The sequence below is a fragment of the Oncorhynchus nerka genome, unplaced genomic scaffold, assembly GCF_034236695.1.
Source record: "Oncorhynchus nerka isolate Pitt River unplaced genomic scaffold, Oner_Uvic_2.0 unplaced_scaffold_910, whole genome shotgun sequence".
Classification (NCBI taxonomy): domain Eukaryota; kingdom Metazoa; phylum Chordata; class Actinopteri; order Salmoniformes; family Salmonidae; genus Oncorhynchus; species Oncorhynchus nerka.
Window position 1 is genome coordinate 117,437 of NW_027040392.1, and position 120,827 is coordinate 238,263.

The 120,827-nt window shown below is 43.8% G+C and overlaps 1 protein-coding gene and 1 long non-coding RNA gene across 6 annotated transcripts; both read left to right on the forward strand.

The window, feature by feature from the left end:
* The first annotated feature begins 22,368 nt into the window (after positions 1-22,368).
* LOC135570736 (uncharacterized) lies at positions 22,369-31,761 on the forward strand. Its single transcript, XR_010463588.1, has 3 exons — positions 22,369-23,368; positions 28,677-28,744; positions 31,696-31,761. It is a non-coding gene; the product is annotated as an uncharacterized LOC135570736 (long non-coding RNA).
* Positions 31,762-31,778: 17 nt separating this feature from the next.
* Positions 31,779-77,529, forward strand: LOC135570737 (NACHT, LRR and PYD domains-containing protein 12-like). Of its 5 annotated transcripts, XM_065016680.1 has the most exons (15): positions 31,779-31,877; positions 42,441-42,557; positions 42,931-43,015; positions 43,137-43,365; positions 50,167-51,958; positions 52,244-52,417; positions 54,669-54,842; positions 56,195-56,368; positions 57,613-57,786; positions 58,457-58,630; positions 61,583-61,756; positions 63,971-64,144; positions 64,545-64,591; positions 64,942-65,012; positions 76,938-77,529. In XM_065016680.1, exons 1-15 carry the CDS (start codon positions 31,795-31,797, stop codon positions 76,965-76,967), a joined length of 3,672 nt encoding a protein of 1,223 aa, XP_064872752.1. In that variant the 5' UTR covers positions 31,779-31,794; the 3' UTR covers positions 76,968-77,529. The 5 variants fall into 5 exon arrangements, with proteins under 5 accessions (XP_064872752.1, XP_064872749.1, XP_064872750.1 ...); XM_065016677.1 differs by lacking the exon at positions 76,938-77,529 and having other exon boundaries at positions 64,942-66,600; XM_065016678.1 differs by lacking the exons at positions 61,583-61,756; positions 76,938-77,529 and having other exon boundaries at positions 64,942-66,600.
* The last annotated feature ends 43,298 nt before the right edge of the window (positions 77,530-120,827 follow it).

The following is a 120,827-nucleotide window of genomic DNA, read 5'->3' on the forward strand; positions in this document are numbered from 1 at the left end:
TCTTGTTTGATGGGCTTTTGACTGTTGCACCTGTTGTGTGATTATTAACCAGATCCCTTTTTGCCAATCTTTGGAGGAATCTACAGTCTCTCTCTTCCTTTCTGGTTTGAATTTCCATGACAACTTCCTGTGAAGCAACGGAGAAAGAAAAGGAGAGATTAGTCTATATGGCTCCATCTCAAATCATTCTCTATGACACCCCACAGGGCAATACTATTTACCAGAGCCACATAGTACTGTGTGTGTACTATATATGGAATGCAGACCGGAAGCAGTGATTCTCTCTTGTGGATGACTTATGTGCCTCAAGGCAAATAGAGGAAATTAGGAAATAGAATTTTAACTAAATACACATTTGAGATGAAGCCATATACAATGTAGGGATTCTTCTGCCACAGAAACCCTTGGGGGGCCGCCTACTGTGTAAACAGGGTACACAGTGAGGACTGCGACGGCCCACTACCAAGTCCAGCAAACAATAAATAAAACGTGCCTCTTTGCCCCACCGGTGAGGGGGGTGGGGGGTGTGACGGTGTTTGGACAAAGAGGAAAAATACCCTCCTCTAACACTGGAATTACACACACATCAGCAGACAACAACGTTACTCTCCACACGCTTCCCTCTTGCTCACCTGGGATCTGTCTGCTCCACCCACAAACCACAAGTAATCCAGCGTCATGTACAAACACGAGATTACTAGATGAAAAAAACATTAGATGATTAGTTCTCTTCCTCCTCCTCCTCCTCCTCTTGGTTCTCCATGCAGCCTCCACAGGCAGACAGCGCCCCCCAGTGGGTCTGCCAGGCTCTACCACGACATACAGCTGGGACCCCAGTTCATTAGGGAGCCAGTGGGTCTGCCAGGCTCTACCACAACATACAGCAGGGACCCCAGTTCATTAGGGAGCCAGTGGATCTCCCAGGCTCTACCACAACATACCCCAGTTCATTAGCTGGGACCCCAGTTCATTAGGGAGCCAGTGGGTCTGCCAGGCTCTACCACAACATACAGCTGGGACCCCAGTTCATTAGGGAGCCAGTGGTTCTCCCAGGCTCTACCACAACATACAGCTGGGACCCCAGTTCATTAGGGAGCCAGTGGTTCTCCCAGGCTCTACCACAACATACAGCTGGGACCCCAGTTCATTAGGGAGCCAGTGGGTCTGCCAGGCTCTACCACAACATATAGCTGGGACCCCAGTTCATTAGGGAGCCAGTGGGTCTGCCAGGCTCTACCACAACATATAGCTGGGACCCCAGTTCATTAGGGAGCCAGTGGGTCTCCCAGGTTCTACCACAACATACAGCTGGGACCCCAGTTCATTAGGGAGCCAGTGGTTCTCCCAGGCTCTACCACGACATACAGCTGGGACCCCAGTTCATTAGGGAGCCAGTGGTTCTCCCAGGCTCTACCACAACATACAGCAGGGACCCCAGTTCATTAGGGAGCCAGTGGTTCTCCCAGGCTCTACCACAACATACAGCTGGGACCTCAGTTCATTAGGGAGCCAGTGGGTCTGCCAGGCTCTACCACAACATACAGCTGGGACCCCAGTTCATTAGGGAGCCAGTGGGTCTCCCAGGCTCTACCACAACATACAGCTGGGACCCCAGTTCATTAGGGAGCCAGTGGTTCTCCCAGGCTCTACTTCGACATACAGCTGGGACCCCAGTTCATTAGGGAGCCAGTGGTTCTCCCAGGCTCTACCACAACATACAGCAGGGACCCCAGTTCATTAGGGAGCCAGTGGGTCTGCCAGGCTCTACCACAACATACAGCAGGGACCCCAGTTCATTAGGGAGCCAGTGGGTCTGCCAGGCTCTACCACAACATACAGCAGGGACCCCAGTTCATTAGGGAGCCAGTGGGTCTCCCAGGCTCTACCACAACATACAGCTGGGACCCCAGTTCATTAGGGAGCCGGTGGGTCTCCCAGGCTCTACCACAACATACAGCTGGGACCCCAGTTGACCCCTCTCTGTCTTCCTGACTGTAGTAACTAGATCACCTCTCTGTCTTCCTGACTGTAGTAACTAGATCACCTCTCAGTCTTCCTGACTGTAGTAACTAGATCCCCTCTCTGTCTTCCTGACTGTAGTAACTAGATCCCCTCTCTGTCTTCCTGACTGTAGTAACTAGATCCCCTCCATGTCTTCCTGACTGTATTATACTGCATATGTTTCTACTGAGTGTACAAAAAACAACACCTTCCTAATATTGAGTTGCCCCGCCCCCCTTTTGCACTCAGTCTCAATTCGTTGGGGGATGGACTCTACAAGGTGTTGAAAGCGTTCCACAGGGATGCTGGCCCATGTTGACTCTACAAGGTGTTGAAAGCGTTCCACAGGGATGCTGGCCCATGTTGACTCTACAAGGTGTTGAAAGGGTTCCACAGGGATGCTGGCCCATGTTGACTCTACAAGGTGTTGAAAGCGTTCCACAGGGATGCTGGCCCATGTTGACTCTACAAGGTGTTGAAAGGGTTCCACAGGGATGCTGGCCCATGTTGACTCTACAAGGTGTTGAAAGCGTTCCACAGGGATGCTGGCCCATGTTGACTCTACAAGGTGTTGAAAGCGTTCCACAGGGATGGTGGCCCATGTTGACTTCAATGCTTTCCACAGTTGTGTCCAGTTGGCTGGATGTCCTTTGGGTGGTGGACCATTCTTGATACACACAGGAAACAGTTGAGTGTGAAAAACCCAGCAGCGTTGGAGTTCTTGACACAAACCGATGTGCCTGGTAGACTACCATACCCCGTTCAAATCACTGAAATCTGTTGTCTTGCTCACTCACCCACTGAATGGCAACACAGACACAATCCATGTCTCAATTGTCTCAAGTCTCCAAAATCATTATTTAACCCGTCTCCTCTCCTTCATCTTTAACCCGTCTCCTCTCCTTCATCTTTAACCCGTCTCCTCTCCTTCATCTACACTGATGGAAGTGGATTTAGAAAGTGACACCAATAAGGGGTCAAAGCTTCCAGCTGGTCAGTCTGTCATGGAAGTAGGTGTTCATAATGTTCTGTCCACTCAGTGTCTGACAGGATGTTTATTTATTTAATGATGTTAGTCATTTAGCAGACGCTCTTATTCAGAGTGACAGGAGCAATTAGGGTTAAGTGCCTTGATTAAGGGCACACCGGCAGGGGATTCAGACTCTTAACCACTATGTTACCTGCCACCCTTTGCGTTCAATGTCAATGTTTGACTTGTTTGTGTATCAGCAAATTGACCTCGTCTCATTGCAACACTGCATCCCTGTTGCATCACACAGGAGTTTTCAAAGAACCTTTAGTCAAGGTGAGCTTCTCACCCACTCAGTCTGTCTTACCAGACTTCCTGGTCTAACTTATTAATACTCTTATTGACGGTTGAAAAGATTCAGTGGAACTCACAGGGAGGGTTGGGGCATGACTTTCAAACTTCCAAAATATTTTATTTGATTTGACTTTTTTAATTAGAACATTCAAATGTACAACAGAAAGGTTACAATTTATACCATGACATTAAAGTGACAGTTCAGCCATTTTAAATATTTAGATATTTTTTTACCTTACCTTGAAAGCAGTCTATGGATAAGGACTCAGAGTGTCTGCAAGACCCCCCACACACAGGAACATTTACCCTGCACCCCCCCCACACAGGAACATTTACCCTGCCCCCCTCCCCACACACACAGGAACATTTACCCTGCCCCCACACACACACACACACAGGAACATTTACTCTGTACCCCCCTCACACACAGGAACTTTTACCCTGCATCCCCCCACACACAGGAACATTTACCCTGCACCCCCCCCCCACCTCACACACAGGAACATTTACCCTGCACCCCCCCCCCACACACAGGAACATTTACCCTGCCCCCCCCCCCACACACAGGAACATTTACTCTGTACCCCCCCCCCCTCACACACAGGAACTTTTACCCTGCATCCCCCCACACACAGGAACATTTACCCTGCACCCCCCCACCTCACACACAGGAACATTTACCCTGCACCCCCCTCACACACAGGAACTTTTACCCTGCATCCCCCCCCCACACACACACAGGAACATTTACCCTGCACCCCCCCACCTCACACACAGGAACATTTACCCTGCACCCCCCCCCCACCTCACACACAGGAAAATTTACCCTGCACCCACCCCCCTCACACACAGGAACTTTTACCCTGCATCCCCCCTCACACACAGGAACATTTACCCCCCACACAGGAACATTTACCCTGCACCCCACCCTCACACACAGGTACATTTACCCTGCACCCCCCTCACACACAGGAACATTTACCCTGCACCCCCCCCTCACACACAGGAACATTTACCCTGCCGCCCCGCCCCCACACACAGGAACATTTACCCTGCACCCCGCCCCTCCCCTCACACACAGGGACATTTACCCTGCCGCCCCGCCCCCCACACACAGGAACATTTACCCTGCACCCCCCTCACACACAGGAACATTTACCCTGCCGCCCCGCCCCCCACACACAGGAACATTTACCCTGCCGCCCCTCCCCTCACACACAGGAACATTTACCCTGCACCCCGCCCCTCCCCCACACAGGAACATTTACCTGCACCCCGCCCCCTCACATACAGGAACATTTACCCTGCAGCCCCCCCTCTCACACACTGCATGACTGCTTATTGCATTGCTCCACACCACCACAAGGGGAGTTAGAGCACTGACTATGCTCTTGGGTTCCAAGGCGCTAATTTGTCTAATGTGGCTAACAGTGAATGAATGGGCTAATGTAGCTGACAGTGAATGAATGGGCTGATGTAGCTGACAGTGAATGAATGGGCTGATGTAGCTGACAGTGAATGAATGGGCTGATGTAGCTGACAGTGAATGAATGGGCTGATGTAGCTGACAGTGAATGAATGGGCTGATGTAGCTGACAGTGAATGAATGGGCTGATGTAGCTGACAGTGAATGAATGGGCTGATGTAGCTGACAGTGAATGAATGGGCTGATGTAGCTGACAGTGAATGAATGGGACTGAATGTAGCTGACAGTGAATGAATGGGCTGATGTAGCTGACAGTGAATGAATGGACTGATGTAGCTGACAGTGAATGAATGGGCTGATGTAGCTGACAGTGAATGAATGGGCTGATGTAGCTGACAGTGAATGAATGGGCTGATGTAGCTGACAGTGAATGAATGGGCTGATGTAGCTGACAGTGAATGAATGGGCTGATGTAGCTGACAGTGAATGAATGGGCTGATGTAGCTGACAGTGAATGAATGGGCTGCATAAACCAAACAGAAACTGATAATTGTGCCACAACTTCAAAACTGTATTTCAATGAACTGAATGATGAGGATGAAGAAGGTGATTGAATTTAGAACAAGGTAAGAATTGATATTCCTCTGTCCTGCACTTGATTTGTTCAGGAGAACTGTACCTGTGGGAAATGACAAACTGTTGTTACACTGAGGTTGTGATTCTAAGAGAAACTAAAATGACCTGGTTGTCATGTATTATAGTCTCTAAAAGGAAACATATTACCACCGTCTCTTATTGTTCTTTCATAATGCATCCTGATTTACACAGTTAGTATTATTATTAGATATTCTCACAGAACAGATTTGCAGTAATGAAAAATGCCCCTTAGATATGAATGTAACCTTTATTTAATCTTTATTTAATCTTTATTTAACCTTTATTTAACTAGGCAAGTCAGTTAAGAACAAATTCTTATTTTCAATGACGGCCTAGGAACAGTGGCTTAACTGCCTGTTCAGGGGCAGAACGACAGATTTGTACCTTGTTAGGTCGGGGATTGAACTTGCAACCTTCCGGTTACTAGTCCAACGCTCTAACCACTAGGAGGTGTCCACATGGTCTGATAAACACTCCTAACAACCCCACCACTAGGAGGTGTCCACATGGTCTGATGAACACTCCTAACAACCAGACCACTAGGAGGTGTCCACATGGTCTGATAAACACTCCTAACAACCCCACCACTAGGAGGTGTCCACATGGTCTGATAAACACTCCTAACAACCCGACCACTAGGAGGTGTCCACATGGTCTGATAAACACTCCTAACAACCCCACCACTAGGAGGTGTCCACATGGTCTGATAAACACTCCTAACAACCCCACCACTAGGAGGTGTCCACATGGTCTGATGAACACTCCTAACAACCCCACCACTAGGAGGTGTCCACATGGTCTGATAAACACTCCTAACAACCCCACCACTAGGAGGTATCCACATGGTCTGATGAACACTCCTAACAACCCGACCACTAGGAGGTGTCCACATGGTCTGATGAACACTCCTAACAACCCCACCACTAGGAGGTGTCCACATGGTCTGATAAACACTCCTAACAACCCCACCACTAGGAGGTGTCCACATGGTCTGATAAACACTCCTAACAACCCCACCACTAGGAGGTGTCCACATGGTCTGATAAACACTAATAACAACCCCACCACTAGGATGTGTCCACATGGTCTGATTTACACTCCTAACAACCAGACCACTAGGAGGTGTCCACATGGTCTGATAAACACTCCTACAACCAGACCACTAGGAGGTGTCCACATGGTCTGATGAACACTCCTAACAACCCGACCACTAGGAGGTGTCCACATGGTCTGATAAACACTAATAACAACCCCACCACTAGGAGGTGTCCACATGGTCTGATAAACACTCCTAACAACCAGACCACTAGGAGGTGTACACATGGTCTGACAAACACTCCTAACAACCAGACCACTAGGAGGTGTCCACGTGGTCTGATTAACACTCCTAACAACCAGACTACTAGGAGATGTCCACATGGTCTGATTAACACTCCTAACAACCAGACCACTAGGAGGTGTCCACATGGTCTGATAAACACTCCTAACAACCCCACCACTAGGAGGTGTCCACATGGTCTGATTAACACTCCTAACAACCCCACCACTAGGAGGTGTCCACATGGTCTGATTAACACTCCTAACAACCAGACCACTAGGAGGTGTCCACATGGTCTGATAAACACTCCTAACAACCCCACCACTAGGAGGTGTCCACATGGTCTGATAAACACTCCTAACAACCCCACCACTAGGAGGTGTCCACATGGTCTGATGAACACTCCTAACAACCCCACCACTAGGAGGTGTCCACATGGTCTGATAAACACTCCTAACAACCCCACCACTAGGAGGTATCCACATGGTCTGATGAACACTCCTAACAACCCGACCACTAGGAGGTGTCCACATGGTCTGATGAACACTCCTAACAACCCCACCACTAGGAGGTGTCCACATGGTCTGATAAACACTCCTAACAACCCCACCACTAGGAGGTGTCCACATGGTCTGATAAACACTCCTAACAACCCCACCACTAGGAGGTGTCCACATGGTCTGATAAACACTAATAACAACCCCACCACTAGGATGTGTCCACATGGTCTGATTTACACTCCTAACAACCAGACCACTAGGAGGTGTCCACATGGTCTGATAAACACTCCTACAACCAGACCACTAGGAGGTGTCCACATGGTCTGATGAACACTCCTAACAACCCGACCACTAGGAGGTGTCCACATGGTCTGATAAACACTAATAACAACCCCACCACTAGGAGGTGTCCACATGGTCTGATAAACACTCCTAACAACCAGACCACTAGGAGGTGTACACATGGTCTGACAAACACTCCTAACAACCAGACCACTAGGAGGTGTCCACGTGGTCTGATTAACACTCCTAACAACCAGACTACTAGGAGATGTCCACATGGTCTGATTAACACTCCTAACAACCAGACCACTAGGAGGTGTCCACATGGTCTGATAAACACTCCTAACAACCCCACCACTAGGAGGTGTCCACATGGTCTGATTAACACTCCTAATAACCCCACCACTAGGAGGTGTCCACATGGTCTGATAAACACTCCTAACAACCCCATCACCAGGAGGTGTCCACATGGTCTGATTAACACTCCTAACAACCAGACCACTAGGAGGTGTCCACATGGTCTGATTAACACTCCTAACAACCAGACCACTAGGAGATGTCCACATGGTCTGATTAACACTCCTAACAACCAGACCACTAGGAGGTGTCCACATGGTCTGATAAACACTCCTAACAACCCCACCACTAGGAGGTGTCCACATGGTCTGATAAACACTCCTAACAACCAGACCACTAGGAGGTGTCCACATGTTCTGATTAACACTTCTAACAATCAGACCACTAGGATGTGTCCACATGGTCTGATTAACACTCCTAACAACCAGACCACTAGGAGGTGTCCACATGGTCTGATAAACACTCCTAACAACCCCACCACTAGGAGGTGTCCACATGGTCTGATTAACACTCCTAACAACCAGACCACTAGGTGTCCACATGGTCTGATGAACACTCCTAACAACCCGACCACTAGGAGGTGTCCACATGGTCTGATAAACACTAATAACAACCCCACCACTAGGAGGTGTCCACATGGTCTGATAAACACTCCTAACAACCCCACCACTAGGAGGTGTCCACATGGTCTGATAAACACTCCTAACAACCCCACCACTAGGAGGTGTCCACATGGTCTGATAAACACTCCTAACAACCCCACCACTAGGAGGTGTCCACATGGTCTGATTAACACTCCTAACAACCAGACCACTAGGTGTCCACATGGTCTGATGAACACTCCTAACAACCCGACCACTAGGAGGTGTCCACATGGTCTGATAAACACTCCTAACAACCCCACCACTAGGAGGTGTCCACATGGTCTGATAAACACTCCTAACAACCCCACCACTAGGAGGTGTCCACATGGTCTGATAAACACTCCTAACAACCCCACCACTAGGAGGTGTCCACATGGTCTGATAAACACTCCTAACAACCCCACCACTAGGAGGTGTCCACATGGTCTGAAAAACACTCCTAACAACCCCACCACTAGGAGGTCTCCACATGGTCTGATAAACACTCCGAACAACCAGACCACTAGGAGGTGTCCACATGGTCTGATAAACACTCCTAACAACCCGACCACTAGGAGGTGTCCACATGGTCTGATAAACACTCCTAACAACCCCACCACTAGGAGGTGTCCACATGGTCTGATTAACACTCCTAACAACCAGACTACTAGGAGATGTCCACATGGTCTGATTAACACTCCTAACAACCAGACCACTAGGAGGTGTCCACATGGTCTGATAAACACTCCTAACAACCCCACCACTAGGAGGTGTCCACATGGTCTGATTAACACTCCTAACAACCCCACCACTAGGAGGTGTCCACATGGTCTGATTAACACTCCTAACAACCCCACCACTAGGAGGTGTCCACATGGTCTGATTAACACTCCTAACAACCAGACCACTAGGAGGTGTCCACATGGTCTGATAAACACTCCTAACAACCCCACCACTAGGAGGTGTCCACATGGTCTGATAAACACTCCTAACAACCCCACCACTAGGAGGTGTCCACATGGTCTGATGAACACTCCTAACAACCCCACCACTAGGAGGTGTCCACATGGTCTGATAAACACTCCTAACAACCCCACCACTAGGAGGTATCCACATGGTCTGATGAACACTCCTAACAACCCGACCACTAGGAGGTGTCCACATGGTCTGATGAACACTCCTAACAACCCCACCACTAGGAGGTGTCCACATGGTCTGATAAACACTCCTAACAACCCCACCACTAGGAGGTGTCCACATGGTCTGATAAACACTCCTAACAACCCCACCACTAGGAGGTGTCCACATGGTCTGATAAACACTAATAACAACCCCACCACTAGGATGTGTCCACATGGTCTGATTTACACTCCTAACAACCAGACCACTAGGAGGTGTCCACATGGTCTGATAAACACTCCTACAACCAGACCACTAGGAGGTGTCCACATGGTCTGATGAACACTCCTAACAACCCGACCACTAGGAGGTGTCCACATGGTCTGATAAACACTAATAACAACCCCACCACTAGGAGGTGTCCACATGGTCTGATAAACACTCCTAACAACCAGACCACTAGGAGGTGTACACATGGTCTGACAAACACTCCTAACAACCAGACCACTAGGAGGTGTCCACGTGGTCTGATTAACACTCCTAACAACCAGACTACTAGGAGATGTCCACATGGTCTGATTAACACTCCTAACAACCAGACCACTAGGAGGTGTCCACATGGTCTGATAAACACTCCTAACAACCCCACCACTAGGAGGTGTCCACATGGTCTGATTAACACTCCTAATAACCCCACCACTAGGAGGTGTCCACATGGTCTGATAAACACTCCTAACAACCCCATCACCAGGAGGTGTCCACATGGTCTGATTAACACTCCTAACAACCAGACCACTAGGAGGTGTCCACATGGTCTGATAAACACTCCTAACAACCCCACCACTAGGAGGTGTCCACATGGTCTGATAAACACTCCTAACAACCAGACCACTAGGAGGTGTCCACATGGTCTGATTAACACTCTAACAACCAGACCACTAGGATGTGTCCACATGGTCTGATTAACACTCCTAACAACCAGACCACTAGGAGGTGTCCACATGGTCTGATAAACACTCCTAACAACCCCACCACTAGGAGGTGTCCACATGGTCTGATTAACACTCCTAACAACCAGACCACTAGGTGTCCACATGGTCTGATAAACACTCCTAACAACCCGACCACTAGGAGGAGTGTCCACATGGTCTGATAAACACTAATAACAACCCCACCACTAGGAGGTGTCCACATGGTCTGATAAACACTCCTAACAACCCCACCACTAGGAGGTGTCCACATGGTCTGATAAACACTCCTAACAACCCCACCACTAGGAGGTGTCCACATGGTCTGATAAACACTCCTAACAACCCCACCACTAGGAGGTGTCCACATGGTCTGATAAACACTCCTAACAACCCCACCACTAGGAGGTGTCCACATGGTCTGATTAACACTCCTAACAACCAGACCACTAGGTGTCCACATGGTCTGATGAACACTCCTAACAACCCGACCACTAGGAGGTGTCCACATGGTCTGATAAACACTCCTAACAACCCCACCACTAGGAGGTGTCCACATGGTCTGATAAACACTCCTAACAACCCCACCACTAGGAGGTGTCCACATGGTCTGATAAACACTCCTAACAACCCCACCACTAGGAGGTGTCCACATGGTCTGATAAACACTCCTAACAACCCCACCACTAGGAGGTGTCCACATGGTCTGAAAAACACTCCTAACAACCCCACCACTAGGAGGTGTCCACATGGTCTGATAAACACTCCTAACAACCAGACCACTAGGAGGTGTCCACATGGTCTGATAAACACTCCTAACAACCCGACCACTAGGAGGTGTCCACATGGTCTGATAAACACTCCTAACAACCCCACCACTAGGAGGTGTCCACATGGTCTGATTAACACTCCTAACAACCAGACTACTAGGAGATGTCCACATGGTCTGATTAACACTCCTAACAACCAGACCACTAGGAGGTGTCCACATGGTCTGATAAACACTCCTAACAACCCCACCACTAGGAGGTGTCCACATGGTCTGATTAACACTCCTAACAACCCCACCACTAGGAGGTGTCCACATGGTCTGATTAACACTCCTAACAACCCCACCACTAGGAGGTGTCCACATGGTCTGATTAACACTCCTAACAACCAGACCACTAGGAGGTGTCCACATGGTCTGATAAACACTCCTAACAACCCCACCACTAGGAGGTGTCCACATGGTCTGATAAACACTCCTAACAACCCCACCACTAGGAGGTGTCCACATGGTCTGATGAACACTCCTAACAACCCCACCACTAGGAGGTGTCCACATGGTCTGATAAACACTCCTAACAACCCCACCACTAGGAGGTATCCACATGGTCTGATGAACACTCCTAACAACCCGACCACTAGGAGGTGTCCACATGGTCTGATGAACACTCCTAACAACCCCACCACTAGGAGGTGTCCACATGGTCTGATAAACACTCCTAACAACCCCACCACTAGGAGGTGTCCACATGGTCTGATAAACACTCCTAACAACCCCACCACTAGGAGGTGTCCACATGGTCTGATAAACACTAATAACAACCCCACCACTAGGATGTGTCCACATGGTCTGATTTACACTCCTAACAACCAGACCACTAGGAGGTGTCCACATGGTCTGATAAACACTCCTAACAACCAGACCACTAGGAGGTGTCCACATGGTCTGATGAACACTCCTAACAACCCGACCACTAGGAGGTGTCCACATGGTCTGATAAACACTAATAACAACCCCACCACTAGGAGGTGTCCACATGGTCTGATAAACACTCCTAACAACCAGACCACTAGGAGGTGTACACATGGTCTGATAAACACTCCTAACAACCAGACCACTAGGAGGTGTCCACGTGGTCTGATTAACACTCCTAACAACCAGACTACTAGGAGATGTCCACATGGTCTGATTAACACTCCTAACAACCAGACCACTAGGAGGTGTCCACATGGTCTGATAAACACTCCTAACAACCCCACCACTAGGAGGTGTCCACATGGTCTGATTAACACTCCTAACAACCCCACCACTAGGAGGTGTCCACATGGTCTGATAAACACTCCTAACAACCCCATCACCAGGAGGTGTCCACATGGTCTGATTAACACTCCTAACAACCAGACCACTAGGAGGTGTCCACATGGTCTGATTAACACTCCTAACAACCAGACCACTAGGAGATGTCCACATGGTCTGATTAACACTCCTAACAACCAGACCACTAGGAGGTGTCCACATGGTCTGATAAACACTCCTAACAACCCCACCACTAGGAGGTGTCCACATGGTCTGATAAACACTCCTAACAACCAGACCACTAGGAGGTGTCCACATGTTCTGATTAACACTTCTAACAACCAGACCACTAGGATGTGTCCACATGGTCTGATTAACACTCCTAACAACCAGACCACTAGGAGGTGTCCACATGGTCTGATAAACACTCCTAACAACCCCACCACTAGGAGGTGTCCACATGGTCTGATTAACACTCCTAACAACCAGACCACTAGGTGTCCACATGGTCTGATGAACACTCCTAACAACCCGACCACTAGGAGGTGTCCACATGGTCTGATAAACACTAATAACAACCCCACCACTAGGAGGTGTCCACATGGTCTGATAAACACTCCTAACAACCCCACCACTAGGAGGTGTCCACATGGTCTGATAAACACTCCTAACAACCCCACCACTAGGAGGTGTCCACATGGTCTGATAAACACTCCTAACAACCCCACCACTAGGAGGTGTCCACATGGTCTGATTAACACTCCTAACAACCAGACCACTAGGTGTCCACATGGTCTGATGAACACTCCTAACAACCCGACCACTAGGAGGTGTCCACATGGTCTGATAAACACTCCTAACAACCCCACCACTAGGAGGTGTCCACATGGTCTGATAAACACTCCTAACAACCCCACCACTAGGAGGTGTCCACATGGTCTGATAAACACTCCTAACAACCCCACCACTAGGAGGTGTCCACATGGTCTGATAAACACTCCTAACAACCCCACCACTAGGAGGTGTCCACATGGTCTGAAAAACACTCCTAACAACCCCACCACTAGGAGGTCTCCACATGGTCTGATAAACACTCCTAACAACCAGACCACTAGGAGGTGTCCACATGGTCTGATAAACACTCCTAACAACCCCACCACTAGGAGGTGTCCACATGGTCTGATAAACACTCCTAACAACCCGACCACTAGGAGGTGTCCACATGGTCTGATAAACACTAATAACAACCCCACCACTAGGAGGTGTCCACATGGTCTGATAAACACTCCTAACAACCAGACCACTAGGAGGTGTCCACATGGTCTGATGAACACTCCTAACAACCCGACCACTAGGAGGTGTCCACATGGTCTGATGAACACTCCTAACAACCCCACCACTAGGAGGTGTCCACATGGTCTGATAAACACTCCTAACAACCCCACCACTAGGAGGTGTCCACATGGTCTGATAAACACTCCTAACAACCCCACCACTAGGAGGTGTCCACATGGTCTGAAAAACACTCCTAACAACCCCACCACTAGGAGGTCTCCACATGGTCTGATAAACACTCCGAACAACCAGACCACTAGGAGGTGTCCACATGGTCTGATAAACACTCCTAACAACCCGACCACTAGGAGGTGTCCACATGGTCTGATAAACACTCCTAACAACCCCACCACTAGGAGGTGTCCACATGGTCTGATTAACACTCCTAACAACCAGACTACTAGGAGATGTCCACATGGTCTGATTAACACTCCTAACAACCAGACCACTAGGAGGTGTCCACATGGTCTGATAAACACTCCTAACAACCCCACCACTAGGAGGTGTCCACATGGTCTGATTAACACTCCTAACAACCCCACCACTAGGAGGTGTCCACATGGTCTGATTAACACTCCTAACAACCCCACCACTAGGAGGTGTCCACATGGTCTGATTAACACTCCTAACAACCCCACCACTAGGAGGTGTCCACATGGTCTGATAAACACTCCTAACAACCCCACCACTAGGAGGTGTCCACATGGTCTGATAAACACTCCTAACAACCCCACCACTAGGAGGTGTCCACATGGTCTGATAAACACTCTAACAACCCCACCACTAGGAGGTGTCCACATGGTCTGATAAACACTCCTAACAACCCCACCACTAGGAGGTGTCCACATGGTCTGATAAACACTCCTAACAACCCCACCACTAGGAGGTGTCCACATGGTCTGATAAACACTCCTAACAACCCCACCACTAGGAGGTGTCCACATGGTCTGATAAACACTCCTAACAACCCCACCACTAGGAGGTGTCCACATGGTCTGATAACACTCCTAACAACCCGACCACTAGGAGGTGTCCACATGGTCTGATGAACACTCCTAACAACCCCACCACTAGGAGGTGTCCACATGGTCTGATAAACACTCCTAACAACCCCACCACTAGGAGGTGTCCACATGGTCTGATAAACACTCCTAACAACCCCACCACTAGGAGGTGTCCACATGGTCTGATAAACACTAATAACAACCCCACCACTAGGATGTGTCCACATGGTCTGATTTACACTCCTAACAACCAGACCACTAGGAGGTGTCCACATGGTCTGATAAACACTCCTACAACCAGACCACTAGGAGGTGTCCACATGGTCTGATGAACACTCCTAACAACCCGACCACTAGGAGGTGTCCACATGGTCTGATAAACACTAATAACAACCCCACCACTAGGAGGTGTCCACATGGTCTGATAAACACTCCTAACAACCAGACCACTAGGAGGTGTACACATGGTCTGACAAACACTCCTAACAACCAGACCACTAGGAGGTGTCCACGTGGTCTGATTAACACTCCTAACAACCAGACTACTAGGAGATGTCCACATGGTCTGATTAACACTCCTAACAACCAGACCACTAGGAGGTGTCCACATGGTCTGATAAACACTCCTAACAACCCCACCACTAGGAGGTGTCCACATGGTCTGATTAACACTCCTAATAACCCCACCACTAGGAGGTGTCCACATGGTCTGATAAACACTCCTAACAACCCCATCACCAGGAGGTGTCCACATGGTCTGATTAACACTCCTAACAACCAGACCACTAGGAGGTGTCCACATGGTCTGATTAACACTCCTAACAACCAGACCACTAGGAGATGTCCACATGGTCTGATTAACACTCCTAACAACCAGACCACTAGGAGGTGTCCACATGGTCTGATAAACACTCCTAACAACCCCACCACTAGGAGGTGTCCACATGGTCTGATAAACACTCCTAACAACCAGACCACTAGGAGGTGTCCACATGTTCTGATTAACACTTCTAACAACCAGACCACTAGGATGTGTCCACATGGTCTGATTAACACTCCTAACAACCAGACCACTAGGAGGTGTCCACATGGTCTGATAAACACTCCTAACAACCCCACCACTAGGAGGTGTCCACATGGTCTGATTAACACTCCTAACAACCAGACCACTAGGTGTCCACATGGTCTGATGAACACTCCTAACAACCCGACCACTAGGAGGTGTCCACATGGTCTGATAAACACTAATAACAACCCCACCACTAGGAGGTGTCCACATGGTCTGATAAACACTCCTAACAACCCCACCACTAGGAGGTGTCCACATGGTCTGATAAACACTCCTAACAACCCCACCACTAGGAGGTGTCCACATGGTCTGATAAACACTCCTAACAACCCCACCACTAGGAGGTGTCCACATGGTCTGATTAACACTCCTAACAACCAGACCACTAGGTGTCCACATGGTCTGATGAACACTCCTAACAACCCGACCACTAGGAGGTGTCCACATGGTCTGATAAACACTCCTAACAACCCCACCACTAGGAGGTGTCCACATGGTCTGATAAACACTCCTAACAACCCCACCACTAGGAGGTGTCCACATGGTCTGATAAACACTCCTAACAACCCCACCACTAGGAGGTGTCCACATGGTCTGATAAACACTCCTAACAACCCCACCACTAGGAGGTGTCCACATGGTCTGAAAAACACTCCTAACAACCCCACCACTAGGAGGTCTCCACATGGTCTGATAAACACTCCGAACAACCAGACCACTAGGAGGTGTCCACATGGTCTGATAAACACTCCTAACAACCCGACCACTAGGAGGTGTCCACATGGTCTGATAAACACTCCTAACAACCCGACCACTAGGAGGTGTCCACATGGTCTGATAAACACTAATAACAACCCCACCACTAGGAGGTGTCCACATGGTCTGATAAACACTCCTAACAACCAGACCACTAGGAGGTGTCCACATGGTCTGATGAACACTCCTAACAACCCGACCACTAGGAGGTGTCCACATGGTCTGATGAACACTCCTAACAACCCCACCACTAGGAGGTGTCCACATGGTCTGATAAACACTCCTAACAACCCCACCACTAGGAGGTGTCCACATGGTCTGATAAACACTCCTAACAACCCCACCACTAGGAGGTGTCCACATGGTCTGATAAACACTAATAACAACCCCACCACTAGGATGTGTCCACATGGTCTGATTTACACTCCTAACAACCAGACCACTAGGAGGTGTCCACATGGTCTGATAAACACTCCTACAACCAGACCACTAGGAGGTGTCCACATGGTCTGATGAACACTCCTAACAACCCGACCACTAGGAGGTGTCCACATGGTCTGATAAACACTAATAACAACCCCACCACTAGGAGGTGTCCACATGGTCTGATAAACACTCCTAACAACCAGACCACTAGGAGGTGTACACATGGTCTGACAAACACTCCTAACAACCAGACCACTAGGAGGTGTCCACGTGGTCTGATTAACACTCCTAACAACCAGACTACTAGGAGATGTCCACATGGTCTGATTAACACTCCTAACAACCAGACCACTAGGAGGTGTCCACATGGTCTGATAAACACTCCTAACAACCCCACCACTAGGAGGTGTCCACATGGTCTGATTAACACTCCTAATAACCCCACCACTAGGAGGTGTCCACATGGTCTGATAAACACTCCTAACAACCCCATCACCAGGAGGTGTCCACATGGTCTGATTAACACTCCTAACAACCAGACCACTAGGAGGTGTCCACATGGTCTGATTAACACTCCTAACAACCAGACCACTAGGAGATGTCCACATGGTCTGATTAACACTCCTAACAACCAGACCACTAGGAGGTGTCCACATGGTCTGATAAACACTCCTAACAACCCCACCACTAGGAGGTGTCCACATGGTCTGATAAACACTCCTAACAACCAGACCACTAGGAGGTGTCCACATGTTCTGATTAACACTTCTAACAACCAGACCACTAGGATGTGTCCACATGGTCTGATTAACACTCCTAACAACCAGACCACTAGGAGGTGTCCACATGGTCTGATAAACACTCCTAACAACCCCACCACTAGGAGGTGTCCACATGGTCTGATTAACACTCCTAACAACCAGACCACTAGGTGTCCACATGGTCTGATGAACACTCCTAACAACCCGACCACTAGGAGGTGTCCACATGGTCTGATAAACACTAATAACAACCCCACCACTAGGAGGTGTCCACATGGTCTGATAAACACTCCTAACAACCCCACCACTAGGAGGTGTCCACATGGTCTGATAAACACTCCTAACAACCCCACCACTAGGAGGTGTCCACATGGTCTGATAAACACTCCTAACAACCCCACCACTAGGAGGTGTCCACATGGTCTGATTAACACTCCTAACAACCAGACCACTAGGTGTCCACATGGTCTGATGAACACTCCTAACAACCCGACCACTAGGAGGTGTCCACATGGTCTGATAAACACTCCTAACAACCCCACCACTAGGAGGTGTCCACATGGTCTGATAAACACTCCTAACAACCCCACCACTAGGAGGTGTCCACATGGTCTGATAAACACTCCTAACAACCCCACCACTAGGAGGTGTCCACATGGTCTGATAAACACTCCTAACAACCCCACCACTAGGAGGTGTCCACATGGTCTGAAAAACACTCCTAACAACCCCACCACTAGGAGGTCTCCACATGGTCTGATAAACACTCCGAACAACCAGACCACTAGGAGGTGTCCACATGGTCTGATAAACACTCCTAACAACCCGACCACTAGGAGGTGTCCACATGGTCTGATAAACACTCCTAACAACCCGACCACTAGGAGGTGTCCACATGGTCTGATAAACACTAATAACAACCCCACCACTAGGAGGTGTCCACATGGTCTGATAAACACTCCTAACAACCAGACCACTAGGAGGTGTCCACATGGTCTGATTAACACTCCTAACAACCAGACCACTAGGAGGTGTCCACATGGTCTGATTAACACTCCTAACAACCAGACTACTAGGAGGTGTCCACATGGTCTGATTAACACTCCTAACAACCAGACCACTAGGATGTGTCCACATGGTCTGATTAACACTCCTAACAACCAGACCACTAGGAGGTGTCCACATGGTCTGATAAACACTAATAACAACCCCACCACTAGGAGGTGTCCACATGGTCTGATAAACACTCCTAACAACCCCACCACTAGGAGGTGTCCACATGGTCTGATAAACACTCCTAACAACCAGACCACTAGGAGGTGTCCACATGGTCTGAAAAACACTCCTAACAACCCCACCACTAGGAGGTGTCCACATGGTCTGATAAACACTCCTAACAACCCCACCACTAGGAGGTGTCCACATGGTCTGATAAACACTCCTAACTACCCACCACTAGGAGGTGTCCACATGGTCTGATAAAAACTCCTAACAACCCCACCACTAGGAGGTGTCCACATGGTCTGATAAACACTCCTAACAACCCCACCACTAGGAGATGTCCACATGGTCCTAAAGCTGGTTCCTAGGGGACCAGTACTACTATGGTTGACCCTGTAAAACAACACTTTTCACTGCATGTGACAATAAAACATTACAATTCTTTCTCAATTACAACATTTAGTTTAACAATGTTGGTTATAAACCTTGTTGACATTCATCCAAGGACACCTTGACTTGCATTACATTCTCAGTGCAGAACAACATCCTCATGTTATTGACCAACCAGAAATGTCACATATCTGTTTGACTGTAACCCTGGATGAGGAATGTGTGAACTATCCTGTCATCTCTTTGGGTGACCACATTGGAACATTCTAGTCTTTAAGGACATGAACTGGCAGAACAGGTTTCAGCAAAGTATGGAGTCAATGTTTTCAGGAAGGTGTAACCATGATGATGGGAGGGACAGGAGGCAGACTAAGTGCAAAGACCTGAACTACTGTCCTACAGAGACAAACAGCATCTACACAAACAGCCACCTGAACTACTGTCCTTCAAAGACAAAGAGCATCTACACAAACAGCCACCTGAACTACTGTCCTACAAAGACAAACAGCATCTACACAAACAGCCACCTGAACTACTGTCCTACAAAGACAAACAGCATCTACACAAACAGCCACCTGAACTACTGTCCTACCGAGACAAACAGCATCTACACAAACAGCCACCTGAACTACTGTCCTACAGAGACAAACAGCATCTACACAAACAGCCACCTGAACTACTGTCCTACAGAGACAAACAGCATCTACACAAACAGCCACCTGAACCACTGTCCTACAAAGACAAACAGCCACCTGAACTACTGTCCTTCAAAGACAAAGAGCATCTACACAAACAGCCACCTGAACTACTGTCCTACAAAGACAAACAGCATCTACACAAACAGCCACCTGAACTACTGTCCTACAGAGACAAACAGCATCTACACAAACAGCCACCTGAACTACTGTCCTACCGAGACAAACAGCATCTACACAAACAGCCACCTGAACTACTGTCCTACAGAGACAAACAGCATCTACACAAACAGCCACCTGAACTACTGTCCTACAGAGACAAACAGCCACCTGATCTACTGTCCTAAAAAGACAAACAGCATCTACACAAACAGCCACCTGAACTACTGTCCTACAGAGACAAACAGCCACCTGATCTACTGTCCTACAAAGACAAACAGCATCTACACAAACAGCCACCTGAACTACTGTCCTACAGAGACAAACAGCCACCTGATCTACTGTCCTACAAAGACAAACAGCATCTACACAAACAGCCACCTGAACTACTGTCCTACAAAGACAAACAGTATCTACACAAACATCCACCTGAACTACTGTCCTACAAAGACAAACAGCCACCTGAACTACTGTCCTACAAAGACAAACAGCCACCTGAACTACTGTCCTACAAAGACAAATAGCATCTACACAATCAGCCACCTGAACTACTGTCCTACAAAGACAAACAGCATCTACACAAACAGCCACCTGAACTACTGTCCTACAAAGACAAACAGCATCTATACAAACAGCCACCTGAACTACTGTCCTACAGAGACAAACAGCATCTACACAAACAGCCACCTGAACTACTGTCCTACAAAGACAAACATCATCTACACAAACAGCCACCTGAACTACTATCCTACAAAGACAAACATCCACCTGAACTACTGTCCTACAGAGACAAACAGCCACCTGATCTACTGTCCTACAAAGACAAACATCATATACACAAACAGCCACCTGAACTACTATCCTACAAAGACAAACATCCACCTGAACTACTGTCCTACAAAGACAAAGAGCATCTACACAATCTGGGAATCTGAGAAAAATGGCTTTAAAGTTTGTTTTCTAGTCCATGCATATTAACCATGACCACTGATCTGACCTATGACCCCTAAGTACTGATACTACACTCTGCCTTGGTCTGACCTATGACCCCTAAGTACTGATACTACCTCTGCCTTGGTCTGACCTATGACCCCTAAGTACTGATACTACACTCTGCCTTGGTATGACCTATGACCCCTAAGTATTGATACTACACTCTGCCTTGGTCTGACCTTAAACAGCTGTCTGGGTAATGAAACAGCAAAGTGCAGCATCTAGAAATCTAAATGTGTTGATCCAGATTTATTGTTGTTTTTCTGTTTGATGGAAACAGTTTGAGTTCTAACTACATTCCAACTGTATTTAATGGCGGTATGTAGTTGTGTTGTCATGTTGTATTGTAGTAACCCTCAACTGTATTTAATGGTGTTATGTAGTTGTGTTGTCATGTTGTATTGTAGTAACCCTCAACTGTATTTAATTGTGTTATGTAGTTGTGTTGTCATGTTGTATTGTAGTAACCCTCAACTGTATTTAATGGTGTTATGTAGTTGTGTTGTCATGAGGTATTGTAGTAACCCTCAACTGTATTTAATGGTGTTATATAGTTGTGTTGTCATGTTGTATTGTAGTAACCCTCAGCTGTATTTAATGGTGTTATGTAGTTGTGTTGTCATGTTGTATTGTAGTAACCCTCAACTGTATTTAATGGTGTTATGTAGTTGTGTTGTCATGTTGTATTGTAGTAACCCTCAACTGTATTTAATGGTGTTATGTAGTTGTGTTGTCATGTTGTATTGTAGTATCCCTCAACTGTATTTAATGGTGTTATGTAGTTGTGTTGTCATGTTGTTTGTAGTAACCCTCAACTGTATTTAATGGTGTTATGTAGTTGTGTTGTCATGTTTGAGTAACCCTCAACTGTATTTAATGGTGTTATGTAGTTGTGTTGTCATATTGTAGTAACCCTCAACTGTATTTAATGGTGTTATGTAGTTGTGTTGTCATGTTGTGAATGTTGTATTGTAGCAGGCCTAACCCTCAACATTTTCTGGTGATGGAGAGAGACACAGACAAGACACAGACACAGCAACAGAATAGGATATGATGGAGAGAGACACCAGACAAGACACAGAGACAACAACAGAATAGGATATGATGGAGAGAGACACCAGACAAGACACAGAGACAGCAACAGAATAGGATATGATGGAGAGAGACACCAGACAAGACACAGACACAGCAACAGAGGAATAGGATATGATGGAGAGAGACACAGACAAGACACAGACACAGCAACAGAGGAATAGGATATGATGGAGAGAGACACCAGACAAGACACAGAGACAGCAACAGAATAGGATATGATGGAGAGAGACACCAGACAAGACACAGACACAGCAACAGAGGAATAGGATATGATGGAGAGAGACACAGACAAGACACCGAGACAACAACAGAATAGGATATGATGGAGAGACACACCAGACAGGACACAGACAGCAACAGAGGAATAGGATATGATGGAGAGAGACACCAGACAAGACACCGAGACAGCAACAGAATAGGATATGACGGAGAGAGACACCAGACAAGACACAGACACAGCAACAGAGGAATAGGATATGATGGAGAGAGACACCAGACAAGACACAGAGACAGCAACAGACTAGGATATGATGGAGAGAGACACAGACAAGACACAGACACAGCAACAGAATAGGATATGATGGAGAGAGACACCAGACAAGACACGGAGACAGCAACAGACGACACAGAGAAAGTGATGGAGAGAGACAGAAGAATAGAGTTCCAGACAGTTGTAGAATGTATGCCAAGACACATTTTAAGAGCTATAAAGAGAGAGGGAGAGAGAACAGGCAGAACCTGATATGTAAATGAGCAGAGCAAATGAAAGTAACATTCAATGACCTGATGATCATTCAGACTCTGTTTCTATTGAGAGATAAAAGGTAAGACGACGATTGTTATGTGTATTCATATAGTTGATGATATTGTTATGTGTATTCATATACTTGATGATATTTATGGTGGACAGTGTTGTAATAGATAATAAATGTTTGATATTATATACATATATGTGTATTAGATGCGTGGGGTGAATTTGTTCTGTGCCCATCTGTGTGCCCCAGGGTGATCACTCCTACACTATGTAGAAACTAAAAGGGTTCTTTGGCTGTCCCCATAGGAGAACCCTTTGTAGAACCCTTTTTGGTACTAGGTAGAACCCTTTTGGGTTCCATGAAGAACCATTTCCACAGAGGGTTCTACATGGAAGCAAGAAGGGTTCTACCTGGAACTCAGTGTTCTCATATGAAAAATAATCTCCTATGGGGACAGCCGAAGGACCCGTTTGGAACCCTTTAGTCTAAGAGTGTACTGTATCATAGGTCTATAGACCAGGGTGATCTCCTACTGTATCATAGGTCTATAGACCAGGGTGATCTCCTACTGTATCATAGGCCTATAGACCAGGGTGATCTCCTACTGTATCATAGGTCTATAGACCAGGGTGATCTCCTACTGTATCATAGGTCTATAGACCAGGGTGATCTCCTACTGTATCATAGGTCTATAGACCAGGGTGATCTCCTACTGTATCATAGGTCTATAGACCAGGGTGATCTCCTACTGTATCATAGGTCTATAGGCCAGGGTGATCTCCTACTGTATCATAGGTCTATAGACCAGGGTGATCTCCTACTGTATCATAGGTCTATAGACCAGGGTGATCTCCAACTGTATCATAGGTCTATAGACCAGGGTGATCTCCTACTGTATCATAGGTCTATAGACCAGGGTGATCTCCTACTGTATCATAGGTCTATAGACCAGGGTGATCTCCTACTGTATCTTAGGTCTATAGACCAGGGTGATCTCCTACTGTATCATAGGTCTATAGACCAGGGTGATCTCCTACTGTATCATAGGTCTATAGACCAGGGTGATCTCCTACTGTATCATAGGTCTATAGACCAGGGTGATCTCCAACTGTATCATAGGTCTATAGACCAGGGTGATCTTCTACTGTTCATTAGTTCCCACCGTAGCAAAACGTTTGGCAACAGAACCCGTTTAGGTCACATTGTACAGCGTTTAGAGTGAACTGTTTAGGTCACATTGTACAGCGTTTACAGTGAACTGTTTAGGTCACATTGTACAGCGTTTACAGTGAACTGTTTAGGTCACATTGTACAGCGTTTACAGTGAACTGTTTAGGTCACATTGTACAGCGTTTACAGTGAACTGTTTAGGTCACATTGTACAGCGTTTACAGTGAACTGTTTAGGTCACATTGTACAGCGTTTACAGTGAACTGTTTAGGTCACATTGTACAGCGTTTACAGTGAACTGTTTGTGTTTTATGCAACTGTCACGGTCGTTGTAATGGACGGACCAAGGCACAGCATGTGTTGAATTCCACATATTTATTTAAAGTGAAACTACTTAACAAAACAATAACCAAGCAACAAAACGTGACGACGTGGTGCAACACACACAGACACAAAACAACAATGGAGGACTGAAGCTGATCCCCAATTAGAGACAACGATAATCAGCTGCCTTTAATTGGGAACCATACCAAAAACACCAACATAGAAATAGGAAAACTAGAACACCCTCCTAGTCATGCCCTGATCTACAACACCATAGAGAACCAAGGGCTCTCTGTGGTCAGGGCGTGACAGCAACATTTTAAAATTGTTGACTGTGGAGTAAACTAATGAATACAACCCAGGTTGTTGCCTACGACTCTGCATGTTGATACCTGCCTGATGCTGAAACCTGATTGTAGCCTGAGGGGTAAACTATGATACTAGCTAGATATACTGGTTTTCTAAAGTTAGCCAGATTCAGTTAGCTTCACATTCCAGCTCAGACCTCATCCATCAGAATATACAGAACAGAACAGAAAATATCTCAATGACTTGACATGTTCTGGTTGTGAATTCAGGCTACAAGGTGAGAATCCTGCCAGTGTTGTCACATATTATCAGGGTGGGTGGAATCAGGCACAGAGAGCAGACAGTTTATTCTCCGGAGCACAAGAAACACGGTTTCAACACACAGGGTGAACAATCCAACACAGGATCAAAGACAGACCGGAGAATAAAACACAAGTACTACACCAACTGACATGAATACAAAAACAATCCCGCACAAAACAAGGGGGGGACAACCTACTACATATAAGGATGTTAATTAAACTAAAATACACACAGGTGAAACTAATAAGACAAAACCAACAGACAAACGAAAAAGGGATCGGTGGTGGCTAGTAGGACGGTGCCCGAACAGGCAGGAGAGCCAACTTCGGCGAAAGTCGGGATAGGTGTAATGTTAGTATAGTGAAGTAAAACACTCCTAACAGTAGATAAATTAAATGTCTGGTGTAATGTTAGTATAGTGAAGTAAAACACTCCTAACAGTAGATAAATTAAATGTCTGGTGTAATGTTAGTATAGTGAAGTAAAACACTCCTAACAGTAGATAAATTAAATGTCTGGTGTAATGTTAGTATAGTGAAGTAAAACACTCCTAACAGTAGATACATTAAATGTCTGGTGTAATGTTAGTATAGTGAAGTAAAACACTCCTAACAGTAGATAAATTAAATGTCTGGTGTAATGTTAGTATAGTGAAGTAAAACACTCCTAACAGTAGATAAATTAAATGTCTGGTGTAATGTTAGTATAGTGAAGTATAACACTCCTAACAGTAGATAAATGTCTGGTGTAATTAAATGTCTGGTGTAATGTTAGTATAGTGAATGTAGATAAATTAAATGTCTGGTGTAATGTAAAACACTCCTAACAGTAGATACAATTAAATGTAAAACACTCCTAACAGTGGTGTAATGTTAGTATAGTGAATGACAGTAAAACACTCCTAACAGTCTACTTCTACTGAGACAGGTTGGTGTCAGTTTAATCATACAACATGGAGCTGACTGGACGTGGTCAAGTCAAATTCAATATATCAATATTCATATATTATAGTTCTACATTTAACATTTCATATGATAATGTAATTGTATCATAGTTCCTCTACATTTCATATGATAATGTAATTATATCATAGTTCCACTATAGTGTAGTGATCTCTACATTTCATATGATAATGTAATTGTATCATAGTTCCTCTATAGTGTAGTGAACCTCTACATTTCATATGATAATGTAATTATATCATAGTTCCTCTACATTTCATATGATGATGTAATTGTATCATAGTTCCACTATAGTGTAGTGATCTCTACATTTCATATGATAATGTAATTGTATCATAGTTCCACTATAGTGTAGTGATCCTCACTATATGAGCCACGTCACAATTCCAACCAAGTTACCCAATTGATGCCAATGGCGCGATGCGTAGGTTTTTGGCCTTTAACACATGCAACCTGGGTTCACTTCCCTGCCCCGCTGTTTGCTACATTGGTGTCAGAAGTGGTGTCTGAGACATGCTTTTGTGTGAGCCAGGTAACAATTCCCACCATGTGGGTTAACCCTATTGGTGCAATATAGGGTGTAGTGACCTCCCTGCCCGCTGTTTTCAACTATATTAACAGCACAGGCTGCCTGTAGGGTGTTGACCTCCTGCCTGCTGTTTTCAACTATATTAACAGCACAGGCTGCCTGTAGGGTGTTGACCTTTAACACATGCAACCTGCTGCCCCGCTGTTTGCAACTATATTAACAGCACAGGCTGCCTGTAGGGTGTTGACCTCCCTGCCAGCTGTTTTCAACTATATTAACAGCACAGGCTGCCTGTAGGGTGTTGACCTCCCTGCTGTTTTCTATATTAACAGCTGTTTTCTCCCCTGTCTGCTGTTTTCAACTATTTAACAGCACAGGCTGCCTGTAGGGTGTTGACCTCCCTGCCTGCTGTTTTCAACTATATTAACAGCACAGGCTGCCTGTAGGGTGTTGACCTCCCTGCCTGCTGTTTTCAACTATATTAACAGCACAGGCTGCCTGTAGGGTGTTGACCTCCCTGCCTGCTGTTTTCAACTATATTAACAGCACAGGCTGCCTGTAGGGTGTTGACCTCCCTGCCTGCTGTTTTCAACTATATTAACAGCACAGGCTGCCTGTAGGGTGTTGACCTCCCTGCCTGCTGTTTTCAACTATATTAACAGCACAGGCTGCCTGTAGGGTGTTGACCTCCCTGCCCGCTGTTTTCAACTATATTAACATCACAGGCTGCCTGTAGGGTGTTGACCTCCCTGCCTGCTGTTTTCAACTATATTAACAGCACAGGCTGCCTGTAGGGTGTTGACCTCCCTACCTGCTGTTTTCAACTATATTAACATCACAGGCTGCCTGTAGGGTGTTGACCTCCCTGCCTGCTGTTTTCAACTATATTAACAGCACAGGCTGCCTGTAGGGTGTTGACCTCCCTGCCTGCTGTTTTCAACTATATTAACAGCACAGGCTGCCTGTAGGGTGTTGACCTCCCTGCCTGCTGTTTTCAACTATATTAACAGCACAGGCTGCCTGTAGGGTGTTGACCTCCCTGCCTGCTGTTTTCAACTATATTAACAGCACAGGCTGCCCGACATTCATTGAACAAAGAGACACAATAATACGATTGAAAGGATTTTAGGATAACATCAGTAAGTGTTGATTTAGAGTTGTCTTCTGGGTTCAGCCTTCTAGTTGCCTTCATCAACAGGTTGTAATGTAATAAATGACATCACAATGACATGTCCTCAGAGTTGGAAAGATCCTACATCTGAACACATTATTTAACATGGTGACATGGTGCTGCTAGTCAAAGAAAACATTAAGAGACAGAATACAGGCGGTGGAGTTTGCACAAAGTTTACGTACAACAATATATTGAACTAGGTAGACTGAGCATAGAGCTAAAGGCTGTAACCACGGGGAAGAAACTGTTCAGATTGGGGTCTATAACATCCAATCACTTAGGTTTACAGCAGCTGACAGTTGCAACTTCATTGCTAATAACTCAAACTTCCTTTTTCAGATAAAGACATCATCTCTGTACAGATGTAGGATCTTAATTTGATCACCCTGTTGCAGGAAAACTAAAACTTGCAGTGTATTTGATGTTTTAAAATGCTTCTGAAGTTTGTCATTTCCACCTTTCCGCTTTAAAATGTTAATTATAATCCACATAATTTTTCTGCTTCAGTAAACTGTCTCAAATTAAGATCCTACATCTGTAGCAAAACACCTGTCTTTCATGTGTTCTCCTTTGACCATTTGACATCTTTTATTTACTGTTGTTTAGGCTGGTTGAATGAGTTGCCTATGAAAGCTACTTCATCTGTAAGAAAACAGGCGGCTGCACCAGTGACTGTAAGTTATGTGATTTCCTCATATGAAATTAAAAGTATGTTTGTAGCCTACGCAGTTATAAAATGGCTGTTGAAACTGTGACACATATTTCTCAGTACATTAGAAGTCAGATAAATGTGTTGAGACGTAGGAAAGATGGGCAAACTCTCGTTGGTCTTGGCTTTCTACACACTATTATAAGGTTAGTCGATGTCAGACATTAAATAGTCAGAGTAGGTTGGAGCTATGATCACTTATCATGCTGATAAACCTGATGGTCTCTGTGAACTGATCTGAACAGGTTTAGACTGGTCATCTATGATATGTAGGTTATATACAGTACATTCTCTGTCCTGCTACTGGTAGGACTATAACATTATGTGAACTGATCTGAACAGGTTTAGGCTGGTCATCTATGATATGTAGGTTATATACAGTACATTCTCTGTCCTGCTACTGGAAGGACTATAACATTATGTGAACTGATCTGAACAGGTTTAGACTGGTCATCTATGATATGTAGGTTATATACAGTACATTCTCTGTCCTGCTACTGGTAGGACTATAACATTATGTGAACTGATCTGAACAGGTTTAGACTGGTCATCTATGATATGTAGGCTATAGCCGAGGTATAGACCTTGATCTGCATTTCACTAACAACCCACTACTATACATTATAACCTAGTCTACTTTACATAATATAACATCTATATATCACTAACAACCCACTACTATACATTATAACCTAGTCTACTTTACATAATATAACATCTGCACATCACTAACAACCCACTACTATACATTATAACCTAGTCTACTTTACATAATATAACATCTACATATCACTAACAACCCACTACTATACATTATAACCTAGTCTACTTTACATAATATAACATCTACATATCACTACCAACCCACTATTATACATTATAACCTAGTCTACTTTACATAATATAACATATCACTAACAACCCACTACTATACATTATAACCTAGTCTACTTTACATAATATAACATCTACATATCACTAACAACCCACTACTATACATTATAACCTAGCCTACTTTACATAATATAACATCTACATATCACTAACAACCCACTACTGTACATTATAACCTAGTCTACTTTACATAATATAACATCTACATATCACTAACAACCCACTACTATACATTATAACCTAGTCTACTTTACATAATATAACATATCACTAACAACCCACTACTATACATTATAACCTAGTCTACTTTACATAATATAACACATCACTAACAACCCACTACTATACATTATAACCTAGTCTACTTTACATAATATAACATCTACATATCACTAACAACCCACTACTATACATTATAACCTAGTCTACGTTACATAATATAACATCTACACATCACTAACAACCCACTACTATACATTATAACCTAGTCTACTTTACATAATATAACATCTACATATCACTAACAACCCACTACTATACATTATAACCTAGTCTACTTTATATAATATAACATCTACATATCACTAACAACCCACTGCTATACATTATAACCTAGTCTGCTTTACATAATATAACATCTACATATCACTAACAACCCACTACTATATTATAACCTAGTCTGCTTTACATAATATAACATCTACATATCACTAACAACCCACTACTATACATTATAACCTAGTCTACTTTATATAATATAACATCTACATATCACTAACAACCCACTACTATACATTATAACCTAGTCTACTTTACATAATATAACATCTACATATCACTAACAACCCCTACTATACATTATAACCTAGTCTACTTTACATAATATAACTCACTAACAACCCACTACTATACATTATAACCTAGTGACTTTACATAATATAACATCTACATATCACTAACAACCCACTACTATACATTATAACCTAGTTACTTTACATAATATAACATCTACATATCACTAACAACCCACTACATATACAAACAGTGACTTATACATTATAACCTATATAACATATCACTAACAACCCACTACTATACATTATAACCTAGTCTACTTTACATAATATAACATCTACATATCACTAACAATCCACTACTATACATTATAACCTAGTCTACTTTAGATATGAAACCTTTCTGAATGGATCAATGATTTCCCCCTCAGATCATTCATGTCTGTTTTAGCCCTTCTGTCTATATTCTCAGATACATTTAGAAAATAACAGACTGAAAGACAATAAATAGCCTACTGTTAGTGAATAAAAACAAGTGTGAGACATGGCCTTGTGTTGCTGTACTGTCTATAACTACCTTAACAAACAGTGACTTATTATTATTATTATTATTATTATTATTGTTGTTGCTGTACTGTCTATAACTACCTTAACAAACAGTGACTTATTATTATTATTATTATTATTATTGTTGCTGTACTGTCTATAACTACCTTAACAAACAGTGACTTATTATTATTATTATTATTATTATTGTTGCTGTACTGTCTATAACTACCTTAACAGACAGTGACTTATTATTATTATTATTATTGTTGCTGTACTGTCTATAACTACCTTAACAAACAGTGACTTATTATTATTATTATTATTGTTGCTGTACTGTCTATAACTACCTTAACAAACAGTGACTTATTATTATTATTGTTGTTGCTGTACTGTCTATAACTACCTTAACAAACAGTGACTTATTATTATTATTATTATTATTATTATTGTTGCTGTACTGTCTATAACTACCTTAACAAACAGTGACTTATTATTATTACAGACAGTTACCATGGAGATGAAATGTCACAACTACGTTTTCATGTGATTGCATTAAATCATCTGATTGTTTCTGTGTCTGTTAGTAAATGTTTTATAAGAGAAAATTAATAAATGATAACAATTAACATTAAATAATTACTGTGTTAACCACACCCAACATTTTTGGATCTCTGTTTAGGGGTCAGTGCTCTAAAATGAGTCTCTCTGGGGAGAGAGAGGAGGGGGGCCCTGCCTCCAAAATGAGGAGGAGAGAGAGGAGGGGGGCCCTGCCTCTAAAATGAGTCTCTCTGGGGAGAGAGAGGAGGGGGGCCCTGCCTCTAAAATGAGTCTCTCAGGGGAACATGACACCAAAGCTAAGAGGTGAGATGACAATTTTTGATATCATTATTATGAGTTTTTTCCAAAATGTTCACATTTGTTTTTAATCAGAAATGGTTGTTATGGGTACCTTCAATATTACTGTTCTCAGATTTTTAACTAATAGATTTTAGATGGGTATATATATATATGTACATATATATATATATTCAGCTATCTTAATTAAGATGAATGCACTTTCTGTAAATCACTCTGGATAAGAGCATCTGCTAAATCAGGGTTCTCAATCCGGGGTCTGTGGAGGTACTGCAGGGGTTCTCAATCCGGGGTCTGTGGAGGTACTGCAGGGTTCTCAATCCGGGGTCTGTGGAGGTACTGCAGGGGTTCTCAATCCGGGGTCTGTGGAGGTACTGCAGGGGATCTCAATCCGGGGTCTGTGGAGGTACTGCAGGGGTTCTCAATCCGGGGTCTGTGGAGGTACTGCAGGGGTTCTCAATCCGGGGTCTGTGGAGGTTCTGCAGGGGTTCTCAATCCGGGGTCTGTGGAGGTACTGCAGGGGTTCTCAATCCGGGGTCTGTGGAGGTACTGCAGGGGTTCTCAATCCGGGGTCTGGGAGGTACTGCAGGGGTTCTCAATCCGGGGTCTGTGGAGGTACTGCAGGGGTTCTCAATCCGGGGTCTGTGGAGGTACTGCAGGGTTCTCAATCCGGGGTCTGTGGAGGTACTGCAGGGGATCTCAATCCGGAGGTACTGCAGGGGTTCTCAATCCGGGGTCTGTGGAGGTACTGCAGGGGTTCTCAATCCGGGGTCTGTGGAGGTTCTGTAGGGGTTCTCAATCCGGGGTCTGTGGAGGTACTGTAGGGGTTCTCAATCCGGGGTCTGTGGAGGAACTGCAGGGGTTCTCAATCCGGGGTCTGGGAGGTACTGCAGGGGTTCTCAATCCGGGGTCTGTGGAGGTACTGCAGGGGTTCTCAATCCGGGGTCTGTGGAGGTACTGCAGGGGTTCTCAATCCGGGGTCTGTGGAGGTACTGCAGGGGTTCTCAAACCGGGGTCTGTGGAGGTACTGCAGGGGTTCTCAATCCGGTGTCTGTGAAGGTACTGCAGGGGTTCTCAATCCGGGGTCTGGGGAGGTACTGCATGGGTTCTCAATCTGGGGTCGGCAGTGGTACTGCAGGGGTTCTCAATCCGGGGTCTGTGGAGGTACTGCAGGGGTTCTCAAACCGTCTGGGAGGTACTGCAGGGGTTCTCAAACCGGGGTCTGTGGAGGTACTGCAGGGTTCTCAATCCGGGGTCTGTGGAGATTCTGCAGGGGTTCCTCAGCACCCTGACTGTACTCGTTGCAATGTTAGACATTTGATAGAATTTCCACATGACACGACCACTTTGCCTGCTCTTAATTATTGACTAATATAATGAAATGCGTCTTTTAGACAATATAACCGTTATATCAACACTTCCGTTGATCAACACTCTTCACTTCCATTTAACAACTCTAAATAGCTTTGGCATAGTAGGTATCATGTCCATTGCCAATAATGTTGCCAATAATGTTGCATACAATGTTCATATTCATTGAACACATATTACACCCTAGATGCCTTCAAATGCCCAATTTATATCCATGTACAATTTAGGATTATTATTTAACAACATGATGTTGTGCTCCAAAGGGAGAACTTGAAATAACATGATGTAGATAATTAAATAATCAAAAGAAAAACGTGTTTATTATTTTACACTCTCAGAAAATAAGGTTCCTTATAGAACCATAAAGGCTTCTATCACTTCCTTAATATATGGAACCACTAAAACATTATATATATATTTGGGTTCAGTGAAGAAGAACCTCTGGAGTTCTGATCAACGGAAGGTTAATGTTTAGAGGATGTGAATCACGCAGCCTTCCAGTCATCAGATCACTTCTGGTGGGTTTTTTCCCGGCCCGGGATTTGAACCAGCCACCTTTTGGCCACAACACCAACTCCTTATCCACTGGGAGAATGTGCCAAAATGTAGACACAATGCTGTGCAGACATAAATGGTATGACTTATTGTAATTATTATACATAAATCATTGCCAAAAGCACAAGACATACTGTTGCATGTTGGTCTATATTATTAATGGATTGATCATATAGAAATATAAAACATTATTTTTACTGCTGCTGTTGAAAAGGAACAATGACTCATTATTCTATAGATTATCAAGACACCTGAACCTGTTAACTGCTTAGGACACCTGCTATTAACTCTATAGTATTATCAAGACACCTGCTGTTAACTCTTAACTACTTAGGACAGCTCACGAGGTGTCCCAAATATCTGCTGACTAGGTGGGACTAGAGACCTCATGCATAGCTTTAATTTAAATGGTGACCCACAGTGCTAAACCTTAAACATTTTCTGGTCATGGTTAAGCATATTTGTTTTCAGAAAAAGTTATAGAACCTAAACAAAATGTATGTCACTGTCCTCTTTTTCAAGATGTGGCCAATTTAAACAGCCAGAATACATTTTATAATTAAGAAATAACACTTTTTTTTGACTACTTGTTGTTTAAATGGCTGCTGGGTAATTTGATAAGCATCGAAATGTTCGTTCGTAGACATCCGATTGAGTGAAAGCTGCGCAGTTTCACTGAGTTAGAAAACAAATGGACAGGTGTAGCTCACTGATTTGTAGATCTGACGCAGTTGCTACTTCAGATTATGAGCCTAGCAGTTGTCCTGAATGAGTTATGTAGTACCTACAGAAGGCCACAGGGAGGAGCAAGAGACCTATAAACCCATACTGTTTTTTACCTTAAAAACCCTGAACCTCACAATCAAATCAAATGTATTTATAAAGCCCTTTTTACATCAGCATCTATCCCTACGTATGACCTATTTTAGCATTAACCTTAACCCTAATTATTTTAGAAACTGTTTTAGTAATAATATTAAGTTAGTAAATACCACTATGGTATTAATTAGCACTGATTATTTTGTTAATCAAAACCTGTCTCAGCATTTTGCTGTTTTTGTTTTGTTATTTTATTATATTTATTATTGCAAGGCAGAACACTTGATCAACAAGCCACGTGTTTTATTTTTCAAATGTGGTTTGAACTGTGTGACCAAGTAACCTCTATGTGAAAGTCTAGCAATTGGCTTGGGTAGATGGGGCAGGTTTGAGACTGATCTAAGGAATTATTAACAAGAAAAATACTCTTTATTTCTCAGCTGCCCCACCAACGTCTGTAGGTGAATTAATAACTTTGAATTGCAAAATGTCCAATAGATGGAAGCATAAGACCACAAAGCATCAGTTATAGGCTACAAGCAGCAATATGATGGACCACGAAGCATCAGTTATAGTCTACAAGTAGCAATATGATGGACCATGAAGCATCAGTTATAGTCTACAAGCAGCAATATGATGGACATACAATAGCATGCAACCACAGACTATGTGGTTTTCTAAAATGGTTTTCTAAAATGGTCTCATTACTTTAGTTAGCTGTATATCTCCTATTAGGGCTGTGTTGCTTTGGGAGAGAAAAACAAGTGACTATAGCAGGTATTGAATCCCAGGTAAATAATCACTAGTCAAAACCTCAACCTTAGTATACATTCATTATAAAAATCACCTTAATATCTGATATTGCTTATAAACAACCTCGGAATAGAAAAGACAGAGTGGGACTTCCAGCCCGTCAATAAATGACATCATGCAACCCAGCAGTTAGCAAATAGCACATTTTCAACTTTAGGGCACAAGTCCAGGTCTCCTCCTCCTTAGCCACTGGGTGAAAACATGAGTTAATCTGCCAAAATGAAGACAAAATGCTATACATGGTATGACTTGTTATACATAAATATTATACATAATTATAATACATAAATCATTGCCAAAAGCACAAGACATACTGTTGCATGTAGGTCTACATTATTAATGGATTGATCATATAGAAATATAAAACATTATTTTTACCTGCTCCAAAACAATTACATGTTGAACAGGAACCACTGACTCACTGCATTATTCTATAGTGTTATCAAGACACCTGCTGTTAACTCTTTACTACTTAGGACACCTGCTGTTAACTCTTAACTACTTAGGACAGCTGCTGTTAACTCTTAACTACTTAGGACACCTGCTGTTAACTCTTAACTACTTAGGACACCTGCTGTTAACTCTTAACTACTTAGGACAGCTGCTGTTAACTCTTAACTACTTAGGACACCTGCTGTTAACTCTTAACTACTTAGGACACCTGCTGTTAACTCTTAACTACTTAGGACAGCTGCTGTTAACTCTTAACTACTTAGGACACCTGCTGTTAACTCTTAACTACTTAGGACAGCTGCTGTTAACTCTTAACTACTTAGGACAGCTGCTGTTAACTCTTAACTACTTAGGACACCTGCTGTTAACTCTTAACTACTAAGGACAGCTGCTGTTAACTCTTAACTACTAAGGACACCTGCTGTTAACTCTTAACTACTTACCTGCTGTTAACTCACTTAGGACACTGCTGTTAACTCTTAACTACTTAGGACACCTGCTGTTAACTCTTAACTACTTAGGACACCTGCTGTTAACTCTTAACTACTAAGGACAGCTGCTGTTAACTCTTAACTACTAAGGACACCTGCTGTTAACTCTTAACTACTTAGGACACCTGCTGTTAACTCTTAACTACTAAGGACACCTGCTGTTAACTCTTAACTACTTAGGACACCTGCTGTTAACTCTTAACTACTAAGGACACCTGCTGTTAACTCTTAACTACTAAGGACAGCTGCTGTTAACTCTTAACTACTTAGGACACCCGCTGTTAACTCTTAACTACTTAGGACAGCTGCTGTTAACTCTTAACTACTTAGGACACCTGCTGTTAACTCTTAACTACTTAGGACACCTGCTGTTAACTCTTAACTACTTAGGACACCTGCTGTTAACTCTTAACTACTTAGGACAGCTCACGAGGTGTCCTAAATATCTAAATATCCGACTAGGTGGGATTAGAGACTTCATGCATAGTTACCCACCCACTTATACCCATAAGTGTAAGATGTCTTTATTCTCAGCACTTATACGACCAATGTTCTACTCTGAGACACTGTGTGAACATGGTCCCAGATCTCAACATATTGTTATAAAACAACGTAGAATGTTTGTTTTACATAATAATAAAAAATGAATATTACTAATGTAACCCACTGTAAAGACTGGGTTTAGTTGATTGTGTTGCACTGCTCATGTCCGCGTTCTGGAACTGTCCGTGTCCCCGTACAGAACTGTCCGCGTCCCTTAACCCCTAACTCTAGGTATGTCCGCATCCCAGTACTCCTTATAGTCTCATTATTACCTCAACTACCTGGTACCCTGCACATTGACTCAGTACTGGTACTCCTTATAGTCTCATTATTACCTCAACTACCTGGTACCCTGCACATTGACTCAGTACTGGTACTCCTTATAGTCTGATTATTACCTCAACTACCTGGTACCCTGCACATTGACTCAGTACTGGTACTCCTTATAGCCTCATTATTACCTCAACTACCTTGTACCCTGCACATTGACTCAGTACTGGTACTCCTTATAGTCTCATTATTACCTCAACTACCTGGTACCCCTGCACATTGACTCAGTACTGGTTCTCCTTATAGCCTCATTATTACCTCAACTACCTGGTACCCTGCACATTGACTCAGTACTGGTACTCCTTATAGTCTGATTATTACCTCAACTGCCTGGTACCCTGCACATTGACTCAGTACTGGTACTCCTTATAGTCTCATTATTACCTCAACTACCTGGTACCCTGCACATTGACTCAGTACTGGTACTCCTTATAGTCTGATTATTACCTCAACTACCTGGTACCCTGCACATTGACTCAGTACTGGTACTCCTTATAGCCTCATTATTACCTCAACTACCTGGTACCCTGCACATTGACTCAGTACTGGTACTCCTTATAGTCTCATTATTACCTCAACTACCTGGTACCCTGCACATTGACTCAGTACTGGTACTCCTTATAGTCTCATTATTACCTCAACTACCTGGTACCCTGCACATTGACTCAGTACTGGTACTCCTTATAGTCTCATTATTACCTCAACTACATGTACATTTAAGTCATTTAGCAGACGCTCTTATCCAGAGCCTGGTACCCTGCACCTCAACTACATGCACATTGACTCAGTACTGAACATACATACATCCCCGTACAGCACTGTCGTCGTCCCCGTACAGAACTGTTCTCATCCCCGTACAGAACTGTCCTCGTCCCCGTACAGAACTGTCCTCGTCCCCGTACAGAACTGTCCGCGTCCCCGTACAGAACTGTCCTCATCCCCGTACAGAACTGTCCTCGTCCCTGTACAGAACTGTCCCGTCCCCGAACAGAACTGTCCTCATCCCCGTACAGAACTGCCCTCGTCCCCGTACAGAACTGTCCTCGTCCCCGTACAGAACTGTCCTCATCCCCGTACAGAACTGTCCGCGTACAGAACTGTCCTCATCCCCGTACAGAACTGTCCTCATCCCCGTATAGAACTGTCCTCATCCCCGTACAGAACTGTCCACGTCCCCGTACAGAACTGTCCTCCTCCCCGTACAGAACTGTCCTCATCCCCATACAGAACTGTCCTCATCCCCGTACAGAACTGTCCTCATCCCCGTACAGAACTGTCCTCATCCCCGTACAGAACTGTCCTCATCCCCGTACAGAACTGTTCTCATCCTCGTACAGAACTGTTCTCATCCCCGTACAGAACTGTCCTTATCCCCGTACAGAACTGTCCTCGTCCCCGTACAGAACTGTACTCATCCCCGTACTGTACTGTCCTCATCCCCGTACAGAACTGTTCTCATCCCCGTACAGAACTGTCCTCATCCCCGTACAGAACTGTTCTCATCCCCGTACAGAACTGTCCTCATCCCCATACAGAACTGTCCTCATCCCCGTACAGAACTGTTCACGTCCCCGTACAGAACTGTCCTCCTCCCCGTACAGAACTGTCCTCATCCCCATACAGAACTGTCCTCATCCCCGTACAGAACTGTCCTCATCCCCGTACAGAACTGTCCGCGTACAGAACTGTCCACGTACAGAACTGTCCTCATCCCCGTACAGAACTGTCCTCATCCCCGTACAGAACTGTCCTCATCCCCGTACAGAACTGTCCTCGTCCCCGTACAGAACTGTCCTCATCCCCGTACAGAACTGTTCTCATCCCCGTACAGAACTGTTCTCATCCCCGTACAGAACTGTCCTCATCCCCATACAGAACTGTGCTCATCCCCGTACAGAACTGTCCTCATCCCCGTACAGAACTGTTCGCGTACCCGTACAGAACTGTCCCCGTACAAAACTGTCCCCGTACAGAACAGTCCGCGTCCCCGTACAGAACTGTCCGCGTCCCCGTACAGAACTGTCCACGTCCCTGTACAGAACTGTCCTCGTCCCCGTACAGAACTGTCCGCGTCCCCGTATTGAACTGTCCCCGTACAGAACTGTCCCCGTACAGAACAGTCCGCGTCCCCGTACAGAACTGTCCACGTCCCTGTACAGAACTGTCCTCGTCCCTGTACAGAACTGTCCCCGTACAGAACTGTCCGCGTCCCCGTACAGAACTGTCCCCCATACAGAACTTTCACCATACAGAACTGTCCGCGTCCCAGTACAGAACTGTCCGCGTACCCGTACAAACAGTCCCCGTACAGAACTGTCCCTGTACAGAACTGTCCGCGTCCCCGTACAGAACTGTCCGCGTCCCCGTACAGAACTGTCCGCGTCCCTGTACAGAACTGTCCCCGTACAGAACTGTCCGCGTCCCCGTACAGAACTGTCCTCATCCCCGTACAGAACTGTCCGCGTCCCCGTACAGAACTGTCCGCGTCCCCGTACAGAACTGTCCGCGTCCCCGTACAGAACTGTTCGCGTCCCCGTACAAAACTGTCCGCGTCCCTGTACAGAACTGTCCCCGTACAGAACTGTCCGCGTCCCTGTACAGAACTGTCCTCATCCCCGTACAGATCTGTCCGCGTCCCCGTACAGAACTGTCCGCGTCCCATACAGAACTGTCCCTGTACAGAACTGTCCGCGTCCCCGTACAGAACTGTCCGCGTCCCTGTACAGAACTGTCCCCGTACAGAACTGTCCGCGTCCCCGTACAGAACTGTCCTCATCCCCGTACAGAACTGTCCGTGTCCCCGTACAGAACTGTCCGCGTCCCCGTACAGAACTGTCCACTTCCCATACAGAACTGTCCTCATCCCCGTACAGAACTGTCCGCGTCCCCGTACAGAACTGTTCGCGTCCCCGTACAAAACTGTCCGCGTCCCTGTACAGAACTGTCCGCGTCCCGTACAGAACTGTCCTCATCCCCGTACAGAACTGTCTGCATCCTCGTACAAAACTATCTGCGTCCCCGTACAGAACTATCCGCGTACCCGTACAAACAGTCCCCGTACAGAACTGTCCCTGTACAGAACTGTCCGCGTCCCTGTACAGAACTGTCCCCGTACAGAACTGTCCGCGTCCCTGTACAGAACTGTCCCCGTACAGAACTGTCCGCGTCCCTGTACAGAACTGTCCCCGTACAGAACTGTCCGCGTCCCCGTACAGAACTGTCCTCATCCCCGTACAGAACTGTCCGCGTCCCCGTACAGAACTGTCCGCGTCCCCGTACAGAACTGTCCGCGTCCCATACAGAACTGTCCTCATCCCCGTACAGAACTGTCCGCGTCCCCGTACAGAACTGTTCGCGTCCCCGTACAAAACTGTCCGCGTCCCTGTACAGAACTGTCCCCGTACAGAACTGTCCGCGTCCCTGTACAGAACTGTCCTCATCCCCGTACAGAACTGTCCGCGTCCCCGTACAGAACTGTCCGCGTCCCATACAGAACTGTCCCTGTACAGAACTGTCCGCGTCCCCGTACAGAACTGTCCGCGTCCCTGTACAGAACTGTCCCCGTACAGAACTGTCCGTGTCCCCGTACAGAACTGTCCTCATCCCCGTACAGAACTGTCCGCGTCCCCGTACAGAACTGTCCTCATCCCCATACAGAACTGTCCGCGTCCCCGTACAGAACTGTTCGCGTCCCCGTACAAAACTGTCCGCGTCCCTGTACAAAACTGTCCGCGTCCCAGTACAGAACTGTCCTCGACCCCGTACAGAACTGTCCCCGAAAAGAACTGTCCGCGTCCCCTTACAGAACTGTCCGCGTCCCGTACAGAACTGTCCTCATCCCCGTACAGAACTGTCCGCGTCCCGTACAGAACTGTCCTCATCCCCGTACAGAACTGTCTGCATCCTCGTACAAAACTATCTGCGTCCCCGTACAGAACTATCCGCGTCCCCGTACAGAACTGTCCGCGTCCACGTTCAGTGTGGCGCCAAGGAGATTGTCTGGTTACGCGCAGAGTGGACTGAGGTGATCTTGGGGAATAACGACGGAGTTTGTTACAGTGTTGAGACAGTTTACTGTTCAATTTGCTTTTTTCGTTACGGTCAGAGACAGTATGAGTGAAGCCATATCCTTTTCACTCTCTATCCTTGTTTCATTTTGTGGTTCACCGGATTCATCATCATCGAGACGAGGTACAGACGAACAAGCTGCTAGCTAGTCGGTACAGCTCGGTAATCTAGTTAGCTACTCTACCAGCAGCATCCTAGTTATCCTAGCCATTCGGTACAGCTCGGTAAGCTAGCTAGCTACTCTACCAGCAGCATCCTAGTTACCATAGCTACCACTACATCATCACTGGCTGTCTGCATTTCTTGTGGACCGATGGAGCTCCCGGTTGTTTCTTCCACCTGTTAAATCCCGGTGAGGCTTCTCCCTCTCTCGTTGACGGATGCTGGCTACCTCTGTCCGGTTCTCCTCTCTTCACTAGATGGACGGTAACTTTAGTGTTTAAACCCTCTGTGTCCAAGGACCGAACTTTTGAATATTATTTTCAGGGCGCCTCAATAGGAGGTATTGAACCCCGGGTAAATAATCACTAGTCAGAACCTCAACCTCAGTATACATTCATTATAAAAATCATCTTAATATCTGATATTGTGAGTTAACAACCTCGAGAGTGCATCTTCCAGCCCTCCAATAAATTACATCATTCAACCCTCCTGGTTAGTAAATTTACCTCAACATGCCCCCGGAGAAGGCAGAGTAACGACACCAGCCTTTTAGCGGGGCTGACAGACTGACTACAACGCTCGCGTTGCTAAATTAATTTCGTCATTAAACATGACACACTGCTCGCGCGCTGCAACGAGCGTCTAGAAGTCAGTTCTATTTGTGACGCAATTCGCGCTGCATCTCCTCATTGATTTATAGAAGCAGGTACCCACGTGCCATCTCCTCATTGGTTTATAGAAGCAGGTACCCTCATTTAGCAAAAAAAACATAACCTATTAACATAAACATAACTTCTTTAAACAATAAAAGCTCATTTACGAACATTTCTGAAAATTGATAAATATAAATATCTGAACATGAATTTAAAGCGTTTAAACGTTATAGAATGAAACTCTTCTTATGTTTCCCCATCTGAGCTCAGAGTAGATGAGAGATGTAATGTTTGTCTCTGTTGTGTTGAAGTCCAATCAAGCAGGAGAGACCAGCCTCCCCTGTACCCAGCTGTGTGTCTATGAAGAGTGACAAGTCTTTGCGTCATCCTATAGAGTTTAGAGAGGGAGACTTTTCTACTGAACAAAGGTAAGAAGAACTCATGGGTCATGGTCAGTGAGTTAAACAACACTGTCTCTAGTAATTTCTCCTCTTCCATTTTCCCATTTATTGTTGTTGTTTTCATAATCCATAGGCTAATGATTTTGTCAATTTTCATAGTCCTAAAACAATATTAAACAAACACAACATTCACTCTGTGTGTGTATGTGTGTGTGTGTGTGTGTGTGTGTGTGTGTGTGTGTGTGTGTGTGTGTGTGTGTGTGTGTGTGTGTGTGTGTGTGTGTGTGTGTGTGTGTGTGTGTGTGTGTGTGTGTGTGTGTGTGTGTGTGTGTGTGTGTGTGTGTGTGTGTGTGTGTGTACTCCCTGGATGAAGAGATGTAATCTCATGTTTTGTCCACAGAAACCAGCAGGAGAGATCAGAGTCAGAGATTCTCAGTGGTCAGTCTTCCCAGAGTCATCAAACAGACCTGGCCTCCATATTCAGTGTATGTGGTCCTGTTATGTACATTTTTTTTTCAAGCAAAGTTGATGTGTCAAACATTCTTTAATGTGTTAATGAGAAAGCATTTTGTCTCTTGCTAAACTTATTTATTTGATTTATTTCAGTTGCTTGAAGAGAAAATTATGACATTTGTGAGGAACAAGCTGAAGATGTTCAAGAGGATTCTTAGTCCAGAACTCCCAGAAGGCTTTGAGAGTCAGAAGCAGGATAAGGAAGTGGTGGATGCTGAAGATGAGAAGCAGGAGAGCAGTGCCAGAGAGGGGGCTCTGAAGATCACACTGCACGTCCTGAGGAAAATGAACCAGAAGGAGCTTGCTGACACACTGGAGAAATGTAAGATCTGTCTGCCTCATGTTGAATGATGTTTTATAACATTTAAAAGCTGTAGACAAAGTACAGCTAAAGTAGCTGTGTAACTCAATGATATTGTAGCAGCCTTAACACAACACCTAGTGACCTCATCAAGTAGCAGCAGGGATGTGTTGTGTTGGTTAATTTAGAGAGAGAGAACATTAATAACACCATCAATAACACCAATAATATTGTTTTATTTTTAAAAATTTTATTTCACCTTTTTTTAACCAGGTAGGCTAGTTGAGAACAAGTTCTCATTTGCAACTGCGACCTGGCCAAGATAAAGCATAGCAGTGTGAACAGACAACACAGAGTTACACATGGAGTAAACAATTAACAAGTAGAACACAGTAGAAAAAAAGGGGAGTCTATATACATTGTGTACAAAAGGCATGAGGAGGTAGGCGAATAATTACAATTTTGCAGATTAACACTGGAGTGATAAATGATCAGATGGTCATGTACAGGTAGAGATATTGGTGTGCAAAAGAGCAGCAAAGTAAATAAATATAAACAGTATGGGGATGAGGTAGGTGAAAATGGGTGGGCTATTTACCAATAGACTATGTACAGCTGCAGCGATCGGTTAGCTGCTCAGATAGCAGATGTTTGAAGTTGGTGAGGGAGATAAAAGTCTCCAACTTCAGCGATTTTTGCAATTCGTTCCAGTCACAGGCAGCAGAGTACTGGAACGAAAGGCGGCCAAATGAGGTATTGGCTTTAGGGATGATCAGTGAGATACACCTGCTGGAGCGCGTGCTACGGATGGGTGTTGCCATCGTGACCAGTGAACTGAGATAAGGTGGAGCTTTACCTAGCATGGACTTGTAGATGACCTGGAGCCAGTGGGTCTGGCGACGAATATGTAGCGAGGGCCAGCCGACTAGAGCATACAAGTCGCAATGGTGGGTGGTATAAGGTGCTTTAGTGACAAAACGGATGGCACTGTGATAAACTGCATCCAGTTTGCTGAGTAGAGTGTTGGAAGCAATTTTGTAGATGACATGGCCAAAGTCGAGGATCGGTAGGATAGTTAGTTTTACTAGGGTAAGTTTGGCGGCGTGAGTGAAGGAGGCTTTGTTGCGGAATAGAAAGCCGACTCTTGATTTGATTTTCGATTGGAGATGTTTGATATGAGTCTGGAAGGAGAGTTTACAGTCTAGCCAGACACCTAGGCACTTATAGATGTCCACATATTCAAGGTCGGAACCATCCAGGGTGGTGATGCTGGTCAGGCGTGCGGGTGCAGGCAGCGAACGGTTGAAAAGCATGCATTTGGTTTTACTAGCGTTTAAGAGCAGTTGGAGGCCACGGAAGGAGTGTTGTATGGCATTGAAGCTCGTTTGGAGGTTAGATAGCACAGTGTCCAAGGACGGGCCGGAAGTATATGGAATGGTGTCGTCTGCGTAGAGGTGGATCAGGGAATGGCCCGCAGCAAGAGCAACATCATTGATATATACAGAGAAAAGAGTCGGCACGAGAATTGAACCCTGTGGCACCCCCATAGAGACTGCCAGAGGACCGGACAGCATGCCCTCCGATTTGACACACTGAACTCTGTCTGCAAAGTAATTGGTGAACCAGGCAAGGCAGTCATCCGAAAAACCGAGGCTGTAGAGTCTGCCGATAAGAATATGCTGATTGACAGAGTCGAAAGCATTGGCAAGATCGATGAAGACGGCTGCACAGTACTGTCTTTTATCGATGGCGGTTATGATATCGTTTAGTACCTTGAGCGTGGCTGAGGTGCACCCGTGACCGGCTCGGAAACCAGGTTGGAGTAGCCAGGCGGAAGGCATGGCCAGCCGTTGAGAAATTCTTGTTGAAGTTTTCGATAATCATGGATTTATCGGTGGTGACCGTGTTACCTAGCCTCAGTGCAGTGGGCAGCTGGGAGGAGGTGCTCTTGTTCTCCATGGACTTCATAGTGTCCCAGAACTTTTTGGAGTTGGAGCTACAGGATGCAAACTTCTGCCTGAAGAAGCTGGCCTTAGCTTTCCTGACTGACTGCGTGTATTGGTTCCTGACTTCCCTGAACAGTTGCATATCGCGGGGACTTTTCGATGCTATTGCAGTCCGCCACAGGATGTTTTTGTGCTGGTCGAGGGCAGTCAGGTCTGGAGTGAACCAAGGGCTGTATCTGTTCTTGGTTCTGCACTTTTTGAACGGAGCATGCTTACCTAAAATGGAGAGGAAGTTACTTTTAAAGAATGACCAGGCATCCTCAACTGACGGGATGAGGTCAATGTCCTTCCAGGATACCCGTGCCAGGTCGGTTAGAAAGGCCTGCTCACAGAAGTGTTTTAGGGAGCGTTTGACAGTGATGAGGGGTGGTCGTTTGACTGCGGCTCCGTAGCGGATACAGGCAATGAGGCAGTGATCGCTGAGATCCTGGTTGAAGACAGCGGAGGTGTATTTGGAGGGCCAGTTGGTCAGGATGACGTCTATGAGGGTGCCCTTGTTTACAGAGTTAGGGTTGTACCTGGTGGGTTCCTTTATGATTTGTGTGAGATTGTGGGCATCTAGCTTAGATTGTAGGACTGCCGGGGTGTTAAGCATATCCCAGTTTAGGTCACCTAACAGAACAAACTCTGAAGCTAGATGGGGGGCGATCAATTCACAAATGGTGTCCAGGGCACAGCTGGGAGCTGAGGGGGGTCGGTAGCAGGCGGCAACAGTGAGAGACTTATTTCTGGAGAGTAATTTTCAAAATTAGTAGTTCGAACTGTTTGGGTATGGACCTGGAAAGTATGACATTACTTTGCAGGCTATCTCTGCAGTAGACTGCAACTCCTCCCCCTTTGGCAGTTCTATCTTGACGGAAGATGTTATAGTTGGGTATGGAAATCTCTGAATTTTTGGTGGCCTTCCTGAGCCAGGATTCAGACACGGCAAGGACATCAGGGTTAGCAGAGTGTGCTAAAGCAGTGAGTAAAACAAACTTAGGGAGGAGGCTTCTGATGTTGACATGAATGAAACCAAGGCTTTTTCGATCACAGAAGTCAACAAATGAGGGTGCCTGGGGACATGCAGGGCCTGGGTTTACCTCCACATCACCCGCGGAACAGAGAAGGAGTAGTATGATGGTGCGGCTAAAGGCTATCAAAACTGGTCGCATAGAGCGTTGGGGACAGAGAATAAGAGGAGCAGGTTTCTGGGCATGGTAGAATATATTCAGGGCATAATGCGCAGACAGGGGTATGATGAGGTGCGGGTACCGCGGAGGTAAGCCCAAGCACTGGGTGATGATGAGAGAGGTTGTATCTCTGGACATGCTGGTTGTAATGGGTGAGGTCACCGCATGTGTGGGAGGTGGGACAAAGGAGGTATCAGGGGTATGAAGAGTGGAACTAGGGGCTCCATTGTAAACTAAAACAATGATAACTAACTTCAACAACAGTATACAAGGCATATTGACATTTTAGAGAGACATACAGCGAGGCATACAGTAATCACAGGTGTTGAATTGGGAGAGCTAGCTAAAACAGTAGGTGAGACAACAACAGCTAATCAGCTAGCACAACAACAGCAGGTAAAATGGCATTAACTGGGCAGAGGGAGGGTCGGATTAACTACACACAAAGCCTGAGTGCGGCTGGGGCCGACAGATAAAACATAAACAAGCAGAATGGAGTAACCGTGATTAACTAGTTGCTCCTACCCTCTACTTTTTTGAACATTTTGTTAAAAATCGCGCAACATTTCAGCGCCCTGCTACTCATGCCAGGAATATAGTACGTTCATATGGTTAGAATGTGTGGATAGGAAACCCTCGGACGTTTTTAAAACTGGTTAAATCACGACTGTGGCTATAACATAACGTGCGTTACATCGGAAAGCGCAGGAAAACCTGATCACAGAAAATGGAAATAAATATCCTTGCGCCACTTCCAGCAATTGTTAACAGTGAGCCGAATTAGATAAGACCGAGCATTCAACTCCCACAGCATCCCCATGTTGTCTAGACTCTTTGTGAATTGAATCATCTTTGATTCTTGGTTGAACCGAAACAGGGGCACCACTTACCTCCAGTCTCCGCCCAGATCATTCTGGAAGAGCTCTCTCGTGAAATTTTTTCCAAGACGACAGCTAATGATTTTTACATCGCCTACGGATGATTTTTATCGCTTATTAACGTTTACTAATACCTAAAGTAGCATTACAAACGTATTTCGAAGTGTTTTGTGAAAGTTTATCGTCTACTTTTTGAATTTTAAAAAATGACGTTACGTTGTGAAATCGCTGTTTTTTTCGTTTATCACACAGTCTACATATAACGATATCTTGGCTTTATATGGCCCGATTTAATCGAAATAAAGACCCAATAGTGTTTATGGGACATCTAGGAGTGCCAACAAAGAAGATGGTGAAAGGTAATGACTGTTTTCTATTTTATTGTGCGGTTTGTGTAACGCCGAAATGCTAATTATTTTGTTTACGTCCCCTGCTGTGCTTTTGTGTTGTAGTGTATTGGTGCATGCTATCAGATAATAGCTTCTCATGCTGTCGCCGAAAAGCATTTTAAAAATCGGACTTGTTGCCTGGATTCACAACGAGTGTAGCTTTAATTTGATACCCTGCATGTGTATTTTAATGAACTTTTGAGTTTTAACTAATACTATTAGCATTTAGCGTAGCGCATTTGCATTTCCAGAGCTCTAGTTGGGACGCAAGCGTCCCAAGTAGAAGCAAGAGGTTAATGGACAGTCCAGCATGCATCAGCTATGTAGCCAAGTGATCAGTGTCCAGGGGGCAGCGGTGGATGGGGCAGGGAAGCTGGACTGGCGAGTGTTATCCAGGTAAAAAAAACTAACAATGACTAAATAGCTTGTAGCTAGTTAGCTGGTTAGCTTCTGGAAGTTCTTGAGTGTGTTCTAAAAATTGAAAATAATAGCGATTCCGTATCACATTGGGTGAGGCAGGTTACAGGAAGGTATAAACAAATTAAAAATAGAAAGAGATAGAAAGTAAATATGGGTCCAGTGAGTGTTTGGGACGCGGCGATTCAGACGGTTAGCAGGCCTGTGCTAACAAGCTAACAGTTAGTAGGCCGGGGCTAAACAAGGTAGCAGTTAGCGGACCGGGGCTAAACAAGCTAGCAGTTAGCAGGCCGAATTAGCAAGCAAGGAGATAGCAAGGGCTAGAGAGTTAAGTGGGTGGAAACGCTAGCAAGGAGTAATCATCTGTGGTTGCGGTTAGCTAGATTGTGAAGATCCAGCTGAAGATGTTCCGTTTGTGGTGGGAATCCGGGGATAAAAAAAAAAAAATAGGTCCGTTATGCTCTGGTTAGAGTCGTGTTGTTCGAACTGGCAAGAGCTTTCCGAGCTAAAGGTTAGCTGATGACCGGTTAGCTGAAGACCGCTAGCATAGCTGGTGGTTAGCTGGCTAGCTTCAGTCGAGGGGTTCCGGATCCGAAGTAAATATAAATACTTTAGGAAAAATAGCTACATTGGGTGAGGCGGGTTGCAGGAGAGTATTTAGAAGTTGAGGTTTAGCAAAATGTTTTAATTGTTAGGGCCGTGGTCCCGTGGTAGGAACATCAATCAGCGGAAATGTTCAAGAGCGCCACCTATAGTGGTTGATAAAACTCAAACTTTCATTAAAATGGACATACAATGTACTGAATTAAAGCTACACTCGTTGTGAATCTATCCACCAAGTCAGATTTGTAAAATGCTTTTCGGCAAAAGCATTTTGTAGCTATTATCTGATAGCATGTATCCCCCAGAATACAGCAACGTCACCTAACGACAGATTTTGCGATAGCCGGGGGCTACTCAAAACGCAGAAATAAAATATAAAACATTCATTACCTTTGACGAGCTTCTTTCTTGGCACTCCTAGATGTCCCATAAACATCATCTTGGGTCTTTTTTAGATTAAATCGGTCCATATATAGCCTAGATATCGATCTATGAATACTGTGTGAACAACGGAAGAAAATTGCGTTTTAGAACGTAACGTCATTTTTTTTAATTAAAAAAGTCGACGATAAACTTTCACAAAACACTTCGAAATACTTTTGTAATGCAACTTTAGGTATTAGTACACACTAATAAGCGATAAAATTAATCAGGAGGCGATGTAAATTCTATAGGTGTCCGTCTAGAAAAAATGTCCGGAGAAATCTCAACCAAAACATCCGGTCGGAGACCGGAGGGAATCGGTTCCCTTGTGTCGGTTTGACCAAGAATCAAACCCTGTGGAAGCTGTAGGTACTGCAATCTCGACCTCATTTAATCCGGTTCGCCTATAACAATTCCTGGAAGTGGCGCATGGATATTTTTTTCCATTTTCAGTGATCAGATTTTCCTGCACTTTTCGATGAAACGCACGTTCTGTTATAGTCACAGCCGTGATTTAACCAGTTTTAGAAACGTCTGAGTGTTTTCTATCCACACATACTAATCATATGCATATACTATATTCCTGGCATGAATAGCAGGGCGCTGAAATGTTGCGCGATTTTTAACAAAAAGCTGCGAAAATTCGCAACTTCCCTAACAGGATATGCGAAGAAAAATATGTAAAAACGAGAAAAAAAACGATATATACAAAGGGACGCGACACGACACTTACGACACGACGTCTTACTGCTACGCCATCTTGGGAAAATATAATCAGTCACACCAGTCTGTAATGCATTATGAAAACATTTACACATTCATCAGACAGTTAAGAGAATAAATGATTATAATTGAACTTTATAACAGTCCTTCAGTACTGTAGACATTAAAACAGATGTAATATTAATATCCTCTGTGTTATTTATTCATTCAGATGAGCTTGCTGTGATTTGCCAACGTGAACTCAAATCTAATCTAAAGAAGAAGTTTCAATGTGTATTTGAGGGGATCGCTAAACAAGGAAACCCAACACTTCTCAATAAGATCTACACAGAGCTCTACATCACAGAGGGTGGAACAGGAGAGGTCAACAATGAACATGAGCTGAGACAGATTGAGACAACACCCAGGAAACAAGCAAGACCAGAGACTGCAATCAAATGTAACGACATCTTCAAACCCTTAACTGGACAAGACAAACTTATCAGAACTGTTCTGACAAAGGGAGTCGCTGGCATTGGAAAAACAGTCTCTGTGCAGAAGTTCATTCTGGACTGGGCTGAAGGAAAAGCAAATCAGGATGTCCAATTTGTGTTTTCATTCCCTTTCCGGGAGCTGAATTTGATGAAAGGGGCCAAACACACTTTGATTGAACTTCTCAATCACTTCTCAATCGAAACCAAACAATCAAGAATCTCCATCTACAGCAAGTACAAAGTTCTGTTCATCTTTGATGGTCTGGATGAGTGCCGACTGCCCCTAGACTTCCAGAAGAACAAGATCTGTTGGGACGTCACAGAGTCAACCTCAGTGGATGTTCTGCTGACAAATCTCATCAAGGGAAATCTGCTTCCCTCTGCTCTCCTCTGGATAACTACCCGACCAGCAGCAGCCAATAAGATCCCTTCAGGGTGTGTCGACCAGGTGACAGAGGTACGAGGGTTCAATGACCCACAGAAGGAGGAGTACTTCAGGAAGAGATTCAGGGATGAGGACCTGGCCAGCAGAATCATCTCACACATAAAGACATCAAGAAGCCTCCACATTATGTGCCACATTCCAGTCTTCTGTTGGATTTCTGCAACAGTCCTTGAACACATGCTGAAACATAAGAGAGAAGAGATGCCCAAGACACTGACTGAGATGTACACACACCTTGCTGTGTTTCATACCAAACAGAAGAATGAAAAGTATCATGGGAAAGAAGAGTCAGGTCCACACTGGAATAAAGAGAGCATTCTGTCACTTGGAAAACTGGCTTTTCAACAGCTTGTGAAGGGCAATCTGATTTTCTATGAAGAAGACCTGAAAGAGGCTGGCATTGATGTCAATGAAGCCTCAGTCTACTCAGGATTGTGCACACAGCTCTTTAAAGAGGAATGTGGGCTGTACCAGGACAAGGTGTACTGCTTTGTTCATCTGAGCATTCAGGAGTTTCTGGCTGCTGTATATGTGTTCCTCTCATTCATCAACAACAATGAGAATCTAATGGACAAACTGCAATCAACGTCCAGGAACTTTTCTGTGAGGATCAAACAAAGGCGGAAAGTTACTGTCTACAAGAGTGCTGTGGATAAAGCCTTACAAAGTGAGACGGGAAACCTGGACCTTTTCCTCCGCTTCCTTCTGGGCCTCTCACTGGAGTCCAATCAGAAGCACTTACGAGGTCTACTGACAAAGACAAGAAGCAGCTCACAGAGCCATGAAGAGACAGTCATGTACATCAAGGAGAAGATCAGGGAGAATCCCTCTCCAGAGAGGAGCATCAATCTGTTCCACTGTCTGAATGAACTGAATGACCATTCTCTTGTGGATGAGATCCAACGCTTCCTGAGATCAGGAAGTCTCTCTAGAGCCAAACTGTCACCTGCACAGTGGTCAGCTCTGGTCTTTGTGTTGCTGACTTCAGAAAAGGAGCTGGATGTGTTTGACCTGAAGAAATACTCGAGATCAGAGGAAGGTCTTCTGAGGCTGCTGCCAGTGGTCAAAGCCTCCAGAGCTGCTCTGTGAGTAAATAAAATGACATATAAGAACTAATTATCAGAAAGAAATATTCAGTTAGAGAAAAATATGTATTATAATATGTATATAATATTATATTGAATAACATATTCAATACATTTTTTGATTTTCACATTAGTATAACAATATGACCATACAATTCTAGGAGACGGAAGATGAATCTATATGTTGTTTGAGAGAATAAACCAAATGCATCTGCCATTGTCCTTCTACACTACTGGTGTTAAATGAACAGTGTGTTTGTGAAGTCATGATGATCTCTTTGTCAGGCTGTCAGGCTGTGGAGTCACAGAGGAAGGCTGTGCTTCTCTGGTCTCAGCTCTGAGGTCAAACCCCTCACACCTGAGAGAGCTGGATCTGAGTAACAATGACCTGAAGGATTCAGGAGTGAAGCTGCTCTCTGCAGGACTGGGGAATCCCCACTGTAAACTGGAGACTCTGAGGTCAGTATTCCTGTAGTTGGTCAACAAGTGATAACTGTTCACCAGATCCACATGTGTTTACCAGACACACATAGTCCACACCATATGTGTTTGGACAGTGAAGCTTACAGTTTTAAATTTGGTGCTCCATCATTTTGAATTTGAGATATAATGTTTCATATTAGGAGACAGTACAGAATGTCACCTTTTATTTAAAGGTATTTTCATACATATATATTTTACATGTTATAAATGAAAACCCTTTATGTATCTAGTTCTCCCATTTGAAAAGGTCATAGTATTTTGGATAAATTATTTTAGTCATAAGTTTAGTATTTGGTCCCATATTCCAAGCCTGCAGTGATTACATCAAGCTTGTGATTCTACTAACTTGTTGATTTCATTTGCAGTTTGTCTTGGTTGTGTTTTAGATGTTTTCCTAATAGAAACTGAATGGGGAATAATGTCTTGTCATTTTGGAGTCACTTCACTTGTATTGTCAGTAAGAATAGAAGATGTTTCTGAACACTTCTACATTCATGTGGATGCTACCATGATTATGAATAATCAGGAATGAATCGTCAATGATGATGAATGAGAAAGTTACAGAGGCACAAATATCACACCCCCTCTGTTGGTAATGGTGAGAGGTTAGTATGTTTTGTTGTAGCCTCTGTTATTGGTAATGGTGAGAGGTTAGCATGTTTTGTTGTAGCCTCTGTTATTGGTAATGGTGAGAGGTTAGTATGTTTTGTTGTAGTCTCTGTTATTGGTAATGGTGAGAGGTTAGCATGTTTTGTTGTAGCCTCTGTTATTGGTAATGGTGAGAGGTTAGTATGTTTTGTTGTAACCTCTGTTATTGGTCATGGTGAGAGGTTAGCATGTTTTGTTGTAGCCTCTGTTATTGGTAATGGTGAGAGGATAGCATGTTTTATTGTAGCCTCTGTTATTGGTAATGGTGAGAGGTTAGCATGTTTTGTTGTAGCCTCTGTTATTGGTAATGGTGAGAGGTTAGCATGTTTTTGTTGTAGCTGTTATTGGTAATGGTGAGAGGTTAGCATGTTTTGTGTAGCCTCTGTTATTGGTTATGGTGAGAGGTTAGCATGTTTTGTTGTAGCCTCTGTTATTGGTAATGGTGAGAGGTTTGTATGTTTTGTTGTAACCTCTGTTATTGGTCATGGTGAGAGGTTAGCATGTTTTGTTGTAGCCTCTGTTATTGGTAATGGTGAGAGGTTAGCATGTTTTGTTGTCCTCTGTTATTGGTAATGGTGAGAGGTTAGTATGTTTTGTTGTACTCTGTTATTGGTAATGGTGAGAGGTTAGCATGTTTTGTTGTAGCCTCTGTTATTGGTAATGGTGAGAGGTTAGCATGTTTTGTTGTAGCCTCTGTTATTGGTAATGGTGAGAGGTTAGCATGTTTTGTTGTAGCTGTTATTGGTAATGGTGAGAGGTTAGCATGTTTTGTTGTAGCCTCTGTTATTGGTTATGGTGAGAGGTTAGCATGTTTTGTTGTAGCCTCTGTTATTGGTAATGGTGAGAGGTTAGTATGTTTTGTTGTAACCTCTGTTATTGGTCATGGTGAGAGGTTAGCATGTTTTGTTGTAGCCTCTGTTATTGGTAATGGTGAGAGGTTAGCATGTTTTGTTGTACTCTGTTATTGGTAATGGTGAGAGGTTAGTATGTTTTGTTGTAGCCTCTGTTATTGGTCATGGTGAGAGGTTAGCATGTTTTGTTGTAGCCTCTGTTATTGGTAATGGTGAGAGGTTAGCATGTTTTGTTGTACCCTCTGTTACTGGTAATGGTGAGAGGTTAGCATGTTTTGTTGTAGCCTCTGTTATTGGTAATGGTGAGAGGTTAGCATGGTTTGTTGTATCCTCTGTTATTGGTAATGGTGAGAGGTTAGCATGTTTTGTTGTAGCCTCTGTAACATTCTAACTCATTATTATCATGATTCATTAAATATCTTTTTTAATCATGGCATCCTCAGGATTAATCTAGTCGTGTTATCTACTCACTTATGAAGAACATTTCTCCAGTCATCATCCACTATTCAGTTAATAATCGACAAAACATAACCCAAAATACATCCAAAACAAACTATGATGCATTAATGTCACCTCATATGAAACATTTTGATTTCCAAACCATTAATTTCTGAATAGATATGGCAGGTTTCAGGACACTAATATATCTAAATATGTTGAAAAAATATATACTGCCACTATTTTCACCACCAAAGAATATCAGTGTGATTTGATTTGACTCTTTGCAGGCTGTCAGGCTGTCTAGTCACAGAGGAAGGCTGTGCTTCTCTGGACTCAGCTCTGAGGTCAAACCCCTCAAACCTGAGAGAGCTGGACCTGAGCTACAATCACCCAGGAGACTCAGGAGTCAGACTGCTCTCTGCTGGACTGGAGGATCCACACTGCAGACTGGAGAAACTCAAGTATGTAGAGGGTTTATGTCAATGTTCATATCAGACATGTTGGACTTATCAGGCTAGTTAAGACAAACATTCTTACCACCACTTGGACAAAGTTATATGCTGTGTGTGTGTGTGTCCAGTGTGTGTGTCCTGTGTGTGTCCAGTGTGTGTGTGTCCTGTGTGTGTCCAGTGTGTGTCCAGTGTGTGTCCTGTATCTGTCCATTGTGTTTGGCCATTGTGTGTGTCCTTTCAAACACACACTGGCATACTTTACACACGCACACACTGGACACACTGGCAAGACACACTCACTAAACATTCACACTGGACACTGTGGTGGCAAATCGGTTCAAATATGACACAATCAAGAACTTTGAATTCAATTATAGACTTTTAATACAAGAGTATAGCAAGCCGGAGTGCTCCGCGGAACACACACCTTTTCCAGAGCCCTGGCTCCAGTATTTATCCACATATTGCATATGAGCCCATCCCACATGTAAATTACGTTACATTCCAATCCGTGCATCCTGCTTGTTCAGCTCAATAACGCCCATACCTGCTTTCCGTCAGATTATAATGATGACAAGACCCTTGCTGTTCCTGCACTTAGCTAAATGCATTCTTTTGTATGTGTATTATCTAGGATCAGCAGACTATGTGTCTCCTCAGTTTCTAGCGTGTCCAGCTATACTAAAAATACTATACATTCCTCTATTTTACAGCCCTATGCTTTGGCTCTGCACTTAGCTCAAAAATATGCGAACTATGTCTATTGGTCATCAGTTAGTCATTTGACTGACCCCCTCCTTCAGCTATTCTATACATCTTATGCATTTGCCCATGTGTTATATTTTCACCCACAACACACATAGGACACCAACAGGACACACACACACACACACACTGGACACACATAGGACACCAACATGACACACACACACACACACACACACACACACACACACACACACACACACACACACACACACACACACACACACACACACACTGGACAGACATAGGACACCAACAGGACACACACACACACACTGGACACACATAGGACACCAACAGGACACACACACACACACACACTCGACACACATAGGACACCAACAGGACACACACACACACACACACACTGGACACACATAGGACACCAACAGGACACACACACACTGGACACAATATGTTGCTCATTACCTTCCACAGCAATAATCGTTTCACCACAGGGGTGTTGTGGTTAACTAACTAAATATTCTGTTAATTTTCACATATCAATCACAATTAAAGCTTATTGTCCTTCTATATGTACATTCTACTCATTAAATTAACAGTGTGTTTGTGAAGTCATGATGATCTCTTTGCAGGCTGTCAGGCTGTGGAGTCACAGAGGAAGGCTGTGCTTCTCTGGTCCCAGCTCTGGAGTCAAACCCCTCACACCTGAGAGAGCTGGATCTGAGTAACAATGACCTGAAGGATTCAGGAGTGAAGCTGCTCTCTGCTGGACTGGAGGATCCACACTGCAGACTGGAGAAACTCAAGTATGTAGAGGGTTTATGTCAATGTTCATATCAGAAATGTTTGACTTATCAGGCTAGTTAAGACAAACATTCTAACCACCACTTGGACAAAGTTATATGCTGTGAGTGTGTGTGTCCAGTGTGTGTGTGTCCAGTGTGTGTCCTGTATCTGTCCATTGTGTTTGGCCATTGTGTGTGCTTTCAAACACACACTGGCATACTTTACACATACACACACTGGAAAGACACACTCACTAAACATTCACACTGGACACTGTGGTGGCAAATCGGTTCAAATATGACACAATCAAGAACTTTGAATTCAATTATAGACTTTTAATACAAGAGTATAGCAAGCCGGAGTGCTCCGCGGAACACACACCTTTTCCAGAGCCCTGGCTCCAGTATTTATCCACATATTGCATATGAGCCCATCCCACATGTAAATTACGTTACATTCCAATCCGTGCATCCTGCTTGTTCAGCTCAATAACGCCCATACCTGCTTTCCGTCAGATTATAATGATGACAAGACCCTTGCTGTTCCTGCACTTAGCTAAATGCATTCTTTTGTTTGTGTATTATCTAGGATCAGCAGACTATGTGTCTCCTCAGTTTCTAGCGTGTCCAGCTATACTAAAAATACTATACATTCCTCTATTTTACAGCCCTATGCTTTGGCTCTGCACTTAGCTCAAAAAAATGCGAACTATGTCTATTGGTCATCAGTTAGTCATTTGACTGACCCCCTTCTTCAGCTATTCTATACATCTTATGCATTTGCCTATGTGTTATATTTGCACCCACAACACACATAGGACACCAACAGGACACACACACTGGACACACATAGGACACCAACATGACACACACACACACACACACACACACACACACACACACACTGGACACACATAGGACACCAACAGGACACACACACACACACTGGACACACATAGGACACCAACAGGACACACACACACACACTGGACACACATAGGACACCAACAGGACACACACACACACACACACACACTGGACACACATAGGACACCAACAGGACACACACACACTGGACACAATAAGTTGCTCATTACCTTCCACAGCAATAATCGTTTCACCACAGGGGTGTTGTGGTTAACTAACTGGATATTCTGTTAATTTTCACATATCAATCACAATTAAAGCTTATTGTCCTTCTACATGTACATTCTACTTGTGAAATTAACAGTGTGTTTGTGAAGTCATGATGATCTCTTTGTCAGGCTGTCAGGCTGTGGAGTCACAGAGGAAGGCTGTGCTTCTCTGGTCTCAGTTCTGGAGTCAAACCCCTCACACCTGAGAGACCTGGATCTGAGTAACAATGACCTGAAGGATTCAGGAGTTAAGCTGCTCTCTGCTGGACTGGAGGATCCACACTGCAGACTGGAGAAACTCAAGTATGTAGAGGGTTTATGTCAATGTTCATATCAGAAATGTTTGACTTATCAGGCTAGTTAAGACAAACATTCTTACCACCACTTGGACAAAGTTATATGCTGTGTGTGTGTGTGTGTCCTGTGTGTGTCCAGTGTGTGTCCAGTCTGTGTCCTGTATCTGTCCATTGTGTTTGACCATTGTGTGTGCTTTCAAACACACACTGGCATACTTTACACACGCACACACTGGACACACTGGCAAGACACACTCACTGAACACACAATTAACACACAATGGACACACTGGCAAGACACACTCACTGAACACACAATTAACACACAATGGACACACTGGCAAGACACACTCACTGAACACACACTTAACACACACTGGACACACTGGCAAGACACACTCATTGAACATTCACACTGGACACACATAGGACACCAACAGGACACACACACACACACACACCAACAGGACACACACACACACACACACTGGACACAATATTTTGCTCATTACCTTCCACAGCAATAATCGTTTCACCACAGGGGTGTTGTGGTTAACTAACTGGATATTCTGTTAATTTCACATATCAATCACAATTAAAGCTTAATTGTCCTTCTACATGTACATTCTATTGAAATTAACAGTGTGTTTATGAAGTCATGATGATCTCTTTGTCAGGCTGTCAGGCTGTGGAGTCACAGAGGAAGGCTGTGCTTCTCTGGTCTCAGCTCTGAGGTCAAACCCCTCACACCTGAGAGAGCTGGATCTGAGTAACAATGACCTGAAGGATTCAGGAGTGAAGCTGCTCTCTGCTGGACTGGGGAATCCCCACTGTAAACTGGAGACTCTGAGGTCAGTATTCCTGTAGTTGGTCAACAAGTGATAACTGTTCACCAGATCCACATGTGTTTACCAGACACACATAGTCCACACCATATGTGTTTGGACAGTGAAGCTTACAGTTTAATGTGGTGCTTTGCTCCAGCATTTTGGATTTGAGGTAGAATGTTTCATATTAGATGACAGTACAGAATGTCACCTTATATTGGTAATGGTGAGAGGTTAGCATGTTTTGTTGTAGCCTCTGTTATTGGTAATGGTGAGAGTTTAGCATGTTTTGTTGTAGTCTCTTTTATTGGTAATGGTGAGAGAATAGCATGTTTTGTTGTAGTCTCTTTTATTGGTAATGGTGAGAGAATAGCATGTTTTGTTGTAGCCTCTGTTATTGGTAATGGTGAGAGAATAGCATGTTTTGTTGTAGTCTCTTTTATTGGTAATGGTGAGAGGTTAGCATGTTTTGTTGTAGTCTCTGTTATTGGTAATGGTGAGAGGTTAGTATGTTTTGTTGTAGCCTCTGTTATTGGTAATGGTGAGAGGTTAGTATGTTTTGTTGTAGTCTCTGTTATTGGTAATGGTGAGAGGTTAGCATGTTTTGTTGTAGTCTCTGTTATTGGTAATGGTGAGAGGTTAGTATGTTTTGTTGTAGCCTCTGTTATTGGTAATGGTGAGAGGTTAGCATGTTTTGTTGCAGCCTCTGTTATTGGTAATGGTGAGAGGTTAGCATGTTTTGTTGTAGCCTCTGTTATTGGTAATGGTGAGAGGTTAGCATGTTTTGTTGTAACCTCTGATATTGGTAATGGTGAGAGGTTAGGATGTTTTGTTGTAGTCTCTGTTATTGGTAATGGTGAGAGGTTAGCATGTTGTTGCAGTCTCTGTTATTGGTATTGGTGAGAGGTTAGAATGTTTTGTTCTAGTCTGTTATTGGTAATGGTGAAAGGTTAGCATGTTTTGTTGTAGCCTCTGTTATTGGTAACTGTGAGAGGTTAGCATGTTTTGTTGTAACCACTGTTATTGGTAATGGTGAGAGGTTAGCATGTTTTGTTGTAGTCTGTTATTGGTAATGGTGAGAGGTTAGCATGTTTTGTTGTAGTCTCTGTTATTGGTAATTATGAGAGGTTAGAACGTTTTGTTGTAGCCTCTGTTATTGGTAATGGTGAGAGGTTAGCATGTTTTGTTGTATCCTCTGTTATTTGTAATGGTGGGAGGTTAGCATGTTTTGTTGCAGCCTCTGTTATTGCTAATGATGAGAGGTTAGCATGTTTTGTTGTAGCCTCTGTAATTGGTAGTGGTGAGAGGTTAGCATGTTTTGTTGTAGTCTCTGTTATTGGTAATGGTGAGAGATTAGCATGTTTTGTTGTAGCCTCTGTTATTGGTAATGGTGAGAGGTTAGCATGTTTTGTTGTAGTCTGTTATTGGTAATGGTGAGAGGTTAGCATGTTTTGTTGTATCCTCTGTTATTGGTAAGGGTGAGAGGTTAGCATGTTTTGTTGTAAACTCTGATATTGGTAATGGTGAGAGGTTAGCATGTTTTGTTGTAGTCTCTGTTATTTATAATGGTGAGAGATTAGCATGTTTTGTTGTAGCCTCTGTTATTGGTAATGGTGAGAGGTTAGCATGTTTTGTTGTAGCTTCTGTTATTGGTAATGGTGAGAGGTTAGCATGTTTTGTTGTAACCTCTGTTATTGGTAATGGTGAGAAGTTAGCATGTTTTGTTGTGTCCTCTGTTATTGGTAATGGTGAGAGGTTAGCATGTTTTGTTGTAACCTCTGATATTGGTAATGGTGAGAGAGGTTAGCATGTTTTGTTGTAACCTCTGATATTGGTAATGGTGAGAGGTTAGCATGTTTTGTTGTTGCCTCTGTTATTGGTCATGGTGAGAGGTTAGAATGTTTTGTTGTAGTCTCTGTTATTGGTAACTGTGAGAGGTTAGCATGTTTTGTTGTAACCACTGTTATTGGTAATGGTGAGAGGTTAGAATGTTTTGTTGTAGTCTCTGTTATTGGTAATAGTGAGAGGTTAGCATGTTTTGTTGTAACCACTGTTATTGGTAATGGTGAGAGGTTAGCATGTTTTGTTGTAGTCTGTTATTGGTAATGGTGAGAGGTTAGCATGTTTTGTTGTAGTCTACTGGTCTAAGTATTTTGTGTTTATCTTCATGTTTGGATCAGGCCAGGGTGTGGCATGGGGTTTTTGTATTGTGGTTTGTTTTGTCTTGGGGTTTTGGTGTGTATTGGGATTGTAGCTAGTGGGGTGATCTAGCAAAGTCTATGGCTGTCTGGAGTGGTTCTCAATCAGAGGCAGGTGTTTATCGTTGTCTCTGATTGGGAACCATATTTAGGCAGCCAAATTCTGTGAGTGTTTTGGTGGGTGATTGTCCTTAGTGTCTTTGTTCCTGTCGCTGTGTTAGTTGACACAAGTTATAGGCTGTTTCGGTTTTCGTTACGTTTATTGTTTTGTAGTGTTTTGTATTGATTCGTGTAACGTTTGTTTATTAAATTATGGATCGCAATCTACACGCTGCATTTTGGTCCGACTCTCCTTCACTAAAAGAGAACCGTTCCAGACTGTCTTTTGACTGATACTGCTTTTTAACCTGTCTGTTCAGTCTTTAAAAATATTTGTACTATACATGTTTCTATCTACAAGCAATACTTGGATAATTTGTCATTTCTAATAATGATGCATTCATTTATGAATATATGACATGTTTCAGGACACTGATATATCTGAGAATATTCTGCCACTATTTTCACCTCCAAAAAATATCAGTGTGATTTTAATATGATTTGACTCTTTGCAGACTGTCAGGCTGTCTAGTCACAGAGGAAGGCTGTGCTTCTCTGGTCTCTGCTCTGTGGTCAAACCCAACACATTTTTCGTGCAGAGGTTACAGTGTAAACAGGGAAAGCTAAGCTTAACATTTTAATACAACCTGTCTGTCTTTGTATGTCTTCTGTGTTTCAGACTCACTGGCTGTAAACTCACAGACACATCCTGTAAAGTGTTGGCCTCAGTTCTCATTTCAAACCCCTCACACCTGAGAGAGCTGGATCTGAGTAACAATGACCTGAATGATTCAGGAGTGAAGCTGCTCTCTGCTGTACTGGGGAATCCCCACTGTAAACTGGAGACTCTGAGGTCAGTATTCCTGTAGTTGGTCAACAAGTGATAACTGTTCACCAGATCCACATGTGTTTACCAGACACACATAGTCCACACCATATGTGTTTGGACAGTGAAGCTTACAGTTTTAAATGTGGTGCTTTGCTACAGCATTTTGGATTTGAGATAGAATGTTTCATATTAGGAGACAGTACAGAATGTCACCTTTTATTTAAAGGTATTCATCCATATACAGTCGTGGCCAAAAGGTTTGAGAATGACACAAATAGTCATTTCCACAAAGTTTGCTGCTTCAGTGTCTAGATATTTTTGTCAGATGTTACTATGGAATACTGAAGTATAATTACAAGCATTTCATACGTGTCAAAGGCTTTTATTGACAATTACATTTTTTTTTAATTTTTTTTATTTCGCCTTTATTTAACCAGGTAAGCTAGTTGAGAACAAGTTCTCATTTACAATTGCGGCCTGGCCAAGATGAAGCAAAGCAGTTCGACAGATACAACGACACAGAGTTACACATGGAGTAAAACAAACATACAGTCAATAATACTGTATAAACAAGTCTATATACAATGTGAGCAAATGAGGTGAGAAGGGAGGTAAAGGCAAAAAAGGCCATGGTGGCAAAGTAAATACAATATAGCAAGTAAAACACTGGAATGGTAGTTTTGCAATGGAAGAATGTGCAAAGTAGAAATAAAAATAATGGGGTGCAAAGGAGCAAAATAAATAAATAAATTAAATACAGTTGGGAAAGAGGTAGTTGTTTGGGCTAAATTATAGGTGGGCTATGTACAGGTGCAGTAATCTGTAAGATGCTCTGACAGTTGGTGCTTAAAGCTAGTGAGGGAGATAAGTGTTTCCAGTTTCAGAGATTTTTGTAGTTCGTTCCAGTCATTGGCAGCAGAGAACTGGAAGGAGAGGCGGCCAAAGAAAGAATTGGTTTTGGGGGTGACTAGAGAGATATACCTGCTGGAGCGTGTGCTACAACATGAAGTTGAAGCAAAGAATCAATATTTGCAGTGTTGACCCTTCTTTTCCAAGACCTCTGCACTCCACCCTGGCATGCTGTCAATTACCTTCTGGGCCACATCCTGACTGATGGCATGTTGTCAATTAACTTCTGGGCCACATCCTGACTGATGGCATGCTGTTAATTAACTTCTGGGCCACATCCTGACTGATGGCATGCTGTTAATTAACTTCTGGGCCACACCCTGAAACAAACCATAGAAACTGAATGGTGAATAATGTAATGTCATTTTGGAGTCACTTCACTTGTATTGTCAGTAAGAATAGAAGATGTTTCTGAACACTCCTACATTCATGTGGATGCTACCATGATTATGAATAACAATGAAATAATCGTGAATGATGATGAATGAGAAAGTTACTGAGGCACAAAGATCAGAATAAATGCTGACCTCCCCTATTATTGGTAATGGTGAGAGGTTAGCATGTTTTGTTGTAGCCTCTGTAACTATCTCACTCTATTATTCATGATTCATTCATGATTCATTCAATTCTCAATCATGGCATCACAGTCTTGATGTAGTCATTATGATCCATGAATATGGGACCAAATTCTGTTGACTACTTTAATACACTATGAGTGAATTGGTCAGAATACTTATGACTTCAAATAGACTCAATACATTTTCTAAATTTTGAAACATATATGTATTAAAATATCCTCAAATAAATGGTGACATTATATACTGTCACCTCATATGAAACATTTGATCTCAAATCCAAAATGTTGGAGTATAGAGACACATTTAAAATGTTAGTTTCACTGTCTAAATAGATATGGTGTGGACTGTATACTCAATACAATCTAAATCTGATACCTCACTGTCTAAATAGATATGGTGTGGACTGTATACTCAATACAATCTAAATCTGATTCCTCACTGTCTAAATAGATATGGTGTGGACTGTATACTCAATACAATCTAAATCTGATTCCTCACTGTCTGTCTTCTGACTGATACTGCTTTTTAAACTGGTCTGGTCAGTCAACTATAATATTTGTACTATACATTTTGCTCTCTTCAAGCAATACTTTGATAATGTGTCCTTTCTAATAATGAACCATTCATTTATGAATAGATATGGCAGGTTTCAGGACACTGATGTATCTGAATATGTTGAAAAAATATACTGCCACTATTTTTACCACCAAAGAATATCAGTGTGATTTTAATATGATTTGACTCTTTGCAGGCTGTCAGGCTGTCTAGTCACAGAGGAAGGCTGTGCTTCTCTGGTCGCAGCTCTGAGGTCAAACCCCTCACACCTGAGAGAGCTGGACCTGAGCTACAATCACCCAGGAGACAAGGGAGTCAGACTGCTCTCTGCTAGATGGGAGGATCCACACTGCAGACTGGAGAAACTCAAGTATGTAGAGGGTTTATGTCAATGTTCATATCAGACATGTTTGACTTATCGGGCTAGTTAAGACAAACATTCATCCCACCACTTGGACAAAGTTATATGCTGTGTGTGAGTCTCCAGTGTGTGTGTGAGTCTCCAGTGTGTGTGTGAGTCTCCAGTGTGTGTGTGAGTCTCCAGTGTGTGTGTGAGTCTCCAGTGTGTGTGAGTCTCCAGTGTGTGTGAGTCTCCAGTGTGTGTGTGAGTCTCCAGTGTGTGTGAGTCTCCAGTGTGTGTGTGAGTCTCCAGTGTGTGTGTGAGTCTCCAGTGTGTGTGTGAGTCTCCAGTGTGTGTGTGTGTATCCAGTGTGTGTGTGAGTTCAGGTGTATCCCTCAATGACTGTCTGTTCTTCTGCTTACCTCTACAGTGTGGAACATGGTGGAGAGAACAGAATGAAACCTGGGCTTAGAAAATGTGAGTGTTGACAGCTGTGAAGAATATGACTAAGAATAAGTCTTAATTCAAGTTAAGTCAAAGACCATCATTACTTACTTGGTCATATTAAATATCAGCTGTAGTTCTACAGAAATCAGGGACACAAGTTTACAAAGAGTTGCTTTGACAATGTGTGTGTGTGTGTGTGTAATTAAGCTGAATAAGTGTGTTTTATATTACCATACAGTATAACTGACAAAAGTCTCAAGTTACCTTAACTTCTCCTTTTGATACCTAGAAACATCTACATTAAATGAATTAGTGAAAAGTGAGTTAACATTCTAATGTGAATGATGATTTCTAATATTGTGTCTGGTTTCATCCATCAGATGTCTGTGATCTCACACTGGACCCAAACACAGTAGACAGACTCCTCTCTCTGTCTGAGGAGAACAGAAAGGTGACATGTAGGACAGAGAAGCAGACGTATCCTGATCACCCAGAGAGATTTGAGGACTGTGGACAGGTGCTGTGTAGAGAGGGTCTGACTGGGCGCTGTTACTGGGAGGTAGAGTGGAGTGGAAGAGGGGCTGTTATAGGAGTGACATATAAAGGAATCAGCAGGAGAGGAAGGGGTAATGACTGTTGTCTTGGATACAATGACAAGTCCTGGAGTCTGTCCTGCTCTGACAACAGTTACATTGCCTGGCACAATGATAAACCCACTACCATAGACGTCCCCTCCTCCAGCTCCCACAGAGTAGGAGTGTGTCTGGACTGGCCAGCCGGCACTCTGTCCTTCTATAGAGCCTCCTCTGACACACTGACCCACCTGATCACATTCACCTCCACATTCACTGAGCCCCTCTATCCAGGGTTTCATCTTTGGGGTTGTGGCGACTCAGTGTCCCTGAAATAATAGTAATTGTCACACAGACATTGTGATATACACACACACACACACTGGACACACACACACACATTGGACACAGTGGACACACACACACTGGACACACACACACACACACACACTGGACAAACACACACACACACTGGACAAACACACACACACACTGGACAAACACACACACACACACACTGGACACACACAAGCTAGACACACACACACTGGACTCACACACCCACACACACTTGATACACACACACACACACACTTGATACACACACACACACTGGACACACAGATTGGCAAACACACACACACACACACACACACACACACACACACACACACTGGACAAACACACACACACACTGAACAAAAACACACACACACACTGGACACACACACACACTGGACACAAACTGGACACACACACACTGGATACACACACACACACTGGACACACACTGGATACACACACACACACTGGATACACACACACACACTGGAAACACACACTGGACACACACACACACTGGACACACACTGGACACACACTGGACACACACTGGACACGCACACAGGACAAACACACACACTTGACAAACACGCACACACACACACACACACTTGACAAACACGCACACACACACACACACTTGACAAACACGCACACACACACACACACTTGACAAACACACACACACACACACTTGACAAACACACACACACACACTTGACAAACACACACACACACACACACTTGACAAACACACACACACACACACTGGACACACACACATACACTGGACACACACATGCTGGATAAACACACACACACTAGACAAACACACACACACACTGGACTCACAAACACACATTGGACACAGTGGACACACACAGACTGGACACACACACACACTGGACAAAAACACACACACACTGGACAAAAACACACACACATTGGACACACACACAGACTGGACACACACACACACACACTGGACTCACACACCCACACACACTTGACACACACACAGATTGGCAAACACACACACACACACACACACTGGACAAACACACTGGACAAACACACACACACACACTGAACAAAAACACACACACACACTGGATACACACACACCTGCTGGACACACACACCTGCTGGACACACACACACTGGATACACACACACACTAGACAAACACACACACTGGATACACACACACACACACTTGACAAACACGCACACACTGGACACACACACACACACTGGATACACACACACACACACACACTGGACACACACACACTGAACAAACACACACACACACCCACACACACTGAACAAACACACACACACACTGGACACACACCTGCTGGACACACACATGCTGGATAAACACACACACACACTAGACAAACACACACACACTAGACAAACACACACACACACACACACTGGACTCACAAACACACACACACACTGGGCTCACAAACACACACTAGACACACATTGGACAAAATAACACACTCTGGACAAACAAACACACACACAGTCTTGCCTTTCTATCCAATTTAGGACTCCTCACATTTACATACCTTTTTAGGACCAAAATGTGCATATAAATATATGGATGAGTAATGTATGGTAACATTATAGCTGGTTTAACAGTATATACATACTCATATGAGATGAGTAATGTAGGGTATGGTAACATTATAGCTGGTTTAACAGTATATACATATGAGATGAGTAATGTAGGTTATGATAACATTATAGCTGGTTTAACAGTATATACATACTCATATGAGATTAATGTAAACATTATAGCTGGTTTAACAGTACATATATATATGAGATGAATAATGTAGGGTATGGTAACATTATAGCTGGTTTAACAGTATATACATATGAGATGAGTAATGTAGGGTATGGTAACATTATAGCTGGTTTAACAGTGTATATATATATGAGATGAGTAATGTAGGGTATGGTAACATTATAGCTGGTTTAACAGTATATACATATGAGATGAGTAATGTAGGGTATGGTAACATTATAGCTGGTTTAACAGTATATACATACTCATATGAGATGAGTAATGTAGGGTATGGTAACATTATAGCTGGTTTAACAGTGTATATATATATGAGATGAGTAATGTAGGGTATGGTAACATTATAGCTGGTTTAACAGTATATACATATGAGATGAGTAATGTAGGGTATGGTAACATTATAGCTGGTTTAACAGTATATACATATGAGATGAGTAATGTAGGGTATGGTAACATTATAGCTGGTTTAACAGTATATACGTATGAGATGAGTAATGTATGGTAACATTATAGCTGGTTTAACAGTACATATATATGAGATGAGTAATGCAGGGTATGGTAACATTATAGCTGGTTTAACAGTATATACATACTCATATGAGATGAGTAATGTAGGGTATGGTAACATTGTAGCTGGTTTAACAGTATATACATATGAGATGAGTAATGTATGGTAACATTATAGCTGGTTTAACAGTACATATATATATGAGATGAGTAATGTAGGGTATGGTAACATTATAGCTGGTTTAACAGTATATATATATATGAGATGAGTAATGTAGGGTATGGTAACATTATAGCTGGTTTAACAGTATATACATACTCATATGTTCACAAATGCTCTCCATCCAACCTCACTGAGCTCGAGCTGTTTTGCAAGGAGGAATGGGAAAAAATTTCAGTCTCTCGATGTGCAAAACTGATAGAGACATACCCCAAGCGACTTACAGCTGTAATCGCAGCAAAAGGTGGCGCTACAAAGTATTAACTTAAGGGGCTGAATAATTTTGCAAGCCCAATTTTTCAGTTTTTGATTTGTTAAAAAAGTTTGAAATATCCAATAAATGTCGTTCCACTTCATGATTGTGTCCCACTTGTTGTTGATTCTTCACAAAAAAATACAGTTTTATATATTTATGTTTGAAGCCTGAAATGTGGCAAAAGGTCGCAAAGTTCAAGGGGGCCGAATACTTTCGCAAGGCACTGTATATATAACATGTCTTACTGAGCCTTTCCATAAGTCCACTCCAGTTTCTTCAACTGTCTTCTGACTGATTAGAGCGATGTTGATGTTGTGCGGTGATGTCAGCAGATTACAGATGGCCTTTGCTGATCGCTCATCATCTTCATTCATCAGTGAGCTGACGGCTTGAATAGTCTCATTGGAAATACAGGAGACAGCTGATACAGGCGGTATCGATGGCTTGAATAGTCTCATTGGAAATACAGGAGACAGCTGATACAGGCGGTATCGATGGCTTGAATAGTCTCATTGGAAATACAGGAGACAGCTGATACAGGCGGTATCGATGGCTTGAATAGTCTCATTGGACATACAGGAGACAGCTGATACAGGCGGTATCGATGGCTTGAAAAGTCTCATTGGACATACAGGAGACAGCTGATACAGGCGGTATCGATGGCTTGAATAGTCTCATTGGAAATAGAGGAGACAGCTGATACATTGGTCCAGAGACAGTTGAAAGCTGATACATTGGTCCAGAGACAGGGGACAGCTGATACATTGGTCCAGAGACAGGAGACAGCTGATACATTGGTCCAGAGACAGTTGAAAGCTGATACATTGGTCCAGAGACAGGGGACAGCTGATACATTGGTCCAGAGACAGGAGACAGCTGATACATTGGTCCAGAGACAGTTGAAAGCTGATACATTGGTCCAGAGACAGGGGACAGCTGATACATTGGTCCAGAGACAGGAGACAGCTGATACATTGGTCCAGAGACAGTTGACAGCTGATACATTGGTCCAGAGACGGTTGACAGCTGATACATTGGTCCAGAGACAGGAGACAGCTGATACATTGGTCCAGAGACAGGAGACAGCTGATACATTGGTCCAGAGACAGTTGACAGCTGATACATTGGTCCAGAGACAGTTGACAGCTGATACATTGGTCCAGAGACAGTTGACAGCTGATACATTGGACCAGAGACAGTTGACAGCTGATACATTGGTCCAGAGTCAGGAGACAGCTGATGCATAGGTCCAGAGTCAGGAGACAGCTGATACATTGGTCCAGAGACAGGAGACAGCTGATACAGGCGGTATTGGCATGTTTACTAGAGTATGTACTGTAGGCTGTGCTCACTACAGTATGTACTGTAGACTGTGTTTACTACAGTATGTACTGTAGACTGTTTATTACAGTATGTACTGTAGGCTGTGCTCACTACAGTATGTACTGTAGACTGTGTTTACTACAGTATGTACTGTAGACTGTGTTTACTACAGTATGTACTGTAGGCTGTTTACTACAGTATGTACTGTAGGCTGTGTTTACTACAGTATGTACTGTAGGCTGTGTTTACTACAGTATGTACTGTAGGCTGTGTTTACTACAGTATGTACTGTAGGCTGTGTTTACTACTATGTAGTAGGCTGTGTTTACTATGTACTGTAGGAGGTTTACTACAGTATGTACTGTAGGCTGTGTTTACTACAGTATGCTGTAGGCTGTACTACAGTATGTACTGTAGGCTGTGTTTACTACAGTATGTACTGTAGGCTGTGTTATACTATAGTATGCACTGTAGGCTGTGTTTACTACAGTATGCACTGTAGGCTGTGCTCACTACAGGCATGCACTGTAGGCTGTGCTCACTACACTGTAGGCTGTGCTCACTACAGTATGTACTGTAGGCTGTGCTCACTACAGTATGCACTGTAGGCTGTGCTCACTACAGTATGCACTGTAGGCTGTGCTCACTACAGTATGCACTGTAGGCTGTGCTCACTACAGTATGCACTGTAGGCTGTGTTTACTACAGTATGCACTGTATGCTATGTTTACTACAGTATGTCCTGTAGGCTGTGTTTACTACAGTATGTCTATTAGCAGGGCTGTTAGCAGAACAATAGACTGACATGGCTATTAGCAGGGCTATTGGCAGAACAAAATAATTGTCTATTAGCAGGGCTATTAGCAGAACAATATAATTGTATATTAGCAGGGCTGTTAGCAGAACAATATAATTGTCTATTAGCATAACAATAGACATGTATATTAGCAGGGCTATTAGCAGAACAATAGACGTGTCTATTAGCAGGGCTATTAGCAGAACAATATACTTGTCTATTAGCAGAACAATATACTTGTCTATTAGCAGGGCTATTGGCAGAACAATAGACTTGTCTATTAGCAGGGCTGTTAGCAGAACAATAGACTTGTCTATTAGCAGGGCTATTAGCAGAACAATATAATTGTATATTAGCAGGGCTGTTAGCAGAACAATCGAATTGTCTATTAGCAGAACAATAGACTTGCCTATTAGGAGGGCTATTAGCAGAATAATATAATTGTCTATTAGCAGGGCTATTGGCAGGACAATATAATTGTCTATTAGCAGGGCTATTAGCAGAACAATATAATTGTATATTAGCAGGGCTGTTAGCAGAACAATAGAATTGTCTATTAGCAGACCAATAGACTTGCCTATTAGCAGGGCTATTAGCAGAACAGTATATTTGTCTATTAGCAGGGCTATTAGCAGAACAATATAATTGTCTATTAGCAGGGCTATTAGCAGAACAATATAATTGTATATTAGCAGGGCTGTTAGCAGAACAATAGAATTGTCTATTAGCAGACCAATAGACTTGCCTATTAGCAGGGCTATTAGCAGAGCAATATAATTGTCTATTAGCAGACCAATAGAATTGCCTGTTAGCAGGGCTATTAGCAGAACAATATATTTGTCTATTAGCAGGGCTATTAGCAGAACAATATAATTGTCTATTAGCAGGGCTATTAGCAGAACAATATAATTGTATATTAGCAGGGCTGTTAGCAGAACAATAGAATTGTCTATTAGCAGACCAATAGACTTGTCTATTAGCAGACCAATAGACTTGCCTATTAGCAGGGCTATTAGCAGAACAGTATATTTGTCTATTAGCAGGGCTATTAGCAGAACAATATAATTGTCTATTAGCAGGGCTATTAGCAGAACAATATAATTGTATATTAGCAGGGCTGTTAGCAGAACAATAGAATTGTCTATTAGCAGACCAATAGACTTGCCTATTAGCAGGGCTATTAGCAGAGCAATATAATTGTCTATTAGCAGACCAATAGAATTGCCTGTTAGCAGGGCTATTAGCAGAACAATATATTTGTCTATTAGCAGGGCTATTAGCAGAACAATATATTTGTCTATTAGCAGGGCTATTGGCAGGACAATATCAAATGTATTTGTCACATACACATGGTTAGCAGATGTTAATGCGAGTGTAGTGAAATGCTTGTGCTTCTAGTTCCGACAATGCAGTAATAACCAAAGAGTAATCTAACTAACAATTCCAAAACTACTACCTTATACACACAAGTGTAAAGGGATAAAGAATATGTACATAAAGATATATGAATGAGTGATGGTACAGAGCGGCATAGGCAAGATGCAGTAGATGGTATCGAGTACAGTATATACATATGAGATGAGTAATGTAGGGTATGTAAACAAAGTGGCATAGTTTAAAGTGGCTAGTGATACATGTCTTACATAAAGATGCAGTAGATGATATAGAGTACAGTATATACGTATACACATGAGATGAGTAATGAAGGGTATGTAAACATTATATTAAGGAGCATTGTTAAATTGCAAGCATTTGATCCATTAAGATTCATAGTACAATTACATTTCAATTCACCCAAATCATGATCTCCATATCCTCTAATACACCAAGGGGCAGTCATCACCCCAGCCACTGAAATGGGCGGCATTGAGACATTACCAGGCCTCAAGTAATAGGATACATTGGGTTGATTATATACCTTAACATTGTTGGTCATAGTATAAAAAGGTATTTGTCCTGCCAATGCTATAGTAAAGTTCACTCCTATTGGGACTCCCATAAGGGGCAAGCCTGCCCCTACCTTAACCGGACCCATCCCACACACCCAACAGTCCTTTTCTTTGGAGGGCAGGTTGGCAACCATTTCTGCTCTAGATAAGAACAAATTGTCGTCATGTTTGTGAGGTTCCAGCAGGGCTGTCCTTCTACGATGACCTTCTACTTCTGGGCCATTACTTCTTGGTCCCTTTGGCTCAGGACTCCTTCTGTCATTACCATCTACTTCTGGGCCACTATTAGAGGCCTGTGTTAGTCCTTTATGCTCAGGACTCATTCTGTCATTACCATCTACTTCTGGGCCACTATTAGAGGCCTTTGTTAGTCCTTTATGCTCAGGACTCATTCTGTCATTACCATCTACTTCTGGGCCACTATTAGAGGCCTCTGTTAGTCCTTTATGCTCAGGACTCATTCTGTCATTACCATCTACTTCTGGGCCACTATTAGAGGCCTGTGTTAGTCCTTTATGCTCAGGACTCATTCTGTCATTACCATCTACATCTGGGCCACTATTAGAGGCCTGTGTTAGTCCTTTATGCTCAGGACTCATTCTGTCATTACCATCTACTTCTGGGCCACTACTACAGGCCTGCATTGGTCCCTTTGGCTCAGGACTCCTTCTGTCATGACCATCTACTTCTGGGCCACTATTAGAGGCCTGCGTTGGTCCCTTTGGCTCAGGACTCCTTCTGTCATGACCATCTACTTCTGGGCCACTATTAGAGGCCTGCGTTGGTTCCTTTGGCTCAGGACTCCTTCTGTCATGACCATGTACTTCTAGGCCACTACTACAGGCCTGTGTTGGTTCCTTTGGCTCAGGACTCCATCTGTCATTACCATCTACTTCTGGGCCACTACTACAGGCCTGTGTTGGTTCCTTTGGCTCAGGACTCCTTCTGCCATTACCATCTACTTCTGGGCCACTACTACAGGCCTGCATTGGCCCTTTATGCTCAGGACTCCATCTGTCATTACCATCTACTGCTGGGCCACTATTAGAGGCCTGCGTTGGTTCCTTTGGCTCAGGACTCCTTCTGTCATGACCATCTACTTCTGGGCCACTACTACAGGCCTGTGTTGGTTCCTTTGGCTCAGGACTCCATCTGTCATGACCATCTACTTCTGGGCCATCTACAGGCCTGCATTGGGCCACTGTCATTACCATCTACTTCTGGGCCACTACTACAGGCCTGCATTGGCCCTTTATGCTCAGGACTCCATCTGTCATTACCATCTACTGCTGGGCCACTATTAGAGGCCTGCGTTGGTTCCTTTGGCTCAGGACTCCTTCTGTCATGACCATCTACTTCTGGGCCACTACTACAGGCCTGTGTTGGTTCCTTTGGCTCAGGACTCCATCTGTCATGACCATCTACTTCTGGGCCACTACTACAGGCCTGCATTGGCCCTTTATGCTCAGGACTCATTCTGTCATTACCATCTACTTCTGGGCCACTACTACAGGCCTGTGTTAGTCCTTCATGCTCAGGACTCCTTCTGTCATTACCATCTACTTCTGGGTCACTACTACAGGCCTGTGTTGGTTCCTTTGGCTCAGGACTCCATCTGTCATTACCATCTACTTCTGGGCCACTACTACAGGCCTGTGTTAGTCCTTTATGCTCAGGACTCCTTCTGTCATTACCATCTACTTCTGGGCCACTACTACAGGCCTGTGTTAGTCCTTTATGCTGAGGACTCCTTCTGTCATTACCATTTACTTCTGGGCCACTTGTGTTAGTCTGGGGACTCACTTTACTTCTGGGCTCTGGGCCGGTGATGGCCCCATTGGCTTGGGACATATCTCTCCCTCTGTCAGTTTTCCCACAAGAGGACAACCTACTGTTCTTATTAGCACTCCTGTGCTAATGCAGAGGAGGGCCACACTGCACCACCGGACCTTGTGAGACCCCATCTTCTTCTGGATCAGGAACTCGTCTGCAGTGCGACAGGTGGGTCCAGTTAACTCTCTCAGCAATCTTTACCACAGTGGGGGTCCAGGTATCTCTCTCAGCAACCTTTACCACAGTGGGGGTCCAGGTATCTCTCTCCGCAACCTTTACCACAGTGGGGAGGGGGGGGGGTCCAGGTATCTCTCTCAGCAACCTTTACCACAGTGAGGGGGCCTGGTATCTCTCTCAGCAACCTTTACCACAGTGAGGGGGCCTGGTATCTCTCTCAGCAACCTTTACCACAGTGGGGGGGACCAGGTATCTCTCTCAGCAACCTTTACCACAGTGGGGGGGTCCAGGTATCTCTCTCAGCAACCTTTACCACAGTGGGGGGTCCTGTCATCTCACCAAGGATCCTGTAAAAAATAACAACTTTACTTTCTGTGTCAGCTCAGCCGCCTCCCGAGTGGTGCAGGTCCCGCCTCTTGCGTCACTGCAGTACCTGGTTAGAATCCAAGCTGCGTGATTGGGAGTCCCATAGGGTGGCGCAAAATTGGCCCAGCGTCGTCAAGGTTTGGCCGGGGTAGGTCGTCAATGTCAATAAGAATTTCTTCTGATTTACCTAGTTAAAAAAAAAAAGTTACATAAAAATAAAATATATTCCACTAGATGGCAGTAAACACCTGCTGTAACCTGACGTTACAGCAGAATCAATATGATATAAAAAGCTAAACTGACCCGAGATCAGCTCTCTTATGAATATTGTTACGTTTACAGCAGCTGACAGTTGCAACTTCATCGCTACTAACTCAAACTACCTTGGTTTAAATAAAGACAATATATGTAGAGATAAAAAGGTATATACCTTATAAATCATGAGCCTCATCTGGGGAGTATGTGATTGGATGCTGTAGACCCCCATCTGAACAGTTTCTTTCCCCATGCTGTGGCCCTCACCAACTGGCCACCTGGTCCATAGAGACTAAAGGACTATGCTGTGGCCCTCACCAACTGGCCCATAGAGACTAAAGGACTATGCTGTGGCCCTCACCAACTGGCCATCTGGCCCAGAGAGACTAAAGGACTATGCTGTGGCCCTCACCAACTGGCCATCTGGCCAATAGAGACTAAAGGACTATGCTGTGGCCCTCACCAACTGGCCAACTGGTCCATAGAGACTAAAGGACTAGGCTGTGGCCCTCACCAACTGGCCATCTAGCCCATAGAGACTAAAGGACTATGCTGTGTTCCATAGAGACTAAAGGACTATGCTGTGGCCCATAGAGACTAAAGGACTATGCTGTGTTCCATAGAGACTAAAGGACTATGCTGTGGCCCTCACCAACTGGCCATCTGGCCAATAGAGACTAAAGGACTATGCTGTGGCCCTCACCAACTGGCCATCTGGCCCATAGAGACTAAAGGACTATGCTGTGTTCCATAGAGACTAAAGGACTATGCTGTGGCCCTCACCAACTGGCCATCTGGCCAATAGAGACTAAAGGACTATGCTGTGTTCCATAGAGACTAAAGGACTATGCTGTGGCCCATAGAGACTAAAGGAATATGCTGTGTTCCATAGAGACTAAAGGACTATGCTGTGTTCCATAGAGACTAAAGGACTATGCTGTGTTCCATAGAGACTAAAGGACTATGCTGTGTTCCATAGAGACTAAAGGACTATGCTGTATTCCATAGAGACTAAAGGACTATGCTGTGTTCCATAGAGACTAAAGGACCATGCTGTGTTCCATAGAGACTAAAAGACTATGATGTGTTCCATAGAGACTAAAGGACTATGCTGTGTTCCATAGAGACTAAAGGACTATGCTGTGTTCCATAGAGACTAAAAGACTATGATGTGTTCCATATAGACTAAAGGACTATGCTGTGTTCCATAGAGACTAAAGGACTATGCTGTGTTCCATAGAGACTAAAGGACTATGCTGTGTTCCATAGAGACTAAAATACTATGCTGTGTTCCATAGAGACTAAAATACTATGCTGTGTTCCATAGAGACTAAAATACTATGCTGTGTTCCATAGAGACTAAAGGACTATGCTGTGTTCCATAGAGACTAAAATACTATGCTGTGTTCCATAGAGACTAAAATACTATGCTGTGTTCCATAGAGACTAAAATACTATGCTGTGTTCCATAGAGACTAAAGGACTATGCTGTGTTCCATAGAGACTAAAAGACTATGCTGTAGATCCCCATCTGAAACGTTTCGCTGACCATTTGGCCCATAGAGACTAAAGGACTATGCTGTGTTCCATAGAGACTAAAGGACTATGCTGTGTTCCATAGAGACTAAAGGACTATGCACTCTACGCTGCACACCGCATCAACGGGGATGTGGTGGAGGGTAAACCCATATAAACGAGCTTACGCACCTTTTAATTAGTAAAATAGCGTTTCCCCTCAACTTTGTATTTTGTTATTATCGTTTCCCACTTACCATGAGTTCCCAACGTTAAGTCTATATTCCATCGTGGAAACCGGGCCCAGGTTGGTCAGCATGATAGAGTAACCCTGAGATATTATTCTTTGTCTGTTGAATGTCTGACTATGACCTAACTTTATAATAGTTATATGTAGCCAAGACTTACCAGAGTCTGTCCGTCTGTCCTTCAAATCAACACAGGTTGAAGATCAGAGAAGCCTGCCCCTGTAATGTCTGGACCAGAGACCTTACAGGTTGAAGATCAGAGAGAGAGCCCTGCTTCTAACGTTGCCGAGAAATGTGCACTACGGTTTCAACAGCTGTTTTATAAAGGCGTAGACCACACCCTTACTTTCACTTTCATATGAGGAAATCACGTCACTTCTGACATCCCTGGTGTATGGTAAAATAATGATAACAGAACCCTGTGAGATCTACTAACTAGTAATAATATGTCATTCCAGGTATTTATTCTCTTACTCTGTCCTTTATTGTTCACAAATACTTTATTTGTACTTCTCTCCATATAGTGTTTTCTGCTCTGTCATCTCACCATGGATCCTGCACTCAGCCGTCTCCCCACCCTGATAATAAAGTGTTTTCTGCTCTGTCATCTCACCATGGATCCTGCACTCAGCCGTCTCCCCACCCTGATAATAAAGTGTTATATTAGTATCTTCCACTAGATGGCAGTAAACACCTGCTGTAACTAGACTTTACAACTATGTGTTCGGTTTCAGCTCAGCCGCCTCCCCACCCTGATAATAAAGTGTTATATTGGTATCTTCCACTAGATGGCAGTAAACACCTGCTGTAACTAGACTTTACAACTATGTGTTCTGTTTCAGCTCAGCCGCCTCCCCACCCTGATAATAAAGTGTTATATTGGTATCTTCCACTAGATGGCAGTAAACAGCTGCTGTAACTAGACTTAACAACAGCATTCCTCATTCATACAGGCAGTGTCTCAGATCAGGAGTGCTAATCTAGGATCAGGTCCCCCTCTCCATGTAATCTGATTCATTATGATCTAGGATCAGGTCCATCCTCTCCATGTAATCTGATACATTTTGATCTAGGATCAGGTCCCCCTCTCCATGTAATCTGATTCATTATGATCTAGGATCAGGTCCCTCTCCATGTAATCTGATTCATTATGATCTAGGATCAGGACCCCCTCTCCATGTAATCTGATTCATTATGATCTAAAAGGCTAAACTGATCCTAGATCAGCTCTCCTACTCTTTATGAATACTGTCACAGGTGACTCCTCAAGATGAGGCTCGTGATTTATTAGTTATATTCTTCAAGAATCAATTAGTATCATTCATTGAACTGTTTTGCCATGAACAGATCTGTGAGGTCTTAACTTAAAGGTACTATATAGACCTTATGGTCATTTTAATGGGGTTGAACATCCATCCCATCAGATTGTGTAAAGGATTTTATGAGTTCAGAAAAATAGTGACTTGGAAGCATCTCTCTGACCTCACCCTGCTGAAACACACTCAAGTAAAGACCACATAGATACAGTTATATGTCTGTTTCTACCCACTTTTACAGCCAATGTTATGGACTGGTATCCATATGAATCAGTAGAATATACAGACTAGTTAACCACCTCCCAGTAGATGGACTGGTATCCATATGAATCAGTAGAATATACGGACTAGTTAACCACCTCCCAGTAGATGGACTGGTATTCATATGAATCAGTAGAATATACAGACTAGTTAACCACCTCCCAGTAGATGGACTGGTATCCATATGAATCAGTAGAATATACAGACTAGTTAACCACCTCCCAGTAGATGGAATGGTATCCATATGAATCAGTAGAATATACGGACTAGTTAACCACCTCCCAGTAGATGGACTGGTATTCATATGAATCAGTAGAATATACAGACTAGTTAACCACCTCCCAGTAGATGGACTGGTATCCATATGAATCAGTAGAATATACAGACTAGTTAACCACCTCCCAGTAGATGGACTGGTATCCATATGAATCAGTAGAATATACAGACTAGTTAACCACCTCCCAGTAGATGGACTGGTATCCATATGAATCAGTAGAATATACAGACTAGTTAACCACCTCCCAGTAGATGGAATGGTATCCATATGAATCAGTAGAATATACGGACTAGTTAACCACCTCCCAGTAGATGGACTGGTATTCATATGAATCAGTAGAATATACAGACTAGTTAACCACCTCCCAGTAGATGGACTGGTATCCATATGAATCAGTAGAATATACAGACTAGTTAACCACCTCCCAGTAGATGGACTGGTATCCATATGAATCAGTAGAATATACAGACTAGTTAACCACCTCCCAGTAGATGGACTGGTATCCATATGAATCAGTAGAATATACAGACTAGTTAACCACCTCCCAGTAGATGGACTGGTATCCATATGAATCAGTAGAATATACAGACTAGTTAACCACCTCCCAGTAGATGGACTGGTATCCATATGAATCAGTAGAATATACAGACTAGTTAACCACCTCCCAGTAGATGGACTGGTATCCATATGAATCAGTAGAATATACAGACTAGTTAACCACCTCCCAGTAGATGGACTGGTATCCATATGAATCAGTAGAATATACAGACTAGTTAACCACCTCCCAGTAGATGGACTGGTATCCATATGAATCAGTAGAATATACAGACTAGTTAACCACCTCCCAGTAGATGGAATGGTATCCATATGAATCAGTAGAATATACGGACTAGTTAACCACCTCCCAGTAGATGGACTGGTATTCATATGAATCAGTAGAATATACAGACTAGTTAACCACCTCCCAGTAGATGGACTGGTATCCATATGAATCAGTAGAATATACAGACTAGTTAACCACCTCCCAGTAGATGGACTGGTATCCATATGAATCAGTAGAATATACAGACTAGTTAACCACCTCCCAGTAGATGGACCCACACAGAACTTTATATATACAGACTAGTTAACCACCTCCCAGTAGATGGACCCAGACAGAACTTTATATATACAGACTAGTTAACCACCTCCCAGTAGATGGACCCAGACAGAACTTTATATATACAGACTAGTTAACCACCTCCCAGTAGATGGACCCACACAGAACTTTATATATACAGACTAGTTAACCACCTCCCAGTAGATGGACCCACACAGAACTTTATATATACAGACTAGTTAACCACCTCCCAGTAGATGGACCCAGACAGAACTTTATATATACAGACTAGTTAACCACCTCCCAGTAGATGGACCCACACAGAACTTTATATATACAGACTAGTTAACCACCTCCCAGTAGATGGACCCACAGAACTTTATTTAAATATACAGACTAGTTAACCACCTCCCAGTAGATGGACCCACACAGAACTTTATATATACAGACTAGTTAACCACCTCCCAGTAGATGGACCCCACACAGAACTTTATATCTACAGACTAGTTAACCACCTCCCAGTAGATGGACCCCACACAGAACTTTATATCTACAGACTAGTTAACCACCTCCCAGTAGATGGACCCCACACAGAACTTTATATATACAGACTAGTTAACCACCTCCCAGTAGATGGACCCACACAGAACTTTATATATACAGACTAGTTAACCACCTCCCAGTAGATGGACCCCACACAGAACTTTATATCTACAGACTAGTTAACCACCTCCCAATAGATGGACCCACACATAACTGTATGTATACAGACTAGTTAACCACCTCTCAGTAGATGGACCCACTCAGAACTTTATATATACAGACTAGTTAACCACCTCCCAGTAGATGGAACACAAAACTTTATATATACAGACTAGTTAACCACCTCCCAGTAGATGGACCCCACACAAAACTTTATATATACAGACTAGTTAACCACCTCCCAGTAGATGGACCCACACATAACTTTATATATACAGACTAGTTAACCACCTCCCAGTAGATGGACCCACACATAACTTTATATATACAGACTAGTTAACCACCTCCCAGTAGATGGACCCCACACAAAACTTTATATATACAGACTAGTTAACCACCTCCCAGTAGATGGACCCCACACATAACTTTATATTTACAGACTAGTTAACCACCTCCCAGTAGATGGACCCACACATAACTTTATATATACAGACTAGTTAACCACCTCCCAGTAGATGGACTGGTATCCAGAATCAGTAGAATATACAGAGTAGTTAACCGCCTCCCAGTAGATGGACTGGTATCCCTATGAATCAGTAGAATATACAGACTAGTTAACCACCTCCCAGTAGATGGACTGGTATCCATATGAATCAGTAGAATATACAGACTAGTTAACCACCTCCCAGTAGATGGACTGGTATCCATATGAATCAGTAGAATATACAGACTAGTTAACCACCTCCCAGTAGATGGACTGGTATCCATATGAATCAGCAGAATATACAGACTAGTTAACCACCTCCCAGTAGATGGACTGGTATCCATATGAATCAGCAGAATATACAGACTAGTTAACCACCTCCCAGTAGATGGACTGGTATCCATATGAATCAGCAGAATATACAGACTAGTTAACCACCTCCCAGTAGATGGACCCACACAGAACTTTATATATACAGACTAGTTAACCACCTCCCAGTAGATGGACCCACACAGAACTTTATATATACATTGCTATTAAATGAAGGGTTTTGGACAGAAAACCTGCGGCTAGGGTAGGATTCTAGGCTAATCTGGGCTGGCACCTCTGTTTCAACATAGTCAGGAACAGTCAGAGGTGGAGGGGCTGTGGAGCCATTATCCTGACGGTGCTTGTGGAAGATTGGGTAGGCTCTGTACACGGAGCTAAACGGAGCTCAGCAGCATCATCATTGTTGGACTTGCTGGCAGCCTCACTGGTTTGATGATGCTGCTCATCACTCTCCTTTGGCTTTTGTTTGGCTAGCAGTACAGAGAAACCCCCTCTAGACGACAGCAGAGGCTCTTGGATGTACCCTGTCTAACCACTGGGCCTCCATTGGGTCTCCATGTGTCAAGCAGTACAGAGAAACCCCCTCTAGATGACAGCAGAGGCTCTTGGATGTACCCTGTCTAACCACTGGGCCTCCATTGGGTCTCCATGTGTCAATCAGTACAGAGAAACACCCTCTAGATGACAGCAGAGGCTCTTGGATGTACCCTGTCTAAACACCAGTTTAGTGACCTTGTTCCATCAATATGTCCATACTACTTCACAAGTGATTTGAGGTCTTGACTAGTAATGTCCCATTGGGCTCAACCAAGCCGAGAGGTTCTAGAAAGAGGACTGACTTTCATACCAACTCCTAAACAGGAGGACTGACTTCCATACCAACTCCTAAACAGGAGGACTGACTTTCATACCAACTCCTAAACAGGAGGACTGACTTCCATACCAACTCCTAAACAGGAGGACTGACTTTCATACCAACTCCTAAACAGGAGGACTGACTTTCATACCAACTCCTAAACAGGAGGACTGACTTCCATACCAACTCCTAAACAGGTGGACTGACTTCCATACCAACTCCTAAACAGGAGGACTGACTTCCATACCAACTCCTAAACAGGTGGACTGACTTTCATACCAACTCCTAAACAGGAGGACTGACTTCCATACCAACTCCTAAACAGGAGGACTGACTTCCATACCAACTCCTAAACAGGAGGACTGACTTCCATACCAACTCCTAAACAGGAGGACTGACTTCCATACCAACTCCTAAACAGGAGGACTGACTTCCATACCAACTCCTAAACAGGAGGACTGACTTCCATACCAACTCCTAAACAGGAGGACTGACTTCCATACCAACTCCTAAACAGGAGGACTGGGAGGAACCAACTCCTAAACAGGAGGACTGACTTCCATACCAACTCCTAAACAGGAGGACTGACTTTCATAACAACTCCAAAACAGGAGGACTGACTTCCATACCAACTCCTAAACAGGAGGACTGACTTCCACACCAACTCCTAAACAGGAGGACTGACTTCCATACCAACTCCTAAACAGGAGGACTGACTTCCATACCAACTCCTAAACAGGAGGACTTGGAGGAACCAACTCCTAAACAGGAGGACTGACTTCCATACCAACTCCTAAACAGGAGGACTGACTTCCATACCAACTCCTAAACAGGAGGACTGACTTCCATACCAACTCCTAAACAGGAGGACTGACTTCCATACCAACTCATAAACAGGAGGACTGACTTCCATACCAACTCCTAAGCAGGAGGACTGACTTCCATACCAACTCCTAAACAGGAGGACTGGGAGGAACCAACTCCTAAACAGGAGGACTGACTTCCATACCAACTCCTAAACAGGAGGACTGACTTCCATACCAACTCCTAAACAGGAGGACTGACTTCCATACCAACTCCTAAACAGGAGGACTGACTTCCATACCAACTCCTAAACAGGAGGACTGACTTCCATACCAACTCCTAAACAGGTGGACTGACTTCCATACCAACTCCTAAACAGGTGGACTGACTTTCATAACAACTCCAAAACAGGAGGACTGACTTCCATACCAACTCCTAAACAGGAGGACTGACTTTCATACCAACTCCAAAACAGGAGGACTGACCTCCATACCAACTCCTAAACAGGAGGACTGACTTCCACACCAACTCCTAAACAGGAGGACTGACTTCCATACCAACTCCTAAACAGGAGGACTGACTTCCATACCAACTCCTAAACAGGAGGACTGGGAGGAACCAACTCCTAAACAGGAGGACTGACTTCCATACCAACTCCTAAACAGGAGGACTGACTTCCATACCAACTCCTAAACAGGAGGACTGACTTCCATACCAACTCCTAAACAGGAGGACTGACTTCCATACCAACTCCTAAGCAGGACGACTGACTTCCATACCAACTCCTAAACAGGAGGACTGGGAGGAACCAACTCCTAAACAGGAGGACTGACTTCCATACCAACTCCTAAACAGGAGGACTGACTTCCATACCAACTCCTAAACAGGATGACTGACTTCCATACCAACTCCTAAACAGGAGGACTGACTTCCATACCAACTCCTAAACAGGAGGACTGACTTCCATACCAACTCCTAAACAGGTGGATTGACTTCCATACCAACTCCTAAACAGGTGGACTGACTTTCATACCAACTCCTAAACAGGAGGACTGACTTCCATACCAACTCCTAAACAGGAGGACTGACTTCCACACCAACTCCTAAACCGGAGGACTGACTTCCATACCAACTCCTAAACAGGAGGACTGACTTCCATACCAACTCCTAAACAGGAGGACTGATTTCCATACCAACTCCTAAACAGGAGGACTGATTTCCATACCAACTCCTAAACAGGAGGACTGACTTCCATACCAACTCCTAAACAGGAGGACTGACTTCCATACCAACTCCTAAACAGGAGGACTGACTTCCATACCAACTCCTAAACAGGAGGACTGACTTCCATACCAACTCCTAAACACGAGGACTGACTTCCATACCAACTCCTAAACAGGAGGACTGACTTCCATACCAACTCCTAAACAGGTGGACTGACTTCCATACCAACTCCTAAACAGGTGGACTGACTTTCATAACAACTCCAAAACAGGAGGACTGACGTCCATACCAACTCCTAAACAGGAGGACTGACTTCCATACCAACTCCAAAACAGGAGGACTGACTTCCATACCAACTCCTAAACAGGAGGACTGACTTCCATACCAACTCCTAAACAGGAGGACTGACTTCCATACCAACTCCTAAACAGGTGGACTGACATCCATACCAACTCCTAAACAGGTGGACTGACTTTCATACCAACTCCTAAACAGGAGGACTGACTTCCATACCAACTCCTAAACAGGAGGACTGACTTCCACACCAACTCCTAAACCGGAGGACTGACTTCCATACCAACTCCTACACAGGAGGACTGACTTCCATACCAACTCCTAAACAGGAGGACTGACTTCCATACCAACTCCTAAACAGGAGGACTGACTTCCATACCAACTCCTAAGCAGGAGGACTGACTTCCATAACAACTCCTAAACAGGAGGACTGGGAGGAACCAACTCCTAAACAGGAGGACTGACTTCCATACCAACTCCTAAACAGGAGGACTGACTTCCATACCAACTCCTAAACAGGAGGACTGACTTCCATACCAACTCCTAAACAGGAGGACTGACTTCCATACCAACTCCTAAACAGGAGGACTGACTTCCATACCAACTCCTAAACAGGTGGACTGACTTTCATACCAACTCCAAAACAGGAGGACTGACTTCCATACCAACTCCTAAACAGGAGGACTGACTTCCACACCAACTCCTAAACAGGAGGACTGACTTCCATACCAACTCCTAAACAGGAGGACTGACTTCCATACCAACTCCTAAACAGGAGGACTGACTTCCATACCAACTCCTAAACAGGTGGATTGACTTCCATACCAACTCCTAAACAGGTGGACTGACTTTCATACCAACTCCTAAACAGGAGGACTGACTTCCATACCAACTCCTAAACAGGAGGACTGACTTCCATACCAACTCCTAAACAGGAGGACTGACTTCCATACCAACTCCTAAACAGGAGGACTGACTTCCATACCAACTCCTAAGCAGGAGGACTGACTTCCATACCAACTCCTAAACAGGAGGACTGGGAGGGACCAACTCCTAAACAGGAGGACTGACTTCCATACCAACTCCTAAACAGGAGGACTGACTTCCATACCAACTCCTAAACAGGTGGACTGACTTCCATACCAACTCCTAAACAGGAGGACTGGGAGGAGCTCCGGAGGGGATCTACACGTCTATCATAGAAGATTGAAGTTATCAGATATCATTATGAATATGAAACCTCATATACTATTTTCCTCATATACTAATTCCAAACCCTCCACATTGGGAACCTCAGTTGGAGTCCGTGTCAGAATCTATACAGACTCTGATACGTAGGGAGGTGGCTTCCTTTTCACAATTCAGAATCAGACCTGTTTATCAGCTTAACCTTATACATGTTTAAACAAATCAATCTCCAGAAATATAGTGATTAAACCAGCAGATAAGGGGCTCAGATTGTTGTAATGGATAAAGTGAATATCTTCTTATAGCCAATAGACAATAGGATCATGTTAAACCAGCAGATAAGGGGTCTCAGATTGTTGTGATGGATAAAGTGAATATCTTCTTATAGCCAATAGATAATATGATCATGTTAAACCAGCAGATAAGGGGTCTCAGATTGTTGTAATGGATAAAGTGAATATCTTCTTGAAGCCAATAGACAATAGGATCATGGTAAACACTATGTTCCATTGTCCCACTCAACACAACCAGAAAACACAAAGATGGATCCAGGAGATAAACTGTATGAGGATAAGTACATTACAGATAAACAGATGGTCTTTTAGGGACAGATTCTCCAAGGCCCAGACAGTTATACTTACTGCCTAAAATACATATCTCCTGAGACGTGGGCGGTTCCCTGCAGCTGACCAATAGGAAGTGATTGTGTTTCAGAGACGTGGGCGGTTCCCTGCGGCTGACCAATAGGAAGTGTTTGTGTCTGAGACGTGGGCGGTTTCCTGCGGCTGACCAATAGGAAGTGTTTGTGTCTGAGACGTGGGCGGCTCCCTGCAGCTGACCAATAGTAAGTGACTGTGTTTCAGAGACGTGGGCGGTTCCCTGCAGCTGACCAATAGGAAGTGATTGTGTCTCAGAGACGTGGGCGGTTCCCTGCAGCTGACCAATAGGAAGTGATTGTGTCTCAGAGACGTGGGCGGTTCCCTGCTGCTGACCAATAGGAAGGGATTGTGTCTCAGAGACGTGGGCGGTTCCCTGCAGCTGACCAATAGGAAGGGATTGTGTCTCAGAATCTTACTGTATTGCTGAATATGTAGACTGTTATATCAACCCTCTATCCCAGAAACACCCAGCTATGTTCAGGATACTGATGAATGGAGGGTTTATTACTATTACATTGCTCTTTTTATTAACTTAGCTAGATGTGACAATGCTTATTGTAAATAGCACCTGTATCAACTGATGCAGCATAGTGGCTATAAATACATAGGCTGAAGCATGATGGGGTTTGTCGCTCTACATTATCACCTGTATCAACTGATGCAGCATAGTGGCTATAAATACATAGGCTGAAGCATGATGGGGTTTGTCTAACTACATTATCACCTGATGCAGCATAGTGTCTATAAATACTGGTCTAGGAGGTGTCCACATGGACTGATAAACACTCCTAACAACCCACCACTAGGAGGTGTAAACATGGTCTGATAAACACTCCTAACAACCCCACCACTAGGAGGTGTCCACATGGTCTGATAAACACTCCTAACAACCCACCACTAGGAGGTGTAAACATGGTCTGATAAACACTCCTAACAACCCACCACTAGGAGGTGTAAACATGGTCTGATAAACACTCCTAACAACCCACCACTAGGAGGTGTAAACATGGTCTGATAAACACTCCTAACAACCAGACCACTAGGAGGTGTCCACATGGTCTGATAAACACTCCTAACAACCCACCACTAGGAGGTGTAAACATGGTCTGATAAACACTCCTAACAACCAGACCACTAGGAGGTGTCCACATGGTCTGATAAACACTCCTAACAACCCACCACTAGGAGGTGTCCACATGGTCTGATAAACACTACTAACATCCCCACCTCTAGGAGGTGTCCACATGGTCTGATAAACACTCCTAACAACCCCACCACTAGGAAGTGTCCACATGGTCTGATAAACACTACTAACACCCCCACCACTAGGAGGTGTCCACATGGTCTGATAAACACTCCTAACAACCCCACCACTAGGAAGTGTCCACATGGTCTGATAAACACTACTAACATCCCCACCTCTAGGAGGTGTCCACATGGTCTGATAAACACTCCTAACAACCCCACCACTAGGAGGTGTCCACATGGTCTGATAAACACTCATAACAACCCCACCACTAGGAGGTGTCCACATGGTCTGATAAACACTCCTAACAACCCCACCACTAGGTGTCCACATGGTCTGATAAACACTCCTAACATCCCCACCACTAGGAGGTGTCCACATGGTCTGATTAACACTCCTAACAACCAGACCACAAGGAGGTGTCACATGGTCTGATAAACACTCCTAACAACCCCACCACTAGGAGGTGTCCACATGGTCTGATAACACTCCTAACAACCCCACCACTAGGAGGTGTCCACATGGTCTGATAAACACCCCTGACAACCCCACCACTAGGAGGTGTCCACATGGTCTGATAAACACTCCTAACAACCCCACCACTAGGAGGTGTCCACATGGTCTGATAAACACTCCTAACAACCCCACCACTAGGAGGTGTCCACATGGTCTGATAAACACTCCTAACAACCCCACCACTAGGAGGTGTCCACATGGTCTGATAAACACTCCTAACAACCCCACCACTAGGAGGTGTCCACATGGTGCTGATAAACACTCCTAACTACCCACCACTAGGAGGTGTCCACATGGTCTGATAAACACTCCTAACAACCAGACCACTAGGAGGTGTCCACATGGTCTGATTAACACTCCTAACAACCCCACCACTAGGAGGTGTCCACATGGTCTGATAAACACTCCTAACAACCAGACCACTAGGAGGTGTCCACATGGTCTGATTAACACTCCTAACAACCCCACCACTAGGAGGTGTCCACATGGTCTGATAAACACTCCTAACAACCCCACCACTAGGAGGTGTCCACATGGTGCTGATAAACACTCCTAACTACCCACCACTAGGAGGTGTCCACATGGTCTGATAAACACTCCTAACAACCAGACCACTAGGAGGTGTCCACATGGTCTGATTAACACTCCTAACAACCCCACCACTAGGAGGTGTCCACATGGTCTGATAAACACTCCTAACAACCCCACCACTAGGAGGTGTCCACATGGTGCTGATAAACACTCCTAACTACCCACCACTAGGAGGTGTCCACATGGTCTGATTAACACTCCTAACAACCCCACCACTAGGAGGTGTCCACATGGTCTGATAAACACTCCTAACTACCCACCACTAGGAGGTGTCCACATGGTCTGATAAACACTCCTAACAACCCCACCACTAGGAGGTGTCCACATGGTCTGATAAACACTACTAACATCCCCACCACTAGGAGGTGTCCACATGGTCTGATAAACACTCCTAACAACCCCACCACTAGGAGGTGTCCACATGGTCTGATAAACACTACTAACATCCCCACCACTAGGAGGTGTCCACATGGTCTGATAAACACTCCTAACAACCAGACCACTAGGAGGTGTCCACATGGTCTGATTAACACTCCTAACAACCCCACCACTAGGAGGTGTCCACATGGTCTGATAAACACTCCTAACAACCCCACCACTAGGAGGTGTCCACATGGTCTGATAAACACTCCTAACAACCCCACCACTAGGAGGTGTCCACATGGTCTGATAAACACTCCTAACAACCCCACCACTAGGAGGTGTCCACGTGGTCTGATAAACACTACTAACATCCCCACCTCTAGGAGGTGTCCACATGGTCTGATAAACACTCCTAATAACCCCACCACTAGGAGGTGTCCACATGGTCTGATAAACACTCCTAATAACCCCACCACTAGGAAGTGTCCACATGGTCTGATAAACACCCCTAACAACCCCACCACTAGGAGGTGTATACATGGTCAGTGGTATGGTCAGATAGACTAGTGGTTAGAGTGGTGGGTCAGTAAGTGGTATGGTATGGTCAGATAGACTAGTGGTTTGAGTGTTGGGTCAGTAACTGGTATGGTCAGATAGACTAGTGGTTAGAGTGGTGGTGGTCAGTAACTGGTATCGCTGGTTTGAAAACCTGACCCGTCAAGGTGAAAATCTGTCGATGTGCCCTTAAGCAAGACACTTACATCTAAATGGTTCCATGGTCACCATACTACTACGACCCTGTACAACAACACCTATCATACTACTGTGACTGACTCTGTAAAACAACACCTATCATACTACTACGACCCTGTACAACAACACCTATCATACTATTATGTCTGACCCTGTAAACAACACCTATCATACTACTATGACTGACCCTGTACAACAACACCTATCATACTACTATGACTGACCCTGTACAACAACACCTATCATACTACTATGACTGACCCTGTACAACAACACCTATCATACTACTATGACTGACCCTGTACAACAACACCTATCATACTACTATGACTGACCCTGTAAAACAACACCTATCATACTACTATGACTGACCCTGTACAACAACACCTATCATACTACTATGACTGACCCTGTAAAGCAACACCTATCATACTACTATGACTGACCCTGTAAAACAACACCTATCATACTACTATGACCCTGTAAAACAACACCTATCATACTACTATGACCCTGTACAACAACACCTATCATACTACTATGACTGACCCTGTAAAACAACACATTTCACTGAACCAATCTGATGTCTGTGACAATCAAACCCTTTAAAAGCGAACCAACATAAAGAAACTGACAGCAAAGATGTTTTTTATTACAACAGTTAATTTAACAATGCTGTTTATAAATCTAGTTGACATTCATCCCAGGACACCTTGACTTGCATTACACTCTCACTGCAGAACAACATCCTCATGAAATCACATGACTTCTAGTTAGAGAAGAGGATTCCTGTTAACACGGCCTGCTACAAGCAGGAAACTAGTTATGGACCAACCAGAAATGTGACATGTCTGTTTGACAGTTACCCTGAACGATGCATGTGTGAACTATCTTGTCATCTCTTTGGCTAACCACATTGGAACATTCTAGTCTTTAAGGACATGAACTGGCAGAACAGGTTTCAGCAAAGTATGGAGTCATTGTTTTCAGGAAGGTGTAACCATGATGATAGGAGGGACAGGAGGCAGACTAAGTGCAAGGGCAGCCACCTGAACTACTGTCCTACAGAGACAAACAGCCACCTGAACTACTGTCCTACAAAGGCAAACAGCATCTACACAAACAGCCACCTGAACTACTGTCCTACAAAGACAAACAGCCACCTGAACTACTGTCCTACAAAGACAAACAGCCACCTGAACTACTGTCCTACAAAGACAAACAGCCACCTGAACTACTGTCCTACAAAGACAAACAGCCACCTGAACTACTATCCTACAAAGACAAACAGCCATCTGAACTACTGTACTACAAAGACAAACAGCATCTACAAAAACAGCCACCTGAACTACTGTCCTACAAAGACAAACAGCCACCTGAACTACTGTCCTACAAAGACAAACAGCCACCTGAACTACTGTCCTACAAAGACAAACAGACACCTGAACTACTGTCCTACAAAGACAAACAGCCACCTGAACTACTGTCCTACAAAGACAAACAGCATCTACACAAACAGCCACCTGAACAACTGTCCTACAAAGACAAACAGCCACCTGAACTACTGTCCTACAAAGACAACCAGCCACCTGAACTACTGTCCTACAGAGACAACCAGCATCTATACAAACAGCCACATGAACTACTGTCCTACAAAAACAAACAGCATCTATACAAACAGCCACCTGAACTACTGTCCTACAAAGACAAACAGCCACCTGAACTACTGCCCTACAAAGACAAACAGCCACCTGAACTACTGTCCTACAAAGACAAACAGCATCTACACAAACAGCCACCTGAACTGCTGTCCTACAAAGACAAACAGCCACCTAAACTACTGTCCTACAAAGACAACCAGCCACCTGAACTACTGTCCTACAGAGACAACCAGCATCTATACAAACAGCCACCTGAACTACTGTCCTACAAAGACAACCAGCCACCTGAACTACTGTCCTACAGAGACAACCAGCATCTATACAAACAGCCACCTGAACTACTGCCCTACAAAGACAAACAGCATCTACACAACCAGCCACCTGAACTGCTGTCCTACAAAGACAAACAGCCACCTGAACTACTGCCCTACAAAGACAAACAGCCACCTGAACTACTGTCCTACAAAGACAAACAGCCACCTGAACTACTGTCCTACAAAGACAAACAGCCACCTAAACTACTGTCCTACAAAGACAAACAGCATCTACACAAACAGCCACCTGAACTACTGTCCTACAAAGACAAACAGCATCTATACAAACAGCCACCTGAACTACTGTCCTACAAAGACAAACAGCCACCTAAACTACTGTCCTACAAAGACAAACAGCATCTACACAAACAGCCACCTGAACTACTGTCCTACAAAGACAAACAGCATCTATACAAACAGCCACCTGAACTACTGTCCTACAAAGACAAACAGCATCTACACAAACAGCCACCTGAACTACTGTCCTACAAAGACAAACAGCCACCTGAACTACTGTCCTACAAAGACAAACAGCCACCTGAACTACTGCCCTACAAAGACAAACAGCCCCCTGAACTACTGTCCTACAGAGACAAACAGCATCTACACAAACAGTGAATCTGAGAAAAATGGCTTTAAAGTTAGTTTCCTAGTCCATGCATATCAACCATGACCACTGATCTGACCTATGACCCCTAAGTACTGATACTACACTCTGCCTTGGTATGACCTATGACCCCTAAGTACTGATACTACACTCTGCCTTGGTATGACCTATGACCCCTAAGTACTGATACTACACTCTGCCTTGGTATGACCTATGACCCCTAAGTACTGATACTACACTCTGCCTTGGTATGACCTATGACCCCTAAGTACTGATACTGCACTCTGCCTTGGTCTGACCTTAAACAGCTGTCTGGGTAATGAAACAGCAAAGTGCAGCATCTAGAAATCTAAATGTGTTGATCCAGATTTATTGTTGTTTTTCTGTTTGATGGAAACAGTTTGAGTTCTAACTACATTCCAACTGTATTTAATGGTGGTATGTAGTTGTGTTGTCATGTTGTATTGTAGTAACCCTCAACTGTATTTAATGGTGATATGTAGTTGTGTTGTCATGTTTTATTGTAGTAACCCTCAACTGTATTTAATGGTGTTATGTAGTTGTGTTGTCATGTTGTATTGTAGTAACCCTCAACTGTATTTAATGGTGTTATGTAGTTGTGTTGTCATGTTGTATTGTAGTAACCCTCAACTGTATTTAATGGTGTTATGTAGTTGTGTTGTCATGTTGTATTGTAGTAACCCTCAACTGTATTTAATGGTGTTATGAAGTTGTGTTGTCATGTTGTGAATGTTGTATTATAGTATGCCTAACCCTCAACATTTTCTGGTGAGACACAACAGAGGAATAGGACATGATGGAGAGAGACACCAGACAAGACACAGACACAGCAACAGAATAGGATATGATGGAGAGAGACACCAGACAAGACACAGAGACAACAACAGAATAGGATATGATGGAGAGAGAGACAGACAAGACACAGAGACAACAACAGAATAGGACATGATGGAGAGAGACACCAGACAAGACACAGAGACAGCAACAGAATAGGATATGATGGAGAGAGACACCAGACAAGACACAGAGACAGCAACAGAAGAATAGGATGTGATGGAGACACCAGACAAGACACAGAGACAGCAACAGAAGAATAGGATGTGATAGAGAGAGACACCAGACAAGACACAGAGACAGCAACAGAATAGGATGTGATGGAGAGAGACACCAGACAAGACACAGAGACAGCAACAGAAGAATAGGATGTGATGGAGACACCAGACAAGACACAGAGACAGCAACAGAAGAATAGGATGTGATAGAGAGAAACACCAGACAAGACACAGAGACAGCAACAGACGACACAGAGAAAGTGATGGAGAGAGACAGAAGAATAGAGTTCCAGACAGTTGTAGAATGTATGCCAAGGCACATTGTAAGAGTTGTAAAGAGGGAGGGAGAGAGAACAGGCAGAACCTGATATGTAAATGAGCAGAGCAAATGAAACTCACTTTTGACGACCTGATGATCATCCAGACTCTGTTTCTATTGAGAGATAAAAGGTAAGACGACGATTGTTATGTGTATTCATATAGTTGATGATATTGTTATATTCATATAGTTGATGATATTGTTATGTATATTCATATAGTTGATGATATTGTTATATTCATATAGTTGATGATATTGTTATGTGTATTCATATAGTTGATGATATTGTTATATTCATATAGTTGATGATATTGTTATGTGTATTCATATAGTTGATGATATTGTTATATTCATATAGTTGATGATATTGTTATGTGTGTTCATATAGTTGATGATATTGTTATGTGTATTCATATAGTTGATGATATTGTTGTGTGTATTCATATAGTTGATGATATTGTTGTGTGTATTCATATAGTTGATGATATTTCTGGTGGACAGTGTTATAATAGTCCTACTCTCCTTAAAATGTTTGATATAAATTAGATGCTTGGGGTGAATTGGTTCTGTGCCCATCTGTGTGCCCCAGGGTGATCACTCCTACACTATCTAGAATCTAAAAGGGTTCTTTGGCTGTCCTCATAGGAGAACCCTTTGTAGAACCCTTTTTGGTACTAGGTAGAACCCTTTTGGGTTCCATGAAGAACCATTTCCACAGAGGGTTCTACATGGAAGCAAGAAGGGTTCTACCTGGAACTCAGTGATCTCATATGAAAAATAATCTCCTATGGGGACAGCCGAAGGACCCGTTTGGAACCCTTTAGTCTAAGAGTGTACTGTATCATAGGTCTATAGACCAGGGTGATCTCCTACTGTATCATAGGTCTATAGACCAGGGTGATCTCCTACTGTATCATAGGCCTATAGACCAGGGTGATCTCCTACTGTATCATAGGTCTATAGACCAGGGTGATCTCCTACTGTATCATAGGTCTATAGACCAGGGTGATCTACTACTGTATCATGGGTCTATAGACCAGGGTGATCTCCTACTGTATCATAGGTCTATAGACCAGGGTGATCTACTACTGTATCATGGGTCTATAGACCAGGGTGATCTCCTACTGTATCATAGGTCTATAGACCAGGGTGATCTACTGTATCATAGGTGTATAGACCAGGGTGATCTCCTACTGTATCATAGGTCTATAGACCAGGGTGATCTCCTACTGTATCATAGGTCTATAGACCAGGGCGATCTCCAACTGTATCATAGGTCTATAGACCAGGGTGATCTCCTACTGTATCATAGGTCTATAGACCAGGGTGATCTCCTACTGTATCATAGGTCTATAGACCAGGGTGATCTCCAACTGTATCATAGGTCTATAGACCAGGGTGATCTTCTACTGTTCATTAGTTCCCACCGTAGCAAAACGTTTGGCAACAGAACCCGTTTAGGTCACATTGTACAGCGTTTAGAGTGAACTGTTTAGGTCACATTGTACAGCGTTTACAGTGAACTGTTTAGGTCACATTGTACAGCGTTTACAGTGAACTGTTTAGGTCACATTGTACAGCGTTTACAGTGAACTGTTTAGGTCACATTGTACAGCGTTTACAGTGAACTGTTTAGGTCACATTGTACAGCGTTTACAGTGAACTGTTTAGGTCACATTGTACAGCGTTTACAGTGAACTGTTTGTGTTTTATGCAACTGTCACGGTCGTTGTAATGGACGGACCAAGGCACAGCATGTGTTGAATTCCACATATTTATTTAAAGTGAAACTACTTAACAAAACAATAACCAAGCAACAAAACGTGCCCGTGGTGCAACACACACAGACACAAAACAACAATGGAGGACTGAAGCTGATCCCCAATTAGAGACAACGATAATCAGCTGCCTTTAATTGGGAACCATACCAAAAACACCAACATAGAAATAGGAAAACTAGAACACCCTCCTAGTCATGCCCTGATCTACAACACCATAGAGAACCAAGGGCTCTCTGTGGTCAGGGCGTGACAGCAACATTTTAAAACTGTTGACTGTGGAGTAAACTAATGAATACAACCCAGGTTGTTGCCTACGACTCTGCATGTTGATACCTGCCTGATGCTGAAACCTGATTGTAGCCTGAGGGGTAAACTATGATACTAGCTAGATATACTGGTTTTCTAAAGTTAGCCAGATTCAGTTAGCTTCACATTCCAGCTCAGACCTCATCCATCAGAATATACAGAACAGAACAGAAAATATCTCAATGACTTGACATGTTCTGGTTGTGAATTCAGGCTACAAGGTGAGAATCCTGCCAGTGTTGTCACATATTATCAGGGTGGGTGGAATCAGGCACAGAGAGCAGACAGTTTATTCTCCGGAGCACAAGAAACACGGTTTCAACACACAGGGTGAACAATCCAACACAGGATCAAAGACAGACCGGAGAATAAAACACAAGTACTACACCAACTGACATGAATACAAAAACAATCCCGCACAAAACAAGGGGGGGACAACCTACTACATATAAGGATGTTAATTAAACTAAAATACACACAGGTGAAACTATTAAGACAAAACCAACAGACAAACGAAAAAGGGATCGGTGGTGGCTAGTAGGACGGTGCCCGAACAGGCAGGAGAGCCAACTTCGGCGGGATAGGTGTAATGTTAGTATAGTGAAGTAAAACACTCCTAACAGTAGATAAATTAAATGAATAGGTGTAATGTTAGTATAGTGTGAAGTAAAACACTCCTAACAGTAGATAAATTAAATGTCTGGTGTAATGTTAGTATAGTGAAGTAAAACACTCCTAACAGTAGATAAATTAAATGTCTGGTGTAATGTTAGTATAGTGAAGTAAAACACTCCTAACAGTAGATAAATTAAATGTCTGGTGTAATGTTAGTATAGTGAAGTAAAACACTCTAACAGTAGATACATTAAATGTCTGGTGTAATGTTAGTATAGTGAAGTAAAACACTCCAGTAATACATTAAATGTAGATAAAATAAATGTAAATTAAATGTCTGGTGTAATGTTAGTATAGTGAAGTAAAACACTCCTAACAGTAGATACATTAAATGTCTGGTGTAATGTTAGTATAGTGAAGTAAAACACTCCTAACAGTAGATAAATTAAATGTATGGTGTAATGTTAGTATAGTGAAGTATAACACTCCTAACAGTAGATAAATTAAATGTCTGGTGTAATGTTAGTATAGTGAATGGAAGTAAAACACTCCTAACAGTAGATAAATTAAATGTATGGTGTAATGTTAGTATAGTGAAGTATAACACTCCTAACAGTAGATACATTAAATGTCTGGTGTAATGTTAGTATAGTGAAGTATAACACTCCTAACAGTAGATAAATTAAATGTCTGGTGTAATGTTAGTATAGTGAATGGAAGTAAAACACTCCTAACAGTCTACTTCTACTGAGACAGGTTGGTGTCAGTTTAATCATACAACATGGAGCTGACTGGACGTGGTCAAGTCAAATTCAATATATCAATATTCATATATTATAGTTCTACATTTAACATTTCATATGGTAATGTAATTGTATCATAGTTCCTCTATAGTGTAGTGAACCTCTACATTTCATATGATAATGTAATTGTATCATAGTTCCTCTATAGTGTAGTGAACCTCTACATTTCATATGATAATGTAATTGTATCATAGTTCCTCTATAGTGTAGTGACCCTCTACATTTCATATGATAATGTAATTGTATCATAGTTCCTCTATAGTGTAGTGATCCTCACTATATGAGCCACGTCACAATTCCAACCAAGTTACCCAATTGATGCCAATGGCGCGATGCGTAGGTTTTTGGCCTTTAACACATGCAACCTGAGTTCACTTCCCTGCCCCGCTGTTTGCTACATTGGTGTCAGAAGTGGTGTCTGAGACATGCTTTTGTGTGAGCCAGGTAACAATTCCCACCATGTGGGTTAACCCTATTGGTGCAATACGTAGGGTGTTGACCTCCCTGCACGCTGTTTTCAACTATATTAACAGCACAGGCTGCCTGTAGGGTGTTGACCTCCCTGTCTGCTGTTTTCAACTATTTTAACAGCACAGGCTGCCTGTAGGGTGTTGACCTCCCTGCCTGCTGTTTTCAACTATATTAACAGCACAGGCTGCCTGTAGGGTGTTGACCTCCTGCCTGCTGTTTTCAACTATATTAACAGCACAGGCTGCCTGTAGGGTGTTGACCTCCCTGCCTGCTGTTTTCAACTATATTAACAGCACAGGCTGCCTGTAGGGTGTTGACCTCCCTGCCTGCTGTTTTCAACTATATTAACAGCACAGGCTGCCTGTAGGGTGTTGACCTCCCTGCCAGCTGTTTTCAACTATATTAACAGCACAGGCTGCCTGTAGGGTGTTGACCTCCCTGCCTGCTGTTTTCAACTATATTAACAGCACAGGCTGCCTGTAGGGTGTTGACCTCCCTGCCTGCTGTTTTCAACTATATTAACAGCACAGGCTGCCTGTAGGGTGTTGACCTCCCTGCCTGCTGTTTTCAACTATATTAACAGCACAGGCTGCCTGTAGGGTGTTGACCTCCCTGCCTGCTGTTTTCAACTATATTAACAGCACAGGCTGCCTGTAGGGTGTTGACCTCCCTGCCCGCTGTTTTCAACTATATTAACAGCACAGGCTGCCTGTAGGGTGTTGACCTCCCCTGCCCGCTGTTTTCAACTATATTAACAGCACAGGCTGCCTGTAGGGTGTTGACCTCCCTGCCCGCTGTTTTCAACTATATTAACAGCACAGGCTGCCCAACATTTGTTGAACAAAGAGACACAATAATACGAGTGAAAGGATTTTAGGATAATATCAGTAAGTGTTGATTTAGAGTTGTCTTCTGGGTTCAGCCTTCTAGTTGCCTTTATCAACAGGTTGTAATGTAATAAATGACATCACAATGACATGTCCTCAGAGTTGGAAAGATCCTACATCTGAACACATTATTTAACATGGTGACATGGTGCTGCTAGTGAAAGAAAACATTAAGAGACAGAATACAGGCGGTGGGTTGCACATAGTTTACGTACAACAATATATTGAATTAGGTAGACTGAGCATAGAGGTAAAGGCTATAACCACGGGAAGAAACTGTTCAGATTGGGGTCTATAACATTCAATCACTTAGGTTTACAGCAGCTGACAGTTGCAACTTCATTGCTAATAACTCAAACTTCCTTTTTCAGATAAAGACATCATCTCTGTACAGATGTAGGATCTGAATTTGATCACCCTGTTGCAGGAAAACTAAAACTTGTAGTGTATTTGATGTTTTAAAAGGCTTCTGAAGTTTGTCATTTCCACTTTCCGCTTTAAAATGTTAATTATAATCCACATAATTTTTCTGCTTCAGTAAACTGTCTCAAATTAAGATCCTACATCTGTAGCAAAACACCTGTCTTTCATGTGTTCTCCTTTGACGATTTGACATATTTTATGTACTGTTGTTTAGGCTGGTTGAATGAGTTGCCTATCAAAGCTACTTCATCTGTAAGAAAACAGGCGGCTGCACCAGTGACTGTAAGTTATGTGATTTCCTCATGTGAAATTAGAAGTATGTTTGTAGCCTACACAGTTATAAAATGGCTGTTGAAACTGTGACACATATTTCTCAGTGCATTAGAAGTCAGATAAATGTGTTGAGACGTAGGAAAGATGGGCAAACTCTCGTTGGTCTTGGCTTTCTAAAAACTATTATAAGGTTAGTCGATGTCAGACATTCATTAGTCAGAGTAGGTTGGAGTTATGATCACTTATCATGCTGACAAACCTGATGGTCTCTGTGAACTGATCTGAACACGTTTAGGCTGGTCATCTATGATATGTAGGCTAATGCTGAGGTATAGACCTTGATCTGCATATCACTAACAAACTACTGTTATACATTATAACCTACTCCACTTTACATAATATAAAATCTCTTACTTGATGCAAAAAATCCTTTCTGAATGGATCAAAGATTTACCCCTCAGATCAATCATGTCCATATTAGCCCTTCTGTCTACAGTGTTTTTAAACCTTTATTTAACTAGGCAAGTCAGGTTAAGAAAAAATTCTTATTTTCTATGACAGCCCCTGTCTACATTCTCAGATACATTTAGAAAATAACAGATTGAAAGACAATAAAAAGCCACTTTTGATTAATAAAAATAAGTGTGAGACATGGCCTTGTGTTGCTGTACTGTCTATAACTACCTTAACAAACAGTGACTTATTATTATTATTATTGTTATTGTTGCTGTACTGTCTATAACTACCTTAACAAACAGTGACTTATTATTATTATTATTATTATTGTTGCTGTACTGTCTATAACTACCTTAACAAATAGTGACTTATTATTATTATTGTTGCTGTCCTGTCTATAACTACCTTAACAAACAGTGACTTATTATTATTATTATTATTGTTATTGTTGCTGTACTGTCTATAACTACCTTAACAAACAGTGACTTATTATTATTATTGTTGCTGTACTGTCTATAACTACCTTAACAAACAGTGACTTATTATTATTATTGTTGCTGTACTGTCTAGAACTACCTTAACAAACAGTGACTTATTATTATTATTATTATTATTATTATTATTATTATTATTATTATTATTATTATTATTATTGTTGATATGTTTAGAAAATAACAGATTGAAAGACAATAAATAGCCTACTGTTAGTGAATAAAAATAAGTGTGAGACATGGCCTTGTGTTGCTGTACTGTCTATAACTACCTTAACAAACAGTGACTTATTTTTATTGACAGTTACCATGGAGATGAAATGTCACCACTACGTTTTCATGTGATTGCATTAAATCATCTGATTGTTTCTATGTCTGTTAGTAAATGTTTTATAAGAGATAATGAATAAATGATAACAATTAACATTAAATAATTACTGTGTTAACCACAACCAACATGTTGGATCTCTGTTCAGGGGTCAGTGATCTAAAATGAGTCTCTCTGGGGAGAGAAAGGAGGGGGGCCCTGCCTCTAAAATGAGTCTCTCTGGGGAGAGAAAGGAGGGGGGCCCTGCCTCTAAAATGAGTCTCTCTGGGGAGAGAAAGGAGGGGGGCCCTGCCTCTGAAATTAGTCTCTCTGGGGAAAGAGAGGAGGGGGTCCCTGACTCTGAAATTAGTCTCTCTGTTGTCACTGTGTTAACCACAACCAACATGTTGGATCTCTGTTTAGTTGTCACTGTGTTAACCACAACCAACATGTTGGATCTTTGTTTAGGGGTCAGTTCTCTAAAATGAGTCTCTCTGGAGCGAGAAAGAAGGGGGGCCCTGCCTCTAAAATGAGTCTCTCTGGGGAGAGAGAGGAGGGGTCCCTGCCTCTAAAATGAGTCTCTCTGGGGAGAGAAAGGAGGGTGGCCCTGCCTCTAAAATGAGTCTCTCTGGGGAGAGAAAGGAGGGGGCCCTGCCTCTAAAATGAGTCTCTCTGGGGAACATGACACCAAAGCTAAGAGGTGAGATGACAATTTTAATATCATTATTATGAGTTTATTTCCAAAATGTTGTTTGTTTTTTTGTTTTTAATCAGAAATGGTTGCTTATGGGTACCTTCAATATTACTGTTCTCAGATTTTTAACTAATAGTTTCTAGATGGTTATATATTTTTTATTTTTCTATTGCAAAACGCTATATATCAATGTTTAGCTGGAATGGAATATTCGTATCCCTAACCCTAACCCTTGTATATTTGAATGTGATATGTTGTTGTCTCAAATAAATAGCTATCTTAATTAAGATGAAAGCACTTACTGTAAATCACTCTGGATAAGAGCATCTGCTAAATCAAGGGTTCTCAATCCGGGGTCTGTGGAGGTACTGCAGGGGTTCTCAATCCGGGGTCTGTGGAGGTACTGCAGGGTTCTCAATCCGGGGTCTGTGGAGGTACTGCAGGGGTTCATGGCACCCTGACTGTACTCGTTGTAATGTTAGACACTTTTAGAAAAGAAGGTTCCTTACTCAACCAAAAAGGCTTCTATCACTTCCTTCAATATGGAATCACTAAAAGTGATTGCTCCAAAAAATAAAGGGAACACTAAAATAACATCCTAGATCTGAATGAATGAAATATTCTTATTAAATACTTTTTCTTTACATAGTTGAATGTGCTGACAACAAAATCACACAAAAATTATCAATGGAAATCAAATTTATCAACCCATGGAGGTCTGGAATTGGAGTCACACTCAAAATTAAAGTGGAAAACCACACTACAGGCTGATCCAACTTTGATGTATTGTCCTTAAAACAAGTCAAAATGAGGCTCAGTAGTGTGTGTGGCCTCCACTTGCCTGTATGACCTCCCTATAACGCCTGGGCATGCTCCTGATGAGGTGGCGGATGGTCTCCTGAGGGATATACTCGTCAGACCTGGACTAAAGCATCCGCCAACTCCTGGACAGTCTGTGGTGCAACGTGGCATTGGTGGATGGAGCGAGACATGATGTCCCAGATGTGCTTGGATTCAGGTCTGGGGAACGGGGCGGGCCAGTCCATAGCATCAATGCCTTCCTCTTGCAGGAACTGCTGACACACTCCAGCCACATGAGATCTAGCATTGTCTTGCATTAGGAGGAACCCAGGGCCAACCGCACCAGCATATCGTCTCACAAGGGGTCTAAGCATCTTATCTCGGTACCTAATGGCAGTCAGGCTACCTCTGGCGAGCACATGGAGGGCTGTGCGGACTCCAAAGAAAATGCCACCCCACACCATGACTGACCCACCGCCAAACCGGTCATGCTGGAGGATGTTGCACACAGCAGAACGTTCTCCACGGCGTCTCCAGACTCTGTCACGTCTGTCACATGTGCTCAGTGTGAACCTGCTTTCATCTTTGAAGAGCACAGGCCGCCAGTGGCGAATTTGCCAAACTTGGTGTTCTCTGGCAAATGCCAAACGTCCTGCACGGTGTTGGGCTGTAAGCCCAACCCCCACCTGTGGACGTCAGGCCTTCATACCACCCTCGTGGAGTCTGTTTCTGACCGTTTGAGCAGACACATGCACATTTGTGGCCTGCTGGAGGTCATTTTGCAGGGCTCTGGCAGTGCTCCTCCTGCTCCTCCTTGCACAAAGGCAGAGGTAGCTGTCCTGCTGCTGGGTTGTTACCCTCCTACGACCTCCTCCACATCTCCTGATGTACTGGCCTGTCTCCTGGTAGCGCCTCCATGCTCTGGACACTACGCTGACAGACACAGCAAACCTTCTGAATATTAGTAATGTAACCCACTGTAAAGACTGGGTTTAGTTGATTGTGTTGCACTGCCCCATACAGAACTGTCCGCGTCCCCGTTTAGAACTGTCCGCATCCCCGTACAGGACTGTCCGTGTCCCCGTACAGAACTGTCCGCGTCCCCATTCAGAACCGTCCGCGTCCCCGTACAGGACTGTCCGCGTCCCCGTACAGAACTGTCCGCGTCCCCGTACAGAACTGTCCGCGTCCCGTACAGAACTGTCCACGTCCCCATACAGAACTGTCCACGTCCCCGTACAGAACTGTCCACGTCCCCATACAGAACTGTCCGCGTCCCCGTACAGAACAGTCCGCGTCCCCGTACAGAACTGTCCGCGTCCCGTACAGAACTGTCCACGTTCCCATACAGAACTGTCCACGTCCCCGTACAGAACTGTCCGCGTCCCCGTACAGAACTGTCCTCGTCCCCGTACAGAACTGTCCGCGTCCCCGTACAGAACTGTCTGCGTCCACGTTCGGTGTGGCGACAAGCATATTGTCCGGTTACACGCAGAGTGGACTGAGGGGATCTTGGAGAATAACTATGGAGTTTGTTACAGTGTTGAAACACCGAAGTTTATTGTTCAATTTTCTTTTTCTTTACGGTCAGGGACAGTATGAGTGTAGCCAGATCCTTTTCACTCTCTATCCTTGTTTCAATTTGTGGTTCATGGATTCATCATCGAGACGAGGGACAGACAGAACAACTGTTACGGAGTCTAGTTGATAGGTATTCGACTAGCCGGACTGTTCCCCGGACTCCAGTTGTAGGGATTTGTACAATGCACAACCAAGGCTATTGAACCTGACATCTGTCTTTATTCCTTTATCCAACACATCATACTGAAACATGGTATCAGAAGTGGCTCGGAAAACACACGTTTGTTATTTTTGTAGCTAAGTACAGTATAGGCGCAGTTACGTTCCATATGCGAACACACACAGTTTCCTACTCACAACACTGATCACCTCGTTGTTAGCTGGCATCACTACCTACGTTGATGACTGAAGGCAAAGAAATCTCATATTCCATTGCTATGGCAGCGAACATTCCGCCACCAAATCCCATGGTTCTCACAGGGGACGGGAATACTAATTGGGACAACTTCAGGGATGAATTCGAGGACTATGCGCTGGCCACCAGTCTACATGAGAAACCCAACGAGGTACAAGCTGCAACTCTGAGGAGTTTAATGGGCAGCGAATGCAGGCATATCTACCGGCACAATCTCACCCTCACAGCACGTCAACAGTGTGATGCAAAGGCTATATTGGATGCATTGGAGAATTACTTCAAACCCGCCAGAAACGTCATTTACGGGCGGTTCGTTTTGGAAGCTGCAAACAGGAAGAGGTGAGTCAGTACACAACTTTGTAACCCGTTTGAGAGAGAAATCCGCCACTTGTGAATAAGGGGATTGAAAGATTAGATTCATGACAAAATAGTACTGGGAATTGCAAATGAGGATACACGCCGGTGTCTACTGAGAGAGAGACTTAACATTAGTAGGTGAACCCATCTATCTGTTTTTGATGTCATTTCCGGTCACAACTTGCAGGCTTGTTTTCCGAGTTGCTGTGCGTTTTGTTGCCAACCTATTTTGCTACCTGACAACTTTACGGTTTTCACTTTTTAATTACCGTTCATATATTTATTTATTTTTCCTCAACTTTTTCCTCCGGACGCTTTATCTGGACACGATTCGTCAGGACCTCCAACAGCCGAAGCTAAGTAGTAACATTAACATGATGCCTTCTAATTGCAGCCGCTGTGCTCGCCTTACGGCGAGGATAGCTGTACTGCAAGCCCAGCTTCTGACGCAATCGTTAGGCAAGGGTAATTTCAGTGTAGGAAAGGATGAAACAGCGTCTGTGCCACCAGTAAGTACAGATAGTAGTATAAATCCCCTGGCACAGTCCCCGCAGCCGGACAACTTTCTCACGGTTTCTGGAAGGAAATGCTGTAGGAACGCTCAACCGGTGTCGCTCATTCAGCCGACAGAAACTTTCAACCGGTTTTCCCCATTAAGCAGCGGGTCGGTGTCAGAGGCCGAGTCTTCTCTGGTCTCTACTCCTCCCGTTACGGGGTCTGAGACGCCGAAGCTTCCCACCATTAGCTCTGACAAATTGAAAACTCTAGTCATTGGCGACTCCATTACCCGCAGTATTAGACTTAAAGCGAATCATCCAGCGATCATACACTGTTTACCCGGGGCAGAGCTACCGCGTTAAGGCTAATCTGAAGATGGTGCTGGCTAAAGCTAAAACTGGCGAGTGTAGAGTATAGAGATATTGTTATCCACGTCGGCACCAACGATGTTAGGATGAAACAGTCAGAGATCACCAAGCGCAACATAGCTTCTGCGTGCATATCAGCTAGAAAGATGTGTCGGCATCGAGTAATTGTCTCTGGCCCCCTCCCAGTTAGGGGGAGTGATGAGCTCTACAGCAGAGTCTCACAACTCAATCGCTGGTTGAAAACTGTTTTCTGCCCCTCCCAAAAGATAGAATTTGTAGATAATTGGCCCTCTTTCTGGGACTCACCCACAAACAGGACCAAGCCTGACCTGCTGAGGTGACGGACTCCATCCTAGCTGGAGGGTGCTCTCATCTTATCTACCAACATAGACAGGGCTCTAACTCCTCTAGCTCCACAATGAAATAGGGTGCAGGCCAGGCAGCAGGCTATTAGCCAGCCTGCCAGCATAGTGGAGTCTGCCACTAGCATAGTCAGTGTAGTCAGCTCAGCTATCACCATTGAGACCGTGTCTGTGCCTCGACCTAGGTTGGGCAAAACTAAACATGGCGGTGTTCGCCTTAGCAATCTCACTAGGATAAAGACCACCTCCATTCCTGTCATTACTGAAAGAGATCATGATACCTCACATCTCAAAATAGGGCTACTTAATGTTAGATCCCTTACTTCAAAGGCAATTATAGTCAATGAACTAATCACTGATCATAATCTTGATGTGATTGGCCTGACTGAAACATGGCTTAAGGCTGATGAATTTACTGTGTTAAATGAGGCCTTACCTCCTGGCTACACTAGTGACCATATCCCCCGTGCATCCCACAAAGGCGGAGGTGTTGCTAACATTTACGATAGCAAATTTCAATTTACAAAAAAAAAAAAATGACGTTTTCGTCTTTTGAGCTTCTAGTCATGAAATCTATGCAGCCTACTCAATCACTTTTTGTGTGTTTACAGGCCTCCTGGGCCATATACAGCGTTTCTCACTGAGTTCCCTGAATTCCTATCGGACCTTGTAGTCATTGCAGATAATATTCTAATCTTTGGTGACTTTAATATTCACATGGAAAAGTCCACAGACCCACTCCAAAGGCTTTCGGGCCATCATCGACTCAGTGGGTTTTGTCCAACTTGTCTCTGGACCCACTCACTGTCACAGTCATACGCTGGACCTAGTTTTGTCCCATGGAATAAATGTTGTGGATCTTAATGTTTTCCTCATAATCCTGGACTATCGGACCACCATTTTATTACGTTTGCAATTGCAACAAATAATCTGCTCAGACCCCAACCAAGGAACATCAAAGTCGTGCTATAAATTCACAGACAACACAAAGATTCCTTGATGCCCTTCCAGACTCCCTCTGCCTACCCAAGGACGCTAGAGGACAAAAATCCATTAACCACCTAACTGAGGATCTCAATTTAAACTTGCAATACCCTAGATGCAGTTGCACCCCTAAAAACAAAAAAATGTCTCATAAGAAACTAGCTCCCTGGTACACAGAAAATACCCGAGCTCTGAAGCAAGCTTCAGAAAATTGGAACGGAAATGGCGCCACACCAAACTGGAAGTCTTCCGACTAGCTTGGAAGGACGGTACCGTGCAGTACCGAAGAGACCTTACTGCTGCTCGATCATCCTATTTTTCTAACTTAATTGAGGAAAATAAGAACAATCCGAAATTCCTTTTGATACTGTCGCAAAGCTAACTAAAAAGCAGCATTCCCCAAGAGAGGATGACTTTCACTTTAGCAGTGATAAATTCATGAACTTCTTTGAGGAAAAGATTATGATTATTAGAAAGCAAATTACGGACTCCTCTTTAAACCTGCGTATTCCTCCAAACCTCAGTTGTCCTGAGTCTTCACAACTCTGCCAGGACCTAGGATCAAGAGAGACGCTCAAGTCTTTTAGTACTATATCTCTTGACACAATGATGAAAATAATCATGGCCTCTAAACCTTCAAGCTGCATACTGGACCCTATTCCAACTAAACTACTGAAAGAGCTGCTTCCTGTGCTTGGCCCTCCTATGTTGAACATAATAAACGGCTCTCTATCCACTGGATGTGTACCAAACTCACTAAAAGTGGCAGTAATAAAGCCTCTCTTGAAAAAGCCAAACCTTGACCCAGAAAATATAAAAAACTATCGGCCTATATCGAATCTTCCATTCCTCTCAAAAATTTTAGAGAAGGCTGTTGCGCAGCAACTCACTGCCTTCCTGAAGACAAACGATGTATACGAAATGCTTCAGTCTGGTTTTAGACCCCATCATAGCACTGAGACGGCACTTTTGAAGGTGGTAAATGACATTTTAATGGCATCGGACCGAGGCTCTGCATCTGTCCTCGTGCTCCTAGACCTTAGTGCTGCTTTTGATACCATCGATCACCACATTCTTTTGGAGAGATTGGAAACCCAAATTGGTCTACACGGACATGTTCTGGCCTGGTTTAGATCTTATCTGTCGGAAAGATATCAGTTTGCCTCTGTGAATGGTTTGTCCTCTGACAAATCAACTGTAAATTTCGGTGTTCCTCAAGGTTCTGTTTTAGGACCACTATTGTTTTCACTATATATTTTACCTCTTGGGGATGTTATTCGAAAACATAATGTACACTTTCACTGCTATGCGGATGACACACAGCTGTACATTTCAATGAAACATGGTGAAGCCCCAAAATTGCCCTCGCTAGAAGCATGTGTTTCAGACATAAGGAAGTGGATGGCTGCAAACTTTCTACTATTAAACTCGGACAAAACAGAGATGCTTGTTCTAGGTCCCAAGAAACAAAGAGATCTTCTGTTGAATCTGACAATTAATCTTAATGGTTGTACAGTCGTCTCAAATAAAACTGTGAAGGACCTCGGCGTTACTCTGGACCCTGATCTCTCTTTTGAAGAACATATCAAGACCATTTCGAGGACAGCTTTTTTCCATCTACGTAACATTGCAAAAATCAGAAACTTTCTGACCAAAAATGATGCAGAAAAATTAATCCATGCTTTTGTCACTTCTAGGTTAGACTACTGCAATGCTCTATTTTCCGGCTACCCGGATAAAGCACTAAATAAACTTCAGTTAGTGCTAAATACGGCTGATAGAATCCTGACTAGAACCCAAAAATTTGATCATATTACTCCAGTGCTAGCCTCTCTACACTGGCTTCCTGTCAAAGCAAGGGCTGATTTCAAGGTTTTACTGCTAACCTACAAAGCATTACATGGGCTTGCTCCTACCTATCTCTCTGATTTGGTCCTGCCGTACATACCTACACGTACGCTACGGTCACAAGACGCAGGCCTCCTAATTGTCCCTAGAATTTCTAAGCAAACAGCTGGAGGCAGGGCTTTCTCCTATAGAGCTCCATTTTTATGGAACGGTCTGCCTACCCATGTCAGAGACGCAAACTCGGTCTCAACCTTTAAGTCTTTACTGAAGATTCATCTCTTCAGTGGGTCATATGATTGAGTGTAGTCTGGCCCAGGAGTGGGAAGGTGAACGGAAAGGCTCTGGAGCAACGAACCGCCCTTGCTGTCTCTGCCTGGCCGGTTCCCCTCTTTCCACTGGGATTCTCTGCCTCTAACCCTGTTACGGGGGCTGAGTCACTGGCTTACTGGGGCTCTCTCATGCCGTCCCTGGGGTATGGTGCGTCACCTGGGTGGGTTGATTCACTGTGGTGGTCAGCCTGTCTGGGTTGGCGACCCCCCCTTGGGTTGTGCCGTGGCGGAGATCTTTGTGGGCTATACTCGGCCTTGTCTCAGGATGGTAAGTTGGGGGTTGAAGATATCCCTCTAGTGGTGTGGGGGCTGTGCTTTGGCAAAGTGGGTGGGGTTATATCCTTCCTGTTTGGCCCTGTCCGGGTGTCCTCGGATGGGGCCACAGTGTCTCCTGACCCTCCTGTCTCAGCCTCCAGTATTTATGCTGCAGTAGTTTATGTGTCGGGGGGCTAGGGTCAGTTTGTTATATCTGGAGTACTTCTCCTGTCCTATTCGGTGTCCTGTGTGAATCTAAGTGTGCGTTCTCTAATTCTCTCCTTCTCTCTCTTTCTTTCTCTCTCTCGGAGGACCTGAGCCCTAGGACCATGCCCCAGGACTACCTGACATGATGACTCCTTGCTGTCCCCAGTCCACCTGGCCATGCTGCTGCTCCAGTTTCAACTGGCCTGGGCCCTAGGACCATGTCCCAGGACGACCTGACATGATGACTCCTTGCTGTCCCCAGTCCACCTGGCCATGGTGCTGCTCCAGTTTCAACTGTTCTGCCTTACTATTATTCAACCATGCTGGTCATTTATGAACATTTGAACATCTTGGCCACGTTCTGTTATAATCTCCACCCGGCACAGCCAGAAGAGGACTGGCCACCCCACATATGCTCTCTCTAATTCTCTCTTTCTTTCTCTCTCTCGGAGGACCTGAGCCCTAGGACCGTGCCCCAGGACTACCTGACATGATGACTCCTTGCTGTCCCCAGTCCACCTGACTGTGCTGCTGCTCCAGTTTCAACTGTTCTGCCTTATTATTATTCAACCATGCTGGTCATTTATGAACATTTGAACATCTTGGTCATGTTCTGTTATAATCTCTACCCGGCACAGCCAGAAGAGGACTGGCCACCCCACATAGCCTGGTTCCTCTCTAGGTTTCTTCCTAGGTTTTGGCCTTTCTAGGGAGTTTTCCTACCACCGTGCTTTTACACCTGCATTGTTTGCTGTTTGGGGTTTTAGGCTGGGTTTCTGTACAGCACTTTGAGATATCAGCTGATGTACGAAGGGCTATATAAATACATTTGATTTGATTTGATTTGATTAGTAACTGCCATCGAAATGTGCCGCACTGCTGAAGTCACTGACATGAGAATGAGAGCAATGGAAATCGAAACCCCACGCTCTGACATTGATACTGTTCACGCTGTTGCTAGGCAGACATTCAGACTAAACCAATCGAGGCAGGGCAATTCACCACGAACAGTGAACACAGAGAGCCCCGTAGCATGTAAATACACCTTTCACAGTGAGAGAATACTGGACCTTTCGAGATGAGATCAGCGTGCAAAATGGTGTCTTGTTCAGAGGTCAGAAGGTCATTATTCCCAAATCACTACGTCCAGAGATGCTTACACGCATACACTCCAGTCACGTTGGAGGTGACACATGCTACCGCCAGGCTCGTGAAACATTATACTGGCCAAACATGCAAGCAGAAATTAAAGACTTTGTCAGCAACTGTACCACATGCAACAAGTACGCTCATGAACAGCAAAAGGAAACCATGATGTCACACGAACTGCCCACAAGGGCCTGGCAAATCTTAAGCATGGACTTATTCAGCCACAGACAAAGGACTATCTTCTCATCGTTGATCACTACTCTGACTTTTGGGAAATTGAACTGCTCCCTGACTTGTCTGCAGAGACGGTCATAAAGCGCTGCAAGGCGCAGTTTGCAAGGCAAGGTCAGCCTGACAAGGTAATCACGGACAATGGCCCACAATTCACTGCACAGTTCAAGCGTTTCGCCTCAGAATGGGAGTTTGACCACGTGACCTCCTCTCCAAGACACCCAAAAGCAAATGGCAAGGCAGAATCAGCTGTCAAGATTGCAAAAAACCTGTTAAGCAGGGCCTTGCGTGACAGCAACGACCCATGGAAAGCCATCTTACAGTTGAGGAACACACCCACCGAAAACATGGACAGCAGCCCAGCCTTCTGTCCAGACGTCTGAAGACTACCATCCCGTAGCTAACAAGCTACTGGAGCCCTGCGTCATGGTTGGCGTCACGGACAAACTGTGTCACAGAAAGCAGCTCGCTAAGTGCTTTTACGACCGGACTGCTCGAGACCTACCAGAGCTGGAGGTGGGTGAAACGATAAGGATGAAACCGCTGCCGGGAGACCACACAGGACTTTGGAGGCTGGGCACGTGCCTGCAGAGAGTTGCACCACGTTCTTACCTGGTGGATGTTGGTGGCTCCCTCTATCGTCGCAATCGGGTGGATCTGCGCGTAGCAGAGCGGACAAGCCAGAACACGCCATACACTCACCTAGATGAGCTGGATCACAGTCCAGGCCTAAGGGTAAGGGGCGCAGAATTGAGACATGGGCCAACTGAAGGTGAGGCTTCTACCCCACCAAGCTCTCCAGCTCGTGCCCCTTATCCTACCCCTGTCAGAGCCAATACTTACTCACGGGTGGGGTCGGCTGTGCAAGCCACCGGACAGGCTTACTCTGTAAGCAAGGGACAGTTAACTTGCCCTCGGTTAATTAAAATATATATATTTTCTTAAATAATAAAACTAAATTAAAAAGGAAGATGACAACTGAAGTAAAAAGAACATGTAATGCTTTTTCTATTGTTATGACCTGACTGTTAAGAACTTAAATGTTATGCCTTTATGTTTGCACTTTCTATTGAAAAGGATGATGTTACGGAGTCTAGTTGATAGGTAATCGACTAGCCGGACTGTTCCCCGGACTCCAGTTGTACGGATTTGTACAATGCGCTAACAAGGCTATTGAACCTGACATTGGTGTCTGTCTTTATTCATTTATCCAACATATCATACCGAAACAGTCGGTACAGCTCGGTAATCTAGCCAGCTACTCTACCAGCAGCATCCTAGTTATCCTAGCTAGTCGGTACAGCTCGGTAAGCTAGCTAGCTACTCTACCAGCAGCATCCTAGTTATCCTAGCCAGTCGGTACAGCTCGGTAAGTTAGCTAGCTACTCTACCGATGGAGCTCCCCGGTTGTTTGTTCCACCTGTTAAATCCCGTTGAGGATTCTCCCTCTCTCGTTGACGGATGCTGGCTACCTCTGTCCGGTTCTCCTCTCTTCACTAGATGGACTGTAGTGTTTAAACCCTCTGTGTCCAAGGACCGAACTTTTGAATATTATTTTCAGGGCGCCTCAATAGCAGGTATTGAACCCCGGGTAAATAATCACTAGTCAGAACCTCAACCTCAGTATACATTCATTATAAAAATCATCTTAATATCTGATATTGTGAGTAAACAACCTCGAGAGTGCGTCTTCCAGCCCTCTAATAAATTACATAATTCAACCCTCCCGGTTAGTAAATTTACCTCAACATGCCCCCGGAGAAGGCAGACTGACTACAACGCTCGCGTCGCCAAATTAATTTCGTTATTAAAAATGACACACTGCTCGCACCATTAACTAACGTCTGGAAGTCAGTTCTATTTGTGACGCAGTTCGCGCTGCATCTCCTCATTGGTTTATAGAAGCAGGTACCCACGTGTCATCTCATTTAGCAAAAAAACATAACTTAACATAAACATAACTTCTTTAAACAATAAAAGCTCCTTTACCAACATTTCTGAATATGAATATATAGCTTTTTGGAATGAAACTCTTATGTTTCCCCATCAGAGCTCAGAGTAGATGAGAGATGTAATGTTTGTCTCTGTTGTGTTGAAGCCCAATCAAGCAGGAGAGACCAGCCTCCCCTGTTCCCAGCTGTGTGTCCATGAAGAGTGACTGGTCTATGAGTCTACCTGAAGAGTTTAGAGAGGGAGACTTTTCTACTGACCAAAGGTAAGAAGAACTCATGGGTCCTGGTCAGTGAGTTAAACAACACTGTCTCTAGTCATTTCTTTCTCCCATTTTCCCATTTCTATTTTAGTTGTTTTCATAATTCATAGGCTCATCCTTTTGTCCATTTTCATAGTCCTAAAACAATATTAAACACAACATTCCCTCCCTGTGTGTGTGTGTGTGTGTGTGTGTGTGTGTGTGTGTGTGTGTGTGTGTGTGTGTGTGTGTGTGTGTGTGTGTGTGTGTGTGTGTGTGTGTGTGTGTGCTCCTGGATGAGGAGATGTAATCTCATGTTTTGTCTCATTATTACCTCAACTACCTGGTACCCTGCATATTGACTCAGTATTGGTACTCCTTATAGTCTCATTATTACCTCAACTACCTGGTACCCTGCACATTGACTCAGTACTGGTTCTCCTTATAGTCTCATTATTACCTCAACTACCTGGTACCCTGCACATTGACTCAGTACTGGTCTCATTATCCTTATAGTCTCATTATTACCTCAACTACTCTGGTACTCCTGTCTCATTATTACATTGACCCTCAGACTACTGGTACTCCTTATAGTCTCATTATTACCTCAACTACCTGGTACCCTGCACATTGACTCAGTACTGGTACTCCTTATAGTCTCATTATTACCTCAACTACCTGGTACCTGCACATTGACTCAGTACTGGTACTCCTTATAGTCTCATTATTACCTCAACTACCTGGTACCCTGCACATTGACTCAGTACTGGTACTCCTTATAGTCTCATTATTACCTCAACTACCTGGTACCCTGCACATTGACTCAGTACTGGTACTCCTCATAGTCTCATTATTACCTCAACTACCTGGTACCCTGCACATTGACTCAGTACTGGTACTCCTTATAGTCTCATTATTACCTCAACTACCTGGTACCCTGCACATTGACTCAGTACTGGTACTCAGTACTTATAGTCTCATTATTACCTCAACTACCTGGTACCCTGCACATTGACTCAGTACTGGTACTCCTTATAGTCTCATTATTACCTCAACTACCTGGTACCCTGCACATTGACTCAGTACTGGTACTCCTTATATAGTCTCATTATTACCTCAACTACCTGGTACCTGCACATTGACTCAGTACTGGTACTCCTTATAGTCTCATTATTACCTCAACTACCTGGTACACTGCACATTGACTCAGTACTGGTACTCCTTATAGTCTCATTATTACCTCAACTACCTGGTACCCTGCACATTGACTCAGTACTGGTTCTCCTTATAGTCTCATTATTACCTCAACTACCTGGTACCCTGCACATTGACTCAGTACTGGTACTTCTTATAGTCTCATTATTACCTCAACTACCTGGTACCTGCATTGACTCAGTACTGGTTCTCCTTATAGTCTCATTATTACCTCAACTACCTGGTACCCTGCACATTGACTCAGTACTGGTACTCCTTATAGTCTCATTATTACCTCAACTACCTGGTACCCTGCACATTGACTCAGTACTGGTACTCTTATAGTCTCATTATTACCTCAACTACCTGGTACCCTGCACATTGACTCAGTACTGGTACTCATATAGTCTCATTATTACCTCAACTACCTGGTACCCTGCACATTGACTCAGTACTGGTACTCCTTATAGTCTCATTATTACCTCAACTACCTGGTACCCTGCACATTGACTCAGTACTGGTTCTCCTTATAGTCTCATTATTACCTCAACTACCTGGTACCCTGCACATTGACTCAGTACTGGTACTCCTTATAGTCTCATTATTACCTCAACTACCTGGTACCCTGCATTGACTCAGTACTGGTACTCCTTATAGTCTCATTATTACCTCAACTACCTGGTACCCTGCACATTGACTCAGTACTGGTTCTCCTTATAGTCTCATTATTACCTCAACTACCTGGTACCCTGCACATTGACTCAGTACTGGTACTCCTTATAGTCTCATTATTACCTCAACTACCTGGTACCCTGCACATTGACTCAGTACTGGTACTTCTTATAGTCTCATTATTACCTCAACTACCTGGTACCCTGCACATTGACTCAGTACTGGTTCTCAACTACTTATAGTCTCATTATTACCTCAACTACCTGGTACCCTGCACATTGACTCAGTACTGGTACTCCTTATAGTCTCATTATTACCTCAACTACCTGGTACCCTGCACATTGACTCAGTACTGGTACTCCTTATAGTCTCATTATTACCTCAACTACCTGGTACCCTGCACATTGACTCAGTACTGGTACTCCTTATAGTCTCATTATTACCTCAACTACCTGGTACCCTGCACATTGACTCAGTACTGGTACTCCTTATAGTCTCATTATTACCTCAACTACCTGGTACCCTGCACATTGACTCAGTACTGGTTCTCCTTATAGTCTCATTATTACCTCAACTACCTGGTACCCTGCACATTGACTCAGTACTGGTACTCCTTATAGTCTCATTATTACCTCAACTACCTGGTACCCTGCACATTGACTCAGTACTGGTACTCCTTATAGTCTCATTATTACCTCAACTACCTGGTACCCTGCACATTGACTCAGTACTGGTACTCCTTATAGTCTCATTATTACCTCAACTACCTGGTACCCTGCATTGACTCAGTACTGGTACTCCTTATAGTCTCATTATTACCTCAACTACCTGGTACCCTGCACATTGACTCAGTACTGGTACTCTATAGTCTCATTATTACCTCAACTACCTGGTACCCTGCACATTGACTCAGTACTGGTACTCCTTATAGTCTCATTATTACCTCAACTACCTGGTACCCTGCACATTGACTCAGTACTGGTACTCCTTATAGTCTCATTATTACCTCAACTACCTGGTACCCTGCACATTGACTCAGTACTGGTACTCCTTATAGTCTCATTATTACCTCATTGACTCACTGGTAGTCCTTATAGTCTCATTATTACTCAACTACCTGGTACCCTGCACATTGACTCAGTACTGGTAGTCCTTATAGTCTCATTATTACCTCAACTACCTGGTACCCTGCACATTGACTCAGTACTGGTAGTCCTTATAGTCTCATTATTACCTCAACTACCTGGTACCCTGCACATTGACTCAGTACTGGTACTCCTTATAGTCTCATTATTACCTCAACTACCTGGTACCCTGCACATTGACTCAGTACTGGTAGTCCTTATAGTCTCATTATTACCTCAACTACCTGGTACCCTGCACATTGACTCAGTACTGGTAGTCCTTATAGTCTCATTATTACCTCAACTACCTGGTACCCTGCACATTGACTCAGTACTGGTACTCCTTATAGTCTCATTATTACCTCAACTACCTGGTACCCTGCACATTGACTCAGTACTGGTACTCCTTATAGTCTCATTATTACCTCAACTACCTGGTACCCTGCACATTGACTCAGTACTGGTACTCATATAGTCTCATTATTACCTCAACTACCTGGTACCCTGCACATTGACTCAGTACTGGTAGTCCTTATAGTCTCATTATTACCTCAACTACCTGGTACCCTGCACATTGACTCAAGTACTGGTAGTCCTTATAGTCTCATTATTACCTCAACTACCTGGTACCCTGCACATTGACTCAGTACTGGTAGTCCTTATAGTCTCATTATTACCTCAACTACCTGGTACCCTGCACATTGACTCAGTACTGGTACTCCTTATAGTCTCATTATTACCTCAACTACCTGGTACCCTGCACATTGACTCAGTACTGGTTCTCCTTATAGTCTCATTATTACCTCAACTACCTGGTACCCTGCACATTGACTCAGTACTGGTTCTCCTTATAGTCTCATTATTACCTCAACTACCTGGTACCCTGCACATTGACTCAGTACTGGTACTCCTTATAGTCTCATTATTACCTCAACTACCTGGTACCCTGCACATTGACTCAGTACTGGTACTCCTTATAGTCTCATTATTACCTCAACTACCTGGTACCCTGCACATTGACTCAGTACTGGTACTCCTTATAGTCTCATTATTACCTCAACTACCTGGTACCCTGCACATTGACTCAGTACTGGTAGTCCTTATAGTCTCATTATTACCTCAACTACCTGGTACCCTGCACATTGACTCAGTACTGGTAGTCCTTATAGTCTCATTATTACCTCAACTACCTGGTACCCTGCACATTGACTCAGTACTGGTACTCCTTATAGTCTCATTATTACCTCAACTACCTGGTACCCTGCACATTGACTCAGTACTGGTAGTCCTTATAGTCTCATTATTACCTCAACTACCTGGTACCCTGCACATTGACTCAGTACTGGTAGTCCTTATAGTCTCATTATTACCTCAACTACCTGGTACCCTGCACATTGACTCAGTACTGGTACTCCTTATAGTCTCATTATTACCTCAACTACCTGGTACCCTGCACATTGACTCAGTACTGGTACTCCTTATAGTCTCATTATTACCTCAACTACCTGGTACCCTGCACATTGACTCAGTACTGGTACTCCTTATAGTCTCATTATTACCTCAACTACCTGGTACCCTGCACATTGACTCAGTACTGGTACTCCTTATAGTCTCATTATTACCTCAACTACCTGGTACCCTGCACATTGACTCAGTACTGGTACTCCTTATAGTCTCATTATTACCTCAACTACCTGGTACCCTGCACATTGACTCAGTACTGGTTCTCCTTATAGTCTCATTATTACCTCAACTACCTGGTACCCTGCATATTGACTCAGTACTGGTAGTCCTTATAGTCTCATTATTACCTCAACTACCTGGTACCCTGCATATTGACTCAGTACTGGTACTCCTTATAGTCTCATTATTACCTCAACTACCTGGTACCCTGCATATTGACTCAGTACTGGTAGTCCTTATAGTCTCATTATTACCTCAACTACCTGGTACCCTGCATATTGACTCAGTACTGGTACTCCTTATAGTCTCATTATTACCTCAACTACCTGGTACCCTGCACATTGACTCAGTACTGGTACTCCTTATAGTCTCATTATTACCTCAACTACCTGGTACCCTGCATATTGACTCAGTACTGGTAGTCCTTATAGTCTCATTATTACCTCAACTACCTGGTACCCTGCATATTGACTCAGTACTGGTACTCCTTATAGTCTCATTATTACCTCAACTACCTGGTACCCTGCACATTGACTCAGTACTGGTACTCCTTATAGTCTCATTATTACCTCAACTACCTGGTACCCTGCATATTGACTCAGTACTGGTAGTCCTTATAGTCTCATTATTACCTCAACTACCTGGTACCCTGCACATTGACTCAGTACTGGTAGTCCTTATAGTCTCATTATTACCTCAACTACCTGGTACCCTGCACATTGACTCAGTACTGGTAGTCCTTATAGTCTCATTATTACCTCAACTACCTGGTACCCTGCATATTGACTCAGTACTGGTACTCCTTATAGTCTCATTATTACCTCAACTACCTGGTACCCTGCACATTGACTCAGTACTGGTACTCCTTATAGCCTCATTATTACCTCAACTACCTGGTACCCTGCATATTGACTCAGTACTGGTACTCCTTATAGTCTCATTATTACCTCAACTACCTGGTACCCTGCACATTGACTCAGTACTGGTACTCCTTATAGTCTCATTATTACCTCAACTACCTGGTACCCTGCACATTGACTCAGTACTGGTACTCCTTATAGTCTCATTATTACCTCAACTACCTGGTACCCTGCACATTGACTCAGTACTGGTACTCCTTATAGTCTCATTATTACCTCAACTACCTGGTACCCTGCACATTGACTCAGTACTGGTAGTCCTTATAGTCTCATTATTACCTCAACTACCTGGTACCCTGCACATTGACTCAGTACTGGTAGTCCTTATAGTCTCATTATTACCTCAACTACCTGGTACCCTGCACATTGACTCAGTACTGGTACTCCTTATAGTCTCATTATTACCTCAACTACCTGGTACCCTGCACATTGACTCAGTACTGGTACTCCTTATAGTCTCATTATTACCTCAACTACCTGGTACCCTGCACATTGACTCAGTACTGGTTCTCATATAGTCTCATTATTACCTCAACTACCTGGTACCCTGCACATTGACTCAGTACTGGTACTCCTTATAGTCTCATTATTACCTCAACTACCTGGTACCCTGCACATTGACTCAGTACTGGTACTCCTTATAGTCTCATTATTACCTCAACTACCTGGTACCCTGCACATTGACTCAGTACTGGTACTCCTTATAGTCTCATTATTACCTCAACTACCTGGTACCCTGCACATTGACTCAGTACTGGTACTCCTATAGTCTCATTATTACCTCAACTACCTGGTACCCTGCACATTGACTCAGTACTGGTAGTCCTTATAGTCTCATTATTACCTCAACTACCTGGTACCCTGCACATTGACTCAGTACTGGTAGTCCTTATAGTCTCATTATTACCTCAACTACCTGGTACCCTGCACATTGACTCAGTACTGGTACTCCTTATAGTCTCATTATTACCTCAACTACCTGGTACCCTGCACATTGACTCAGTACTGGTAGTCCTTATAGTCTCATTATTACCTCAACTACCTGGTACCCTGCACATTGACTCAGTACTGGTAGTCCTTATAGTCTCATTATTACCTCAACTACCTGGTACCCTGCACATTGACTCAGTACTGGTACTCCTATAGTCTCATTATTACCTCAACTACCTGGTACCCTGCACATTGACTCAGTACTGGTACTCCTTATAGTCTCATTATTACCTCAACTACCTGGTACCCTGCACATTGACTCAGTACTGGTTCTCATTATAGTCTCACTATTACCTCAACTACCTGGTACCCTGCACATTGACTCAGTACTGGTTCTCCTTATAGTCTCATTATTACCTCAACTACCTGGTACCCTGCACATTGACTCAGTACTGGTAGTCCTTATAGTCTCATTATTACCTCAACTACCTGGTACCCTGCACATTGACTCAGTACTGGTAGTCCTTATAGTCTCATTATTACCTCAACTACCTGGTACCCTGCACATTGACTCAGTACTGGTACTCCTTATAGTCTCATTATTACCTCAACTACCTGGTACCCTGCACATTGACTCAGTACTGGTACTCCTTATAGTCTCATTATTACCTCAACTACCTGGTACCCTGCACATTGACTCAGTACTGGTTCTCCTTATAGTCTCACTATTACCTCAACTACCTGGTACCCTGCACATTGACTCAGTACTGGTACTCCTTATAGTCTCATTATTACCTCAACTACCTGGTACCCTGCACATTGACTCAGTACTGGTAGTCCTTATAGTCTCATTATTACCTCAACTACCTGGTACCCTGCACATTGACTCAGTACTGGTTCTCCTTATAGTCTCACTATTACCTCAACTACCTGGTACCCTGCACATTGACTCAGTACTGGTTCTCCTTATAGTCTCATTATTACCTCAACTACCTGGTACCCTGCACATTGACTCAGTACTGGTACTCCTTATAGTCTCATTATTACCTCAACTACCTGGTACCCTGCACATTGACTCAGTACTGGTTCTCCTATAGTCTCATTATAACCTCAACTACCTGGTACCCTGCACATTGACTCAGTACTGGTACTCCTTATAGTCTCATTATTACCTCAACTACCTGGTACCCTGCACATTGACTCAGTACTGGTTCTCCTTATAGCCTCATTATTACCTCAACTACCTGGTACCCTGCACATTGACTCAATGGTACTCCTTATAGTCTCATTATTACCTTAACTACCTGGTACCCTGCACATTGACTCAGTACTGGTACTCCTTATAGTCTCATTATTACCTTAACTACCTGGTACCCTGCATTGACTCAGTACTGGTACTCCTTATAGCCTCATTATTACCTTAACTACCTGGTACCCTGCACATTGACTCAGTACTGGTACTCCTATAGTCTCATTATTACCTCAACTACCTGGTACCCTGCACATTGACTCAATACTGGTTCTCCTTATAGCCTCATTATT

What these genes read in the sequence shown, in the direction of transcription:
- LOC135570737 (XM_065016677.1), top strand. Translation starts at nt 31,795, where the DNA reads ATGAGTCTCTCTGGGGAGAGAGAGGAGGGGGGCCCTGCCTCTAAAATG. An exon ending in AAAGCCTCCAGAGCTGCTCT is followed by an intron (nt 51,959 to 52,243) that starts GTGAGTAAATAA and finishes TCTCTTTGTCAG; the next exon opens with GCTGTCAGGCTGTGGAGTCA. An exon ending in TGTAAACTGGAGACTCTGAG is followed by an intron (nt 52,418 to 54,668) that starts GTCAGTATTCCT and finishes GACTCTTTGCAG; the next exon opens with GCTGTCAGGCTGTCTAGTCA.